The sequence below is a fragment of the Agelaius tricolor genome, unplaced genomic scaffold (assembly GCF_023055355.1).
Source record: "Agelaius tricolor isolate 1412-34295 unplaced genomic scaffold, bAgeTri1.0.p SCAF_24, whole genome shotgun sequence".
NCBI lineage: Eukaryota > Metazoa > Chordata > Aves > Passeriformes > Icteridae > Agelaius > Agelaius tricolor.
The window spans coordinates 13014256-13158434 of record NW_027269284.1 but is presented as its reverse complement, the minus strand read 5'-3'; the positions used below and the strand labels follow the sequence as shown (position 1 = coordinate 13158434).

Here is a 144179-nt window from a genome sequence, read left to right as displayed (position 1 = left end):
AATTAACAGGTAGTTAGTGAATTTTACAGTCAGTATATGATAAATCACAATACCAGACATATGGAGAATATTATTGCAGCACCACAAACTACAAAGTGCCTGTAATTTCCCCCAGGTTGTAATCACACCTCCCACCCAAGGTAATGCATGGTGTAAGCACACCCTCTTTTGCTTCTTTTATATTTCTGCTTGAGCTGATTCCTTCTTTGCTTTAAAACTCTGTAAACTTCTGGCTACTGTGAAAGTCTTCATCTTCAATGTGATGAATATTGAGAAGGCATTGCCTCAGACAGTTTTGGGTGAATTCTTCATGCAGAGTGTCAATACTTGCATTCTGCTCTTAACAGCTGTTACCTGAGTTGTTTTGCTAAGAATGTATATACAGCCTCTTCCTGCCCTGAAAAATGCAGAGCATTCTACCATGCAAGGTTACTTCTCCCTTCTCTGGTCCCTAAGACTTTGGCTGAAATTTGAATTTACCATTTGTGAACATGTGCTTGTATCATAGTAAGTGTCTCTAGCTTTTCATCTGTTTGTCTAGATGAGTGATTTTCATCTTCTGGGTATTGTGTGAACATTGAGAGTTTCTGGTTTTAAATGCCAATAACCGGAGATGTTGAACTTCATTGCAGTGTTCTGTCACTTCTGAAGTGTTACAAGGAGGTGATAATGTCAGACCTTGTCTGTGAGTGTTGAAACTTAAGTTCAACCTTCTTGTGCTGACAGCCTGAATTTCATAATTATAATTTCATATGTTATAAATTTTGTAAGACTCTTCTGTGCAAAGTCTTTTTTAGAAGCCATATGAGCTGCTTAAACACAGGCCAGTCAGCCTTCAGGTTATTTACCTACAGCCATTAAAGCAGAGGAGATCTGTACGTGCTTGATGGCTTTTTGGTTGTGAAAGACCTGATCCCAAAGGTTCAGTGTGTTTGTACTGTTTGTGCACTGAATTGCTTGGGATCACACGTCTGTCATGTTTTGCTGTTGTGGAAAGTTATTCTTTAAAATAAAGAACAAGTTGCTAATGTTGCTGAGTGAGAAAATAGCTTTTAAGAAGTCAAAAATAGAGTTTAGTAAATTTAGGAGGTCTGATAATACATTAAGGATTAGATTCACTCAGCATGTTGCATTTTGTGTAGCTGCTTTGAGTAATGTTTTGTAGAAGTGGGTGTCTGATTGCCTGGGAAAAGTAGCTTGTTTGTTGGGAGGCAGCAGGGAAATGAATTGGAGAGCATTGGACTTGCATCTCCTGAAACTCCTTCCATGCAAAGTTATTTAACCATCAGCAAAACCTTCTGGGTCAGACTATGCAAATGAAACATGTAGCAAGTAAAAAGTAACAAAAGTTAGCAGCTTCTCACCCTCTGGAGGTCATGCCTGAAGTGACTTCTGCCTATGTGTGTTTCTGAATAGATCTTTCCTTGCTGAGGTTCATCAGTGCTGAGCTAACAAGAGGTTATTTCCTTGAGCACAATGAAGCAAAATACACAGAGCGGCGAGAGAGAGTGTACACGTGCATGCGGATACCAAAAGAACTGGAAAAGGTGAAGTATGCTTTAACTTCTGAATCAATTTAGAGAGGAAATCTGTTGAATTAAATTATTTAAAGAACTATTTAAAACACTTTTGCTACAAGAACAAAATGTAAACCTCTATAATGATTATTTTTCAATGTAACTAACTTAAACATTTTTGTTTCAGGTTTTTTTGCCTGTTTGCTTGTTGCTGCTGGCAACTCATGTTATTAGTAGAGACAAACAAGTGCAGATGATGACAAATTATTTCAAATATAAAGATGTCATTGATTCTTAAAGGAATAATCAAGTAAAAGAAAACTTTTTACAGCAAGATGTAATTTTACATTAAAAACATTTTTTTCAAATATTTTTTCCTGTATAAAGTTCTCTGAGAATGGGAAGGTTTCAGTCTTATAAAAATATGGTGACAGATGAGTTTTTCTAAGGTTTTTAACTTAATTTTTATAGTCTTTTATTTTGCTTCTTGCCACTGTTTGCCTCATCTCTCCTCTCTGTCCCAGTGTTATAGCCCTTCCTGAGGGATTCTTGCCACCTCCTTTATGTCAGCTTAGATATTATTCTGGCCCTGCAGTGAGCCAAGGTTTTGTTCTGGCTTAACCATGTTGATTTGGGAGCAGCAGCAGCAGCAGTGTGCTCAGGATTGATGAGTAAGGCACCAATGGTAATAAGGTTTGGCTAGGCTGCAGTGTAATGATAACATTAAAATTAATACTGCTAAAATTCCCAAAATCTCTAGGGATGAAGTTACATAGGGCTAAATCATTTTAATTTAAACTGAAGGAAGAAGCTTGTTTTGCTCTTCTCCTACTTCAGTCTCCTGCTTTATGCATACTGCCTGTTTTGCATGAGCTGTGGCTCTTGTTGGACCATTCCAGGAGTTAAATCCGCTCATAGCTTGGCAGTGAATGTTATACTTTCCTTGCTCTGTTTGCTCTGTGCTAGAATAGTGAGCTGATTTGCTCAGCCAATAATCTTGAGAATCCAGAGTCTACACAAGGATAGAAGGGGGAGCTTTATAACTAAAGATGAAAGAGTAGTGGAGGAGGGAGGAAGGTGGGCAGGATTCCTTTGGTCAGTAGTGTGCTCATGTTCCCCCTTCAGTATCATTAAATTCATCCTCAGCCGTGATGAGGCCTGGCTTTAGCAAATTAAATTCCCAGTCAGTTACTGCAGAAGATCACGGAATAAATGAGATTGGGATGGACCCATGGAGTAGTCCATGCCCTTGCCTAAAGCTGTGTAACCTACTACAGGTTGTTCAGGATTGAAGGCTTTGAACATCTCCAGGGATGGTGTCTTCACATCCTCCATATTTACACATTCCAGTTTATGATAGAATATTCATACTTCATATACTTATGGTAGAGACTCAGTTCAATGACACAGCATTTCTACATCATCTCCATTTTTAATTATGTAGATTATTACATGCTGTCTCCAAGGCACAGAAATTATTCTGAAGGATTGTAACCATAGATTTTCAATAAAATTTTTGGTGTGTAAGAACACGTAATATCCAGCAGTCTTTTTATAAATAAGATTAATGCTGTAAGTGGTGCAACTGATGGGTTTTGCATGGTAAATCAAACTTCAGTCTGTCCTTTGAATATGAAATATTATGAAACTGAATAATAAAGAGATTTTGAAAATGATTATCTTTTTACACTGAGATTATGAAATATTTTTTTAGTTCTTTTCCTTGGCTTAGTCCATGTTAGTGTACATACTAACTTTATCAAATTGAGCACCTAGAAATCAACTAAATAGTGTACAGATCATCAGTTGCAGAAACTGCTTGCCAATGTGATACAAAAATCCACTTGCTTGAAATAAAGCATGTCAGACACTAGTAAAGGAAGAGAAGAATTTTCTCCATGGTTTGTTTTGTTTGCTACCTTATAATTACAGAATAAGAATGAAAACTATAATCAGGAGGAGTGAGAATAAATTGGAGTAAATTTATCAAAGCCTAATCTCAGGAGATAGTACTTAATAGGCACTTATCTAACATCCATAGTTTTAGACAGGAGTTTAATGTTCAAAAGGTAGTATTTTTGTTGTTGCTCTGAGTACCTTTCTTTGTTTAGAGAAGCTAGATAATTCACCATGTAAGTGATACTTCCCCTCAGGCATTTTGTGTCTTAATAGTGGGAGCTTTTCATTTAGTAGGTTACTTATACTAAATAAGGTGGTCTGGTAGTCTCCATTCCTGCCATCTTAAGGGAACAGTTTTCAGTTGATCTCAAACTTTGTGCTCCTGTGTTAAATTATAGTTATGATGATGGAAAAGCTCTGTAGGCTTTTCTGTTAGTTCCTTAATGGAGCAGCAAAAATAATGTTTACAGAAAGGAGTAGAAGGTTTAGCACTGATTTTATTTCATTGGGTGCATGTAGTAAAAATATTGGGAAAATGAGGACATTCAGCAATAATTGCAAATCTTAATGCAAGTTTATAGAATGTGAAAAACTGCCATTGCACTTGGGGAGAAGAAATCTGTCTAGATCTAAAAGAAAAAGTAGCATTGTTTTTGAGATTATAAGGATGTCCTCAAAGAACACAAGCAAAATGACAGGCTATCTTTCTGTTTTGTTGGGGTTAAGGAGTTTAAAAATACTAAGTATTCAGTTCTGGTCATCTTCATTGCTTTAATATTCAATACCTAGTTTAAAAGTTATTTTAAAATACATAGATAGCTTAATGACATATTAAGGCAGTGCATAAATTTATCTACAGTTCATGTAACCACTGCTCCTGATAACTTTGAATAATAACTAAAAATGATGACATTTTAGAAAATAGTATATAGTACTTTAGATAATAGTACTTGAGATGAATGAATAAATATCAGGAAAGAGACCTTTACATCATGATGGTATTGAAGTATTCTACCAGTGTAGAATTGGTTGAAATAATATTATAAAGGAAAATAAAAATTCAGGAATGATGGCAGTACAGTTGTGCCTAAGTCAGTTGTTTTATGTGGCTTGTAGATAGTTGTTCTGGGGTGCAGTCTGTGGGATTGCTTTTGGAGTTACAATGTATGAGGTGTAAGAGGGCTCCCTGGACATGGGAGTGGCCATTTCACAAGCTAACAAAGAAGGTACTTTGAAAGGCAGAGGGACTGAGAGCTAAAAGTAATTTGCTTGTACTTTGGTTTACACCCTCACCCCACTATCTTCCTTTCCCATCAGCAGTACATACAACTTCCACATGTAAATACATATCTGACATGGATATGTGGGTCTGCTTAGATGTTGCTAGTCTTTATTGTGCAGCCAGTTAAACTGGCTTGTATAGGATTATCCTTGCAGGAAAAATTACTAGCTCATGGTCTGACAGAAGCATAAAACCATATTTCTAGACTTCATTTAGATAGAACACAGAATCATTTAAAGAGCAGATAAAGAAGGAATGTCATATGGGGAGAGTCTGGTATATGGGAGTTGGAATTGTGGAGTTTATGTCTAGTTTAATTATCATAGAGTTGCTTGGCTTGTAGCCACAATGAATGGCTTTAATGTTTGTGTAAATTAAGGATAAGACATTTAAACTTTGTATGTTATATTCTTTGTATGAAGAAGAAAAAGAATTTCTGGATTCCTTGAAGGAGATCTACCAGAGCTGTAATTAGCTGTAATTAATTTAATGTTTGTGTAAATTAAGGATAAGACATTTAAACTTCATATGTTATATTCTTTGTATGAAGAAGAAAAAGAATTTCTGGATTCCTTGAAGGAGATCTACCACAGCTGTCATTAGCTGTGCAATAGAAAATTTACAAGGTAATAGAAACTTTTTGGGGTGAGGAAATAATGTTGAAAAAGGAGATAAGAAGAAAAGGGCTGTGCACATTTATGCACAACTCTGTTGGTTTTCCCCCTAAGGTTAAAACATGAACTTTGTTAACCTTACAGGAAAGTTACCATTGGAAAGTGAGTGGCAGCTATATTCAACTGCTGTTTATATATTAAATAAATACTAAGTGCAGTGAGCTGTGAAATTCTACAAAAGCCTTCATTACTTGGACCTTGTGGTGCAGAATTGCTGAATAGTCTTCAAATGCACAGCATGTTAATTTTTTTTATGGTTCAGCTGATTGAACAAGTGAGAATATTGTGCTTATTTGGTTAATTAGTCTTATGTAAATGTATATTTCATAGCATAATTCTTTATAAACTTTCTGTGAATTTTATAAACTACTAACATACTTCTGTTTATTTTTGTAATTTAGTTGATGTTTTTTGGAATCTTTTTGTGCCTGGATGCTTTTCTGTATGTGTTCACCCTGCTTCCTTTGAGAGTTTTTCTGGCAATGTTCCGGTTCATCACTTTGCCTTGCTATGGCTTACGGTAAGTTGATTCAAGAGAAAGGTGTTGATACCCTTCAATGATATTTCACCATTTATGTGTATGCTTCATTTTATGGCCTTTCAGTACTGTTTGAACTACTAATCACTTCTTCCACTGAAGAATAGAAGTCTCAGTCTAAGCTAGCCAAAGTAAAGGTGTGTGTGTGTGACCTTTAAGCTTTACCAGCAGTCACTAACTGTCACCATTGCTTCCTTCAGACACAGCAGTTTGATAACAGCACCACTTAGGCATATTCAGGTTAGTAAAGGAGAGAGATGTAACCTTACCTTATAGTTTTGTTCTTTTACCTAACATCTATGTGAACATTTTTTTAAAATTTCTTAGACTTGGTTCATGTATTTTGATAGGCTCTTCGATATCAAAACAGAAGTTGTTTATTTTTTAACAGTTAAGGCTTTCTTTATTTTCATGGAAAACGTTGCTGAAAAGATCCCTGAATAAAAAGTGTTCTTTTCTTTCCTCTGAAGAATCCTAGGGAGTGAAGCATGGAGAGGAAAACCAAGCAGAATATTAAGAAATATTGGATCTTAATGCCTTGATTTTCTGTTCATATCAATACTAAGAAGTTGCTAATACATAAAGTTTTTAGCTTTTCTGGTATAGGCATCAAAAATTGGATAGAATTAATCTCCTTCATAAAACCTGCTACTTCATGGTAAAGTTGGCTGTGTAAACCTTAAGTGTAGTCTAAAATAAAAGGAGCATTTGTATTGATGTAATTTTTTTTCTTGATAAATAAAGACTTCAGGATCTTTATTCTAAATTTTCCAAAACATGAAGTTGATTTATGGTTACTGATTTTTTTTTTAAATTATGTTGTATTTGCATTATCAATATTATCTTTTATATGTGAAGATCTTTTAGATGCATAGTTTAGAAATGTATGTTCTGATTACAAGCAAATGCTAGTTAGTTGCAAAAAAATAATATTGTGAAATATAGTCCAAAGCTGAGATGTTTGTATTTGGTGATGCTAAGCATAGGCACTAGATGGCAGTCTCTAATGTTTTATTGTGCTGTTAATTTTGCACTGAACCTCAGACTTAGTAGGTCAAGAGAGTTTTCTTAGCTGTGTAGAAATGACAGTTGTTTGGTTTTAGCCTGATGACAAGGCAAATTCTGTGCCTATTTGTAGATATCTGTATAGATGTTATTACTAAATTCAGGTAAATGTAATGAAGTTCGGTGTATCATTTGAATCTTACTTTTTTCTGTTTTAAAAATGTTCTTCCTCGTTTATAAACTCAGCTTTGCTTTCGGCAAAGAAATTTTCTGCTCTTCTGAAATTACAATTAAAGATTTCAAAGATCAATTACTGTTTTAGGTTGTTGCTCAATATGCTGACAAAACTGACATTTGAAGCACCATATGCACTCGTGTGTGATATGTGTATATATGCATACATGCACCTGCAATGCTAATATTTAGTCTGCTTGCTTGACAGTATTTTGTGTGTCAGGGACAATAAAAAGTGGTTTAATCTGTTGAACTTGCCTGTGTTAAAGTGTTATCAAGTAAGACGCTGTGAAACTGCGATTATCTTGAGTGAAGAAGTCTTTGTTTTTGTAACAACTCCAGAAGCAATTCCTTCACAATTTCTTCCAATGTGTTGGAATTTAGTTCACTAGAATCTGCAGTTGTTCAGTAGAGGGTTTGTTGAATTCATTCATGTTCTAAAGTTTGTGGCTTTTTACTGAAAGTTTTAGGACTCATAGTATGTAATGGAACTTCTTCAGATGTAATAATTCTTATTTCCAAGTATTCAGAGCCTGCACTTTGAATTTTTGGGGTTTTTTTTGGTTTTTGTAGTTATGCTGATTTAATTTGTTATGGCAAAAAGTATTTGTGATTTTCTTCCAGCTCAGGAAATACATTTTTATGTATTTGTAACAAAATAGAGTTGAGTAAGTAAAGCACATTTGTAATTATAAAAGGTACTTACAAAGCAGGTGGCTGTTTATCTTCTGGCTTGTTCTTCCTTGCAAATATCAAATAAATGTTGACTAGTTGTTACTTGAACCTGCCACATCATATTCCATTCTGTGTAGTAAATAAAAGTGCTCCTCCCTTCATCCTGACTTTTCTTTCAACATCTCAGTGGAGTAATTGAGCAGTGAGTGTTCTGTTTCCCTTCCAGTTTTCTCTTCAGTTTATTTATTTCCTCATAATTCTATCTTCTCTTTTCAGTGTAGAGAAAGATTATATTACCCTTTTTTTAAACAATAAAACCACATTCTATATAAATGAGCTAATTCCTGTCTAGGGTATATTATGCAAAGTGCTTAAATGTAGGGGAAGTGGTTTATAGCCTCTTTCACATGTTGGAATATTTCATTTTACGGAGTTCTGAAAGGAAAGAAAGAGTAATGTATCTTAAAGAAAATAGTTTATTTTTTCTGCCTAGACAGTGTAAGCACTTCAGTTTGACTTCTATCATCCTTCCTCATCACTTGATCTTTCCTTTTGAGCAAATTTAGTTCTGTGTTTTTGTCAGAACTATATTGGTGCTGACAAAGCAATCTTTTAAAAAACTTCAAGAACTTTAGTCAGAAGAATCCAAGACTATCATTGAGTGAACTAAATGCTTTGTTTAATTACTGAGATCAAACTGGCAAGGGCTGAATCATCACATGGTTTTGGTAGTTTTGGCAGGTGCAACTTCATTAGTCTGTGCTCTATAAGTAGCAGGGTGCTTTTAAAAAAAATTAACAAGCACTTCACAAAATTAGATTACATCTTCTGAAATAAAAAAAAAATCAGCTCTACTGTATTTTCTTTTGAGACAATAAAAAGAACTTTCCCAAATTATTCTCTTTGAATCTTATAGACTATTCTCACTTTATTAAAACATTCTTTGACAGCATCAAAGATTCATCGTTCCAGTGAAGTATGTGCCAAGGTAGACAGAGCAGTGGACCTGGTGGAGTTCTGTTTGAATTAGAGTCCTTGGTGACAGGTTCCTAAAACTGACTCTGCCCAAGGTTGAAAGTTTCATTTACAATTTAGACATTCATTTACAATTCAGACAATTTTTTGATCAATACCTCAGGCCCAGAGATTCTGGGTAGATTAATATCGCTGCCTGTTTTGAAGCTCTTTCATAGAGCTAACTTATTATTTTTCTTGAAAATATGTTGCATGCCAATAAAGGGCAATGTGGGATTGTGGAAAAGCTCTTCTGTATTATTTGTAAAGCGCCATGATATGAAAGCTAAAATTGTGTGTTAGTGAAACTCTGATAAGACTCCCAATTTAATTATGTTTGAAGGCATTTTCCATCATCTCCACAAAACAAGAAAAGATTTGGGAGGGAAAGTGAGGGGTTTTTCTCCAAATTGTAGTTTTCTCAAAAAAATACAGTAGAAGATTATGTATTTTCTTACATGTAAAGATAGATTGACAAAACCTTTACAAGATACCTCCCACACACACCTCATCTTCAGGGGTTCCCCAGTTCCCACTGCCAGGAGTGGGTCCAGGGATGAGGGCAGCACCTTGATAGTGGAAGCCCAACAAGATCCTGCTTTTGTGAGCAGCACCCACCCACCCCTCACATGCCCCAGCACCTCCAGTGCCTCACACCAGAGCTGAATCCCACCAGGAACTGGAGCATGGTGCTAATGACACCACAGTTGTGAGTTCAATCACTGTGCAGGCCATTTATTTAAGAGTTGGACTTAATGATCCTTGTGGGTTCCCTTCCAACTCAGAATATTCTGTGAATTCTTCCATGTGGAAGTAGATATAGATAGATTGTAAATACCTGTTCTGTATTTTTCTTTTACTCTGCTCTCTGAAATAAGTGAATTTAGGTCCTGTCAGCAATAACATGAATAACTTCAGCTATACTGTATGTACATCTTAAAATTCTAATTGGCCTCCTGTGAGTTTACAGATTCCTGTTTTTTTGGTAGGAAATAAATAGAACAACATTATTCCAAGAAAGAAACTGTAGAAACAAAGCAGATCTGGAACAATAAAACAAACAAATACAGTGGCATTCTTCTTATGGACATTATTTATTTGTTCATGTTATCAGGCTATTAAAAAAATTTGAACCTCTGTTGTACACTTACTCCCAAGCCTTTTTTTTTCTTTGAGGAATTTAGCTATGAAATCCATAAACTTCCTTATCACCTGAAGTTCATTTAGGATGTTGTGCATCTGCCCACCAAAATGTGTAGCTTTCTACCAACCAAAAAAGGAAGATGCATTCATTTTTTTCCTGTAGTATACTCTCAGATCAAGTACTCCTTGCTCCTTTCCATAACAGTGCATAGTGTAGCAACATTACAACCTTCTCTTTCTTTCTTTCTTGTAAATCAGACCGAAGGGAAGAGCACTTTCACTTCCTTTATAGGATGGAATGTGGTGTCACAGGGATTCCTCCTTGGTGAGTAAATCCTGATTTTCTTTTTCCTTCTGTGCTGTCAGCCAAATTCACACATCTACAGGTAATCAGCAAAAAGGCTGGTTACAAATGGGTAGTATAGCTAAATTAACCAACATACCTCAAAGGAGAAACCAAAACTTAGTTTTAATAACAAACACATGAAATTGATTCAGTGCAATTTGTGGTAGGTGTATTTTCTTGTGTAACTTTACATCATTGTGGAAATGAGTTATCTTAGATTTAAAGCATTTTTCACATAGAGTGCCTATGGACCAATTTGGTCCAGTTTAAAAAAGAATATCTTGGAAAAACTATAGCCCCTGCTGTACTTCAGCTTATAATGCCTTAGCCTTTTTGAGGTTTCTTCTAAGTACTGCTTCAGTCAGGTGCATAGCTATATTTTTGTTTGTACTTAAAGCAGGTATTTTCTGTAATGCTTAACCTCAGTCGTAGGGAATTCATTGCCAGGTGTCTTAGTATTAGACTCATAGATAATTCTATGTATAATAAAATACAGCACTTCAGCATATGTTTGTTAACTATCTTCAGTTATATTTGATTCTGTTATTTAAAAAATAAAAGCCTAATGAAAGCTTATTCTAGTTGTCACTCTTTTGAAACCTCGTTTTGTTTTTTTTTTTTATTTTTTTGAGACAGCTCTCATCGGGGCCTAACAGCAAGGTTGGTTTTGTTTCATTCTTAGCATGGTCTCGTGCTGTATTGTGTGCATGTAGAGGCTTTTTGTTGTTTGAGAAATGCAATGCCACCTAATTTTGGCAAGCTCGGCTCTCAGTTTCTTAGAAGTCCACATTTGGGACATATTTTTCTTATCAGTCTGTAGAATCACAACTGTACATCAGTGAAGTCCTGTATAGTGTATGGTGTATCACTTGTTAAAATCTCAAGCTGGAAATTAGATTTGCTCAAAGTAGTTTCTTTTCCTGAAGCCAAACTTGAGCATAATTGTAGGAAAATATTTCAATAGATCACATAGTCCATTAAAAAAAATTTTAGTGTGTACTTATGTGGGCAAGTATACTCTTCAGACAACCTTGCTTGGATTTTATTTTCCCTTACATCTTTAATTATGCTAACAGGAAAATATACCTTTATGTGTTAATGTAATAATTTTTGTTAGTGCTTCATGTAAAATTAGAAATTCATGACACCACAGTTCTTTTATGAAGGATAGAGAGTTTGGTAAAAACTACACACAAAACAAAACCATCCAAGTATCTTCAATGTAAAATGGAGAAAGAAAAGATACCTGAGCAAAACTTTAACTAGACCACAATATCAATAACTGAAATATATTATTACACTCCTCAGTGGTTGCCTGTTTGAAAATGTTAGCATTGAATAAATAATACAGGTAGAAGAGGTTTGCTGTAAAATACATGCTTAAATTTGTAAAATGATAAAAGATGTCTTCAGTGCGTTATTAGCAGAACAATAAACCCAAATAAAAAGGGCATTATAAGTGTCAACATTTATAAAATTACTATTTTTATAAAAGCTTTAAAATATATATATGTGTATGTTATTAAGATGAAAATATCCATCTAAAACATTTTTGCAGTGACAGTGTATTCATATCTTTAAATTACTGTATATATGACATCAGTATTGGAAATTTTGTGTGTTGACTTCATAGAAGTAATTGTTTAGAGTAATGAATTATTATGAGTGAGAATTATTCATGTCATTTATTTGGATGAGACTAAATAGTCTAAACTAAAGGAACCCATTAAAATACAGTGAATTGTATCAATAAACAAGAAAATACTTGAATGCCTGTGGATTTACAAAAACCAAAACAATCAAAACCCAAATGACTCTAAAAGATGATTAGAAAACCATATGTAATCAGACTAGTGAAGAATTGAGGAGCACCAGGAGGCCTGTAAGATAAAAATAAAGGTATCATATGACATCATGTGACAGTCTGTGTAGTTAAGTTTAAAATAATATATTCAGAGTGCATATGGGTTTGATGCCAAAGTAACTAAATTCACAGACAAGTGTACTTGTCTGCAGATTACACAATGTAGTGAAAGCATTGTTCATTTTGTAGTTTCAGTTGCTGAAAAGCATACCAGAAGCAACTGTAGTGAGACTTCTTTTAAGCTTTTTTATACAGCAAGAACAAATTTATTTTTGTCCAGGTTGCATTTCGTGTTCCAAATGGTTTAACTACTTTAAATTCAATAAGCAAATCTTATTAAAATGCCCGACACACAATCTTGGTTTTCTTGGAGATCACTTGCTTAAGCAATCTTGTTCATTAGCTACTTGTGATTTTGAACATATTAAAGGCAAATATTAGTAAACTGTGATTTATTTTTAATAACACTCTGCTTGATGCTGAGTAAATTCAGTTGTACAGCTTTTGGAACAAAAACAAGTTTGGAGGGGTAGATACCAATGCTTTGAAAACCATGAGCTGCTTTGCTCCTTTAATTTATTAAAGAGAAATTACTGTGAAATCCATCATGCTGTTCAGTAGCAAACATTAAGGATCAGTAGCATGACAATCTGTGTAGTCACAGCCCCTATGGATGATGGAACCTAAAGCTTTTCAGCCAGTAGATGGAGACAGAAGTCTTAATGCTGTATAAAATGTGGATCATGGCATTTTGAGTATGATGTTAAATAGAAATACCTTGAAAATTACAGACAGATAACTAGTTCAACTAGTTCCTTAAACTTTGAATTGGGTTTGCTTATGATGAGCACTGGTTTTCACACTAGAATTTTCTTCATTGGGTAGGTGTTTTATGTAGATTGTGATATAAGTTTGACTTGATTTTGTAACAGAGGGGATTTTTTACAAGTGTCACAAGTCATCTTGGAAAAAAAAAATTGTTGTTTTTCCTAAAACTTATCTAAGTTTGTGGGCAGCCAGTATATTTGGTAACATTCTAATTTGATACTATTTTAATTTAATTTTATAGAATATACTAGTATTCTAGAAGTAATTAGTTTGCATATTTGTGAGGCAGTTTGCTTGCTTTTAGCCTTCTGAAGGGAGGGGATATACACAGATCCAATGGTTTTCTAAACAGAGGAAAGACTTGGATTTACACTTCCTAAATTTGTCTCATGGTTCACAAACCATAAATTGGAAAGTTTGAAGCATGAGTATTAACCCTTGATTTTTGTAAAAAGTAGGTTTTTTCTGTAACACTGATTTGCTCAGTTCCTGGTTGATGTCAATCAGTGCATTGTGGAAATTTTGCCATAGTTTCACTTTGAACTGCTGTAAATACTGTAGGGTAAGCATTGAGTGTGGCATGGTTCTGCTTTTCTAACAACTGACTGGGCTGAAACAGAAGCATGCTGAGGTGGAATAGAGAGGTATAGTAGTGTGGCTTGCATAGTATCACTATGTTAAATGTTAAATTAATAATAAGTTTGTATATCACCTAAAGTATGGATTTCTTTGTTTATGTTGTTCTGAGAAGTGAGGCTTTGTTTCAGTGGAGATTTTCTGTCAATTAGTAGATGTAAAGATAAATATACCCAAAGGCTGAGGAGTTTGAACATCTTGTTAAGTACATGCTGTAGAATGGGGAAGTCTCTGTGTGATTTTTTTCTGTATTGTCATAATTTACTGGTTAAATTACAGTGCCAAGAGAGTTTATCTGTAAAGGAATGCTTGGATTTTCACTGAATTCATGCAGGTTGAAGGATCATCTCATGTTTAAACATTTTGGTGTAGTCAGTGATAGTAATAGTAAAGCAATATAAGATTTAACATAGTGGATAATAGAATGGATAAGTCTTACTCTTTAGTATTAAGATACTTGGCTGTTTGAAGAAGTTTTAAAATTTGATTCCTTGATACTCTATGCTATACAGCTAATGTGGGAACTTAAGACTTAGCATAATGAAACCACTTGTAAAATTCTGTAAAGAGCATCTTAGAGTGCATGACTCAAAGCAAAAAATATTTGAAGTTGTAATGGAATAATCATAGAATCATTGAATGGTTTGGGTTGGAAGGGACCATAAAGATCACCAGTTCCAGCCCCCCTGCCATGGGCAGGGGCACCTTCCACTAAACCAGGTTGCTCAAATAATCCAGAAAATAATTATATGAAAAGATATAAATCATGTATTGTAACAAGGTGTATATCAAGGACAGTCCAGATGCTCTGGATCCTTCTATTTACTGGTTTGAGGTGTGAAAATTGTGAGGTAAATTATATCCAGCTAAATTTTGAAACCATGTAACATTATTTCTGGAATCTGGTAGGACATTAGAGGAACTACATCTTGGACACAGGCTCTCATGATACCATCTTTCAAGAGCAGAGTTCACTAAAGCCAGGCAAGTGTTAATATTTAACTCACTTGTGCAGCATCACTGTATGCCTGGGATAGCTTTGAAGGAAAAGACTAACTGCTTTCTACAGAAAAATTCTTCTGCCCACTGCTTTGTTACCTTGCTGCCAGAGTGATTGGAGTTGTATCATTGTAGTGCACTTTAATTATTGTTCTCATTTTGTCACTTATGAGAAATAAGACCCACATGTAATTTTCGTATTGGTATTCTGTCATACTTCATGCACAGCTGTAAAAATGTGCAGTGTTTGGAAGTGAGCTAAGCTGTTTCAGCTTCTCATATCTCCATTTAATGGTTTCTAAAGTTGTACAATATCACACTCTGAGTTTTCACATCAGCTCAGTAATGTCTAATTCTTAAAAACTTGGGTCCCTACTTTAAAGTGAGGTATTGAAATTACCAGCACTATGTTGTGTTCTTCTTGTTTGTTTTTTGGCTTTTTTGTAGTTGTCGTAGCTTGGCCAATGTGAGCTTTTAATTTTGTTTCTTTGAGATTCCGTGGTACTCATGATGTGCATGACTACAGCAGTATGAGTTGGTGTGTGATACTAATCAGGTCTGATTAATTAGTGCTTAAGATGTCCTGAAAGTACTTTTCAATATTGGCAGTGAGTAGTTACTGGAGACAATAAGTAAAAACACATATTGAGAAAAATGAATGCAGAATGCTGGGATGCTATGACAGGCATGAAATCGCATCAACCTGTGTGTGTTTCTGTGTATTAAACAGCTTAATGCAGAGGATAGGAATGATTTATGACAAATACAGATTGAACTGTGTGCCTGATTGTGCACTAAAACTGCAGTGGTCAGCTCTCACTGAACACTGACTGCATCATTGCATTGCTGCAGGCTTTGCAATCAGTTCTGTGTATCCACCAAAAGGTGAAAAATCATGAGACTTAATCCATTTACTTGGTTTCCTTGTCTTTGTAGGAAATAATTTTCTCTTTTCTATATTGTATGCAGAACCACACCTCAAAATCCTTTTTTAAATGTTATTAACCAAAGTGGAAGATGATTCTGCTACAATAAAAATGCTTCTATGGATTTATGGAGGAGACATGTTAATCTCTCTCAATTGGAAACATGTTAGCGGTACACTGTAGATTACTTGTTTAGTCAATATGAAAGGGTCTTTTCTAGTGTACAGTGAAAGAGCACTGGTATATATTTTAAATGCCAGGATCTTCTTACTCTTCTTACTTTCTAGAAAGCAGTTTTCTGTAGTTAATCTTTGCAGTAATCCCTTGTACGTAGTAGAGGGTTTAGATGATGACAGCTCTTCTGTCATCAAACTGAGGAAATTGAAACTGTGAGGATATTTTTGTGACTAAGATGTTGTGGTTTAGTCCCAGCTGGCAACTAAGTACCATGCAGCCACTCACTCACTCCTTCCTTCTTCTACCCATGGGGAAGGGAATTGGAAAGTTTTGGTAAAGCTCATGGGTTGAGATAAAAACAATTTATTAATTGAAACAAAATCTGCTAATAATAATACTAAATATGACAATAATAATAGTAATGAAAAGGAGAAGGAGAGAATCTAACAGAACTCTAAGAGAAACAAGTGACAGAGTTGTCCACCAGCCACTGCCTGGTACCCAGCCAGTCCCTGAACAGTGATAGACCCCATTCTGGGTAACACTCCCAGTTTATATACTGGGTGTGATGCTCTGTGGTGTGGAATATCCCTTTGGCTAGTTTGGGACATCCTGTCCTGGCAATATTCTATGCCAGCCTTCTGTGCAGCTCCTCACTAGTAGAGCAAATGACACTGAAAAATCCTTGACTCAGGGTAAGCACTTCTTAGTACCAACCAAAACATTCAGTGTGTTATCATCATTCTTACACTAAATCAAAAAAAACCAGCTACTAAAAATAAAAGGTGCTGTGTCCCAGCCCAAACCAGGACACTTGTTCTGAAATTGTCACAGCATTACTGTTGGTTCTGCTTCCCGTGTGAATGAGAAGCACAAGAAGTTATTTAGAACTTTGGATAGAATATTGATAGATTGTATTTTTAATGAAGATGTCAAAAAAAAATATTGTTTATTGCAGTTTTTTTTCCTAGTCATACAGACAGACTAGTGAGAAACTAAATCCAAGTTAAGACAGGAGGACAAGAGGACTTCAAGTTATGCCAAGGGAGGCTTGGATCAGATAGTAGGAAAAATTTCTTCACCAAAATTATTGTAAAGCAATGGAACAGGTTGCTGCTCAGGGGAGTGGTGGAATCACCATCCCTGGAGGTACTTAAAAGATGGATAGACTGTGGTTTAATGATGGACTTGGCAATGATAAGTTAACAGGTGGATTCGATTATCTGAAAGGTCTTTTCCAACCTAAATGATTCTGAAATTCTCTAAAAATATTATTTGAATGGGATCTGTTCTACAAAAGTTTAATTCCTGTAAAGCACAGCAATCAAGAATTGTTGATCTGACTTTTTAGGGCAGTTTTTGAATTAAATTTCAGTGATAATCAAGTTTGTTCTGTATATAGCACATTCTCAAAATCTTTTCTAGGATGCTGTGTGCAAGTTTGTATGTGACTTCATACAGAATTAGTCTCCTGTGACAGTTTTCAGAGTTGAGACCACCTTTAGAAGAGCAGTTGTGCTCCTGGTTTTATGTAGTCTCTTCTCAGAATTTGTAGTGCCTTGTCATGGTTGCTGTGTGCATTTACATTGGCTTCTCCTGAGTTGGTTTTACTTGAGTGTAGTCAGATGAGCATCAACACACGGAGAAGAGTGCTAGAGTTACCAGTACAGAACATCTGCAGTTTGTGACTGATGGTTGACCATCCTTGATGTTACTTGTAAGCAAGAAAACCTTTGACATGATATTCACAGTCTGTATTGACTTGTGGTCATCAAGGCATTTTCCTTTGAAAATCTTTCTGGACTCCTTCAGAAGCTTCATAAACAGATTCTACTCACTACTGCATTTCAGTGAGACCATCCTATTGTTAAAACTGGTACCTTAACAAAATTTTAAAAGACCCTGAATGAGATTTTCAGGTGGGTGTCTCTTTTGTTCATCAGGTTTTCCCTACCAGGTACTCACTACTTCTCTAATGATAAGGTAGTTGTTGGCTGGAAGAATGAAGATGCTGATATTCTGAGTAAAAAAATTCTCATTCTCTTTTTCATGTGCTAAGGCCTGGCATTACTGTTATGGCATAATAGTACCTTTATGACTGTATCCCAATCTGTATTTCAGGGTTTGAGTGTTGGCTGGGCAACTTGTACAGAAATGACTGAATACACTTCCAAAATGGAAGTAGATTCGAGGAAAAGGAATATGCTGTTACTCAGCCTATGAACAGTAATCCTAATCATGACCTTGTTTAAGTCTTGTAAATATTTCATATATACTATTATATTTTAATAACTATAATCATTTAACTCAGATGTAATAAAATAAGGCATTAAATTTTCAAAGTGTGATTTTGCAGGTTGGGGAGGGTGCATTTTTTTTTTTGTGTCATGCAAAGACAATCATAGCCTTTTTAAGCAGTGGGCAAAAGGTACACATCCAGTTTTCTTTATTTTTTTCAATTGGTGTTTGCAGTTAAAACTCAGTTTGGGGACTGAAGAAAGGAAGAAAATTCACTGAGGCATTTTGTCAAGGACTTGGGCTGAACTAAGATATGGCATGAACATTGTTTGTTACTGGAGCACTTCTGAAAGCAAGAAAATGTCTCTTAGGGAGAGAAAGCCTATGTAAGCAGTTCTGGTATGCTGGACTAGGTTGAATTCTTTTATTTAGAATGTAATTGTTTTTAATACAGTTTATGCAGTAAAAACTATATAATAAAAGGAGCAGTTGCTCTCTGTTCAAAGTGTTATACTGTAAAATATGAGAGTTCTGGGAACTTTGTTGCTCATACTCCCAGCAAGAGCATGACCTATTTGCCCAATGTGGAATGTCATTGTGTGGTTCCAGGAGTGATGGCATGTATGAATGTTGTTTTCAGGGCGATTTCTTTTGCATGGAAAACAGCAGAGAAACCCAAATTATAACACTCCAGGTGTGATTAAAATAGAATGACTGAGGTGGCAGACCCTTCTCTGCAGGGTCTGTGGAACTACTCCAGAGGTCATAAGTAGCTGTTTGGATGTTTTTTACAAATAGCATACATTTTTACAAGATAACTCTTAATTTTTTTTCTAAATGTGTTATCAGTTCATGGGAACATTGTCTAATGTCTGGATGACCTACTGATTTAAGAATACAGAAACTGAAAATTCATTACTTGAATTTTACTAATTGCTTGCAACTTCTTTGAAACATTAGCTTCTATAGAAGCATTTCAGTGTATTTAAAAAAATATATATATTTAATATAAATTATTTCCTCCTTTTTTATATTTAATTCTCAACCTTTTGATATAATTCAAAGGCTTTTTAACTGCTTTGCATCCTATTAATACTAAACTAAGTTAATAGACACGTGAATATGGCCTTGCTATTTCACTATGCTTATGTATACTGTCGTGGCAATTGAGATAAAGCTATTTTCTTCCTGTAGTTTTACTAGGAAGAAATTGTGTAATCATTCCTTTAGTCTGCTGGGTTACTCATGGAAAACTTCTGCATTTGGTTCACAATCCACCTCCAGCTCTGATGTCAAATTGTTTGCATTTACTGCTGCAGAGCTTAGAGCTAAATGAAGATACAGAATTTACAACCTCTTCCTCAGCATCTGGTTCATTATACTGAAATTGAAGATGACTGCTTCATATCTTTTTGATCATAGTGAATACAATTTCTGTACCTGAGGAAGTCAAAATCATAGAATTGTGTGGAAGTGGGAAGGTAAATTAGAAACCTAGGGCATGCATACAGAAGGTTATTGAAAAGTGGAAGCTCTCAACAAATATAATGTTTTAATTACAGGGATGTGGCTAGTAAGAGACTGTGATCCTGTGATTGTGAGTGTCATCTATAAATGTGGGTCATAGTCGTTGTGGTGGAGCGAGGGGCAGGGGAGGAGGCATAATAAACTACATTAAAATATATCCATGATGAACAGCTTTGTACATTCATAATGACTTAGTAACATCTGTATTTGGTGGGTATATGACATTTAGTGGAACTTTCTGCCCTTTCTATTTCAGTGATAGACGTTTGCTGCAACCTGCTCAGGTATGTGACATGCTCAAAGGAGTTATATTGGTCATCTGCTACTTCATGATGCACTATGTTGACTACTCTATGATGTATCATCTGATAAGGGGACAGTCTGTCATAAAGCTCTACATCATCTATAACATGCTTGAGGTAAGGATTTTGACATCAGAATATGAAGCATGCTTTTGTCAGACAGTCTAAAATATTTTGTGTTCCAGTATTGACTTAGAATGTGGCACATCTGGTATTCTCACAAATCTGCACATAGCTAAGATAATAAGCTCAGATGCAGTGAAACAGGTTTGTGAACAATAAGGGTTTAGATACTGTTTCATAATGCCTAATTTATGGAGCTTATTAATCAATTTCATAGCAAGAAACTCGAGAAATGGAAATGAAAGAAGTGTCTTATAAAGTGCCAGGTAATGAATGAGATTTTGAACTCACCAAGAAAAGTAGAAGCTGTTGATATGAAATAATTATAAGATCCTAAGAGAAAGAAGAGAAGGAGGATAATAGAAAACATGGAATTGGCGTTTTAATTCATCATTATGGAAATACAGCTTTCATTGTATGCAAGGACACACATTACAGCTTTACCTCAGTCCTGGCTAGCAGACACAAGCCTTTAAGGTGAATGAATGAATGTAGAAAAGGAAATTCTGTTTTGAGAGGTAAGATAAATTGTGTCAAGAAAAACAGTTTCTGTTTTTCCATTAATATAAAGCATAAGATTTTTAATTGTGCGTCTATGATCAATGGTTCACAAAGTAAATAATGTTTTCATGGGCACAATCTTATCTCCATCCTGCAAATATAGGACATAGTAGGAATACAACCTCTTAAACGGACTCAATCAGAGCTTTGTACACAAAAGTTATTCTGCTAGGTATCTGGGATTCCTGAATGAAATATTAATCTTTATTTGAACATCTGTTGTACCCTTGTTTGAAGACTGCTGAAACAGGGTGACATTCTGCAAAATCTGAATATTTTGTCTGAAGGCATTTGTTCTTTCCCAATAAAATACGAAAATATTGCATAATGAACACACTTTGTTATAGTAAGTGAAATAAATATCATACAAGCCAGTCCAGTTGTTTATTCATAGGGTTTTTGTTGCTTTTGATTTTACATTTGCTGGAAAATACATACAAATATTGAATTGGCACTGAGTTACTATCTAGATTTTAGTTGTGTGGGGAAATACTCATCCATATGTACTTCCATAATTGATGAGGGATTATCACTTACTAAATAAATCCATGTACTTAAAATAGTATTTCTCTTTATTTCAAGACTACAAATCACTTAGTGCTGTACTTTATGTGTACTTTATGTACTCAGCTTTATGTGCTTACCACATTATTTGAAGCAATACTGCAGTATTTGCTGTGAATTAGAAGCCATGTGGCATTCTGTTTGGAATGAGGAATTGAATTACTTTGCTATGTTTGGCAGAACTAAAATTGTGTGTTTTAACTAAGAAAAGTGCTGCATTGTTTCTTTTAGGAAAGGGAGAAGTTTGTTACTACTCATGGTTATTAGAAAAATTACGTTAGACTTTGAATTTGGGAACAGTATTTAATTTCTATGGTGTCTCATGAAACCCAGCAGAGTGTGTGTTTTTAAGGGGCTTTTTTACCATGACAGGCTGCGGCAGTATTGGCAGAAAATGTTCATGGTATCCCACTGAAAGACTTGGATAGTCAGCTTTCAACAGTTTGAATATTGGCTTGCTTAGACTACTTTGGTGATTTTTATTAAAAGTCTTTGCTACTGATGCAAGCAATTCTTTTTAAGGAATTCTTAATACGCTCTTTTTTAAGCAATATGCTTTACATATTTTACCAAGTTTTCAAAATAAGGAAGATCTTTTCAGTCTAGTAAATCACCGAGCAGCAGAGATGTTTACAATGTCCTAATGTTTTCGGCTGTTGGCAAGTCCGGGGAGTATTGTCCTGGACAGATATGAGGAATGCAAAACCTTCAAATTATGTGCTGAATGCTCCCAGCTGACAGGCTAAGGGGAGCATTCAGCACATTTGGCTTAAATGACACTTTTCTTTTTTAGATTCAGACCCACCGGCTCCTGCTCCTTGTGAAGCCCCAGTGTGCGTTACGCTGGTGACAGCACTCACCATGGAATTCTGCTGGAGCCTGGAGCCGGCATGTAGGGTTTAGGTAAGTCACATTTGGAAAAGCAAGCAACAATATTGTGTGGTGGGTTTTAATATTTTCTATCCTTTCAGCAAAGAACCAAGGACTGCTTAAATAGAAAGGAAAGCAAAGCCACCATTTTATCTATTAAAACCCTCACAATATTGTGAACAAAAACTTACCAAACTCTTAAGTTTCTGTAGCTGGTGTTACTACACCAGGTGTAATTACTCAATGGGTCATCACAATGAGCAGGAACCAAATAATGCAGACAATCTCAATTTGCAAAATCTAAAAGCCGAAAACAATGCCACTGTAAATATCTCTCAAACTGATGGGGTTGGGAGCTTCAGATCTATGATAATTCATCTGCTCCTGGCTTTGTTCATTTTATTTCATAGGTGATTCTTAGAGCACAGCACATTGTACATCTGCTTGAGGCATCCTGTAAAATTTTGTTTTAATTCAATGTTCATATTTTAGCAAACTTCATTCAGTAATAGTGTCAGAAATAAGTATGACTTTACTCACTTTAATATCTTTACCTTGACAATTATTTAGTTTAAAAAGTCAGGAGATTATCTGAAGTCTAGGTTTGTGTTGTCCCAAGAACTTATTTTCTATCTAGTAGGATCAATACTTGCAGGGACATTGTGCACTTGGTTCTGTACTGCTACATGTTGATTTAACATGTCCAAAATTGTTGTTTTACAGAAAGACACTAAGAGAAAATATTCCTTGTGTTTCTTAAGTAGAGATAATCAGTTTGTCATCTTAACCTGTTTCCATTTGGTTGAATTAGTAAGCAATGAGAGAGAGCTCTTTTTTTAGCCAGACATGCCAAGTTTAATTTTTGAAGTTCTGGTTTTGTTCCCCTGAGTAGCTTGGTTTTATAATTATTGAGCTGCAGTGTATAGACAGAAAAAATGTTCTTCTGTGTAATGATTTTCAGTTTTATATGTTTGTTGCTGATGAAATGTTGGGAACTGGTGGAACTCCCTATGACCTTTCTTGCTGTGGTATTAAATTACAAGTTCAAAATGCTGTCCATATGTTTTTTGTCCTTAGAATTACTGCTAGAGGCTTTTTTTTCCTATTTGTGTGTATATTCTTTGGATTATACTCCAGGTGTTTGTTGTTTTTTCAACATATTTTTCCTTTTTGGCAGACTTTCAAGTCCCTTTTAATAGCTTGTTTTTGTGTTATAGTACTTTTAATTTTGAATTCTGCTTTATGTAGACATTTGCATTAAGTATATACTTCAATGTATAGAAAGCAGTAAAGCCAAGTCTAATTTCAGGCTTTTTGTACCTGTAAGCTAATGTTTTGTAGCTGTAAGCTAATGTTCCATCTGGAATTCACTTTTTTATTGTTGGGTTTTTTCTATTAAACCCAGAGGGATGGGGAAAAACATTTTAAATGGTTTGATACAACATGCATACTACTTTATAAAAGGCTGAGGTTTAAGTTGTACTTGAGTATCTTTCAAGAAAGCATCTAAGATAACAATATATTATTGTATATTCCAAATACTGTTGCAAAGGGGATAGTAAATTTGAAAGGGAAAGTAAACTGCTTAATACACAAAAGGAATGGTGTTGCTGTAAAATCCAGAGAGAAAATGGAATAAGAGAGATCAAAAGTGATTTATATGTGAAACCTTTTTTAGATTGAGCTGTACTTTTAGTTTGAAGTGTTCTTGACCTGGGCTTACTCAAGTGCTGGAGAGAAAAAGGCAGTAAAGTTGTTCTTGTTTAGGTGGCTGATCGTCTGATTTCTTCATTTGGACAAGATATTTTGGATGCTCTTTATTGGACAGCTACAGAACCTAAGGAAAGAAAAAGAGCTCACATAGGTGTGATTCCTCACTTCTTCATGGCAGTGTTCTATGTCTGTATCCTTTTTCTTTGATAAATTACAAAATTTTCTAAGTTAAATTACAGCATAATTGCTCTGAATTAGTTTAATACATTTGAAAAATTGATAGTATTCCTAAATCAGTCTTCCTTTACTTGAAAAGTAAGATTGCCAGTACCACCTGCTTTAAAAGAAATAATCCCTTCATGATGGTGTACCTGTAGTAAAATAAAAAGCCATAGTTGGATAGTTCATGGAAAATTTTATTTCTGATTTGGTTTTGAGTATTTTGGCTCACAAGGCCTTAAAGGTAGAAGAGTTTTGTTATTTAGTGGTATCTTAAATGCATCTAGCTTGAATATATTTTCTTGAAGTGAAAGGATAAACTCATGCATATTCAGGATGCAAATGTTCTTAGTGTGAAATTATCTTAAAATGAATTTTTGAATCTAAAGAGATACTGCAGCCCAGTAGTTTTGGTAATGAATTTAAAATTCTTACAATTTTTCCCTATTTTTTCTGAAATCTTAAGGCTAATTCTGAATCTTTACCTGAGATTTTTTCTTCAGATTTTATTGATGTTTCTCACAATTAATGTCATTGAGTTCTTTTAGAGCAAGAAAAATTAGCATCATTATTACATGCTACAAAGCACTGTGCATTTATTACATACATGTAAGTATTGTCTTGCTGTAAGTCTGGTTTACAGCAATGTGGAAACTTTCCTGTTAAACTTTGAAAGCAAAATAGGAGATCTGTGGTTCACTGCTCTTCAGTACTGTTGTGCAGAAAACCTATTTCAAATATTCTTCCTTAACCCTGCTATGCAGTCCTGCATGCTATTCTCATAATGGTTCAGGCAACAACCCTTAATGTGGCCTTCAACTCCCACAATAAATCACTGCTTACCATCATGATGTCCAATAATGTAAGTATATACCTTTATCATATAGCTACACTCATTTGTTTCAGAATCCTATATCTTTGTGTATCATATATCTTAAATATTAATATTTTAAAATGACATCTTTTTTTGATAATATTATTTGTTTAATGTCAGTTTTTTATGAGTAAAAACTAACTAACTGTTTCTAAAAATTGCAGTTCGTCGAAATAAAAGGAAGTGTTTTCAAGAAGTTTGAGAAGAACAATCTTTTTCAAATGTCAAATAGTGGTATGTATAGCAGTGCTGATCAGGAGAAAATGGGGAGGGAGACTGTTTATTTAATTAATTAATGTATTTAATATTATCAATGTATTTAATATTGTTCTTACTGTAAACATTTTACCTTGGTGAATTTGAGTGTTCTGACTTGCATTCCTCTTCACCCGTTTTACTGATTGGTTCAGTAGGATGAAACTGAGATCCACTTCAAGGAACACTTAGTCCTTTTATGGCAAGTTTTTTTTTTTGAGATGCTAAAACAGCCTACTGGCTTTGTGCTGAAATCCCTGTGCTTCCAAGGGATCAAACCTTCTGTTTTCAAAAAATTGACTTTATAGTGTTCTGTATTGACACAGTGATCTCAGAATGCATGTTATTGGTTCCCTGTGAAGGTGGATCTTGAAATACCTCCCCCCTAACCCTAAAACAAACAAACAAAAAAATCCCAAACAAACAAAAAAACAGTGCAACAAAGTAGCTGATATATGAGGGATATACCAGAGATTACTCTAATTTTTTTGCTCCCAGTAGATAGAAGGTACTTAGGAAACTTGCTTCTGGCACTTCTTAACTGTGTTGCTGCTTAGGATGAACTTTGGGCACTTGTACTCAGTGTGTCTCATGAGGAAAAGCTCTTCAGGTCTGTTCAAAGAATCTCCTTTGATGGAGATTCTTCCTAATACTGGTATCAGCCATTTGAAATATGTATTGAATTATTGATTTCAAAGCCAGTAGGAATGATTGCACTTTAAGGTTGTGCTAGAGCTTCTTTGCTTGTACTGGTTTTGTAGAATCTCAGAATGCCCTGGACTGGAAGGGACCTCAAAGATTCTCTCATTCCAACCCCCTGCCATGGGCAGGGTCACCTTCCACTAGACCAGGTTGCTCAGAGCCCCATCCACCTTGGTCCCCTCCTCCAGGGGACATCCACAGCTTCTTTGGGCAATCTGTGCCAGTGCCTCAGCACCCTCACAGTAAAGAATTCCTTCAGCATATCTGATTGGAATTTCCCCACTTTCATTTGTACAGATGAGCACAGAAAATAGAACATATTCTTTTAATTTCAGCCCAAAGTTTTTAAACCAGATAACTCAAATGTGCAATAGGTTAAAAAAAATAAAATAGCTACTTATTTAAAAACAGATTATTCATATTTTTGTATCATAAGTTAAATTTTCAATAGGCTTATATCAGGTTTTGAGTTCTGACTATTGATATGACCTCTGTCTAATTCATCTGCAAACTTCAGTATTACATGCAAATGTTCTGTAATTCTTTGGATGAAAGATGACTTACATAAAACCTTAAATATATCACAGAGAATTATATAACAGAAAATTAACACTAAATTTTAAGCTTAAACCTCCCCCAAAAGATCTTCCCAGATATGTTGATAATGTTTATTCTGTGATAATAGTATTATTTTCAGTTCCAAGATCTAGTTACTTATATTTTTAAAATCAGACATAATTAACTTTACAGTGAGAATGCTAAAAATGAAATTCACTTAACTATTGACAGAAAACCTAGATAAGGTTTATTATTAGTGCAGAAAATAGTTACAACTATGCATCTAGCTCTCCTGCCTAAAGGTGAGGCCTCTTTCATGTTGAAATAAGCAAGGGACTGATATTAGAAATTGCTAGCAATTTCCTCCATAAAAAGAAAAGGATATCAATATTTTATTTTATTGCTTCATTATTATTGAAGACCCATAATAGCAGAACCAGGTTGTCCTTTATCAGTTGGTGGAAGAAGTATTGCCATTCATTAGTGTGGGGATGGAAGCAGTGAGTATATATATAGAAGAGTGCACAAAACAAGCTAATTTATTCCTTTCAAACAGATCACTTTTCCTGGAACACCTTTCAGTATGGTTATAAATAGCAGTGTTTTTCTTCTCAGAGATAAATAACTGACAGATTTTTAGTAGAGCTTTTCACCTCTTTTGAACTTAACAGATTTACTGCATCACAGCCTCAGTAACAGTACTGATGGAACAGTATTGTTTCAATTCATGTATTCTGATCACTTTAGTATCCTTTAAATGTTTTATTTCATGCAGCTGAAATGATGGTGCATCTTTTGATAGTGTAGCTTTATGATGGTGGTGGCATGCCAGTGCTTCATCCTGCCCTGGAACTGAGGCTAGTCTGGTCCTGTCAGCTGAGCTTCCAGTTAGCCTTTGGGGTGTCTTGTGTGTCCTAGAACAAATTGTGCTCAAACTGCATGCCTGGGCTGAACTAAACTTCTGAAAGGAAACACTAAATCTAGGCACTCCCATATATTCCCCACCTTTCTCTGCTTCTTTCAGTAATTTTCTACTGATGTTTGCAGTCATCTGATGAAGCTTGGACACACTGAATGGATTCACCTTTTCTGGGCTCAGCTCAAAGTATTACTGTTATTAAACAGTATTTAAATAGTATTTAAGTGTTTTCAATTCAGTGTAAAGGTACTGATTAGTACAAAGTAGGTAAATAATTTGAGCGGAATAATAGGAGTCTCACAGGGGCATCTGAGGAATTTCTCACAAGTAGGTGAAACTCTCTTCTTATTTAGCATGTTAATCAAAAGAAAAATATGACATAGCAGAAAAGATGAGCAATGACCACAAGAGTAGATACCATGTTCAAGAGAAGTTTCTACAACTAAAATTCAAAAGCAAGTTTTCTTGTGAATAAAAGTGTGAAAACAGAAATGAACTGCACAAGCTGTACTTTCTAGGAAATGCCCTGTATCACACATTGAAATACCTTGCAGAGCCCTGCCTGGCTCAAGCTTCTACATAGTATGACATCAGGACAGGAAGTGCCACCAAGCCACTGGAAATTGTGAAATCATTTTCACTTGGCATTGTGCTCAGCACCAGTTGGTGGACAGCAAGCTAATGTGTGGCTGTATTATTTTTCCCAGTATTAACATTTCTGGACTTAGTGGAGTCAGTGATCCTTCTCACCTTTGTATGGCCATTTAAAATTCTACTGTAACTGCTAATCCACTAAAACTTCAGGATTAAAATAACTGTGAATCATCTACATAAAAATGAATTGAACAGGACATGAAATATACATGAGTTAATTGTTATCTAATAAAACTAAACCTGTTATCTTTTAGGGGCAGATCAACAAAGACCTTGGGGCTTCTATAGCTGCTTGACACTGCAGCTACAAAATCTGGGACTTCAACCATGCTATTCCCACAGCTTTGATTTGTCAGCTGCAGCAAAACTACTTTTGCATTGTTGCCCTGACTTTTACAAGGAAATTTATGTACACCCAGGCAATCTAAACACTGCAGCCATTGGAAAGCACTTCTATACAGAAAGCCTTTTATTTGTTGTATCAGAAAGAAATATTTCCCTAAATTTAAATAGTATATTCTCTTTTTGAAATAGTTATCCATAAACTAATTTTGTAGGGTCAGTATTAGAGAACAAGGAGACCAAATTATAAAGAGAAGTTCTTTCATTATTGTGGAAAGCCCAGTATGCTGCCTTCCTTTATGCTTTTAAATGTCCTATTTTAATTTCAAGCTGTGCTCTAAATTAAATTTTTTCACAAAAGTCAATTGTACCTCATACAAAGAAGTGCATTAGGTGTAGTGCATTAGGTTATTTCCTTCAGTTTGTTATTAGGCCTGACTCTTCCTTGTTTTTTAAATCTCTTGTCTCAAAAATTTAACATATTTATTCTAAAGTTTTAGGAACTTCAGTTTTCTTCTTTATAATTCTGTACTTTTTCTTCTCTGTTCTTCTTTGTTCCAAATTTATAAGTCTCTGACTTTGATCACAATACTGAATAGCCTTTATTTTTGCCTTTGGTCTTTGAAATTTGAACTGCTTTCTTGTGTGGCTTTAGGTTTTTTTAATTCCATTATTCTAATCGAGTTGTTTATTTTAAGGATGAGGGATTTGGGGGCAGGACTGTGTTTGAGATTGGTGTGTCCTTGATGGTTCCTTGTTCAGTGTTTGATCCTTTCTTGTGCTCTGGTCACTTGTTAAGAGGTAGTTGGCACTACAGCTATTTAGGAGTCGCTGAGATGTAAACCAAAAGATCTTCTTTCACTTCTTACATGCTACAATTTATAACTAGCTTTTGATCTAAACATATAAACAGCAGGATTAACATGATAATTTTTTTATCTTTCCGGTTTGGGAATCCTGCATAATGTGTCAGGGAATCTGGAAGGAAATAGCTGTGTGTTCTAAAGACTATTTACCCCACTTCAGGATCTCTGTTCCTGGGCTCTCACTGTGATGCAGCCCAGGACACATTTGGCTCTCTGGGCTATAAGCACACGTTGCCAGCTCATGCCCAGCCTCTCATCCACCAGAACCCCCAAGTCCTTCTCAACAGGGCTGGTTTGATCTGTTCATCCCCAGCCTGTGTTGGTACCTGGGGTTGCCCCAGCCCAGATGCAGCACCTTGCACTTGGTCTTATTACACCTTTTGAGACTCCCATGGGTCCAATTCTTGAGTTTGTCCAGGTCCTTCTGGATGACATCCTACCCTTCTGGTGTGGCGACCTCATCACTCAGTCATCTGCAGTTTTGCTGAGGGTGCACTCGATTCCTTCATCTGTGCTGTTAGTGAAGATACTAAATAACACTGGTCCCAGTATGGACCCCTGAGGAGCAGCACCTGTCACTGATATCCATCCAGATTTCTGCACAATATGTCATCAGCACTGTATGTGCTGACAAGAGATTGGTCAAGGGGATAAATATATCTGAATTAGTGCTACATGTCAGGTTTTTAACACTTAGGGTCATAAACACTGAGGAAGTAAGCTTCTTAATCATGTCCTTGTGGAGGTAGCTGAGGACCATTTAAAATGTCATTGGCCTGACATTTTGGCTCTCGTTTAACCCTGTCTTATAATGGCAAGGGTTATTGAAGCTATACTGTATCCTAACAGAAAAACAGTTATGTGCTGTGCTTATCATATATACTTAGTGGAATACATGCAAAACTGTGTTGAAATGGTTTATATCACTGTTACTAAGCATTGTCACAATGGAGAATGAAGAGATCACTTTTCTTTCCACTTTACTCTTTGTTATGCTGAAGCAGAATAGAATGATTGCCTCCTGCTAGTACCTGTGCTGTCTGGAACTAATCACTAACACTGGTGGTTTGTCACCATTTTGCCAAATTCACAATTACATTGATACACTTTGCCTTTGTTGTTCTTAAGAGCATGAGCAAGTGTGGACCCAGGGATGTAGCTTCACTTGTTCTGTAGTTCACCACATCATCCAAGAAGTGGCAATACATGGTACAGGAAAATCCCCTCACCAATTTAAAAAAAACAAATGTACATATACAACATCAAATAAGTTCATAATAAATGATGAAACATTACTGTACATATTTTATATTCTGGAATTTTAATTAATATTTAGGACTGATTACCAGTGGTTGTTTTGGAAGCCTTTTTGGTCCTTGTCCATGAGGGTGAGAAATGAAATGAATTTTTGATTTGTTTGAGTTTGCTGTTGAAGCTGCTGTAAAGTGCCCTGTCTGCCTTGCTTGCAACTCTGACAGTTGATGAGAGGGATGAGGATGAAGAGCAGCAGCCACAGTTATTTGTCTCCCTCCTAACAGCCTTGAACAGCTGTGGCAGAGGAGATAACAGATTAGAAGGGAGGCCACTGAGAACAGGGGAAATAAGCAGAGGGGGAAAGTAGGTATCAGCCTGTCACCCAGTCTCAGAAATTAGTGGAAGAAAAATTGGTATTATTACAGCATTATAAGAAGAAATTTAAAGTCCAAAATGTCCCCTCTCAATTTAATCCTGTTGACTGGTGAGCTAACATATACCAAGCAGGTAATAAATGTCTGGAGGATTAGCTTGAGACATGCTTTAATGTTAGGCCTGAATTAATGTCCTTGCTTCCCACTTGAGAATATCTCTCTGTACAGGCCTCCATGGGACCTGAAAAACTAAAGATGAGATCTGTGTTTGTTATACATTGCTGATCAATGATGTGTCATGGCAATGTGGGAAATAGAAGATAAAACTATTTTGAAATTCAGTGTAAAAGTCTGAAAACTCAGTGATTATTTCCAAGTCATTAATGGGCATGATAAATCATGTAGATCAGTGAGTGCTTGACTGCATTTTCATCCATTTGTGACAGTGTCAAGTGGTGCATTGTCACTAGGTTTTTCAGACAATACTGTGTTCTGGTCATTTGGGCAATATTTTGTGAGTTCACAAGCATAGAAGAATGTACTTGTTGGAGTGTTATTGGCAGGAAATGAAGAAATTAGGGTTAGGTTTTACTTAAGTCCTTTTTTCTTCTTTAAATTTATTGTACCAGAATGTTTCCTTTTTCTCCCCCCCTCCCCATATATATGCCATTCATTCTATTTTGAAGGCTTGTACTTCCTCTGTCCCTTCCCCAGCCCATACTGACAAATGAATTTATGATATTATGCATGAAATCTCATTCGTCTTGAATTCTGTGTGCTTTTTCTTTCCTTCTCCTGGAGGATTTGTTCTTTTATCTTTTCAGAGCTGCCAGTATTTCCAAACTTCTGTTCTAAAATGAGGGATATTATTATACTGTAGTAACTGCAGCCACAAGTGTTGCTGTTGACCTGTAGTCAGTCAGAGATGATGGAAACTGTTGACACAAAGTCAATTTTTTTTTGGTCCAGATTAATCCTTGTGTGTTCTTCTGAACATTTCTATTTCTTGTTTCCCAAAATCAGTAGGTAGAACCCCACACAATATTGGAGGTGCTTAAGAAAATGAACCCTTTGGATGTTCTTAAGAAAATTAACCTTTGGCCCACAAAGAAATTATTTTTGTGGTTACTGACAGGTGTAACAAGAAATAAGAGTGTCTTCACAGATTTTCTTAGTAGCTCTATCTTCTAAAAAGACTTCTTTGAACTTCCTAAATAGTGATGACATTATGTTTTAGGTTTTACCCTGCTTTGCAGCAATACATTTTCAGGAAGGTATTTTTTAATACGCTAAAAAATGTGATGCTTCTTGAAGCAAGTTCTGTGTGTGTCATCTCTGGAAACAGAATACCAAAGTAGAAAACAATACTGCCTTGTCTGGGAGGCAAGGCATAGGACTTTGTCCTGAATTAGATTGCTCTTGTGCTACAGTGCTTATGTGATACATCCTGCTGTTCCCTTTAAGAGGGCGGTGTGAAAGACTGGTAGGAGCCTTCTAGCTAAGGTGTAACAGTCTTCAAACATTTTTTTCTTCCTTTTACTGAATCCAGTATGCAACAATTTGAATATCTATGATCTGTAGAAAATGAAATGTACCTTGCTAATAGCTTGAAAGGACAGATAGATACATTCTCTTTATTTTAGTAACAGGAAGTGCAGATTCTTTTTGAATCACAGAAGGAATAGATGGACTTTATCAAGAAGAATGATTATTTTGTTAATGTATTAGAAGAGGTGATAGTAAGTTTCTGCTGCTGGGTACCCTGAGGTGAGACAGCATTGGACAGACCAGTTCACAACCTTCTGTGGAAATCCTGTCCATGGTGTGGTTCCCAGCGTTTCCCCCACCCTTTAAATCCAGTTAAACAATTAGTGGAAAATGTTAATCCAAAAATTAATAAATGATAGAACCTCAGAATGAGTAGATACCTTTATATGCAAATAAATGTTTCTTTGGAGTTGACAGATTTTGTTTTTTTTTTTTTTTTTTAATCCAGATATAAAGGAGAGGTTCACTAATTACGTGCTGCTACTAATTGTATGTCTAAGAAATATGGAACAGTTCTCATGGAATCCAGGTGAGTAAACTACAAGAAAAAATTCTGTGCTATCAGGAGCTGTATCTCTTGCTTCTTCCCTCAGTCTGAAAGATAAGGGTAATCAACACATTGAATTAACAAATCATAATTTTGTCAAATACCTTAGATTCTCAGTTTTCTATTTCTGGTGTTCTTCTAAGAATGACTGTGTTCTTTCTGCTAGAAATATCTATTGTTATGCTATAAACATGTGTAGTTATCTTTCAAGCAGTGTCTGGAACAATTTCTTCCCAGCCCTTTCCTTTCCTTTGAGTACACTGTGAATGAAGAATCCCCTAGAAAGTAGCTAGTGAGATTGAAATGTGATAAAGATTTTGTTAAAAATACAATTCTTAATCTAAAATTGATTATACTTAAGATTTTAATGACATATTTAATAAATATTGTATAAAACAGTGATTTTATTAAAACATTGTTTTAATAATTTTGACCCCTGATCTGTGTGGTATATTTTGCCTGAATCTTACCAGTTTACCTAAATTTTACCTTAAGTATCTAAAAGAGCAGATGCTTTGTCTATGTCTTATATATACTGAACACGTTGTATCTAGTACTTACAAAGGTTGTCTTCCTACTAGAGGTAGAGGTTTACAAAGTGAAGAGTTTAGAGCCTGATCCTAACTGTGGTGTGATAGTACAGCACCGATAAGTTTTTAGGACAGCAATGGAGTAAGCAAGAATTTGCACACTGCATGCTCAGTGATATGTCAACTTACATATTCTTCAGACTCACGAGGATTTTTCATTGTTGAATAGAACAGTTATAATTCTTTTTGTATGCTGACATTAAATTAAATGGCCTAACTTGTTTCTTCACAACCTTCAGATCACTTTTGGGTGTTATTCCCGGATGTTTGCATGGTGGTTGCTTCAGAAATTGCAGTGGATATTGTGAAACATGCCTTTATAACAAAATTCAATGACATCACGGCAGATGTAGGTATCCTGTTTGGAATGCTGGGTGCTATTTTAAATGGAATTTAATTTTGCTAATATTTTTTTAAATATTAAAATTTTTTCCAGTGCAGAAAACATAAAAATTGTTCTTTTCATATGCTTGATATCGCTTGGGAAAGCTTGCTAATTTCCTGATACAATATATATTTTTGAGGATCTTTTTAATGTGTAACTAACACCTCTGCTTCTAAATTAGTAGTTCCAGATCCATAAATTATTGCAAGTTTTGTATAAAAGCTCACATAATAGCTACAATTCACATTACTGGCAGATCATTTTGTGAAGTGATTTAAACTGAAAGAAGATTACTTGTTCTGCAGTCTAGACAGAGCTTGTAGCCTTCCCTAACAAAATGGACTGTAGGTTAAAATTCAGGCTTTTGGAAAAGCATATTTTGTTAGGCTGCTTTAACTCTATTATTGCATGTGTGTTAAAAGTGGAATCTGAAATCAGAGATCTTTTTTTCCCCACTGTCCCTGGAGCACTAATAGGAAGTAGGTTATGTTAGTTTCCCACTCCTGAAATTTCTTAGCCCGCATATATTATCCAGTCCTTCTTTTAAAGCAGTAGATGAGGTTGCTTCTTGTGTGTTGCAGCATTACACATGGGCCATTTGTGTTCCACACTGTGAATTCAAACGTGCTCAATACATTTGTGAAGATATGAGCTAGTGTCTTTTCACTATTAAAACCACTTCTCAGAAAATGAGATCAGAACTTGTGAGGTGCTTTCTTTTTCAGCATCTCCAAAGTAACTACATTGTGAGGTGTAGAAACAAGTGTAATAGATGCACTTAATAAGCTCCCTTATGCCAGAGGCATTTATGCATGCCCTACTTTTGTATAGAGAGTGTGGAAAAGAGCAGTAATGAAGCCATGGTAGCCAAAAATGTAGCATGCTTCAGAGTGCTGAAACAGCTGGAGGATGGGGGTAGTCACTGGCAAGTTTACAAGGTTTTTTTAATAAACTTTGTGGGGTTTGTGTATGAAGTTCTAAAGATTTATGGTTGCTACATGAGACTTTTTCTAGAATTATTAACACCTGCAGTGCAAGTTGTTCTGCCACTTACCTTTACGATAGATGCTTTTCTTTCCTAATATGCTGAACTGCTTTAAAGAGAAGAAAAAAATTAGACGCAGTTTGATTTTTTCATAGGATTATTTGCTTAGCGTATAAGAAAGCTCTCTCATTTGTTTAATTTGATCCCAGGGCTAGCCTTCTTGTAGCTTAAAAGCAGTTATGAACTGTGGGGGGGGGAAAAACTAAGTGTGATTTCTTTTATTTCATGTTCCTCATGATCCTGAAATTCAGTAACTTTATGAAGTCCTGTTCAATTCCTAAAGCATAGCATAGGGTTGTTTGTTTGTTGTGTATGCAAATTACTTTATTGCAGAAATAGAGGCTCATCTCTTCAAGAGTGTCATTAGATCTCAGAAAAACTGGCTTTGACTCTTTCAGCAAATGCATAAGTTCATAATACTTTATGGAAGTACTTTATTGATATCTGTGTTGCTTTTATAATGTGTGATAACAAATTAATCACACATCTGATGTGCGGGATTTTTTCCAGGTCTACAGTGAATACAGAGCCAGTCTTGCATTTGACCTTGTTAGCAGTCGACAGAAAAATGTAAGCCTGAAAATAAAATGCTCTTTCCTGTATTAACTAAGACAATTGTTACAAGGGGAATATTGGAACCAACACTTAAAGAAATACATACAGTACTGTTACACTCCTGCAGCGCTGAAACTCTGCTCTGCTTTCTTTAATAAGAGATAACAGGAATGTTTCTTTATGATTTATATTATATCCAGTTGTTCAGGTCAGTTTGATCTTCATTTAATATACTACTGAGTGGTCTCTTCCAAATACACTTACAGTAAGGGGACAGTTGTGACAACTTCACATTTTTGACATACGTGGGAAGTAAGTAAACTTAACAGGGTAATTTCATATTACCCTGTTCTTTTCATGGTATTTTAACTGTTGGATTAAAGCACAATATTCATTAGGAATTTGTTTCTTTACAGAGTGCACTGATGTTTAGAGATGTTTGTACTATGCATGTTACTGTCATGGCATGGGTATTTGTAGAACACACTGACCACCTAATTTTAGGTAGTACCATTTTTTGGAGAGCTGTTTACTGCACACCTTTCATGGATGAGGACTCCTTAGGTTTCACTTGTTAGCATTCCACTCATCAGTGCTTTAGAAGTCTGCTGTAACTATAAATGAACTTCATTACTATGATTTCTGTAGTTTTCTTGGGCTTGTTTCTTGGGCTGTTGTGAGGAATGCAGTACGTAAACCTCATAAAGAAGCTTGACAATATCAGCTACAAATAATAATAATAAAAACACCAGTTCATTAGTTTTGAAAACTCCATTACTTTTCCTAAGGATCCTCTGTGGGAAATAAAATAGCATCATTTAGGCACTGACTTTGGTGTGATGTTCAATGCTGCAGCCAAGCTGTCATGTGAAGTACTTGTGTTTTGAGTACAAATGTAAAAACATTTTCAAAATAATTTTAACACAGTTATCTTAAGGCTAATTATAGATGTTTGTAGAATGATTTAAAATTGCTAGTGCAGTGGATAATTGTTCTTTTATCCCTGTAACAGTTTTTTCTGTAGAGAATTTGAGGATGAGTCAAATTAATACAAAAAGGTCTCTAAGCCGGTAATAATGTACAGATGAAATATCATAGTGGCTTTGGATTCAGTGTCCTAGTTGCTCTTGGTTTAGACATTTGTATTATACTCCAGTTGCTCTTGATTTAGGGCATTGAAACTAATCTTACTGGTCATGGTAGTATTACATTTTTGTCTGAGAGTGCAGCTATCTCCATTTGAATTCCAAAATGTGAATAGGTATACTTTATACCAGTATCATGTTTGTTAACAGAGCTTTATTCTTATCTGGAGGGTGTGCCAAGCTAAAATAAGCTCATTCCTTTGCATAAATAGTTCATTATTCTTCCTCTTTTTTTCCTAGGCATATACAGATTATAGTGATTCTGTTTCCAGAAGAATGGGTTTCATTCCTCTTCCACTGGCTGTTCTAGTAAGTATTATCATTCCTATCCGTTTTCTGTCAATAAGATCTCACTTTGAGCATGTGTCCCTCTGAGATAGCTGGCTGGATGTTTTGAGGATGAAATAATCATCTGAGGTAACTGAAATTATGCTGAAAGGTTGAGTTAACACTCAGTATAACCTGTATCTCATACTACTCGTGGCTTCACAAATGCTTTATTGTTTTCTCAGCCTTTCATAGAAAATCGAATCTATATTAATTTTGTGGAATTTGTAAGAACTTGAATTGTACCAGTGGAATTTAACTACATCTGTATTTACTAAACATGTATTCCTTTTGGCAGTTATCCTATTCATTCATTTGGAATAGTCAAAGCAGCTGGTTGCCAGAAGGTTAGCAGTAGTGCAGCAGTTTATTGAGGGTTTTCATAGGAGTCCTTGTGGCTGTCCCTGTAATGATGCTTAATGACTCTATATTCTTTTATATGAGGCACTGAGCTCCTGAGCTGTTGTTGAGTACATCACTCTGAAATAGTTGACTTTGTTACAGATACATATTGCTATAAAATGAATGACTTAATTAATGAAACTGTCCACATGCTGTCCTGAATTAACTATTGCAGAATGTTTTCTCTAAATAGCTGTCCTGACTTTCCCCATACGCACATAAGATACACACATACAGACAAGCAGTAATTATAATGCTGGGGATCTGTACATGCTTTGTCAGCAAATATGCTTTTTTCCACTTCTTATTTTACTTGAAAGTCAGCGTTAAGGAAACATTGTCAAACTCTGGTTTTGGCAAAGTTGCAACTAAGTGCTGGTATAATACTCATACAAATCAAGATCTGGAGTAGTTAGTACTGCCAAGGGGAGCATTAGACTAAATTTCTGTTAATGTAAATGTTTCTACTTTTTCTTGAATTTACCAATTAAGAAATGTCTGTTACAACATTCTGTTAATAACTGTGTGCTAAATTTTAACTTTTATCTTTAAAACAGCTCATCAGAGTCGTAACAAGCTCAATAAAAGTACAAGGAGTCTTAGCTTATGTTTGTGTTGTGCTGTTCTACTGTGGGTAAGTAAATCCACACAATTGAAAAGTATTCACCATTATTTGATTACATATGTGCAAGAAGTTTCTGTTGATATGTCTGGATGTAAGGATAAACAGAATTTATATTCAGTAGAACATAAATGTAAAACCCTTATGCTCATAATCTGAAATTGACAGTGCAGATTTGTCCCTGGGTGCTGTGACTACATTGGGAGATTATGGCCCTCAATAAGTAACTTCAGTAATGGAAATAACTCATTGCAAAAAGACTGAGGCAATCTGAGAAACAAGCACCGTACTTCTGTGTAAAAAGGGAAATTGAATTCCAAGGAATGAAGTTTTCTGTAAAAAGACCAAAAGATTCAATAAGCAAACAAAAATAAGCAGTTCAAGTGCTCTGAGCAGATAATGAAATTTTCTCTCAGGTAGATAAATGCAAGGTTTACTTTGGCTTAGGAAACTACCATTAAAAAATAAAAATAAATGCAAGGCTCACATTTCCTGGGAATGGTAGGTCATTAAGTAATCTTAGTTAAGAAATACAATGTTCAATGGCAGTTCATTTTCCATACCAAAGATGTGTAATTATCCCTTCAGCATCCCTTCACTGCCAAGTCAGTTTATACTTACCTTACCTTTAACTTCTCACCAGTTGATAGGTATTTCTAGACTGCATAAGTGTACTTTACATCCAGTTTAGTTTGCCTGTCTTGAGACACTTGCTGTGTACTATCTGTGTACTGTCTGCGCTGTCATTGTTTGTTGTCTCTCAAAATTGATCATAAGCAATGAAGTGTTTCAAGCTGTTGATGGAAGAAGGACCTGCCTGCAGTATTGTGGGAGTGCTTCTTCCAGTGTCCTATCAAGTTGTGTTTTAAGTGAAGGCAGCAAGGCTTGAGAATCATAAGACTTCTAAGGCTGAGGCAGTGGTTCAGCAGGAAGAGAGGAGACCATGCTGGAAGGGAGGAGACTACTGTTCTACAATAGCTTGTGAAAAGAACAGGATTACTACAGGTTCTTTATTAATAAGTAGACTCTTATCTCTAATCTGACACTAATCTGCAAAAAATAGAGCTTGATCACATGTGTTTTGTCTACATCAGTGTAGGGACACATCTGTTTAGTGTCAGTTAATTAGGACTTTGAGATACTGCATATAGGCCAAATGGTAAAATTTTAGCCACATTCCTCTGTGCCATAGTTTGACTTTTTCCCCAGCATCCTACATGCTGTGCCCATGTTCTCCCTAAAGCTAGCTTTGTATAGTTCAAAGCACTATGCCCTGATCATCACATTCAAGCTGTGGTACACCAAGGTCAGCACTTTCATCCTGCTCCGTGGTTTTTCCTTTTTCCCAATATGTGTAATATTTTCCTGCCTCTACCATTCCACTGCTGCAACCTAGGATTTTTCACTCTCTGTGGCTTGGGGAATGGAGGGCAGAAAGAAGTAATGTGATTAATATTAAGTGTTAAATGCTGCTATTTAAAGACATAGGTCACAAAACTAAATACAGTTTGGTCTATTTTGTCCTTATGGAAAAGTGAGAACAAATTTTTACTCTTGCTGTGATCTCAGACTTGGAGCTAGCTTACCTCCCGCATCTTTCAAGTAATTTTTGTTCTGAACATAAATTTCAGCTTTTCATCAGATGTTAGAATATATATAGAATACAAACATAATAGCATAGATATGTGAGAAATGGCATGATAAAATCTGAAGCAGTTAGCTCGGCAAAGAATTGAGCCTATACTATGGATGGATTAATTTTGTATTGTTTATTAACAACTCTAGTTAATCTTTAATTGTAGTTAAAGAGTCTTGCCAAAAAACCCATGAGTTTTCTTTTTCTAGAATTTTGAACAACTGCTAACTTACATTGTTAGAAATTTGAGCCTGAGATAGGCTGGCAGAAAAGAATAAAGGAGAATTGCTAGAAATGCTTGCACAGTTTTCAATGAGAAGCTGGAACTGATACAGGGAAGTGGTGATTTATGGCCTTTTCAACTTCTGATCTCATTAAATCAGAGTCAAACTATGCTGTAGAAACCTATTCTCTCAGAACAAAAAACATGTTACATAAGAAGCATAAGAAAAACACCTCTAAAACATTAAAAATGAAGGAAAACTTCTCAACTGTCTGAAATAAAATCTGTCCCAATAATATAATAAAATTGAAGAGAAGCACAGCTTTCAACTGATATAAAATGATACCTTCTTTGTGGTTGCTTGGATACTAAAATGTCACTTTCTTCTGAGTACTGAAAGTGGTGTGCTCTGCTCATTCTTCCATTTCTCTATTGAAATAGTATAAACTTACTTTTTCTCTTAAAAGTGTAGAGTAGTTTGTTTTTTCGTTTGACAAGTTCTGATTACATTTACACAGAGAGATAGGGGAGCTGCTGCTGGAGTGTGCTTGGGTCACTTCATGATGAAGCAATTAGACCTGCTCCATGGGTCTGTGAAATGTTCATTTCAAGTTGTCTTTTTAGTCTTTTAATGATGTACATGATAAACAGACTTCAGAGAGTGGAGAATGAATTTAGAGTCTGTATTTGGTTCACTGTTGTTACATAGCTTGATTTGCATAGAGAATATTTCATTCATCTTGCAGAGAACAGATCACTCTCCTTGTTGTTCTGCAATCTTCACTCCCTGGAGTGGACATTGTTCTATGAGTCGTGTGTTCCTACTAATGAAAAATTAGATTTTGCAAAACTTAGTTGAATGGTAAAAAAGCACTTGATATTAGATGGGGCCTCCTTTTCTTCAAACAAGGAGACAGGTGGGAAAGGTATTCAGTGATGTTTTTGCTGCATTTTAATCATAGTAGAAAAAGAATCTGCCATCATCTGGACTGTGCTATGATGGTAATGCAGTGCTGCCTCTTTGGATTTGTTGAATTTTATGCTCTGTCTCCTGTGATGTGAAAAAGGACTTAGTATGATTAGCCTGTAGTTTGTAAAAGCTAGATATAGGACTTGGCAGTGCAGGATTAATGGCTGGACTCAATGATCTTGGAAATCTTTTCCAACCTTAATGATTCCATGATTCTGTATTTGCTGTGCTGTGGTTCCAAGTCTACTAAAGATCCTTGGCTGGGCACACTTAATTTGGGTGCATTTATTTTGGACTTGCAGTGTTGAGGGCACTTTTAAATTCTGTGTTTAAATATTTAATGTCTTAAATGGCTGCTTAATTGTCCTTGTAGTCCTTTAGTGGTGGTTTTTTCTAGATGCTTTCTGGAAGAAAATTAAGCTTTGAATCTGAAACAAATTGTTAAGAAAAATGTTACCTTTTGATCTTGATATTGAAAGGATTTAATTTTGTTAGCTAATCCTTCTAAGACAGCACTTACCATACTGCAATTATTTTCAGATGAATAATTGCAGTATGAATAATATGCAATTATTTTAATGTGCTAATGCAAATATGTAAACAATTTTTTTTCCAGGTTAATATCTCTCAAAGTCCTTAACAGCATTGTACTGCTGGGGAAATCATGTCAATATGTAAAGGAAGCAAAAATGGAGGAGAAATTATTTAATCCTATCCTGACTGCCACCCCAGGGAAGCCAGCTGGCAAACAGCAAGGCACATTTAAATCTACCCAAGGTAAGGCCAGCTGCCTTGATTTGTTTTTTAGTGAAAATCTTTCAGACTAAATTTGATATTAAACCAGATGCATGGCAATGTTTGCTGCACAAACCCTGTTGCTGGACCTTAATTGTGCCATAGCACAGCTGTGAATACAAGTCTGTAAATATAGTAGAATTTATTGGTTTTAGCTCATGCACCTTCTTTAGGTAATCAATTCTCCTATCACTGTGATATGTGGAGGTGATAGAAACAATGGAATTGAAGCATGCTTTTGTTTTAAAATCACAGTCATAGAACAGTTTGGTTTGGGTTGGAAGGAACCTTTAAAGACCATCTAGTCCAACCCCCTTTGCTATGTCACTGTGCAAATAAGGGAATATTTACACATCATCTGTGACAGTGCTTAAGTTTAGTAGGGAAGCAATCTGTATTTCTCATGGAAATCAAAGTAAAACATGGTAGGTTTATGCATAGGTACAGTTAATTGTAGTTGTCATGAACACATAATGGAAAGCTTTATGAAATCCAGATAGGAATTTCAGTGGGTCTCTACCCCATTTCCAGTCTGTGCAGCACAACTTCCACTTACGGGTCCTCAGCATCAGCAGTTAATTTATAATGGGAATATGGCAGTATTGTGTTTGTGTGACACATTATAGGAGGAAACAGAAACCTTCATTGTTCCTGTCAACTCAATTGGATTGCATCTTCCTGTGGGAAAAGCTCAATGAGAGCCTTAGAGAACTTAACAGTGGGGCTTTTATTGTGTTCACTCAATGGCTTGCCAACAACTTGAACAGCTTGAAATGCAAGGTGCTCGTTAGTCGTCAGAGTGTCTGGCCAGCAAGGGGAGAGTTAAGAATCTGTCAGTGTTTGGCTTAAACCTCTGTATCTCATATGTGTCAAATCACATCAGGCAGAAACTTGGTGCAAATGTTTACTTTCAAGTTCATATAACTGCTTTACTTTCATGATGAAAGAATGTGATATGAATTGTTCATATTTGCATTCAGTTCTGCATTTCATTAGGGTACTATAATGATGATAATGTTTTAATTGAACATTCTATTAGTACATTTGTAAGTTGTATTTACTTATATTGAGCCTTCAACTTACAGTATGAAGGCTCAGTATAATGTAAATCCTGAAGACTCTTTTAAGCTGAAGTGGCAGGGATGCTTATTTTCTCCAACAGGAAGATTTTGAGCAAAAAGTAGCAACCAAAAAGCTTTTGTGGATTTTATTGAGAGTATTCCTGGCTTCCACTGGTGATGAGAAGAACTCAAATTTTACAGTTTTTTGGGGATTTTATATTTTTTTAACACCTCTTTATTTACTAGAAATCTTGATTATGTGAAAGAATTATTTTACCTTCCCCAGCTTTTGCATTATTACTGCTGGATGGACTCTGCAGTATTAGTTAGTCTCTGTGTCCCACTTACCAGGTTTTTACAATACAGTTTCTCAACCCATCTCTTCTTAGGATGAGGGTAAGGGAATAAATTTGTCTGGTCTCCTTTCTGCCAGCTTATAGTTTAAGTCAGCTAATTTCCTAAAGAGTTTCCACCTTGTCCACAAAAACAGTTGAAATTTTGAAGAATAAAATTCTAAACTTGCTCTTGAAGGATGGAATTACTGGTAATCATTTATAGGCTGACCAGCTACATCTGGAAGCTGCTGAGTTAGAAAATATTTACGTTTGTAACCAAGTTCTAGAATTAAAATTACTTGTCTCCTTTTTCAATGCAAGTTTAGTACCTTTAATTTCTGTAAGATTGTAGAGGGTAACTCGTGTACCTCCAAGTAGTAGATGGCATACTGTGGACAGATGCTCTGCAGAAATAAGTTTTGTAGTAATTTGGATAGTGCTGCCATTCTGACAGGGAACATTTCCTTGGGCTGGTCTGCAGTACTCTCCACATCAGTCAGATTTTTTCAGATTCCTTTAGAAGCAATAGCTCAGTCTTTACTGAGGAGGAGATAATTTTTTTTCTTTTTTCTTCTCTCCTTGTGATTTGCTTGTGCATTTTAATTCTTTAAGCATTTTAACAAAATATGGAAAAAATACATGGATATAACTTACCAATATCCTAGGTTAATGAAGCCAGTGTTCAGTTCCACTGAAGTAAGAGACAGGAATAAAAATAGACATCTTTAATAGCACTGCTTTAGAAGCCAGTGCATAGCAGTGCATGAGTCATTTATTAGCTATCCCTGGAGAAGGCAGGTTTATTGTACTTATCAAGAGGATTAGGCACATCTAGTTCCTGCTACAGAGATTCCTTTTGTTCATTTCAGTAGCAAACATTTGTGTGATTCACACAAGGACTGTCAAAAATCTTTTTGCTCAAGCCAACAAAAATAAGCATGTATGTCCTAACTTCTGCAGCTTATGTTCTTGCTGATTATTTAAACTTCTGTAGAATTTGTTTTTTCTGTCTATTTATTTTCTATATGTTTTCTAAATTAGAAAAGGAAATCTCTTACCGTAAAGCTAAGAAGAGGTAGTGGCTTCCAGAAAGCATTTTTCTGCTGTTCTGCTGACTTGCTGCAGCACACTTTTTCAGGATAGCTTTGGACAAATCTGGAAATTGCACATTGTATCAATATGCCTGTGTTAAATTCATTATTATCTTTGTAATTGTCTTCTGTTCCAACAGGAATTCCCACAGATGAAAACGGTTCTACATCAGTTACCAATCAACCAGTGCATCAGAAGGAGAATATGCCATCTTTACTTGTAACAAGCAATTCTGATCAATTTCTGACAACTCCTGATGGAGAAGAAAAAGATATAAGCCAAGACAGCTCAGAATTAAAACACAGGTCTGCAAAGAAAGACTTGTTGGAGATAGACAGGTTTACTATTTGTGGAAACAGAATTGACTAAGAATTTATTTTTTTTAAATCTATGTGCTAAGGATACTGAGCTGTTGGGACAGCAGATGCTACCAGAATGGACAGTTGCCAAAAGGCAAATAAATATTTATTTAAAAACTTAAATTATTAATGGCAAAAAATTATTAATTTCTTTCTACAAGTAACTTGGCTTGGTATCTGGTCAGGTCAAGTAAGTGATCTTTATCTTGCCTCTTGGGAAATGTGGTGGATCGTGAGTCTCTAGCCTGGTGGCAGAGCTGCAGTATCACTTTTCTGGAACACAGACTGGAAAAAAGCATAACCCTGTTCTGCATTATGGAACCATGCTTCCAGAACACTATTTGTCATGAAGGTTCCTCCAGTGTAAGGATATTCCTGGAAATGTTTGGTGACTTGACCGGAAGCTTGCCTATCCAGTTACCGTGTTTTATTAAACATCTGCAAGCAGAATTCAAAACTTGTGCTTATATCAACAAACACATAAAGCATTGGTACATAAAACAGTAAGTCAAGATAGTTATTCTTGTCAACAAAAATATTTTCAAGATGTATCTTGAAAATCTTGTAATCAGAATAAAAATTTGCCTTTAAGTGAAAGACTTACTGCTTAGTATTTTATCTGAATACTAAACACCAAGGAAAGATCACAGTAATGAAGGTTCTGCTTAACTGGGCAAATATGAAGCATATTCATTTCATGTGTTGTGTGTCCTGCAAGGCAAATTATTTAGAAATTTTTTTTAAAAGCTGAGGATTTTTTGTTGCTGTAGGAAAAAAATATTAAAGGGGCACTTCTAATGTTAAGGAATGGGAGTGTTAATTGCAGCAAGCAAGTGTTGTGTTGGAACTGTACGTGTGGCATTAACACAGCAGTAAAGAACATTGCACTGCATTTTGCATATAACTCTTAGAGGAATGACATCTGTGTATTAACTTGCCTGAGAACATGCCTATAAAAAGCTCACACTGACAATCAAACCATAATTATCCATTCAATGTAATTGATTGGTTGTAGTCAAACTTAAGTAGTTGGACTAGATCTATAAAGAGCATTTAAGCATTACAATGCATCTTAATTTCTGGTGTGAGATGCAGAGTTGGGAGGGTTGACAAAAGAAGTTTTGGAATCCTCAGACCAAGAGTGGATTAAATTTGAGCTCAAAACATAGGCTGGAGAGTTTTATCAGAAGAGACCCCTTAGCTAATTATTAATTCTTCATATGTTGTTAAAACACAGCATTAGCTTCCAAAATGCCTTTCAGACATTCAAGTAAGCACCAATTTTACTTTCCAAGGGAAGGTATCATGAAAGTACTTCAGTACTGAACAAATGAAGACAATTTGCTCTTTCTAATTTCATAATTTGTCAGAATGGGAAAGCCACAGTTTCTTTGCTGTATGAACATGTGAAAGTTTAATATATCTGCTAATCCCTGAGACTTGCAGGACTAAAGTAATATAGCAGATGGAAGCAGTTGGACACAGTTGTGTGTCTGAGCAGACTTGATAATGAAAGAACTCTGCTGTACAGTTTGGGGTTGTCTGCTCTGGTGGGAACTCCCTGCTGCAGTCTTTCAGCCTCTCCTGTCCCATAAGAGTGGTGGGAGTCATGGCCAAAATCTGTGGTTATGTTTAGGGATGAAAGTAAAAAGAAGAGGACTTGTGCTGTGGAAAAATTTGAAAATCTTTAATTTTTGATGTATTTTATACTAATTGGAGATGTTCACACATTGAAATTAAGATTATCTGTCAATTTGGTGTATCTTATTTTATAATTATTTAGCAGTTGCTAAAGAAAGCTTGAAATTGCTTTAATTTTTTTTCTGTTGAATGACATTCTGTATCAATTTTATAAGTGCATCTTGTGTGAAACTCAATAAAATTCAATTTTGTAATATTTGTTTAAAAAAGGAAAAAGTACAGCGTCAACATTTCTTTTTTAATATTCAGAGTTGGTGATCTTGCAAAGTATTTAATGTATTAATTTCCAATTTCCATAAAGTAGGATTCTTGCAAATGTGGGACTTGAATGAGTCTAAGAACTGGGTTATCAATGGCTTCAGATCTATTCCTGTAGCAGTTGGTTGTTACCACTTGTAGAAAGAAGATATTGATGCCAACCTATTATTAATTTGGTTTTTAAAGGCACACACCATGTGAAGGAAAAAATCCCATGTCTCAGGGGAGTTGTACTTTCTGTAGTCAGTTACCACAGTTGGATTCACACCTCCCCAGCAAAGCCAAGTGTGAAGGCAGGAGCAGCACAGGCAAAGCCCTTGCTGAGCCCTGGGGCACGAGTCCTGGCCTGAATCCTCCTGTTGGTCTGACACTTGAATTGTGGTGCCTGCTCTAAAGCAGCCCAGCTGGGCTTTGGGTATGGCTGGTACAGCCCTGCCTGCTGTGCAGGTGAGGCTTCATTCATCACCATAACAGCAAGGTGGACTCGAGGCACTGTGCAGAGGGCATGGCAAACACAGCACTTCCCTGAGCTCCCCAGGTCTGGAAGGGCCCAGCTGGGCATTCCTTCCTTTTGCTGCAAGCTCGCTGATAGTTCTCATCTTTGTGTTCATGATTTATAGGGATTCCTTGGATCTCTAGCAGAGTATCTTTGATGAAAAATCACAGCTGCTTTCTGACCCTGGGTGGTGCTCTCAGAACTGTAGAGGTGGCTGAGGGGGAACAAACCACCAAGCAAGAAAAAGCAGCAACACCAAATTTCTCATCTATAGAAATTATTTAGGTTTTCTTGAAAAGCTCCTGTCTTAACAGTGATACAGATAAGAGCATCACAAGTTAAGTAGTGAATAAATTAAGTTCTTCAATTGATAAATCCTTTCAAAAATAAAATCTAGGAAACATTTCAGCTAAAGTCACAGTTGCCAAATTAATTCCAAAAGCACACATTGAGTACAGTGTATATTCATAATTAGTATTATTCATTATGGGAGCATTAAGAAACAACTGGTTTTGACAGGATTATTTAATTAATCTTTTCAAGCCTTTCAGATGTTCATCAGCCAAGCAGAATTTCCCCTCAAGCATAGTAGTTTTACAATCATAACCATGCTGTTAATTTACTCTCCTCTTAATTTAAAGTGAGTTTGTGAAAACTTTTCAACTTTGTCTTAATTTTTTGTGGTGCAAAATTTTGTGTAGTCCACTAATTTGTTCCAGAGTCTGTTTCTGTGACTCGGCATAATCGATGAGGTCGCTGTTGTTAAAGCCAGTGCTTGCCCAGCTGTGGCTGCTGTGCCAGCTCAGCTGTTGGGCTGGAGATGTGAACCTTCTTGGTGGTGGTGGTGAGCAAGGATGGATGCAACTTAATTACAGCACAAATGTAATCAGACTCTGTGAAGCTCCTGAAACATTTTGTCTTATAAACTAGGCTCTTTCATTGTGAGTAAACTAGGTGTTGTTCAACTCAGTCTTGGGGAGTCATAGCTTCAGAATGCTCTTCACAAATGCTAAACAAAATTTGCTTTTAAAACTTCTTCAGAATAAGTGCTCTTTCTTAGAAATTTGGACTGGCTTAGTTTTGCTGAGTGCAGGGAAACAAATAACTTTGTGTAAATACTGAGCAGCTGTCAGGGCAAGCTGCAGTTGGGACCACCTTTATCTCAAAGAAATTTTTCTGTATCTAATTATATAAATATTTAGACTGTGAAGGCTGTTAGAAAACAATGTATAATTTCTGTAAGCCTTTTTCATAGTAACTTTCAGCAACCATGCCTACCAAGCCTGAGTCTAGTTAGGCTTTTTTTAGGACTTCAGTATACCCTGATTTAGTAAAACACTGCCAGCAGAGTTGTAAAAGATCATAAATATATAACACTAAAGAACATTTATTAATAAGCTCACAGTTGTAATAACAAAAAAATCCAAAATTGCAATAAGTTTTAAGAAATTTCTCAATTTTGACCAAAACACTTATCATATTTGTGATGAAATAAACTCAGCTTTTAAAATGTGCCCGTGTTGTAACTGTGCTGCCCACCTGTTCCTCACAGCTGCAGCTTTAGGCTGTGTAGGCTGTCATTGCTTCCATTCATCACCACTGCCTGGGAGAGTGATGCTATCAAGCAGAGCTGAGGTTCATTCCCAGCTGGAGGCAGTTCTGTCTGGCAGATGAACTGCTAGGAAATATTGAGCATTGTGGGGAGAGGGAGAGAGAGGAGTCAATTTTTGTGGATAGGAAGATTTGGGTTCAGCAGCACTGCCTTGGGTTTTTTGATCAGCAAAAAACTAGAACCCAAGGCAGTGCTGCTGAGCAGTTCTATGACAAGCTTTGCTCGATAAATCCTGTGTTCTATAGGCAAACACGTTGCATGCATTATATGTTGTGTTTGCTGCTTCCACATTTTTATATCAGAAATTACTACTCTTGGAGTGGTGGTATGAGAGCTGTGCTACAAGGCAGTATATTTTTAATAGAGCAATTTTTGGTGTTCAAGAAGTCTCAGGTTTTTTGTTGTTCTTCTTCCCATCCGTGCTCAGTTTGTTGGACAAGAGCAATAATAAGTTTATTGACAGTTTTCAGTATGTTCCTGTGATGCCCAGTCCTGACAGGTGCTTAGATCACAGAGTCACTGAATGGTTTGGGTTGGAAGGGACCTTAAATATCATCTAATTCCAACCCCACTGCCATGGGCAGGGACACCTTTCTTTAGACCAGGTTGCTCTGAGCCCCATCCAGCCTGGCCTTGAACATTTCTGGGGATGGGGCAGCCACAGCTTCTCTGGGCAGCCTGTGCCAGTGTCCCACCAGTCTCACAGTAAAGAATTTCTTCCTAATCTAAACCTACTCCTAGTTTGAAGCCATTCCCCCTTGTCCTGTCGCTACATGCCCTTGTAAAAGTTTCTCCATCTTGTAGGCTCCCTGTCTGCTGTCCCAGAAAATACATTATCAAGGTAGCTCAGGAATCACTTGTTTGATACTGGCAGTTTAAAATAAGTGGAATTGCCGATTCTTAGGAAGTGATGCATTTGATATACTGAGAAGTGTGAAAGGAAACTTAAAATCCAGCACTGGACAGCATATTCTCAGGATTGATACACTAAATCAACACAGGAAGGTGTGTGAGTTGATGCTACCAACTACAATCCTGGTACAGCTCTGAATGTCAGACCAAAACTTTCCTGCAGCTTGGATTTGAGCTTGGCACTCCTGTTAAAGGCAGCAATACAGCCACCAGCCACCTTTCTGTAGCCAAGGCAGCAGGAGCTGAGGTAGGTGAGTTTCTTCTGGGAACAATTCCTGAAGTACCATGTGTATCTAACCTGGAAGCTGTGGGACATTGTTTTCAGGCTGATGCTTTCTGCCCTTTGGAGTCTCTTGAGGTGTAACTGCAATGAAAATGAACCTTGTGTTGAAGCTCAGCACTAACCACTGATGGGAGACAATGTCCCTAATGCAATAGCAGAGGATACACCTGTTGGGCTGATCAATAAATCTGAGTGTCTTTAGTCACTATAAATTACTTTAACACTGGAGTAAAGTGAATTCTGCTGTGTCTGAAGTGATGCTTTGTGGTGCCTATTCAGCCATTCACTGACTGACCACGAGCTATTTTGCTTCCATGTGGGAACAAATAAATTCTCCAGCCAGTTTTTGTGCTAGACCCTCATTTCTCAAAAGCAAGGACCAAAGCCCCAGTAGTGATTCTTTGCATGGATGCTCTGCTAATCAGAGAAATTTTGTGGAATTTATTTACCTGCCTTGTTGAAGGCAAAGGAGGCATTGGAGTCATCCAACATCAGCTCCAGCTCTTCCACTACTGGCTTTTCAAAGCCTGGGCCAGTCACAGCTTATAAAGAATCAGGGAAGAGAGTCCAGTGCACTAGGCCAGAGCAGCTGGAGTGCTCTAGAAAGCCAATGTCAAAATTTTGGTTTTTCTGGTTCTATTTTGCTGCTGTTCCCCCCTTGTTGCTGTGTGTTGGCCACATGGTCCAGCCATGCAGCTTGGTGCCAGAGCTGAGGTTTGTCCCCTGCCCTGTTCAGCTGTGTCTGCTTGCTTTGTTCCAGGGCTCACTGCTCACTCACTTGTTTTACCTATTTTTTTTTTAATCTTGTTAATCAAGCCTGTTTCACAGTATGAGAAGCTGGATAGAGCTACTGATTCTAGCTCAGTCCTGTCCAATGCAGTGTCCAATCCTGATATTAACATCTTTCTCTATCTCAAATGACAATCTTCTTGAACAGTAAATATGTACACTGTATTGCTGTTATTACCTTCCCACTATCTGCTTTAAGACTTCCTTACTGAAATTTAACCCTCCCTATTTTTTGTCCATCTGTGGCATGGAGAATAGATTTTGCCTCTCCCTCTCTTTTCTTCTTACATCCTTGGCAGCTGAGACTGCTTTGTGTTTCCCTTCAGGCTCCTGCTGAACCCCCACAATGAGTTCAGCTTCTGTTTGTGTGGAGAGTGTGTCCCATGCTCACTCTGAGCACAGAACTCCAGCTGATACCTTCCATCCCAGCTGAGCTGAACCTGAGGATTACATCAGCCAGCTTTTAGCTGCCATATCCTGGTATGGAAATTCCCTCTTAAAAACAGGATGCCACTTCTGACCCAGGAGAGTTTGAATGTGCTGCAGGAACTAGATGCTTCCAATGGAACTGCTTGATTATTCCCAAGCCTGCACTCATGCTGTATATACTGCTGCCAAAATGTAAAATCCTGTATTAGAGCTGCTTCAGTTCAATTTCTTTACCATCTGTTTCTGTGGTTAGTCAAGTTTGTTTTGAACTTCTGTCAGGTAGAGTATCCACAGCCTCCACTTCACCTTTCTCTGGCACCTGCCCAATATTGCTGATTAAAAACACTGAGTGGCAATGGAGCATGAAGAGACCCCTGCAAAACCCTACTGCTGTGTGAGGATGAAATGGTGATGAATAGTCCCCAAGCAGGATTTCCCAAGAAGCTTTATCAGCTGCTCCAAGCAATTTTAATCTCTACTATGTTTCCTTAGTTTGGAAAGATCACATGAAAGAGTATCAAAAGCCTCATAAAAGTCAACATATGTGATTATCTGCTGCTTCTCACCTTATGGTGTGCTGTGTTGTTGAAGGGAAATGCACTGGTTTGAAATGATCTGACAAATTTATGCTGGCTTTCATTCATCATCACATTACTCTTCAAATGCTGAAAAGAACAAAACCCAAATCTGATTATGTGCCCAGAAAAACTGTGGAAGACTGCAGTTGGTTTGATCTATCATTTCCTTTTTCCCTTTTCCAAAGACTGCTCTTTTAAATCACAAGAAATCTGCTACCAAATTTGTTAGCCACTTTTCAGAGTTTTCTGTTTTGGTGCCAAGGATAAGCTGAGTGAAAAATCTCACATCCCTCCATACTGATGTGTCAAGATCCCCATAAGTTCCCATGAGATTGCTGGTGGTATATTTGGTAGGGAGAATGGTGGGTTTGTACTGCTGTGTTCTGTCTTAGTGTGGTGTTTCTACAAAGAAGGGTGATATGAATAAAGTAAGAAGCTCTCATGGTGTGCAAAGCCCTACTAACTAATGTGCCTTTGATTACCTCTAGGGGTAAAAGGAGAAAAGTGCTAAGCTGTCACCAGAGCTGATGTTTTCCAAAGGCCCTTCAGCAGGAGTAGAGGAGGTATGAGATAAATCTCCGAAGCATTTTGTGATGTCCTAAGTGCCCAGTGATGAGAAACAAGAAAGCCAAGTCAAAGTCAGCTACCATGACCCTCAAACACAGGGTGAGAGCTGTGGCTCTCCCTCTGTCCTGGTGCTTTGCTGTCTCAGGGAGATGGAATGGTGTGCAGCTCTGGCAGTATCCACAAGCATCTGAAATGTTCAATGGAGGCACATTCCTACCTGTCCCTGCCTTGGATTTACAGTAACTACCTGATTTTTTCTGGTCCTGAGGCTTTAGCTGGGATTGAACAGTTACTGCTTACCAATGGGCTCCTGTTATTCTTTTCCTCCCAAATCTGACTGAAAGCCTCCCCATCCTGGAAAGCCAACAGACAAAGCTTCCCTTGTCAAGAGGGTTCTCATCTTCCTCAACAGCTCATGCAATGCCATCCCTTGGCTGAGGGTGACAAAGCCACCTTGGAAACATCACCTGTGTGCTTCCCTCCAGGAAGCTTTTGGCTTCACCTGACCCTAGAGCAGAAGGCTCAGGATTCCCAAGTGGAGGGCAGCATCCCTACTGTTTTCTCCCCTGCTCTCTCTGGGTACCTTAGTTGATTGGCCAGGGTCCCTTCCTGTGTCACTTGGCTGTCTTGGTGCAGAGAACACATCTCCTGGGCAGGAGCCCTTCCATCACACCCATCTGAACCTTTCACAGCCCCTGCTGCTTTTTCATTGCAGTGATGACTGTAATTTCTTTTTTTGGCAAGACATTTGTTCTTTTCTACAACAAAGAATGAATTCTTACTTGCTGGCAGGATACTGGAGCAGCATAACAAACCATCTTTATTGTGGTGCTACCTGCTAGGAGCGGAAGCAGAGGAAGCCTGTGATACATTAATTTCCTTTCTCCTTACCCTAGCAGGCAGAGTGAGAACAAATCACTTTCTTCCAAATTACATTTTGAGTGGAGAACTGTTATAATAACTCTTCTTGATCACCTCTTTTCCTAGATGAAATAGTTTAAAGTTCTTTCCTCTAGACTCTCCCTGCTTGGTCTGCACTGGTCCCAAGACTGGAGGCCATCCTCCTGCCAAGGCTTCACAAAAACCTTCTGTTGAACAAAACCAACAGTGTGATTCTTCCTTTCCATGTTATGCTCCTACTGAAGTACCTTATAGTTGATAAAGCAAATCTATCATCAAGTTGTCTCTGTCAGCATAAAGTTTGGATGTTTCTCATGTAGCAGCATGGCCAAATTGCACCAAGTCTGGGCTGGACTTGAAAAAGATTTAGATGGTAATTAATTTTATTTAAACACCTGAATAGTTTCATGAAACTGATCTCCTGTATATTCTGTTGAGATTGGCACTTCTTATTATGAAGGTGTAATAGCTATAAATATGGATTAATGGTTTGGCTTTGGGACCCTGACACCTTGATTACAGATAATCAAACATCACTTTATTCCAAGACCTGAAGCAGGCAGCTGAAACACAATATCAGCTCCACTTACAATGCCACTGTCTTGACATGAAATCCTTGATGTAGTGCTGTGAAGGGGAGAGGAAAGCTGCAAGCTTTGCCCAGTTTCCTTTGCACTTCAACAATCTTTACATTTACACTTCCAGCAAGGTGTCAAAGATCTGGATGCTATATTTTTGGATGAGAATTGAAATAAAATACTTCAGGCATGAAGTTAAGTCCTTGAGCCTGAATTCTCAGTGAAATACCAGCAGATCACAAAGAATCAGAGACATACTTCACCCTGACAGGTTTTCTGTGCATTTAATGTTTTTTTATACAGTGCTAATTTAGTGTAAAGACCCCAATCTTGTGAATAAAATAAAATGGAAAAAAGAAAATAAAAAAATAAAACCTAATGAAAAAACCTAAAGGCAAATACTTGTTAAAGAAAAAACAAAACAAACAGGAAAAAATTCCACAAAAACAAACAAAAAAGAAAACTATAACAAAAAAAAAGCAAACAAAAACCCACAAACAGCAAAAGCCAGAACAAACACAAAACTCCACAAAACCCATCCCACACTATTGCTATCAGGCAAATGGTAGCAATTTCTAGGGCATTGCAATTTACAAAAATCTTCCCCCAAATTATGTGGGACAGCTCCTCAATTGTAGCTGACTTTTCCTAATTAAAACAAATTCAATCAGTAATTTCTAGGTTGCAAGTTGAAAGCACCATTATAGCTTTCCCTTCAGTGCAGTAACATTTAAATATCCCTTTAATCTGAAGTAATTATTTAGGAAATACACTACAGATCATCCTGGGACACTCCTCTAGCAAACAACTGTCACTGCTTAAAACTTTGTGTCTGCTTGAAAGTGATACACTTATTTTCATAAGTGTACCTGCACCTGAAATTCTACAATAGCTTTCACCTAAGCCACAGTCCTTTCTGCTTTCTGAAGTGTGCAATAAATCCCTGTGCAAATGTAATATCAGCTTTCACATTTCAGTCAATAATCTCAAACCCAACAAATCTCAATTGAGCCTCACAGCAGCACGTTCTCCCACAGTGGGACATGGGAGACTATTTCTGCTTAAGAAATCCATGAAATGCTAACTGGCAATCTAGCTCACTGACCCAAAATCTGACTCAGAGTAAAGAACAAGGCCAGAAGGACTTATAGTGCTGGTCCATCCTAAAGAACAGCACTTGCCTGAGGCAAAGAAACTCATTGATTTACTTTAGATTTACTCACTGTGTTAGGCTTCCCCAAGGGAATGTGCAGGGCAATTTCAGACCAGGTTTCAGGGTTACCCAATCTCTGGGGATAAACTTCAGGGCAGGTTCACCCCTGTCTGAAGCACCATGATTGATGCACACTGTGAGATTTGAAAAACAAAAAGCTTTGAATGCCACTTTCTTTTCTGGGACCTCCAGGACATCTTTTTTATTAGTGGTAATTACTTGGAGGCTTTTGTCTGTAATCCTAAGCTGAGATTTTTTCTCTAAAATAAATACATAAATTGCAGATTGCTGTATACTCAGATGACCCCAGGAGTTCCAGCCTTAGGAAATACAGCAAGCACAAGTGTTGAGAGACTGCAGTGCAAAAACAACCCTTGCCACCTTAACTAAACATTTTCTCCCAGGGTGAAATGCTCCTTTAGTGCAGAGAACCCACAGAAGAAATTTTGCATCATATTATCATATAATTATATGGGCTTATTAAGAGCAATCATGGTAAGAACTGAATACCTCCTAATTCCCAAGTCTGTAATGAGCAGGTTACAGAGTTGCCTGGGCTGTGCACAGCTTTCTTTCAAGGCAGCAATTAGAGCAGACCCGACTGGGAGCAGGGTTAGCTGACGTGTGGCTTGCAGAACAATTTACTTTGACCGAACTGTTGTCACAAGTCGTTGAGTTTACAGTCACATGCAATTCTCTAGAGCTAATAATAATCTGATAACACAGAGAACATTTTTTCTCTTTCCTTCCTTAATGCATATCTGAGGATTCAGAAATCTAAGTTTAAAGAATAATCTTCCTCTGTCCTGACCTTATGGTTTCTCTGTGGCTTTGAATGGTACAATTAGCAGTGAGAAGGCAGCTCTGCTCCAGGTCTGATGTACAATTAGACCAAATTTAGTATAGCAATATTAAAATGATTGTGCCACTTTGGTGAGGTAAAGGACACATTATTCATACCTACCAGTTGAGTTCTGACTGGCAGCTGTGCTCTCCTGCAGCTCCTCTGTTCATCTGGCAGGTGTCATTGGCTGTGGGAGAAAGCAAACAGTAACACTCAGGTCGGGTAACTACTGAAAGAGCATCTTCTCCTCTATTTTCATTTCATTTGAACAACATTCTCCAAAACACATCAATGTGTATGTCTCTGCCATCCTAGAAATGGTTCTTTAGCATTAATGAAATTCAGCTCTGGTCACATGCTTGGGGATGAGCACTGAAGGCATTTCCCTCTCTAGCAGGGGCATTTCTTATCTGGTGACTACAACTGTGCTGAGTAGAGGCCAACACTGTGCTACAGTTTCAGGGAACACTTAAGGACAGTAACTGATGATCTGAAAACTTGGCTTGAGTGAGCATCATTTGCTTCTAGCAATATTCACCTGCAGAAGTTGAATGAGAGCATGAAAAAATAACAGCACAGCAATTCTCTTGCGCTAAAGAAGGCAGTTTTTGGCTGTCCAGGTGTTTTAATAGACCAACTTTCTTCCATAAACTCTAAGTTGTAGTTCAAATTTATTTGTTTTCAAGAAAAACACAAGCAAATCAAATACTTCTGTCTCAAAATCCAAACGTAATACATCTCTAGCTTATAGAACTGATCAAAGATGTACTAACACTGTATGAAAAAAATGCTGTTTTGCACATATTCCTCAGTGCAAACACTAAACATTCCCCTAATTTCAGAGAGCTTTATTAGGAGGCTTTCTTACAAGAGTCAGAAAGAAATATAACGCTCATCTTTGTTTTCATGTTCATGGTAACACACAGACAAGCCCTAAAGCCATGCGGATTGTTGTGCAGATTTAATTTGTAACTCAGGGAATTTCTTAACATCTTCATAGGTTTCACTCTGGATTGCTGCACTACTGAACCAAGACAGTGGAAGCTCAGGAAGGTGTCTCAGGCTGTTTGAACTGCAGGAGGGAACCAAACATCTTTAACGGGATGCTGGCACAGACTGGCATTGCTCAGCAGAGCCTGAAAAGGACCAAACAGGATGGTGTCCTTCCTAACATCCCATCAGCCTGACAGCCAGTACCTGAGTCCTGTCTTTAAAGACTCTCTTCCAGGGTCCTGCTGTGTGTGCTTTTGCAGCTGTACCCACGGCAGTCCCCACTGGCCCTCTCCACTCTCCTTTTTTCTCCTGTGCTCATACCTGCACCTACTTAAGCAATACCCAAGCGAGCTTTGTGGCTAAGCCTTGTCGTTAATAAGATTCAAAGCTTTCCTCCTGCAGTCGGTGCCACTGCTGCAAACACGGTGCCGTGGGTTGGGAGCCTCAGCGTCCCTGGGTTTGTGACCTCGCTGGGACTCCTCTGGGTCTCCAGGGCAGATGGTGTCCCCCTTCCTCCCCATCTGGTGGGAGACTCAAGGCAGAGATTACAGGGCGAGATAAGAACAAGTTACTGCAAAGGACAATGAGATAAGAAAACGAAAGTAACAGCAACCATATTAATAATAAAAGGTATAAGACAAAGAGACTATTTACACAGAAAAAACCACGACAAAGTATCAGCCAGCTCTTCCTACCACACCATTTTTCCCTCCCCTGAAAGAGTGAGGCATCCCTTACTCCTGTACCTTTCAGTGATGTGAGATGGTACCGAATCGGCCGCCGTAAAAAATTAACCCTGCCGTGGCCGAAATCCACTTTACCACAGCCACTTTACTACAGCAGTCCTCTTCCCTTGCTGGGCAAGGTTTCAATGCTGGCAGCTGATGGAAACAAGGGAGTTTGGGTTGGACTGCCAATGCTTGCTGTGGGGCTTCACTCACATTCTCCTCCCTAGTCTGTGATCCTCTTTTTAACATCCAGCCCCTCCTCTCAGTTTGTTTATTTCCTCCTACAAGACCCTTCTAACACCTGAATAATCTCATTTAACCTAACGGGGTCCTGTTTAACCTGTGGGTTAACAGAAGGACCCACACGGAAGAGCGAGGCCATCAGAGACAAGGACAGAGCCCTGGCACACCAAGGAGCAGCTGCTTTTCCAAAGAACTGGCACCAGTGAAGAGATGGAGATAAAGGCAGCTGTGAATTAGTGTACAGATGGGGCTGTCAACAATTTCTCATTTCCAGTCAGGGCCACTTTTTCCAGAACATCTGGTATTGATACTAATCAGTTTTCCATCTTTGATTTTCCAATATATTTTACTGTTTTACTACTATCTCTTGCACAATTAATGCAAGTTGTTTGTCCCCTTTTATGGCCACCATATGTTGGAAATCAGAGCTCTGAAGGCAGACTCAGTGCAGCACAAGCTGTTGCAGTGTTTGAGTGGAGCTGCTGGAGCTCTGCCAGGGGAGGTTCCTCTGGACCCATCCTGCTGCACTTGCTGCTGCCTGCTTCCCAGATTCAGTGATATTCCTGATAGCTCCAGTGATCAGGGAAAACACTTGCACAAACACAAGCAGGAGCAGTTCCTATAATCCCCTTGGATTGTCAACAATTGAGAGACTGAGCTGGAATTTGATATCTGTAAAAGACTCCAGTGAGAAATTTTCCAGGTTTATGTGCTGCTCTGTCCAGCAGTTTTTTGATGTCCAACTCAGAAATAAAAAACACCATTGTCACTAGAAATTCTTTTGATGAATATCTGAAAAATACTTCTAGCAGGATCACTATTTCCTCTGATGTCTCTATTAAAAAAAAATCATTAAGGAAAGTTACTCAGAAAACAAATTAAACTTCTTGTATATTATTTTGACAAGAAGCCCAGTCAACTCCCAATGTTTATATAAGTGTTCTGTTCTGAAAAAAATATTCTTTGCATCTGGGATATATAATTTCCTGGCAGGTAACTGGTCTGTTTTCAAGCTACAGTACAGGAGATTTCCTGTACAGGTGATTTCAGTGTAACTGCACAGCCACAAGTGCCTGAATTAGAGTCTTGGATTCCTTCTGTAACAGGAACTGCAGTCCTGCACAAGTGAAGGCAGCACCAGCTCTGCCTGTCTTAGATGCTTGACAGAGGCACAGGTGGATTATTTGGCGTGCAATTTTTGGATATCAGACATCCTTTCTTCCTGTGGATCTTCTTTATGATGCCATAAAGGTGGCAAATAAAGGGCAGCACCTGCTTCCTTCTTTTTTAGAGGTGTCCATGCTTTTGCTTTGGCTATTGGCATCAGAGGCTTGGAGTTCTTGTTCCACTGTATGAAAAAATACCATTATGGTCCCATTGTCTGAAAAAATACCACTATGTAGAACATAATTGTGTAAATAGAAATGGTTGGTTTGATTCTGAGAGCGTGGAGGAGATATCCCTGATCAAGGAATGCCCCAAGGGAGGCAATATTCACCCAGCAGGGGGAATAGAGGGATGCTGAGTGATGAAGGCACAGTGTGATATGGACTATAACATTGAGTAGAAATATCACATGAGTGCAAATAAAACTCAAATTTCTCCAGTCAGCCAAACTGAGGTAGTAAGAAAGTAGTGGCAGGAGATGAAACACCAAATAACTAAATTTTGGTGGTTTTTTGTTGGGTTTTTTGTGGGTTTTTTTGGGGTTTTTTTGTGGTTTTGTTTTGGTTTAGGTTTTTTTGGGTTTTTTTGGGTTTTTTGTCATGGCATAAATATAACTGTATGCACCCAGAAAATACTGGGAAAAGGCTGCAGGCTGAACAAAAATATCTCTGTTTCTTTTCAACTGGAAATTGAAATATCTGTTTTGTGGGGTTTTTTGGTTTTTTTTTTTTTTTTTTTTTTTTTTAATATGACTTCAGTGCTCCTGTTACTCCAAAACAGAGGAGGGGGGGGTGTCATCTGCCTTTAAGCTGGCTGCCCTGATGGTGAGCACAATGAACACTGAAAAACAACACTATGGCAGTATGAAGCAGGTGTCAGCTTGAGGATGGACTTTTCCTTTTTTAAATCTTTCTCCAAACAGGTAATGGGAGAGGCTTCAGCATTGTCATTTTCTTGGGGAAGAAGTAGTTCTTCCTGCTCAGGAAGAAATCCTGAGGAATTGCATGAGTGACACTTATTCTTTTATTTTTTTCTTTTCTCTCTTTTAAGCATTGTTATTTCTGTGTCTTTAAGCAGCTTTGCACTGTGGATCACATCTATTTTGAAACCTAGAGACTAAGTTTTGTCTGAATATCAGTTAGAGAACCTGAGTCCTTATCAGCAAGACTCAAATCCCATTAGTATTACATTTTGCATAAAATATTCAGAATGAATTACTTATATTTGTAGGGCAAAGGAGCTGTAAATTAGTAAATAGGAAAAAAATGATGTGAGAAAGCATGGCCTGAAGTGTGTATGTGAGATTTGGGAAGTTATGCATGATGAATAGGTAAGTGTGCTGCTGAATTTGGATAGTTTCTGTAGGTGGATGATGGAAATTGCACAGCACTGATGTGTAAATAATGCACAATCCCTTAGTAACTCTGACCTGTTACTGATGGAACAGAGGAGAATGTGCCAGGAAGAGCCCGACAATAATGCTCAAAATAAGTCTCTGCAGGAACATGCACAGCTCCCAGCAGCCATTACAAAGGCAGAATGACAATTTGGGAATGGTGTTTTGATGATTCCTTCACCTCTCCTGCCCTCACTCATCACAAGGGGTATCTTGCAATTCCAGGGATGAGGGCTTCCTTTGCAGGATGTTCCAATACTGAACTTTTCAGTTCCTGGAGGGAAAATTCACCTAAAATGTGTGTCCTCTCTACATGCAACTGAAAACAAGTACATGCACAGTCTAATTTATTTATAAAATTTCAGAAATGGGCATGTGCTACTGTAGATGAATCTAAAAGAACAGCTGGCTCAAGCTAGATGCTGTGGATTGAAATACTAATTAATGTTTTTCTAAAGGCTGTATCTCATACTGCAATTCACCCCAGGACTAGGGAAAAAGATATTCACAGCAAGAGGCTGAGCAGTGCCAGTGTTTATAAGCTATTGAAACTTCACTCAAAAGCAGCACAAATTTACCCTGAGCTCTTTCTCTGCTTCCACATCCCTAAGTGGCTCTTTGCAATAGACCACAGTGTTTGTATTTGCAGCAAAACAATTGTAAATACAGAAGCCAGTAAGAAACTAGTGTTTTCTCTATCCTGTCATTTTATCTACTGCCTCTCTGCTCTGGCAATTGCCTTGGTGTTGGCAGTGCAGGCACCCCCAGGTAACTCTGCCCAGCAGAAACATGAAAAATTGTATTGTCTCCAAGAGGGGCCACATGCTGGGGAGTCCTTCAGACCTCTTGCTTTGGTAAGTAAAAGTAACCAGATCTTTTAAAATCTGGAGGAAATAAATCCTCTAAATATTTTTCCAATTACAGAGGACAAGAAAACCCCTTTACCTTCTCTTTGGTTTCCACAAATTAACTGGAAAGGACCAAGTTGAAGGCCTGGGTGTTTCTCCAGTTGGCAGCAGTGTTTTGGTCTTTCTTTCAGCCCCTGGCCTCTGAGGCACCAGGACTCCTGTTGTCCTGGCAAGTCACTCCAAAACAAAATAATGCTGTGGCTTTGGTAGCTTCCCATTGGGCTTTTGATTGCCCCACTGTGAAGTGTCCTTCCCTTGCTTGGGGAGCCCCAACAGCCTCTCTTACTGCTTGTTAATGAGACCAAAGGAAGGTCTTTCCACAGTACAGAACCCAGAGCTTTGCCCCTGTCTGACATGCTGTCTTAAAAAATCGATAAAGGAATTAAATCTTTCAGGAAACATCTTAAATATTTGTGATTTTTGTGCTTGAAGGTGATGTATGTTTGTCTCTGAATATGGAAAACTAACTCCTGTCCAGTGCATTCAGAATGGATAAACAAGTTGTCATGCATAATTTTAATGGTGGAAATAACTTTCCATGGGTGACAGAATGAGGATAAATGTATTTAATATGAAATCCTTGTTTATATATGGACATATAGGCTATATTTCTTATACATGGTGATGTATTTTCTAAAGTGTTTTTAAGGATTTTATAACTCCAGTTTTGCTCAAAAGAGAACTCACCAGACCATATGGAAACCCTCCCCTTCCTTTAAGAAGTTTAATACATGGGCAAAAGAAGCAGCTGCTGAAGGCAGAAGCCTGACAGGGTCAGCAAAAGCCCCACATGAGGCAGCCCCTGCCTGCTTTGCCTACAAGAAGAGGAATTGCTGCTGGTGGTGAGGGGCTTGGTGGGCTTGGCTGCGTGGGCAGGGCTGCTCTGGTGGGGGCAGAGGCAGCTCTACCCCATTCTTCAGAGGGGCTGCATCAGGGGGTGTTCACTGTGAGCACACAGAAGTTCAGCTCTTTCTGCTCTCTCAGGAAAACTTGCTCCAGTCCTGTCCTGTCCTGACCCATGTAACACTGAACCTCTGTGGAGGATGAGTCTGTGCTCTAACACAACACTCTGATCTCAGCTGAGCTTCTCTGCTGTGGGGGTGAAGCAAATAAAAGCAAATAAATGGAAAAGGGGCCAAAATATATTTGGAATTCTCTTCCCTGATGTCAGTGGCCAGGATAGCTGCACAGGTGCCATGCTGAAGGCAGCCTTTTCCTCAATCAAAACACAACAAAAGGGAACAATTCTCAATGTTGGTTTTGTAATTTCATTTCTAATGGCTTTCCTACTATTTGAAGTGAAAGCCCAACACTGCCAGAGGGCTCTTGAATGGTTTTGACTAATATAAACAAGTATTCAGATGTGATTCTTCCTTTGCAAGCTGATCCCACCTAAGCCATTCTCTTCTGGGGGTAGCTTGATGACACATTTCCAGCATAAGAATCACTAAACTAGATTTAGTCATGCATACTTGAGTCACAGTCTTGTGTTACTTAATTTAGTACAGGCCATTAAATATTTTTACCTCTGTATTAGGGTCAGGATAGGAGAACTAATCAAGAGAGATTCACAGAGGCTTTAAGTGTCATACAAAGTACTCAAGCTAATCTTCCACACTCAAACTTACTCCTCACCACACGTGACTGAGAGAAAAACCCACAGAGGTCACACATTTCATGTATATACACATGTATTTACATGTGAGCTTGCTGAGACAAGTGTGCATGTGTGCAAGGGAAATATTAAACATTAAAACCATCTTCATTTCAAAGCAAAGCATTTCAAGGTGAGAATAAAGATGTTCAAGGTCAGCCAGAGGCACAGAATCCCCAGCCTGGTCTGACCTGAAGATGTTTTGTTGATACACCATGGAAGTATTGCAGTGGCACAAAATACTGCTTAGTTCAGCATTGCTACCTTGGAGCAGGATATGCTCGTTGGGGTTTCAAAGCCCATGGTTTATTAATATATTAAGAGATAGTTACACTGGTGCAAACATCCTTGGTACACAGAGGCCCAAAGTAAAAAAACACATTTGGCATAATCATTTTGGAAATCTTAATCTATTTATCCTCTTTAGTATTCATCTTGTTAAACATGTACAGCACTAGATAAATTGGTGCTGCTTAAATATTTATCAAATGTCTCCCTGCATGTTTAAAGAGCAAGCAGGCAGCCAGTCATAAACATCAACATTTTTTTTATCATTCCTCCAGGATCATCTACATTTCTTCTTTGCCCCTCAAAGGCTCAGCATCAGCCAGTGCCACAGAGCAGGGAGAAGGCGGGCAGGGTCTGACAGGCTGTGCCAGAGGGGTGGGAGCAGAGCCTGCAAACCCCTCGGGGCTGAGCCCTGGGTCCCTGGCAAGCAGCGCAGTGCCTGCCTGGGGCTGCGGGGCTGGGGCTGTGCTCAGCCCCTTGCTCAATTCCTGCTGCTCTGTGGGGCTGCAGGGCTGGGGCTGTGCTCAGCCCCTGCACAGTTCCTGCTGCTCTGTGGGGCTGTGCTCAGCCCCTGCACGGTTCCTGCTGCTCTGTGGGGCTGTGCTCAGCCCCTGCACAGCTCCTGCTGCTCTGTGGGGCTGTGCTCAGCCCCTTGCTCAATTCCTGCTGCTCTGTGGGGCTGTGCTCAGCCCCTGCACAGCTCCTGCTGCTCTGTGGGGCTGCGGGGCTGGGGCTGTGCTCAGCCCCTTGCTCATTTCCTGCTGCTCTGTGGGGCTGCTCTGTGGGGCTGTGCTCAGCCCCTGCACAGTTCCTGCTGCTCTGTGGGGCTGTGCTCAGCCCCTGCACGGTTCCTGCTGCTCTGTGGGGCTGTGCTCAGCCCCTTGCTCAATTCCTGCTGCTCTGTGGAGCTGTGCTCAGCCCCTGCACAGTTCCCCACTGCTCTGTGGGGCTGTGCTCAGCCCCTGCACAGTTCCCCACTGCTCTGTGGGGCTGTGCTCAGTCCCTTGCACAGTTCCTGCTGCTCTGTGGAGCTGTGCTCAGCCCCTTGCACAGTTCCCCACTGCTCTGTGGGGCTGCAGGGCTGGGGCTGTGCTCAGCCCCTGCACAGTTCCCACTGCTCTGTGGAGCTGTGCTCAGTCCCTTGCTCAGTTCCTGCTGCTCTGTGGGGCACCAAGGAAGCATTTCAGCACATTTTCATTCGGAACAAGTTTTGTTTACCCCCATGATCCCAAATCTCACTCTGGCTTCAAGCTGTTGTATAATCACAACCTTTTTCTGCAAATAAGCATTAAAAACCTGGTTTGCATCACTATCAGGAAGCTTAAAAGCAGAAGGGAAAGAAGAGAACTATTTTAATGTGAATTACAAAATCATAGCAACAACCGTGAGACAATCTGATCCCACCCCCTATTTCACTGGTGACTGGTACATTTCAGCAGTGCTGATGTTTGTGCCAGGTGCATGCAAGGAATTGCAATTAGAATTTGCTTCCAGCCACGTTTCCAGCCACACAGCACCAGTGCCAGCCCAGCACAAACATGCATTCCACTGCTGGGTGCTGGAAGGAGAAATGGAAGCAAAGGGTCCTGGGTAGACCAGGGCATGGTACAGGCCTGGGTTCTGACACCAGCACTGGATGTCCTACAAGTTCCTTGGGCTCAGCATGGTTTTTTTCAGCTGCCTGAGTGATGGCAGGGCCAGAGCACAGCCAGGACATCCTGCACTGCAATAGCATCTCCCTCTGAGGAGCCATGCACTTCACAAAGCATCTTTGCTTCCCTTTTACAGACAAGGAAATCAGTGAAAAAGAGGTTACAATAACCTTCTGCCATATGTATTAACAGCTGGGGAACCAACAAAATCAAACCTCTCTGACTCCTAGTTTTGTGCTATTCCCACAAAATCACATTTAACCCTGCTCCATGTGCAGCCAAGAACACTGATGGTGCATTATTCTTTTCATTGTACACAATAGGACATTTAGTATCAATGGTTCAGTGACAATATTTGAAGTTGTTTCAAGTAGAGTTTTTGGGGGCCCAATTCTGTACCTTCCAAAACTTTCCTTAATGATACAGATAAAGGAGTGGAGGATGTCCTTATAAAATATGCAACTGATGCCAATTTGAGAGACAACAGCAAGCATTTTGGAGACAGAACTATTCAAATTAGTCCTTAGAAACTGGGGAAGTTCTAAATCAAATATATAAAATCAAATAATGCAAAGTGAAAAAGGAGAAAAAAATCAAACACACAGCCAAAAAACCCCCAGCCCTGAAAATACATGCATTACCAGCAGTATTTCATAAGAGATTCTGGATATTGCAGGAACACACACACTGAGTATGTGCCTACCAAGAAGGCAGATTCATCAGTGCATGAAGAAAAGGCTCTTCATGATGTGGGATGTTAGGTTGCTCTCCTCAGGAAAGGAGCTCTCAGCTGGAGTAGCATGTTTACACAGGGGAACTATATGTTTTAAAGGACACATGCAAATTGGAAAGACAGAAGACAGCAATGACAACATGACTCTTAGGATAGCTTTGAAGAACTGGGCTTTGATCCAGAAACCAGAAGACCAGAGAAAGGACATGCCAAAGGACATGCATGTTCCACTGCATGTTTCAGTATTCCAAACACTGTTAGGAAAAGGCCAATCAATTATTCCCCATGTCCACTGAGGGAAGGATGAGCAAAATTAACCTAATTTTCAGCAAAGAATATTTAGGTTAAATATTAGGAAAATTTTCTTATTATGAGCATAATTAAGTGTTGGACCAGACTGCCTGAGGGACATGGTGTGAGGCACTGCCTTCAATGGAGTGCAAGTTGGACAATGCCTCAGGATGTTCTGGGAAGAGTTTGCAGCTGGGAGGGGGAACTGGGGACCCTTCCCACTCTCTTTCTCTACACATGTGGTATTTCTCCTGTTGTGAGATCCACTGACCCAATGAAATGTAATATTCTTGCCACCACTATCTGTCCCAATAGCCATCTGGTCTTCATAGCAGCTTCTGGAGCAAAAGAGAGAGGCTACAAGTTTGCTCCAACTGATTAAACAACGCAGTTAATAAGGCTGAATAAAAGTGTTCCAGATAAATTATTTTGGTCACAAATAAGTTCAAAATGACTTCATACTATGATCAAAGCACTGCTAAATCTGTGCTAAACCTCCTCCTGCCCACCAAAAAGAACTGACATTTTGCAGATTTGAAATACAGCAACTGAGGCAGCCTGGATACAAAGGTTAACCTGGACAGATTAATATGAGCTTGTATAAAGCTCTTAATGCTATTCCAAATGCTAATAGTGACTGACATTATAGGGTTTCCTGGAACTGATTTAGAAAGACAAGAATTGTTTGCAATAAAGTCTGTTTATCTTACAAGAAGAGCAAGAATTCCTTAACTACCCTGCAATTTAACCAATTATGATCTCATTTAACAGAAAATTCATTTCTAAACATGGCATTTATCTGTCTGATTTCCCAAGACACTGTACTGAACCATACCCTGCTCTTCAAACAGGGCTCCAGAAGCACTGCTGAAATATGTGTTGGCAAAAAGCTGTGGAAAAAGCAAATTTTATTTTAACCATTTTGCCTGTCAGTAAAGTGAATTGTTTCCTCAAGGTGAGAATGAGTGGGACAGACATTCCTAGCGAGGGGCTTCAGATTCTCAATGTCCATCCCCATGCCTGTTGCACACCCTGGGGTGGACAGCTCCTGGTTAAGCAGTAAATGATCCTCAGTGCTCTTCAGCACACAGGTGCTCTATGGAGTTGCTTTTGAAGCTTTTCAGCCATGCACATTTCTCCTTTTTATTTCAGCCAAACACATAATTTTCTCTTCTGTCTTTTTTTTTCTTTTTAGTGAAATAACAAATGTGAAACTATTGTGAATCTGGCAAAGGCATAAGAGGAATTTTGAGAACCTCAGGGAGCTGAGCCATTTCACTGAGAATAATCTTAGCTCACAAATAGAACAGCAGTCCCTGGAAGTATTGCAAATCCTGCTTCAGCAGCAAAAAATATCTTAGATTTTTTTCCCCCTCTTAAAGAAAGAGAGGAAATAATATACTTTAAATCTTTAAGTGTCTCTGCCAAGAACTTTAGACCAGATGATCCTTGAGGTTCCTTCCAATCTGGTATTCTAGGATTCTGTGATTTAGGCTTCCAGTTATGAAATACCATCTCCCCTCCTTCATCACAGAAGAACCTCAGTGTTAAAAAAGAAATTGAACTTCTCAGAAAAAATCAAAATACAAGCTACTTACAGAAAATAAATATCAAAATGGCTATAATATAAACTAACTTAGGCTGGAAATTCAACTGGAAGAATTTTTTAAGTGTATGTGGTATTCTGTGTCATTAACTATTAACATTAACATTAACTGTGTCACAAACTAATAACATTTGATGTATACCAGAATTCAAACTTGGCCAACAGCTGAACACACATTTATCTCTTCTTGTTGAGTTCAGTGTAAAGTGTATTCATTCCCATCCAAGGGAATGGTTCCTAGTATTTCCTGGAATTTTCATAAATTCACATAGGCAGGAAATATTTTTGATGTGATCTCTCTGCTCTTTCTTTGGCAACTCTTGGGCAGAATTACTATGCACACTTTGTTATAACATTTTGCTGGGTTTTGCTCTGTGTATTGAGATATTCTGCAAACTACTTAAATCCAATTACAAAACCACTGCACTGTGCATGTTTCATAATATGAAACAGCTGCTAAGGAAAGCTCAAAATACATCTCATGTGCACTTTTTAATTACATGCCTTTACTGTACCAACTCTCAGCTCATACAGAATATATAAACTAATACATTTTACTGCAGTGAATTGTGGATTACTTTTTATAGGATGATTGCTTCTACAACTACAGCACAAATTGGGAATTTATTTATTTCCATACTACAAATAGCAGAGGGTAACAGCTACAAATCTGAAAAAGCAAACATTCAAGCCTGTACAGAGGCAAATGCTAGGATCAGCAAGGTGCAACAGAAACAGAGAAAGCTTAACCAAAATATGGTGAAAATTACTACTATTTGGACTATGCCTCTAATTCTCTTGTAAGGCTGTTCTGTGGTTGCCTCATCAAATGGGCAGAATGAAATGCAGAGGAATTTAATGGGGTGTCCATGTAGAGAGAGAAATGGGAACAGGAGTGTGCAATCTAAGCTCTAAGCTATTAGACCCAAGTATCTGTAATTCAGTGTACAGGGAATTAAAGAGCAGAAAGACTGCCCCAATATCAGTAAGGCCCAGATTTATAGATAAAGCATTAGAATAATAAATAATGGCTTCCAGGTTTGTAAAAAGGCCTTTTCTACCTTAGCAGCTGTGGAGGATTTGCAGGCTTCATATGTTGAAGGGAATACTGTTGCTTTCTAGTTGGAATTGGCACCAAAATCCTAATATTTTATCTGTCATGTCCACTTTGGACCACTGACTGTTCCAAAAACAGACCCTCTTTTTAAAAACTTGTTTCATTATTTAACATGTTTTTTCCCAATACATTATTAAGAAAAACAAGAGAAAAACATAGAAATTCTACCTGGCAAGATTCAAGAATGGTGCTACACTATCATAATATCTTCAGTTTGTCAAATGACAAGACTAAAATAACCTCATAAAGGTCAAATGGCACCAAACAGTGTTGGGCCAAGATGTAGAGGTCAGACTTGAAGACTTACAATCACCACTGAGTGGTACCACACCTAATTCTTTGGTATTGCTTGGTATTGTGGACCCTCTACACTGGTCATCACTATTGTGAGGCTGTTCAAAAGAGTGAAAAAGAAACTGGAAAATTAAACTAGACTAGTGAGGTGAAAGCTAAAATTTTAGTCTTTAATGATGAGAGAAGATGTCTGTTCAGACATTTCACAGTACACCAAAGTCTACTCTCATGTGACACCCAGGTACCTCTTCCCAGGAGTCTGCCACACCTGCTAGCTTAGTATTGAAACTAGTATAAATCTTCATGGATTTGTGTATGTTGTACATATGAATCACACGCAAGGTAATCAGAACAGTTCTCTCTGGCTTAAAGGAAAAAAAAATATAAATCAAGGAGCTTAGGAAACAGCACCTGACCATTCCTTTCTTCACAAGATGCAGTACAGACCAAAGAGTGCCAGACTTACTGCAGTTCCTTTTATGAAAGCAGGTGATGAGCAAACTTGATGAAAGTCAGTCTCTGTTTTGCTCAGGTTATGGATTATGTGTGCAATGTCTGTTTTCTGTGGATGTGGGGGCCTCTATTCCCAGGCCAAAGGGTGCAGACTGCAGGGCGTGCTCAGGTGAACATCCTGCACCCCCAGACTTCACTATTCCTTGAACTGTACCAGTCTGGAGACTCATGTGGACTTATGGAGCCAGAGAGCAGACACTTGAGCACAGATCAAACAAGGCAACAGCGTGGATCATCCCTGCTGCACCCATCAGCCCCACTGGGAGCTCAGGCAGGGAGGGAAGCTGCAGCCTGCAGCAGGGCACAACCAAGGCAGAACTCTGTGCCTCTGGGAGCATGAGGCTGATTCTTGCTCTGCTGCCTGCACAAATACAGCTGTATGCTACCTCAACTCAGGCCACATTTTAAGATTACAGATTAACTTTAAAGCAAAAAACCTCAGGTGTCCTCCAACATACATGTTCTCTGTTCTCAAAGGTTTAATGTTGCCATGAAATACTTACAAAATGAAAATCATTTGATGTCCTGACATGCAAAAAGACAAAGAAACAGGGATAAAGGGCAACTTTTCTCTTTCATATCTTACATGCTTCAACATTAGAAATACTTGACAATTTCTTGGTCTATAGCTTATTTCTTGGCTTATTTCTTGACAATTTCTTGGTCTATAGCTTAGCAGCAGGAAGGTAAAATACAGGAAATAAATTAATGCGAACATTAGGGAAAGAAAGAGTCAATCTTCACAAAATTCTGAAAATACCTTCCTAGGGAAAAAAATTCATTAATTTATAGGAAAAAATGTCATTTTGCTTGGGTCTTGTTATCATCAGGGCAGCAGTATTTTTCTCAGCCATAATGAATGGTTTTGTATCGAACTTGAGACGACCAAGGAAGGAAATGGAGCTGTGAGGTGGCAGAGGGGAGAGGTTGCACTCCTGTTTTGTGTGATTACAGCTTGTGGGTAGTAGGCTGCTATCCCAGAGGTTCAGTGGGAACTGGGAGCTTGGGATGGGGACAAAAATGTTGGGGGAATTTTTAAGTGTGGAGCTGAACACGAGGAGAGGGATGGAAAAGTTCATCACCTAGATCATAAAACCTGGACAATGATAAAAATTGCTCTCTACTCACGCTGGAAGAACCTTAGGGATCAGGTGTTCATCACAACTCTGTGAAGGGCTTTCAAAAGCCTTTACTTTCTTTACTATCCTGGTAATAATTTACAGCTGAGGTATAGTCTATATTGGATAAATCGTTACACCTCATATAGTTCATTTGAGGAGACTTGCAGTAGGTGTAAAGTTAATAATAGAAACTGGAGCGAAGGGGCCCTGTCAGGTTAATCCTATGAAGTGTGTTGTTTATGAGCTCCCTACAACATGTTGTAGGTGGTGGTGTCATTCTCCCTGAAAATAATAAATGGATGCCTTCCTTTCTTGTGTTTTGTTGTGCTACAGATTATTTAATACTGATATTAAAAATAACCTTCTTCCAATCTTCTTTACTCACGTCAGACAGCATTTACTACAGAGCAAGCAGACAAAAGAAGGTCACTGCAGCAGCTAAGCTCCTGAGGTAGGATTACATTTTGTGGAAAGCATGGGATAGTCACCCTGTGCTGAGGGGGCTTCTGCTTGTCAGAGAGTCACAAATGGAGAAGAAAACCAATCTTCTTTTTCCTGAAAAGTGACTATCCAGATCAATGACTTTGCTTCTGTGATAGCATTCACATATGTACTTGGTTTAGCTGATTAAATATTTTTGTACTGTTCTGTTCTTAGTGATACACAGATACTTTTATTGGATTCATAGTTTGTGTAAACAGCCTTTCTGGCTTTTGCCCAAGCAGTCCATCTCAGATCCTGGCTTTCAGAAGAAATTTATATATGCATTCATTAAAAAAATCCCAAAATATGTAAGCCATAAGAGAGAAGAAGAATCTATCACTTCTAATCTCCAGGTGTCCATGACAGTAGCCTGAGGTGAGGCCACTGTCTAGGCTCATGCTGTCCCACATACAGCTCTAGCCACTTGCATCATCTGCACAGATGGATTTGTTAGCCAGGACTGAGCTTTGTGACTGTGCCTGTGGGACCCAGCCCTGCTGAAGCCTGTATATCCCACAAAAGATTTTAGTGTATCACAAGAAAGAGCTGTACTGGTAGCAATGCTTAACAAGCAAGGAAATACCAGCATTGAGAACAGTCCTATGTCCCATGGCAGTACCCTGACTTCTGAAGGGGAAGGCACCAAACTTGTGTGTTCAAATTTGGTAAACAGGAGCATCCTCATTTAAAATCTCTTTCTCTATAAGGTGAAATTACACACGTGCAGGAGGTTTTAAGGACTTCATCTGAAAGCATTCATCCAAAGCCATAAGTTGCTTTCTAATAAACAGAAATGCCCTTGCTGATATGGCCATGTTGTCCTCTATCAGACAACTCATTACATCCAGCTCCCACAGCAAGAACCTTGGAGATGCTGACCAGGACCTTTTTGTCACCTGAGAAGTGTAAGGTGCTGGAGCTGGAACCAAAACCTGGAGTGGTAGTTGGCCATTTCACCCCAATCTGTTTACCAAACAGCATCAGAACCAAGTCAGGATCTTGAAAAGAATGTGAAAATGAAGAGGAGAAGAGCGTGGAATGAAGCTGCAGAAAATCTTCACTTGCTGGAGCCAAAGACATTTGATTTTTCTTTTGGGTTACTAATTTTGTTCTAGTGTCAAAAAGACATGTGCCTTTCCCATTTTTGTTTCAAGCATTCCTGACTTTGTAGTTTATCAGGATGCCAAGAGGCAAAGCTTGCAAGCAGAAATAAAACATAGCAATGATGGAAAAACAGAATGAGTCTGTATAGGGGGGTGGGGGAGCTCATAAAAGAAGATACAAGCTTCAAGTACATGCATCATGTAATCCCTGTCATTTTGTATCTTTGTTTAGCTGTGAAATCTGTTATAGCAACTACTACTGGTTTGTTTCCTCAGATGAAAAACAACAAATATAATTTTTAAGTTCCCTGACGAGTTGACATGCAGATTTATCACAGTCACAAGAAAGGGGCACAACAGAGAGTAATGGCAGGACGTGTAGCTGACAAAACATCAACTCTCTGAAGGCATCCTAAAGTGATATAAATCTTCCATTCAAATGAAGGCAATTCTTACTGAAATCATACCCTAAACTGGCATGAATCAAAGGTCTACAATGAAACATCACACTGTTTTCTAAGCTTGAGAATTAATGTGAGTAACATTGTCCTTTTCATTTTTTTTTTATTTTTCCTTGGGAGTAAGAAATTAAGCAAATACATGGCAGAGTATAGCACACAGCAATTGTAGTGTTTCCCACCATTTTTATGGATTCCAATAATTCTTTCAAATTTTGCATGCTTTGTGTCTAATACAGCAAGATGTTCCTCCTGCTTGCTCTAACTCCATTTCTCTTCTCTCACAGAGCCTGCAGAGCCTGGTTGAGGCTGGCTCCAGCCTTGAAGAGCTCACAGCTTGGAGTTCGGGTTGTGAACTCATCCAGCCTGTAATCCTTTAAGCCTTGCATCCCACAGAAGAATTAAGGATGAGGAAGGCTGCAGCTGTGGATGTCAGAGAGGGGAGAAAGGGTGAGTGTGGGGAGCTGAGCAGAAGGAGGCCATGGCCATGCAGGTAGCTGGTGAGTGCTGCTGGGCAGCATTTGCTAATTGGGAGGGCTGGCAGAATCCAAAGTGTGGTATTGAGTGGCAAGAGGAAGGGCAGAGCTAGGCAGAGTGCACAGAGGACAGGGAAGGACTCAGGGGTTGTAACCCACAGAAAGCAGAGCAAAGTGGGCAGGCATTGGGCTAAAGGGCAGAGCTGGTTCAATTTTGGGATGCTGGCAGAATGCTGGATGCTGTCACTCTGACAAGTTCTTGGCAAAGGGTGTATGTAAATCACTTTTCTCCTCAGCCCTGGTGCAGAGAAGGCATGCTGCTCCTCTCCCACACTTCCATGCACCCTTCTCTCCCTAAACAAACATCCAGATGAAGACTAAACACAATATAAGAGGTCCTTATTCCTTGTACTTTGTCCTTTTACTTTTTTGGGAGGTGGAAAGTTTGGAGTTATGATTTAAGTCTCTTCAGGGAATACTATACCTAGCTGGACTCCAACTAATGAAAAAGGCTATTTATCTAATAGACCTTTAATCACAAGCTCTACTTAAAAATCAATTACATGATACAACCATTATAGTTAAGCTCTAAATCTCATGTATCTTCCTGTTATCTGAGGATTTTCCTCTGAGATAACAGAGATGATTGATACGCAGCCAGATTTTCAAATGCTCACCACAGCGTATAGGTCAGGTTTTTTTCTTCCAGCTGTTACTGTTTTGGAAGCTTATACAGCAGGTTTCCAGAGGCCTTATCACCTACTGTGCTGTGATTTGATAGACTGCTTCCTATTTATGTGAGCAATAAGGGTTCAGCTGCCTCGGGAACCTGACCATAGCTCTGAGTGCTGACATAATTTAAAAGTTTTGGCCACAAAGAACAGAGCTGGAAGGCATCCTGATTAAATTTAGCCCAATCACCCTAAAAAGGCACAAAGGACCACAGATAGAAGATGATGCATTCCCTCAAGGACAAGTTTTCTTGATGTCTCTGAGCTTGCTAAGACTCCATCCTGTTTTCACCCACTCCTGAATGTGACTGTGTTCCACATGCAGGCAGCACACAGACCAGCACATCCCTCACTGTGCCCACAGGAGCGTGGGCTAAGCCAGCCCAGGCACAGCTGGCATTTGGATGGCAGGGACTCAAGAGGGAAAGGGCTGCAGTCTGATGCAATATTTCCCTCTTTACAGCTGTCTGCCTCTACCTGATGTGCAGATAGCAGAGAAGAAACATCAAGGAAAGGTCACCAGCTGCTCAGAGCAGTTTCAGGTCAGACAAATGCTTGGGGTTGCCAGCAATGTAACAGGAGGCAGCTGAAGAGGTCATGCTTCCATTTACCATCTCACAGTGACAAGCTCTGACATCTTAACTGGGTGCTACTCAGACAACACATTTGCAGTGTCCAGTACAACATAAATTACCTTAACTCAATCACTTCCAGGCACCTTAGGCAAGTCCTTTATTTCAGGCTAGATCCCAATAGTACAGAGAAACTCAGAAATTACTGGAAAGCTTTCTTATATTGATAGCAACATCCATGAAAATAAACAGATATGTCATACATTGATAATACTAATCATAAAATAGGTGTTGGCTTAGTCTGCTGAAGCAATGCCCCCAATAGTAGCGTTTGTCTTGATTCAGGTTCAATTTTTGTCTGAAAGCCAGTATCTTTATCCTGTTACTCTAGTTTCATGTTCTTGTTTATGCACACTACAGACATTTCTCATCCAGAAGTACTGTGGTAGCCTACCATAAATGGTAGAAATCACTTTTATCACTTGTATCACATCACTTGTATAAATTAGTAATCCAAGAGAAAATCTAAATATCTTTGGCTCCAGCAAGCCAAGATTTTTTGCAGCTTCATTCCACACTCTTCTCCTCTGCATTCCCACATTCTCTTTGAGCTCCTACAGACTATTCCATCCTTGCAGATATCTATCACTATAGCCATATGCCTTCACTCTGCATTTTAAAATCAAGCAGTGAGTCACTGAGGTCAGGAGGACTTGGCCTTTCTGGTTTAACTCTGAATGGAAGCAAGGGAACCAAACTCACCATATTGTCTCATTAACAGTGTTGGGCACTCACAGCCTCTTATCTGGAGGGAATGCTTTCTTCTATTTAGAGCAAGGTTCATGCAAAGCTTAAGACAGGCACTGTAATTCTCTTTGTCAGACTCACTAATTTAACACATTTGTCCATTGGCTAAGGTGTTCTGTTTTCCCCAAGACTCTTGTTGTTCCTCTTTGACACCTGGCTTAGGGTGCCTATGACAACTACAACAAGAACTTGGAAAAGAGCCTTTCTCTGAGCTCTGTACCACTCCATTTTGGGTTGTGCCTTTACATATCCTCCTGCTGAACAAGCTAAGGTTAGCTCTGTTTGGGATAACTGTTCTGTGTGCAGCCAGTGTAGCAACTTGTTCTTTGATGTGCGTTGCTGGCAAATGCCCTGAGCTGAAATACAGGTAGATTTCAGCAACACCGAATACTGCCTGTGGGAAAACTGTTCGATGTTTGGCCAGGCTTCAATTAGCAATGCAGAGTGGTGCCACAGCTATAGCCTTGATTTGTTTCTGCCTGCAAAAAGGAGACTAACTGCCTTCTCCATCAGTTTTTTTTTACTGATTTCCAAGGAACCAGCATAACCTTGGATGTCCAGCAAAAATTCTTGCTTTGTCTTACAATGCATTTGTGATGCTGAATAACAGAGGGTGTAGTAACAGAGGAAAGAATCATGTTCATATTTTACTGTTGCAATAGAGAAACCACATTAATACACCAAAGTTGCAAATACAAATCAAAAACACAAACAAATCTGCACAAGGCAGAAGGAAAGCACAACGGCCTTTGAAAGTGTACGTTACTGTATTGCAACCTGTAAGAAAAACACTTCTCATTTTACCAGTAAATCACTGGCCTTCGGGAACAGAGAACACTTAGGAACATAGATAACAGTCCTAAAGGAAATGCTAAACCCATCAGGAAATAAGAACACCTCTCGAGAGGAGTAAAACAAGATTTATTTTTTTTTCAAAAGCTAACGGAGTAAGTCATCTTGATGCGAAGATCTCGAACCACCCCCAGAGGCACTGGCCAAGGGGAGACGGCACGGCCATGCCCCTGTGGGGCGGTGAGGCGGGATGTGCCTCGGCGGAGCCGGCCGGGGGTCCGGGCGTGCCGGAGCACCTCGGGGGCCGGGAACAGGGCGGGAGCCTGCCCGGGATGCAACAGGTCCGCGACGGCAGGCTGCGGGCTCAGCCCGACCCGCTCGGCTCCGCTGCAGCGGCACGCAGCCTATCCCGACTCCAGTGCCGCTCGCCCAGCACATCCCGCCGGGGTTAAACCCCTCACGCTCCTCCTCTTCCTCCCCCCACCATCCATCCCGGCCTGTCGGGGTGGTCCTGCAGCCCCGGCCCGGGGCAGAGCCCGCCCTCCGTAATCCATGCGCGGGCGGCACCGCCGCCACGGCTGCCGCGGCGCTCTGAGGCGGAGCGGGCTGCGCTGTGCTGTGCTGGCCGTGCCCCGCCGTCTCCGGCTCGCTGTCCCCTTTCGACCGGTGAGAGCTGGGGGCGGGGGCGTACGTGAGGAGGGGTCCCGGGCAGCTCCGGCGGGGCCATGGGGGGCAGCAGGCGGGGATGAGGCTCCTCCGCCTTCTCTCGCTGCGGGCAGGAGGTCGTGGCCGGGAGAGCGCGGCTCCTTCCCTCGCGGGAGAGCAGCGGCGGGCGGGGGAGCTCCGTGAAGCCGAGTGAGGGGGGGCCGGGTGGCCGTCGAGGGAGGCGGGTGCCCGAGGGAATGGGGTTGGTGGTGGGAAGGGATCCCAGGGGGCTCAGCAGAGGCTGGGAGAGCGACCTGTGCGAGCGGCGGGATGGAGGCGCCCTGAGAGCGCGGGGTGAGGCGGGGACAGAGGGACGGCCGGCGGGCAGGTCAGTGCTGCAGGGGGCTGGGGAGCGGATGGCGGGAGAGACGGGTTTGGCCGCGAGGAGGGGGCTGCGGCACGGCGGGGGGACGCGGCCGGTCCGCGGGGAGCCAGGGCGGGTCCGCTCGCCGAGCAGAGCGGGGCGGCGGGCACGGGGTGCACATTCGCTCCCGGGGGTCGTGTGTGGCGGCGGCTGGGGAGAGGTCAGCTGTGAGCCACCGGCAGATGAACAGGGAAGAGTGGTGGGAGCTGGGCGCGGAGAGCCCCGGAGGTCTCCGGGGACAGGGGAAGCCGCTCCGCGGGAAGGAGGAGGGGGAAAAGGGCGGCCGCTGAGGGCACCTGCCCGGGGCGAGGCGGGCGGTGGGGGTTGTCCGAGCCGCCTCGGGGAGGCGGACGGGGCTGTGCTGTCCTCGAAATTGGCTCGTCAGGGGCGGGGGGCTGGGGGAGCAGGGAGGTGACCCCCAGCCTGGGCTCTGCGGTGGATGCGAGCGGGGAGAGGGCCCGTGAGCTCCTGCGGGCTCCGCGCTCGGCACGGCAGCGCTGCGGCGGTGCCGCCCGCCTCGGAGGAGTTCCCTGAGGCGGTGCTGCCGCTGCTGCCCGCTGTGCACCTGGGCAGATCGCGCCTGCCCGCCCCGGCTGGCCAAGCGTCTCCTCGGCTGAGGTGAGCTCTGCAGTGAGCCGGGGACCTGATCCGAGAGCTGGGGAGAAGGGGCAGTGTGGTAGTAAACATGGGCTGTGTCTTCTGCACACAGATGCAGAGGAGCCAGCCGGTAAAGAAACTACCACATCGGTCGGTATTCCAGCAGAGGCAGAGCTGCGGTACCCGCGCTCCTCTGCAGTTTGCAGATAAGGACGAGGCAGCCTGTTAGAGGAAGAGGTCTCTGCTGTGTAAGTAATTGGAAAGAACGTGAAGGAAAGGTTTGGTTTCAGCTGCTAGTGAGAAACGTGCGTCGTGTTGCCGTACCTTGGTGTTGGGACACGTACACAGCCCTTATCAGTTCACACTTCCCAAAAACTGCCTGTTTATGGGCTGGACTTACTGTGTTTTACAGTTTTCTATGTGATGCTGGAAAGTAATTTAACAAAGAATGGTCTATGAATACTGGGGTAAATGCACCACTTTATCCACAAGTTAAATAAATTATTTGGTTAGTGAAAATGTACTTTAAATATTTAGACAGTCAGCTGAAAATCAGACGTGCTTATACTTGGGAGAAGGTATCTCACCTGGAATTTTTACAGGTGTGCTTCTGCTTGCAGATGGTTGTGACTTGTAAAACAGAAGAATTTTTTGATGTTGCTTTTTTAGTTTATTGATTTTGAAATTAGTAAGAAGCTGTTTAAAGCAAACTGGATTCTGAATATTCAATTTTTCCTGACCCAATCCAATATTTCGCTTACTTGATTTGAACATATAGCAGGCAAGTCAGATGGGTACCAAGGCTGCCTTGTGTGGAAGATGCTATTTGTTTAGTTTTTCTTTGTGCTGCCAAGCTCTATTCTGCAGTCCCTGGTGTTTATTGTTTATCTGCTTCTCAGTCGTCCTATGGCAACAGGTTGTAATTGTTGGTAGGCCTAGGCAGATTTTGTAACAGAAAACTATATCTTTTTATCCTGCCAGTATCTTAACTTGGCTTGCTTGTGGTCTCTTGAATGGGAAGGTGGTGGTGTGAGTTTGGTTGTTTTTTGGGGTTTTTCTTTCATACTTAGGAGTTTCAGTCTGCCTGTAACTGTTTTGTGGCTGTTTTAATTTCACTTCTGGTGGTTGCTGGTATGGTGGACAGGGATTATGAACTTGGATTTTCAAATGTGTGATTGAAAAAAAAATGTAACAAATGTACTCAGAACCCTTGTGTGGGCTTCCTATGGACAACTGCACCTACCACCATCGCAGCCCAGGCTGGTTCACTGCCAGCAGGCATCCCCATTGAGCTTTAGCAGTGCAGCCCCTGGCTGATTGAATTTCAGTTCACGGGGTTAATCATGGTTGCATGGCTGCACTGCAGTGCTGTGTTTGCCTGGATTGTGGTGTTAAACAGAAGGAGGCCAGTGCCATTGGAACAAAGAGCTGCACATCATGCTGCCTCTGAGCTCTGTTACTCACACTTGGTGTATCATGGAAGTTGCTGAACTAAACTCTATCTCCTCTTCCCTTGTTAAACTTAAAGCAGAGGTTGGTTTTGGAAAATACTTTTAGTAACAGGATAGGACATATCTGAGATGATAGTGCTGCTGCATATTTGAGTGATGGTGTTCTCCACAGGTAGTGTTTAAAAGCCCAGGAGTTATTCTTAGTGACTTGTACATATAGAATATTAGTGTCAGCCATAGAATAAAATGCAAAAGCTTGAGTCTGTTCCAAATGGACATTTGCAAACCACACATGATAATGAAAATCTTTAATTTATTTTAACTTGTTAAGTACTTCACAGGGTGTGCAGTAATGAAATTGGTAGCTTATTTGATAATTACTGTAGCATTTCCGAATTTCACACAGCTTCTCTTCATTCACTGTTTACTTGAACTTGGGGAGAGTTGTACTGGCAGTTCCTGTAACTCATTGGCTGCAGTGATGCCACACTGTGTCTGAGGAAATGAGATGCCCACATGCTGCAATGAAGATTAGCATAAACTGCTATTCAGTTCTCTTTATTTGTGTCACTCCCGTGTATGTAATTTCTGAAGTTCTCAGAATTACAGATTTCAGGGACAGATTTTTCCTCTTTAATGCTGTTTGTCTAGCATATTTACTAATAAGCTCCCAGCTAAGTTTCTTTTAGATATCAAGAAAAGGAGAACTGCTGGGAGCTTTTTACAATCTGAGTTATATTTAGGTAGGTTGAATACTTATTAGATGCTCAGAGGCATCTTAAGTTACAGGTTTTATAGTGTTTCTGCAGGTTCCTTATTATTACTATTATTAATGTAACCTTGAAAATGTGAGTGTTTTATGTAGCATAGAGAAGAACTGGTGTCAGTCTGAAGGAATTGCCCAGTATAGATTGTCTATACCATGTTTACTGTGATATATTTGCCAGCAAAGGGAGAGGGAGAGGAAGAGAATATGGTTATAAGTCTGCAGATTTGTTGATTTGCAGGAAATTTACTTGAATTTTATAAAAGCTTGACTGAAGACTGTGTAGAATTGGAAACTTAGGTTTTTCCACTAAACATTGTTAGTTTTCGCAGTACAGGGAGTGTCTTTGTCTTAAAAATGCCCACTTGGTTAATACATGACTACTTACTTCTAGAAGGTGTAGTCATTGTTTTCCTGTATTGGAAGAACATTTTAACTGTTTTATTGCCTGTTTGTATAATTAGATAGACTTTAAATTGTCTTTAATCTAAAATCTTACCAAAAAAAAAAAGAAAAAAGCTGTGTGTGTACTTTATCTTCTTCTGCCCTCTCTCTAATATAACAGGGCACTACAGAGAGCTTTGCCTTAAGGTACCAGTTAGAGAAGACATCATCTTATCACTTTCATCTTTCTCAACCACACCTAACATTTCACTGAAAGGGATGCTTTTGCATCTGTTTCCTAAACTTTTGGAATCAAGGCTCAGTTACCATGTGTGAGCTTTTTCTCTTGACTCACTGAAATGCTGCAACTTCAGTACTTCAGAAATCTCCAGAAAACTCAACCTGACTTAGAAAAATTGTTGAAATCTCTTTTTAAGGGAAAAAAAAGAACTGTTGCCTTTGAGTCCCTAAAATCAAGAGCCAAACAAGGTTAAGGTGATAAAAAGTGGTTACCATGTAATGAAGGCCTCTCCAGGTGCACAACACACTGACATGCAAATGACATTGAAAATGTACATGTGATATAGGGCTTTTATGAGCTATAGGGCTTTTAAACTTCTATAGGTTTAGCAAATTAGCATAATTGACAAGAATCCCCAAACAGAAGTACAGTTAATGAAGTAATTCCCCTCTTGGTTTGACCCCTTCTGAAGCCCCCCCCTCCTTGCTACTAGCTGTACCTTGTTTATGTCTAACACATGAGAAATGGTCTTGAGAGGGTGGCTTGGCCCTTGATTCCCAGAAGAAGCAAAATCAGACCAGGCCTTCAGGAATTTGTGTAATAGGACAAGTACTAGAGTTAGCTAGGAAACTATATAACTATACAATAATAGTCCAGAACTATGAATGTATATGAGGAATATATGTAAAAACAAAGGTAATTTTGGCATCAGAACAGTAGTGTATCAAACTTGCACAGTTTTCAAAACTTGCACAATTTTCTGCCACAAAGGCAAAATGATTTTTTTGTCTAGTTGTGGTCTTGTGATATTTTGTACTGTAGGTTTCCTGAGATTTGATAGTAAACTGCAGCCTAAGCAGTTTTCACTTTTTGACCAATTCCGTGTTCGGCCTTAGAGCAAGATGTGCATATGATAAAACTTCACTAAAAAGTATCTTCTAGGCTGAAGAAAACTAGTCTCAGTAAAAAATTAAAGGAGGAAAATGAATATTTTGGATTTGAACTTTTTTTCTTTTGTTAATCTTTAACAGAACATTCTTTTCCATGGTATTATGTGTTCTAAATTACGGTGTGCTTGTGTTGAGCATATTTCAGAGGGGTTGTTAACATCACGTTTCTGAATCAGGGTTGGATAATTGTGCTAATCATAGCATTGTTACTGTTCATTCTTCTTGGTTTTCATAAGCCATGAGGAAGAAAGATAGGTTTGAGTGTTCCCTCTTAACTCATTTGAGCAGTGTAGAAACAAAACAGTCTCTAGGTCTTTGGTCTGATCTTGTATTTCTTTGTTCCATGTTTTTCTTGACCTATCCTTTGAGCTCAGGCAGCACTGACTACTGAACAAGCTTGCAATGTGGTTTTCAGCTCTTGCAAAGTACTGGTTTTCAGAAAGGTAGCTGGTGTTTAACCAGAGACTGTAAAGCATGGAGAGATTTAAGTCTCACCTTACTACAGGTTTGAAGTCTCTGTCTTTAGCATCTCTTTGACCTGGAAGTACCTTGGAAGTGAAGATGTTGGCATAGCATTGGGCTGACTGAAGCCGTGAGGTGTTTGTGTTATTTTGCTGTCATTCTTGCTGGTGAATGGTCTGAATACCAAGGTGGAGATGGAAAGCTTTTCTCTTGGGCAGTGCTGCTGAAAGGGGCAGCAGAGGCCCAGCTGTGCTTGGGGAAGGCAGCTGGTGCTCTCTGGGTGGAAGTGATGTCCTGTCATGAGCAGTGTGCTCCCACATGGCCCTGCCACGGCACTCTGGCAATCAACAAAGGCATCCCAAAGAGAAGCTGGGCTGATGGGTGGGAAGGTCAGTGCTGTGCTCACTGGCACACACATCAGGTATATGCAGCCTCCAGAACCAGAGAATGGCAGCAGCTCCTCTGTTGCCTTTTATTTGGTCAGTTTTGGTCTGTTTCCTCAGAGGCTGCTGTTGCACACCGAAGTGAAGGAGTCTTACCTGGCTTCTTGTAGATCAAGACATGGTCACTTAATTTGTTGGAAAGCCAGGAGTGTTTCTGTTTACATTACTTAAGTAGTAGTAGTAAGCTGATGTGATTTTGTAGATTCAGAATATTCTTAAACATTTTTAACCATCCAAAGTCATCTTAATGACACTCAGCTTTAGCAAGCTGTAAATAAAAATTGTTGACTTCTCCAGTTCCTAAGGAGAGCTTTGGGATAGCTTGAATTAATAGAAAGTAATTGCTGATGCCCATTGTCATCTGTCAAGAGGGTGATGTCTCATTGGCTTTGGATTTTATTTTTGTTTCGGTAACTTTTCAGTGATGTATAATTTTTTTCTTCAATCTTGGAAAACAGTTAAGAGTATCTAGGATTGAAGGTTTTGCTAAAAAGTGTAAATTAAAGAAGTACAGGGTATGACTTGTAATAAGTGTCATCAACTACAGAACCATCAGGTGGTAATTAAATGCATTGTGTAATTGTTGTGACATGACATATTGCACTTAGTCAGAAGCACAATTCATGCAATGCTCCTTTAGTTTTGTTTCCCTTGGAGCTGTATCAACGTTCTCTTTGTTTTTGAAAACTCACTGACCTGGAACTGTGCATAATTCTTTTTCCACCTCTTTCAAGTACAATGTATGTAGTATAAGATATTATTCACAAGCCTCAAAATGTTTTTCTTCCCTATCCTGTCAGGCTCACTTTTGCAGCTGTTGATACGTTCAATTTCCACAGAAGATTGCAGGTTGTCTTGCACTTTGCTATTTGCTTGCACACGTGCTAATGAGCTGTTTCTTCTTTTTGCCAGAGATGGTGCGCTGAGTCATTTTCACAAGAGGCTGCTGTTCCACTCTGAAGTAAAAATACATTGAAGAATTGAAGGTGTGAGAGTGCACCAGCATTGTCCTGGCTAGAAAGCTGCTACTCAAGTGAATGTATTGAAGATTTCTAGACTTGGTTGGACAAATACCTCTACCTCCAGTTTTATGAGTACTGCTCGCTATGGCTGTGGAACTCTGTTTGCTGCTGCTGCTGTTTTGTGGAAGTACAATTTCAGAGGTACAGCCTATATACAAACCACCTCCTGGAACTTTGGATTTTGGATTTGTACCAGCCAAGACCTATGATACAGGTGCATACCATGAACCTGGGGCAATAGGAATTTTGTTTAAAATAGTACATGCATTCCTGTACTTAGTGCAGCCAAATACTTTTCCTCAAGGTAAGCGGATAAACCATTTCTGTTTAAAATACAGATTTGTTATTGATGTTGTTATATTGATTTGTTATATTGAAACACCCTATTGTTGATACCAAGGCCATAATCAGGAGGTAAAATATATGAAGGGCTTTGTAAGTAGCATATGCTATGGCTTGGAAATCTGTACAGTTGTGTATAAGAGAATATTTTTCTGCTAAGCATAATGGGGAGGAGGTTGTTAATGAAAATGAAATGTTGGTGACGTTTCACAGAAGTTTGCTTACAAATCTCAGAGCTGTCACTGATGGATTTGAGGCTTGTTTTCTTAACTGAAGCAGCATGAGATAGAACTAGAGGATAAGCTGCTTTGTATTTACCATTAAATCCATAAGAGACAGCTGAATTTTTCACACTGTGATAAACAGTCAGATGGTTATAATATTATAAGATTTAGCCCAGGAAATTTGAAATAAATTTCATATGTTTCCATATATGGACATCCATGGTCAAGTTTTATGTAAGAGCAGGTCCATTACATAGCCATGTGTAGTTTCTTGTTCCTTTGAAAGCTGTCAGGTTAAAACTTGAAACTGCACTTGTTTTAATGAGACTTTTTTTTCCCCTTTGTTTCTTACTAATCTGTCCCTTCTAAAGGAAAACTTAAGATGTTGGAGAAGTGTGTGCAACCTTATTGAGGTTGCATTGATCAAAAGTTGCTTTTGGAAACTGTGGATTTGGTAGTTTTATCAACTTAACTTTCAACATGCTTTTTGTTTCACTTAGCTCTTAAAAGTGCTAATGCTTCTGTATAATACTGGCATTTAAAATTGTATCAAGGTGAACCTTTAATTAAATAGAAGAATGGCTTTAGTTTGAAACTGATTCCTTTTGGTGGTTTAGCTGCAACTGTGTATAAAAGGTGTTTATATTATTTTGTAATACAGTTTTCAATTTATACATTTAAACTTTTAATAATATAAAGCCTTAAATTCATTAGTGTAATGGGTCACATATCTATATAATATCTGTGAACTGCTGTTTGCTTAGATTTTTGACTTTTCTTCCTGCATCCTCTGACGTAACTATAGAAGATTGAGCTCAGCTGAACTTGAATGAATAAATTCTATTTAGGCAAGCGCTCAGAATCCCAGGGGTTAACCAACAGAATAATTATTCTGCAATGGGCCAGAAAAAATAGCCTTTCTGAAAACAGGCCAGAAAAATGGCCTGTTTTCCTGCAGGATGTGTGTTTTGAGCAGATCTTGCACAAGGTGTAATGAGGGCAGTTGCATGAAGGTGACAGTAATCTCACTTTTAGGAGGCACTGTTTCCAGATACCTCTGCTTCTTTTGCCTCTTTCCTTCTGTTAAATGATCAGGTGAGCTATTTGTGTCTCTGTGAGACCTGATGGTGAGGATTGCCATCTGCATTCAGCTCCTGGAAGCAGGCCTCCACCCTGCCTGAAGCTCTGCTTGAATATTTTGTTCTCTTACGCTTGTGGAAACTTGATTTCACTGAGACATTTACTGTCTTTTCATATTACCAAGAATTTGGTCTGTAGTCTTGTATGTCAATATTAATATCTTATGTCCTAAGCATGTGAATAATTAGTGAGTATAGACTTTATGGTCAAGGTTGTTTTCCAGTGGGACTGCTCGTAATAAGTTTTACATCAAGTTGGTATGGTGAACTCCAGCATTAAAGAAGTAAAGAATTTGTTCTTAGCTTGTAAGCTTTGAACATCTCATACTTCTCCCTACTTCATTGAAGATACTTTTTGCCAAATCAGGTGTTTTCAGAACTTTGCCTTTGCTGTTTGCATTAAGTGAAGTCATGTTCCCATGGCCCCACATACTGCACTGCAAAGCACAGATTTGGCAGATCATGTTGGTTTGAGTCATACCATTTAATTGGCTAATCCCCATAATCTCTTTTGCCATATGCTGTTCTATTTTCACTGTATTAATGGTGCAGTTACATATTTAAAATGGGTGTTTTGTTTTGGTTTTTTAAAATTGAAATAGAGTTAATTCTGATTCAGAGATGAAAATAAACATGATGACAAATGGGCACAGAAATCAAGCGTTTTGATGTTTCTATTTCAGACTTCATGGTTCTGATGGGGCTGGTGCTTCAGAACAGTTAGCTCCAGGTTGATGCCCCAATCTATTGCATATAACCACAACATAGAGAAGTATCATGTGTATGTAAGCCTTGGCAGCAATCACTTAGACCTTTGATCTTGGTAGGCTTATATTTTTTCCTAATATTTGGGAGTACTCAATGTTCAATTTTCCAATGTATTAGTACTCTTACCTGGGAGGAGAAGTCATAGGATTGTCTAATTGCATGTAGATACTCCTGCCTTTGTAAGTCATCTCCTGATAGTGCTCTGATGGATAACATTCATAGTCCTTCAGTCCAAAGTATGCCTTTATACTTCATACTTTTCTGCTTTATATTGTATAAATATATACTATATATTTATACATATACTATACACCTTTATGCTATATTATTATGCTATGATAAAAAAAGATATTAAGTAGCTGAGAGTCTTTGGGAAGTGTTATTCTTAATTGCATGCTCCTAAGACTCAACAGTTGAAAGGAATCACTTAAAGGAAAAAATCAGTCAAGAAATATTTTTTGAGATGGTTTTTTTCTGGTTACATATAAGAGTAATTATTTATTACATCTAAGTAATTATTTATTCTCTTCTAAATTTGTTCATGCCGTCAAGTTTGTGGAAATATAACTTTAATCTAAGTTTAGATTTAATAAGTAAGTTATTAATCAGATTAAATATAGTTCTCATGTAAAATACAGTAACAGAACCAGGGCAAGGAACTGTAACGCCTTTAAGATTTTTTAAATTGCTGAATCTTTAAGACCAGCACTGTGCTCTTTGGATATGGCAAGAAACTAGCTCAGAAGAGGTGAATTAGGATATCTGATTGCAGTGCTTCAGTGGGTCTAAATAGATTCTGCTTTCAATTCCACCAGTCAAATATTTTTGTACTCATTACCAGATGATGTAGTGCTGTAAATGGGAGTGAGTTAGCTCTTACTCAGGGAAGCAGCCTCCACTTTGAGTTAATGATACACAAGAGTGGAAAAGACTGGTCACTGGTTTGCTACCTGAGGCTCAGTAGGTGACTTTAATCCCAGTGTGCCTTTGTTCCTCCATGGTAATGACTGTGCTGCTACTCCTTTTGTTGAGGACTGTTTAGGATAGAGGCATCATTTTCCTTCTTGTTAATAACACCACTTAAAGAGATGATAATAGGAAAATTACAAGTTCCTTCTATCACTTAGCTAAGAAGGAGGACATCTAACAAAACAAATAATCAGTTTTTCTTATATAAAAATTCTTATAAACTGTAGCATTGATTTATTGATAAAGTTGTCACTTCATGGTTGTGGGATGTCATCTGTTGTGCTGGAAGCCATCAGATATGAACTTGGTGTGGACAGGGCATGGTCAGTATGATGCTGTGGCTGCTGTGAATTACCATAGTTTTGTCTTTGTTCCCATGGAAATAGTTGTTAGTTGCAATAAGAGAATGTTAATCTGAGTTTCCAGTTGCCAGCAGGCTGTGCCCAACAAATCTTTGGCTTCACAACTTGTGTCTTGTAATAAAAATATGAAGCCTTCACAAAGGAAAGAAGCAGGGAATAAAGCTCCTGCTCCTATTTTTAGGAGAAATATGACAAAAACTTATGAGCCTGTTTACCTTACCCTACTGTAGCAGAACATACTGCAGAACAATTTTACCAGTTAAGTTACAACTGCTTTTCTCCAGCTTCTGACTTTTGCTCTAGATAAGCATTTCTGCTGAAGCAGGAGTTCAACTTAAATGTAAAAGTCAACTGTTGAATGCAGGTACATTCTGGGCAAAAGATAGTGTGCAGAGTTAAATGCACTGTTTGCTATGGGGAACAAAAACAAGATGATTTTTAGACCTGGACTAAACCTCTCAGTTCTTTCTGACTGCAGAATCTTGCTTGCTGAACAGTTTTATCAGACTGAGGATCAGAACTTGAATATTTTAATGTCAAGTCTTGTGTTTGACCCCTTTTGGTCTTTTTCTCCTCATCTATTCAGCCTTTAAAGCAGCTGCAGATTGTGAAGTTCAGCAGGTTAGTCTTGTGTTATCTCAGTAATAAATCATATGAGTGTATTCAGTAATTAAATTATTTCCAGATATTTTAAAGAAGAAACCTGTAACTTGATGTGAAAATAAACTGTATTTGTAGCTAGTATAGCTGTAATAGAAAATGGATATGCAAAACCCTTTTGTTTTGGGTAGGCTTGATGAGAACCTAGGATACTGACTTTGTGAATCTACTGGCTGTATTGAGGCTCTAAAGCAAGTAATCAAAACACTTTATCACCCCCTCACTTAAACTTAGTAAGGCAGAATTACTTCATGTGTGCCTGTGTCAAACTCGCTTCTCTGCCCTCTGTAATTGTTCAGTGCTCATTTTTACTTCAAGTTTGCTTCCTGTTAATAATAAGTCTTCCACAGCTCCCCTACAAGAACAAATGTGTATGTCTGGATGTTGGAGCTAAGCCCAGTTATTTGTAGTTGGTAGTGCCCTTTTAAACTTAATATTTTTTCCCAGGAATGTTGAGCATGTCTGCACAAGGTGAGAGGAATTTGAGAGGATTGTGTGAGAGGATTGTGCTCTGGCTCTGACTCTGCAGGTGCTACAGTCCAGCACCACAAAATTTTGCACAGGTACCTACAGCCATTATAATGTTTCATAAAAATAGGATATAGACATAATTTAGGGTATCCTTTTTTCCAGTGGTGTGAAGTTTCAGTTTTAGTTAGGATGTGGTATACTACTTTTTTTGAGCTAGTGTTTGATAGCAACCCCCTTGTGCAGGTGGGTTAGTTTTCTCAAAGCTTACATCCTGGAGCTGGGTTGGGAGCACAGGTGGAACTGGTGCAGGAACAGAGAAGAGGGGCAGAGCAATCTGCCCATTAGTAACTTAGCTGTTGGATTGGCTCAGTTCTGTTGTCAAGTGACAGTCAGTGCCTTCCCTCCATCCCTCTGGTGTTTTTCCACAGCTGTGAGTAGAGCTGTGGTGTGAATTTAGAATAATGGCTTAAATGTGAATATCAAAAATGCAGGTGTGACAGGTGCACTGCAAAATGCAGTGACAGGTGTTATATACAGTGGTGGTGGGGATTTGGGATAACAGTGGATTTATTTGGAAATACAGGTATACATTGAAAGGAATTTCTTGTATGCAGTGTTGGAAATACTGGGGAAGATGGAGCAGCAGGAAGATAGGAGATAATTTAGCCTCTTCTTTTCTCTGCCCACTCATATACATTTCAGGAAATAGTGTTAAAAAAAAATCACTGCTCATTTTGTGTTGGGAAGTTAAGAGCTGCTCTGCTTGGTGACGTGCCCATGTAAGTGAGGAGCAGTCTGAGAACATTTCTGAAGCAGATTTAAGGCTGGCTTTTTAATTTTCTTAGCATCAGAAGAGTCATTCTTTTTCCCCTGATTTATTCAGAATGGCAGAGTAACAGATTGCTTGTCAAAAGGACTTTCTGTGGGCAGGGAGGAGACAGGGGTTTTAGGGAGGGGAGGTTTATATAGATGATCTGCTGGAGGTTACCACAGAAAACTGCAGTTGCAAAGGTTAAGGCTTCTCTGATGCCTTCCTGCTGACTTCTTTAGGATTATGTAAACAAAGAACCTCTTTTGAAGAAGGGCATTTTAGGGAAAATATGGAAGTAATTTTTTAATCAGTATAGCGTAGTTGATAATGTGAAATTCTTGCTCTTTATGCCCAGCTGGAATTCTTTCTTTACAGTATCCTCAGTGCTTGCCCTGATCTGGTGTAATTCTGCCTGCCAGCTCTGCCTAGGAGAAAAAACATGCTTTGACATCAATTGGAAAACATCAGTTCAACTTTACAATTTTAACACTTAGGACAGAAGGGAGAAACTAGAAAAAACAAACCTCAGGTAGAGCTTGAGGGCACTGGGTTACTTTCCATGGGAAGGGTACTTGAAAGTGGCATTAGCACAGATGGCTGTGGTAATTCCTGCAGGGTACCTCAAACAGCCATGCCTCTTGGAGTTTAATAAAAATCAAAATTAAAGAGGCTTATTGTGTGCTACTCAGCTCCTATTTCCCCAATCTAAACTGCCTTCTCCCCATTCCAGATGAGGCAGCTACATGCTTTCTGTCTGTGGGAACATCTGTGGCTTGGACACGTTCTGTGTGGAGTACTGAGGAACTCAGGAAACCTGCTGATAGTTACAGCATGGCCAATCCTTAAAACTGTCCTGACCCTGGTCTGTTTGTCTGTGGATGTTAGTGGGAGACACAAGGTGTAGCCAGAGGGCTGATCAGCAGCATTCCCTGCTTCAGTATACAGGGGATAAGTTCTGGATGCAACTAAATCCAGGGGTGCTGACTACAAGGAAGGGAAGGGTGTGAGTACAGAATGGTATTGTGAATGGACATGGCCTTCTTTGTCATACTAAATAGAGTCTTCATTGGTGGGGTTTGCGTTTTTTTTTTTTTTTTTAACTGAAGTACTATGTTCTGGAAATGCATTTATTTAGATAATTAGCTCCATTGTACTTTTAGTACCACTAAAAGCATGATAGCTTGTGTGAGACTTGCAGAGCATACCTGCAGCACCTCCTATAGTGTGAAGTGGGACATAACAGGTTTTGAATCAGCCACAGTGTCTGGCACCATGGAGGAACCTCTTGGAAAATTACCAGCAGCTGCAGACATCTTTTGGGTTTTCAGGCAGCTCTACTGAGGCACCATGGTTTTTCTCAGCTTAGCAGTGGCTACTACTGTGCTGTTTGTCCTGCCCCTTCATTGAATTTTTACAGGCTTAGCTATCCACATGGTGCTGAACCTCATTCTCATTTCTAAATTACAGCTCTGGAACCAATGGGGATGGGGGGGAATATCACTGAATTTATTGGAATTATGTTTGCACAAGCTTCCAAGGGACTTCTCAGTTCTTTTTTATCATTTTGGCTGCTATGAAGCATTTTGAGTTAATCATATGAAATACTGTACAGAGACTGCCTGTTATTGGAAAGACAGTCATTTGAGCTCTCTTTTCTTTGTTACAGACCATCATAATAAGATAGCACAGCCTAGCACTGTTATATTTCTCTGGTGATTTGCTTAGGTGGTTGTTCACAGAAAAATAAACCCCTAAGTCTTGTTCAATGATGGCTTTTTCTTGAATGATGACAGCTGAAGTAAGGACACCTTGATGGATCTTTGCAAGAAATCTTTCCACAGTCCTGCTAGTCAATTTTCTTTACATTGAAAATGACAATCAGTATTTTTTTCCTCTCCCTTTTTCTCACTATTGTTTTTGCTTCTCAAGATGGTCTGTGTAACTTTGAGATTGTAACCAAAGTGGTGCCCTTTCCAAGTGAATATGCAACATTCAAAAGTTGCTGGAGCAAAACAAATGTGTAAATGTTAATTATACTTTTAACAGTATTGAAATTTTCCATATATGTATTAGAGCTTTTGAGTATACTTCTTCCTTTTTCCAAAAGTGAGTTATCTTCATGTTAGAAGAGAAACCAGGTGCCACAAATGTCAGTCAGTGTAGTTTAAGCTGACTAATCTATCAGTAAATACATTTTAGTGTAAGCCTGCAAGGCATAAAAAAGCCTCACAAACCTACTTTGATACCTTTTTCAATAAGCACATAAATTTCTTAGCTAGAAACAATTGTGTGATTAAATTATGACTTGTATTGCATCATAACATAGTCAGATTCTTTCTTTTAACAGAAAATGTACAAAATTATTTTATTTTGGTGAACTTCAAAATGTGATTAGAGCTGTGAATGTGAATATTGCTACTGCTATCAAGTATTGCTTTGGCAGTTTAACTCAGCTGGAAGGTGCCTGCACCTGTACCAAATAAATCCAAGCATCAGGCCTAATGAGCTCTCTTCAGAGTAGCAATCTTTACTCTTGCTTTGAGTGAAGTAGTGGTCTCTGTAATGCTTTGAAGCAATATGTATGCCCCAGTTATCAAACATATGTGGAAAGTTGTGGCTCCTGCAAAAATGGGGAAGTGGAGAAAGGGAATTCTGCGGAGTCTCAGGGAAGCTGCCAGGATGCCAGTCACTGAGGTAATCTGGTCAGCAGGTCTCCAGCATGTCATTCTCAATTAATTATCTGTGTTCATATTTCCAATAATCCAAGTTATGCAAGAGAGGATTTTCTGTGCTTTCCTCAGTTTACAGCAACTCCTGAGGAGATAAAGGAAGAGAAAAAATGTTGTTCATACAGTCCAAATATTTACTACTTTGATCAACAAGTCCATTATGCCCACACAACCCAACCAGTGAAGAAGTTGCTGAGCCTGTGCAGTGTGCTAAACCAGACAGACATACAGTGCACCAAGTAAATCTCTGCCTGTAATCTGCTGTAAATCCTTACCAGATGGCAGCCTAGGGAGAACTTGAGGTAGCTACTGCAAGCAAAGCAAGTGGCAAAAAATAGCTGTCATGGCACAAACAGCGTGCTACTGAAGTTTTGTTGCCTTCAGAAAAAGAGAGAATGTACTTTCTGTGTGGAATACTTCTTCAAAGCTTTCAACTTCATTTTGTGTCTGCGTGATGCATGCAAATTCATTGCAGCCTCCTAAGGAAGGATTTTTCTAAAGGCTTCTATTTCTTTTTTCTTCTTCCAAAACTTCCGCAAGAACAGAACTTCCTTTGTAGCAAGGAACAACTAGAAAGCCCCTGCAAAGGTTGTTTTCAAAGGAGAAATCTTTCATTCCATGCATCCTGTAACGGTTGATATTGTGGCTATTTCTTTTTTCTTCAAACCTTTTCCTTGGCCAGGCTCTTTAACGTTGTCTGTGCGTGTCAGTGGAAAGCAGAATGTGCCTAAGGAGAAAATGTGACTGTGCTGAAGAGTAACCTCAAGTTAATAGCCTCAAGTTTGGGGCAGCTGTGTGGTGTGAGGATTTCCTGTGGAGGTCTTGAAGTACCAGTTTGGTCCTCCTAACTACTAACTTCCATTTTTGGGAAATGGGGAGTGTTTTTTGTGTGCGTGAACTAGGTTCATTGGCTGTTACTTTTATCTGATCCACTGCTGTATAATTTATTTCTTCAGTAGACCAATGTTGTTTTCTGTTAGGAAGGGTGTAAAGGGAGTCTCCTTAATTTCACATTCCAGTTACTTTGGAAGCTGTTGCTGCCATGCAGTCCTTGTTTTCAGCAGTTCTACCATGCTTAGTCCTACCTGTGCTCTGGCTAAAGCTCTCCCTGTTAGGCCATTTCTAAGGTTTCAACCCTGCTCATAGCTTTTCATCTCCTCATTACCTACTTAATATTGCATCTCTGCTCCCTTGCTGTCTCTCATACCCTTGCACTGCATGCAGTATAATCTAAGGTGCCCTTCTACCATCTGGTAGCTTGTCTTTGCAGTTATGACTAAAGCAGCATATGCTTTACAAATCTGCTGAGACCTTAAAGATGTATTTATTGTGTTTTTGCTTGTGTCATACTGTGTGTTGTTGAATTTTGTGACAGCCAGAGTGCTGTAGGATAACAATATGTAATTAAAGAATGCAGAGTAAGAGAATGGGAATGGACAGTGATCATGTTGATGAGAGGAAACTGCATGCTGAAGGCATGAAGAAGGTGACAAGGCAGATTGCCATAGCAGATGAGAGGTTAAAATACTTCAACAATTTAGTATGTACTTGTTGGATTTTGACCTCCATTCAAACAAGTTTTTCTGGGCATGGTGTAATAACAGGTTCTAGGGCTTTATTTTGCACGTTAGTGATGAAGTACAGCAGTGAAGTTCCTTTCTTAATTGTGTTTTTCTCTTGTCCAAAAGGCATGGTGATTTTTTTGCTCATTATTTCTTTAGTGCACGTGAATGGGTGGTTGAACAGAGAATTTCCTTTCACCACCTCTGTAATGGAAATGGGTGATGTTGTGTGTGGGCTACTGAAGCAAGGGAAGATGTGTGTGTTGTTCAGGAGTTGTGCTCATAGAGAAGAGGGTCAGAATTGCCTCTTGAAAGGATCAAGAGGGTGGAAGCTGAATCAACCTGATGTTCCCAGTAACTCAATGGAAAGAAAAAAGTGAATTGTATATAGAGAGACTTTGCCTAAAAAGATGGGGGAGAAATTGTCTAAGGAGGTGGAGGTTTTTTTCTTAGTTCTCTTCTAAGGACAGGGGCTATGTCCCAGGTCTGTCTAGGAAAATACTGTGAAGAGGGGAGTGAAGCTTTTCAATCTGAAGTTGGAAAGGAATAGTCTGGACTATATGAGTGAATGCCTGGATTAGATTCCTTATCTGTGCACCACAGTGATCTCTGCTGTGTGGGAATTGGGAAGATCTCCTTGTCTGTGAGACTTCCCACTTGTCCTACACAGTGAGTTTTCTTCCTGCTGTGCACAGAGAGGACAGAGCACGTGGGGTGAGCAGAGTGAGTGTGTCAGCACCTCCCTCTGTGCAGTCAACAGCCATGCATGATGGATTCTGCACAGCCATCAGCAGGGCTGAGCTCTCACCTTGCTCTGCAGTGGAACCTGAGGGAAGCGATGCTGTGGGATTAGGGCCAGCAGGAGTGAGCAGAGCCCTCATGGAGGCAGGGACAGTAAAGGGGACCAAAGGTAACCTTGGGTTACCCTAAAAAGAATATCTCTTCAGTGGGAGCCAAATCTGACCATGGTAGAGTCAAAGCAAGTATTTTAAAATGTCAGTAAACTGAACTTGCTGTAAAACTTGCTTTAAGATACCTAGAAGGTTTTTGTCTCTGATAAGTCTGAAAGGCTTTCCTGGTTTTATTGGCTTTGCAGGAGATACTCATTAGTGTGACTCATAATTAGGAAAAAAAACCCAAGTTTGAAGTCATTTTAATTCATTAATGTCAGGCTAATTGACCTATATTCAGAGAGGTTCTGAACTGTTCAATGTATATGGAGTCCATTGACTCTATCTATAGATAGACAGGAATGGACTGAAATATTGTTTTATGAAAGAGAATGAGATATGAATAAAGTAGTTACTAATTGATCATTTGTATTATCTACGTAATTCTCCCCTGTTGTTTGGAAAAAATCTTATTTTAGTACAATATGAATGCTGCAGTCATGGTTCTTATTGGCTTGTTTGAGGACCTTTCAGAATAGAAACCTAATATATTATATTATGTATAATTCCTAATATGTTATATTTATGCATAAAAAGACATTGATTTCTGGCATAATTTGATTAATGTTGGAGTTGCACTACAGCTGAACTGGCTCAGTGGAATTTTTTGAGTGAAGTGAAAGCATAGCATTCCCAAAGGTTTTACCCCAGCTATTTTCCTGTCACCTAGATATGAAAAGCTTCCTTGGCAGAAGAATTTGTAATTAACTTCTGTTGGTACTTAATTGCCAGACAGATTATTTTTAAATCTCTATTATTTTTGCTATCCCTTTCTGTAGAGCAGTTCTCAGAAGCACACTTAGTGATAACCTCATTTTCCTGTGAGAGTAATGAGATACTTGGTCTATAGACACAGTACTCCTGCAATGCAGGAGTTAGTGATTATGTTTTCTTAACTGGAGATCCTCAGAGGTACTTAATATTTCTTCACAAATTGCATTGGTAAATTAAGAGTTCATCTGGCTAGTTAGATTTACTGGGGCAGATGGCATTTTGCATGTGTGATGAGAGCAGGAAGGATTCAGCAAAGCAATAATGTAATTAGCTGTGTAAATGAGCCTCACAAGGTAAATCTCTTTAACCCCAATGATAAAATGTGTTTTGTGCTAGAGCTGTGGATTACTGGTCCTGTGAAACAATGTGGACAGCTAGTCAAGCCAAGATTTCAGGAGTAATCCAGTTAATTTGGAAATACAGGACACCACTTGTTATCACACCTTCCTAACACTTTTCTGTTTGAAACAGAAATAGGCCTCAGGATGGTACTCTGCCATAACACAAGAGAGAGTTGTGTGGAGTTACCTGAATTCAGTTGTAAATAAAAGCTTATTTGAATGCTAGAGATGAGATGTTCCAGCTAGGGAGGAAAGATGCTTCATAAAAGCAGACCAAAATCCCAGGCTGAATAAAATGAGAGTTGAGCTGTCTTTTCACTGTGCTGCATTGAGCAGTGTAGCCATATGTAGCTCCTGTTTACACAGTACCTGGCACAGGATGTTCCCCCAGTTTACCCTTGAGCTCTGCAGTAGTAACTGTGATTATCATCAATGTGCAGTAAAACCTGCAGAATCACAATGGTTTGGGTTGTAGGGGACCTTTAAAATCATCTGAGCAGGGAGGATTTTGGTGCTGTGAATTCACCAAGGCCTGTTTGTGCCTACAGCTATGTGAGTAGCTGCAGGTAATCTCACATTCAGTTCTAGCCAAAAATATTTTTATGGGAATATAACTTCCACTTTTCATTTGAAATTAATCAAATGGGAATATGTCTAACCATGTTGATATTGAAAGCTATTGACATAATAAATTCATGGTAAAGACTGGTCGATCACTGTGTGCTGCCTGGTTAGAAAAACACCCTGGAGCATCATGTTACTTCTGAAAAATCATTGCAAAGTAATCAAAGTAATGAATCTTTATTCAGCAGAGCAGTCTCACATTCTGTAAAATTAAGGGGAAAAATAGTCTATGTAGCAGCCCTTGAGTTGTGCATGAAACCTGTACTGTTCTTACTATTAAATTTATTCAAACCATATGGGAACCTTTTGTACCAATTTTCAGGCTTTCTTGTTTATTAACCTAAAGATGTTTTACTTTCTGATGAATAAGCTTTAGAATCTCTAAATTTCAAAAAAAGGTATGAAGTGCTATTTTCTGCATGAGTTTGTTATAGTGTATTCAGGTTGACTTCTGTCATTTTTTTTTGCTCACAGGCTATAAAATACAGAAACAGTATAAATAAAACCGTGAATCAGGAACACTCTGAGCAATTTAAGCATATCACAAGAAATGAGCGCAAGTTTTGGGTTGTTTTGGTTGGAGTTTTTTAAGTATTTTCTCTTCTATGTGGAGATACTGCAAACCTGACTGGACATGGCCCTGGGTAACCTGTGGGGGGTCACTCTGGCCTGAGCTGGGAGGCTGGACTGGATGATCTTGAGGGGTCCCTTCTGTTCTCAGCTATTCTGTTTCTCTTGAGTAGTTACTTCCATGTGCATAATGTGTGCCAGCAAAGGTCCATAAATCTGTGTGAGTGTGGCTCTGTGTTTATACAAGTATGTAAAACTTCATGTAACATGTTTGAGGGTTTGGGTTTTTTTAATGTTTAACTTACTATGGGGACAGACATTCAACTAGGAGAATGGGTAAATGCCTTCAATTTTTATTTAACAGGAAAAGCTAGTATTTTTAAGATTTTCTTGTACCAATTCTCAATAGTAGGAAATGTATTGAAGGACATTTTTGTCAATAATAAAATCTTGCTTTCTTTCATGCTTCCTGGCAGTATTTTCACTACTGCACTAAATAATTTATAATGGAAAGTCATTATGATTGCAGGATAACTTTGGAATATTTCACACTGGAGGGGACCTTCAGACATAATCAAGTTCAACTGTTTTACAAACCAAGATGAATCTCAAAGTTAGGGGTAGCCTGGAAATGAGAGCAGGTTGCTGGGGAGTCTTCAGGTTGCCTTCAGAGTAGCCTAAAGGAGAGTGATGCCACAGAATCTTGGGCACTTGGCTCCTGCATCTGATCACCACACAGTCTGTGCTGCTTCATGCACAGAGGATCACAAAACCTTTTCCTTTTTTATTCCTTCCTATCACATTCTAATTTAAGCCGGTCAGTTTCTCATTAGTGGTTTTCTACAATGCTAAATAGTTGAATCAATATGTTAAAAAGAGAGTTGTTTTACCCCTTTTCCTGTTTGCTGAAAGCCATCTAGCTGCAAAAAAAAATTTATTGCATTTATTATTTCATGCAGCCATATTTCTTAAATTTATTTATGTGGCATAGAAATCAGCAGGAAGAAAGAAACGTTACCTCTGCTGAAGAAGAAAAAATTGTCTAACAACCAGTGTGAATTACATCTTTGGGGTTTGTGAAGTTTTGCCTCACTTAGATTTGTATCTCCTGTTACTGAAACTTTCAGAGAAGCACAGATGCTGCCTGGGATGGTCTCCATGCAGGGAGGACTCTGCTGGTCCCAGTGGGAGAGATGTTTCAGAGTTGCAGCAGTGATCAGTTGTGTGTGTGCCTTTTCTTTCAGCAGTCTCATGACTCCCAAGATGCATTGTGAAAGGAATTGCAGGGGTCATAAGTCTTTTGTGCTTCCCAGGTGCTTATTCCATGTATGTTTGATTTCCATTTCTCTTACTGTGGGATTCAGCCTTATCTTGTACTTTATCTGTGGTCTTTCCAAACTGAGGTTGCCTCAGAATAGAGTCCTTGCCACCAGCACTCTCTGAGTGTTTTGGAATCTACTCCCTGTGCAAGGGGTGATTTGTGGCTTGGTACTTCACTGATGCATTAACAGATTGTTCATTTTTAGTTGGCAGTGGGGCTGGGACTACCTGCCTTAAAGCAGGAGTTGGTGCTTTGCTGTTGTGTGTTCTCTTTCCTTGGACAGTTTTCTGTGAGGAAGTCTTCAGGATCTCTTCCCTCAGTTGAGTCCATGTTCCCACTGTGGGGTGTTGAGGAGGGAGAGCTATGGACACTGCTTGCTTAGGGATTTGTTTTCCTGAGCCATGGGTGGGGTGAGAGAGGAGTGAGATCACAGCCCCTTTGAGTTCCCTGAACATACTTTGAGTGCTACAGTAAAGTCTGAGAGGCCTTGTATTTTTGGGAGGTGAACAGTCAGTTTTACACCTTCAGGTCCTTTATGGATCCCCAGGTTAGGTAACTTTCTGGAGGTTTTTATCCTCCAACTGGAGGTTGTTTATTAAGTATAAATAATGGGGACACTAAAAACAAGGGAACAGTAGGATGAAGTCCAGCTCTGTATGAGCATAGGGTGTAGAGTTCTTCCTTGAGCTGTTTGAGGTGTAGTGTTTGCCTTCCTGACGTGCTTCCTCCTCATCAGAGACCAGAAGTTTGGTCAGTTTATTTCTCCTGAGCATGCAAACACTATTGCTTTTACACTGCGTAGCATGGAGCACGCCCAGGGCCACTGGTGCTTCTGTGAGGCACAGGGTCTGCAGAGCTGGTGCTGCCCCTCTCCTTCGAGTGCAGGGGGTCACAGAAGTGGCTGGGAGCCACAGTTCCCAACTTACTTTCCATAGGGTTGTCAAAACCTTGATAACAGTAGGCTGGTGATGTCCCAAAAAGGGGATCTGTTTGTTGCAGCTGCCAGGGTTTACTGAAGGTGGCACTAGTTGTGTTAAATTCCTGCCTTTTCTGTGATTGCTGTAATTTTGTATATTGTGAGTAAGTTAGAGTGAGTGTTGGATCGATGCACAGCAAATAGTCACATGTTAGGCTTTCTCATTTGTTTTGGTGGTGTTACATACCAGAGATCCAGAGATCAAAGAAGAAAATACAGAAATGAAAAGTGGAAAAAGGATTGGGCTAACATTGGCAAGACAATGATCTTCTTTGTACCCTTCAGTCAAGAAGTCATCATTAGCATGCTTGTTTTGCACATTATGTATCCAATGCTGTGTATATCATATGTGTATGTATATTTATGCATGTATGTACTTGGCATAAACATGAAGCAAAACTGATGCCCAAAACATTGTCCCGGTAATTGCTACATATGTGATAAACTTTTAATGATTTTATGGTATAGAGAAAGACCTCAGACAAACCTTCACTGTATTTTAGTAGCAACTGATTAATAGATAGAGAACCTGGCTATATTCCTGTGAGCTCATAAAACACTCAGTTGATTAGAAATGTTGTTACTATACAGATTTATGAGAATACTTACATGCTTGCCTATGCTGTTGATTGCTGTTCCTAATTTCATCTTGCCAACCTAACAGTAGAATTCATATTATTCTCTTTCCTCCGCTTTTATAAAATGTTGTTTAAAACTGTGGAATATTCTTGCTTATTTTCAGATCTCATCAGAAAACTAGCACAGCAGCAGTTTGGAAATACACAGGGCGATTATCAAAAGGTAAATTGTCTGTGTGTATCTGCATAAAATAATAAAAATTATGACTTTGAAATTCAGGTTTTTTTTCTAAACCAGGAGTTAGTATTTTAAAAGTATATTAACAGAATACAAATATGGATGTTTTGTAATAATAAGTATGATGTTTTCCTGAAAAATGTGAGACCAGTCATAAAGAAAATTCCACAAGCCACTGTAAAGAGACTACTCGTAGTTAAAGATGGCTTAAAAATTCCAGCTGTAATGGGATTGTTGCACAAAGATTGATGGCTCTTTGTATTGAAAAATCAGGTTTTATTTCAAAAACCCTAGGGAAAACCATTACTGCTTAGCTCTCATGTAAGCTTCACCTATTGTTTTCAAAAAGCTGAATTTGTATTATAAATATACTATTTATATATTAGCGAGAAGATGGAATGGAATGTGCATCTAAGTTTTGGGCTGTTCTGGAGCAGTGTTCCACTTCTGAATCAGGAGTTGAGTTTCTGCAGTAGAAATTGAACTGTGCCCAGGCAATGGCCAAGTTACTTCATATACGTGACTTGCTGCAGGTGTGCCTGTCAGGAGGGTGGGTGTGGTGTTTGCACACAGACACTGAGCTGTTGCTGTGACCAGGATGGCCTTACTGGTGCTTCTGTGTCTTCCCAGCAGCAAGCCTGTTTCTCGAGTAGCTTGAAAAGCTCTGCATGACATCCTGGTGTGTGGGTTTTGTTGTTGTGCTGCATCAAGTGACTCTTTCTGATCCCACCTGCTTGCTTGGTGGGACTCTAGAGACTGGTGCAGCACAGATTGTCCCTGCATCCCCAAGGAAAGGCTTGGAGGGGAGAGTCTCAGGACAAGACCTTTAGACTGTAGGTGGTATCCCTGACCACAAGCAGAGTATTTAGTAGCCAGTACGTAAGTCATGAGAAACCTGAGACTAGTCCTGTGTAGGTGATGTGATTAAAGTGTGGCAGTTAAAATACAGGAGTGCTTAAGAAGCAGAACAGATACAGGACATTCATCTGTACAAATTCTGATCTGAATACAGTGCAAAACCTTGAAACAGATTTGGAAAATGAAAATATATCAGAACAAGTAAGAGTGTGCTTCAAAAGACAGAAGCATCAGTGCGAATCAGCTGTGAAGCAGCCAGCATGGCTGTAGATATGCCCCTGGAAGAATTTCCAATGGAGACAGGGAAGTGTGAATGTTGCTGAAGAATGTGAATAAGTAGTTAGAACTGTTTGCCTGTGGTTCTGATCACTCAAATTCAGGAAGAATGGATTCAGACTAGGATGAGTTCAGGAAGTGTCCGTTAGGGTGATCTGGGAAACTTGTGGACCTTCAAGTGAAACTGGAAGAATTTGCTTAGCTTAGGAAAAGAGTTGATAAGGGATGTGTTTACTCTGTTGAAATATATATGGAGAGGAAGCACGAGGAAGAAGGTTCTGCTTCTTGGGCAAAATATAGGGCTAGCACTGAGGCATGAAGCCTGAAGTGGATGTGTGAGAAGACTTGCTCACCAAGAACTGAGAGCAGCCCTTCAGTAGCAGGAACAGGAAATCTGCTTCCCCTGTTTATCCTGTTAAATTTCTGCTGTTGTTCCTTTGTATCATTATTTTAACCTATTTATAGAATGTGTTAGTGACCCAGGAGACCCTTCCCTCTTCTGTGCTGTGTGTCCTAGTGTTCCCAGTTGGACTCCAACCATGAGCACTCCCCATGCCCTGCCAGGGGCAGCAGTCTGCCAGGTCAGCCCAGCAGCTGAGCCGTGCCTGCTCAGGGGAGCCAGCTCACTGCTGCTGCCACTGCTTTGCTTCTGCTGGGAGCTGCATGCTTGAGATGTTCAAAATCATACTTGGTACCAGATTGATAAGGGGGGGGAAGCACTAGTCATCCTCCCATTGATACAGGAGAAAATACGGTAATATGTTCAAAATATGATTTTGAACATTTTAAGTAGTACTGTACAGTAGAGGTTTCAAAAGGATGTGTGTGATGCTGATTAAAAAATTGCTAAAACTTGAACATTTCTGATTCTCACACATCAGACTTTGGGCTGAGGGGTCTTGCCATCTCTAGCTTGTCTGCTTTTCTTCCAGTTAAGAGAAAGGGGAAAGCACTGTCAGCTGTGAATTTGGCAGGCAGAGATAAAGGGGAAAATAAAATCTAAATTATATTTTATTATATTTATAATATAATGAAGGGGGAAATAAAATATAAATTATGTTTTATTATTATATTATAATTATGGAGACAAGGGAAATTCAGTTTTTCTGAAATTCTGTCATTGAATATTTAGTTTTCAGTGTTTTTCTGGTTCTACAGATTAGAAAATAGGTAAGCACTGTTAAATAGTTCAGTCATTCTTGAATGCCTTTTCTTTTATTCTTTTGAATAATTTAAATTGAACCTCTACATGGTTAATTGAAAGTGAGAATGAATTTTGTGTGTAATGTGTTAAGATCCCAAACTGCTACTGGAGCTACTAAAATAAAATAAGCACTGAGAAGAAAAAGTTAGTCAAGAATATCATATCAGTTATGACAGGTGGAATTCATGAAGAAATCACCAAACCACAAAATAATGCCATCTCTGGCCATCTGTGAGGTATATTGGGAATTATATGAAATAGATGCTCAGTGTGGAAGTAACTGCTCTGTCATTGTTTTAAGATGAAAGTATTTGTTGGACAAATCCTAGATTCCTTTCATTCACCAAGGAAACCAGAAAAGAGCTACTATGTATTTTATTGTAAATATTTTTCCATAATTATTTAATGGTGCTTCTGTGAATTATTTTACTTTAGTGGCTTGTTTGTTATTGTTTCTGTGTTGTTAACTGTTATGATCTAGTCATGGTTATTTATTCATTATTCATGGGATTTGTTTTTTGCGCATGCTGCCTGTGTGTTATACACATTCTCCATTTGTTTTGACTTCCACAGCCAGAAAATGTTGTCCTGACTCTTCAGGTAATGTCTTATGGTAGATGTACAGTTGTGAAAAGAAACTAACCTTGTCTGCACTGCTGTTAAAACATCCACAGTCATTTTTAATGTTACTTTAAATACTGTTTTTCCATCTAACCTATCTTAAAATAACATGCTGTCATTTAATTTTTGAAGCATTCAGCTACATAGAAAACAGTGATTCTTTAGCAAAATCCAGCCAAATTCTTCTTTCAAACATGCAGTTCATAGTCTTCAGAAGGAAGCACAAGTTTTAACAAGCAGTTAATAATAATAATTAAAAGAGTAGTTTTCATCTTAGAATTGTTAATTAGGGCAGAAATTTGCAACTCTGCTTATGGTGGTAATTGCTGTATTTGGCTCAGTTGGTAATTAGGGATTGTGAGGAAGGGCATCAGCAAAGCTGGAACTAGAGCATGATTGATATCTTGTGAGAAAATGTAACTTATTTTACAGGACAGTTATGTAGCCTCAGTTTCATCCTTTTGCTGCCAAGTTGCCCTTGTGCTGGTGGATCTGTAAAACAGCAAAGGACTCAAAGTACTAGTGTGAGAATTAGTTCTCCTTAGACTGGGAAAGGAAAGGAGAAGACGCATTTCCCAGGGGAGAAGGACTCCTGAGGCATGCCCACACTGTGCTATCTCTGTGCACATTCACCTCCCTGGCCTGGTTTCAGCTGGGTTGTGTTTTGAGCAGAGGGAAGCAGCATGGCCAGCTCACAGTGTGTCCCCTGGGAGCCACATTGCCTCGTGCAGGGCCCTGCCAGGGCTGCCTGGCCCAGCTTCTTGGTCCTGGGGCTCTTGCAGTGTGAAAGCAAGTCAGGGTATTGCATTGCATCGTTCCCTTTCGCTCCTGGCAGCTTTGGAAAGCATCCTTTTAGCTGCTGCTGCCTTGCTGTTTGGCAGCAGAATAAATGTCTTTACCTGAGAGATCTTAAAATCTGTCTGCTTCTTCATGTTTTCCAGTCCCTAAGCAGGACTAAATTCAGCCCTTTGGAGTAACCCCTGCCATTGTAATCAATCATCCAATGAAATACTTCCCTCTGGGGTTTAGATGAATTTTTCTACTCTAATTGAATGAAATGGAGAAAAAGCGAAGCCTCCTTTTCCCCTGATGAGGTGTTGCTCTAGTTAGCCTTGCTGACATTTGTGGAGCTTTTTTGGAAACAGATGTGATAAACAGTACATTCGTGGTCTGGGAATTCAGATGTGTTCATTTTTAACCATTGCACTGATTGACATTTATTTTTTGTGAGCCTACTTCTCTCTTAGCACTCACTCTTGTAGTTTGCCTAGCTAATACTCTAAGAAAATAATTATTAGCTATCAGTATCTACAACATTATGTATCTTTTTGTTAGAAAAGTTGTCAATAATTGACAAAATACACCAATTCCATAACCTCAGTAACTCAGTAGATGGTTTAGTCTGTAGTTTGATTTTGAATTCTTTGCTCTATGTTGATTGCAGTTACTGTGTGATACCTACCTGCTGTTACCACTATTTTTGTCTGAATTACAGGCCATCTACTATGAAATCGGTTTTATAGTCTCCGCAGCCTTGGGATTGCTATTTATTTTGTTACTGCCTCTTGTGGGACTTTGCTTCTGTATGTGTCGTTGCTGTGACAACTGTGGTGGGGAAATGCATCAAAGACAGAAGAAAAATGCTGACTGTCAGAGGAGCTGTTTTGCAACATTTCTTTTTGTTGCTTCTTTAATAATAAGGCAAGTGTGATAAAGAGAACAATATGAACCTTGGTATAGCACTTATTTTGCAGTGTCATATGACAAATCATATTACTGTGTTAGCCTACAGGTGCAGAAATTATTGCTTATTAAAGAAAATGTAACTGCATTATGAAAAATGCTGCCACTGTTGCTATTGTTGGTACTTAATTGAGCAGAATATAGGTGTGAAACAAACAAAAAATGATGTATGTATTGGACAAATGACACTTTTGCCAGTCTCAAAACAGTAGTTGCAGAATGTTGCATTACACTTTTGAGCACAGGAGACTGTACCCTGTGTTCAGCCCCCATCCCATAGAGAACCTCAGATACCACATACTGCTTTGTTCTTGGGAGTGCTGGGGTGGTGAAAAAAGCAAGTAAGTGATTTCCTCCAGTAGTTGCTGTACTCCAGATATTTATACTAGTTCAAAACAATGGGTTTTCTTCTGGGTCCTGTGTTGTTTAAACCATGCATGCACTCCTTGTAAATCCTGGAGTTTGGAGACATTTTTGCACTGTTGGTGTTAGGACTGTACTCCTGTGCTGGGTATGTAATGGGTGATGAGGAACTACAATCAAGATTTCTTCCAACTTTCAAAATACATTGTTTGTCTTCAGGCTTTCTGTTTTCCTTTAACTTCTTCATGTTTTCACCTGCCTACTATCCTTATTTTGTGATTATATTAAAGAAGAAAAAAAGTGTTTTGATCTATACAGTGTGACTGTTCAGTCATATGGGATGTACTTTGTCACTTTGCTGTAATCTAAATTGTTTTTTTTTTCTATTACTGTGTGTCATGACAAATGGTGACCTTGCTTACACTCAAACAGGGGACAGGCTGATATCAGATATGGGAACATGCTCTTTTCTCCCAAACATCCCTAACAAATGTGACCCTCAGGAATTTGAAAACTCCTAAACTGAATGGTGTAGGGTGATACGTGCATCCCTGCCATGATGACAGGACAAAAGTCCTTTATGGTTCAAGTGTGCCTTGAAGACAGTAAGTTATTAAATTACCATTCAACATGTTGAAACTGGAGGTAGGTCACAGAGCTTGCCAGCTGTCTTTCCACCACGTTGCAGAATGCTGTGTTGCAGCATGCTGCTTTCTGGCTGTAATGACTGGGGAATGTTGCCTGTTAGTAGAAAACTTAAGATTGTCCCCCTTGTTGGTCTGTTTAACCTGTGCCTTTGCTGCCAGCTATCCTTGTGGGATTAAGCACAGCCAGCAAGGGCAAGTGATTCTTCCCAGGTCTTGACTGGCAGATCAGTGATCCCTAGTAATATGCTTTCCAGAACTAAGGAAATTGCCTCTTTAGTGTCTCCTTTCCCTCCCTTTTTTTTATGAGACATCATGATGTATCAGATGCTTACCCTAAGTGGGGGGTCTTGCCTGAAATCACTCTGAAGGTTGAGTAGAGATGATCCCATATGAGGACTCCCTGCTTAAGTCTCTAATGCTGTGAGTGATGTGCAAGGCAAGATAGAACTTTATAAGGCTAATATTACTGATCCCAGACTGACTGAGGGCTCACGTCTCCAGTGTGCTCTGTACAAAGAGAGGTTCTCCTGCCCTTCCTGGATCTTCTTCAACCAGTGACAAGGAGATGCTGTGCCTGTATCCCTTTAAGCCCATGTCAGGTTGCTTACTGCTGTGCTGTAGCACAAAAGGACACTCATACTGGTAGCCATGGCCCCAACAAAAAATACTGGAGGAATTCACTTAAAACTGAGGTTTACTTAAAACTGTTTCTAGGTGTCTTGTACTGTACTCAGAAAGTATCCTTGTGGTGATTTTTTTGTGGAAACGTTATTACCTGCTTTTCCCCAAAGTTTCTATGCAGTTTCAGCCTAGGTGGAAGGTTTACCTGTAATTCTTCCCAAAATCATGCTTCTCAAGGACTGTGCCAGAGCTGAATATGTAATAATAATAATAATAACCAGATAATAATGTAATAATAACAACAACCAGAAGAATTTAGTCCTGTGTGAGTAAAATGCTTATGGATACTTGCAGACAGAGGCAAAGGAATGAAAACTTGAATGATCTCTATCAATACAGGGTTACATTGAGATGTGCAATGAAATTACTAAGGCAAGCCCTGTCATTGTTTTGGTATAATTTAAGTTCATGAAGCACGAGAGGCCTTCTCTGGGAGTAGAGCTCCCAAACCCCTGCCAGGAGACTGGAATGCTACAGACTCCTTTACCCTGAGCTGTGCTGCTTCAGAAGATGCAAGGCAAGCCAAGATTGGCATCCCACAGAGTACCCTGAACCCACACCTCTGCCAGTGGAGCTTTGCTTTAAAGGCACTCCTGTGGAACCTGCACATAGACAGCTGCTAGAAGGCCTGGGAAGGTTTCTAGCGGGTGGATTTCTTCAGGATTACCATCTAAGTGTGTGTTCTCTATCTTCTCCCTCTCTCTTACAGTGCCAGATATTCTGGGATTCTCTCATTGAGCCATTTTTTCCCTTTTTTTTTTTTTTTTTTCCCTATCCTAGATATGGAAAAATGGTTTCAAATTGGTTTCTTTCATTGGCTGGGAAAGACAGGTTAAATGCACAGTGAAGAGTATTGGTAGGGGAAAGACTCTGATAGTGGAGCTTGCAATGAACTGTGTATCTAGGCAACAGCTCTAGAAAACTCTAGTAATGTGGGGATGGGTTTTATGTGTGTCAGGATGCAAGTTCACACTGACATACATGTGCTGTTAATGCAGGATTTTAGAATGTCTCAGCCAGTAGATTTTACTAATGAGGAACATTTCTTCTCACTTTTCCACTGATGTAGTGCTCTGTAATTGGAATGAGATTTTAGACTCCGCTTATTGGGGTGGTGTGTACAGGAAGTGTAAGTTTGGGGGTTTTTCTTTCAGTTTAAAAAAAGGATTCAACTAGATCTGCTTTCTGCAGGTGGTGCTTAAGTGAGAAGTATGCTTTCCTCAAGGAGGGGTATAAGAAAGAAGTTGGAAAATCTGTGATTATATATGCAGTTGTTTATCTTAATAGGCCTTTAGGGTGTCATTTTCAGTACATACACTTTCTGTTTGAAATATTTCTTTATAGATTGAGTCAAAAATACATGCAGTGTTTTGGTAGTTCACTGCCTTTATACATGAGAGTATCCCTACAAAGTAGGATTCTATTGCTAAAGAGCAGAGGATGTAGGAATAATCTGTCAAATACATAGCTAAGTAGATTTGATATTCCAGACTTAAGTAAACAATTATATTATTTTCTTCAAATGTTAACTGAAAGTTTAGGGACAGAGACCTGCTATTATATCTTACTCACTAGTCATCTGCAAGCTTAGGCAAGCATGTTTTCTCTGGGAAAGAAATAGAATTTCATTAATTCTTGCACATTATAAAGGCAAGGGAAGAACATTTGATTTTTAAGAAAGCATATATTGCAATACCAAATTTGCTGGTGATAGAAAATGTTTTGGTTATTGCATAGGAAAACACATAGTCAGTTTTCTGTGCCTCCAAGAGAGGCAACAAGAGAGCTTGTGTTATAACCTCTTTTTTTTTGAAGTAATGGATGTTCAGGAAAGTCAAGTCTGGAGGAAGGAAATGGTATTTGGCATCTTGGCAAGTACCTCATCAGGCTTCACATTTGTCCTCTTGGCTTTGTAGGATAGGTAATACACATTGTTCAGAACCCGGAAATCAATAGTATGTGAAAGAATTGGTGGAAAAGTTGAGACAGAAATCTCTATTCCATAATTTTTAAAAATTATTTATCTGGTAGCGAGGAAGGGGCTATTCTTCTAGTATGTAAATGAGCTCAAGGTTTCTATTTTGTGCTTGGGTTCCCCCCTGCAACTGGTTTAGTAACATTTATATGCATCTGTGAAACCTGGCAAGAAACTTGAGTGTGGAATATTGGACTCCTGAAGAATTGTTAAAAGAATTTTCTTAACCTGTCACAGAAGTGGCATGTCCTTTTTATTCCTGCTTTATGACTTTCTCCTCATAGCTGCTTATTGAATGTTGACTGAAGGCTCAGTTACATAATAAATAGATTTTTCCTCTCATGTTGTGTGTTTGTTTAGTTACAGTCAGAGTATAGTCAGAGTACCTTGGCTGCTTGAAGTATCTCCATTATCTTGTTTCTTCCCACTCTTTCTATTTAGGAAGCTGAAGAGAAAGATGTTGTGCTGAGATCTTACAAAGTACTGTTTTGTTAGCTCCAATTGACCTTTCTGATCTCTGAGCATAGAATCCAAAGGATAAAAATGCTGTCTGTCTAAAGAATGAGGATGTGGTCATAAACTCTGAGCCTCAGAGCAATATACATGTTTGCTTTTCCTGATAGCTTGAGATTGTTTGTCTTCTCATTGACAAAGAAAAGCGAAAAACATTTTGATAGCAATTGCCATCACAGTAGAGTGAAAAGAAATAATATATTGCCTGTATTCAAAATTAAACAGTTTACTATGCTTGTCATAGAATTATAGAATGGTTTCAATTGAAAGTTACTCAGTTCTTTGGTATTTAGGCATCCTGAGTTCTCAGTCCTTGTGAATGACGATAATAGTGTCTGCTTGAGTGTTGATCATAGTGGCAATGAAACGATGCCATTTGCTGTAGGTTAAGGAGGAGGATAAATGTGTGTGTCCCTTTGTTCCTTAGTGACTTCTGGAAGGTTAATTAACAGCCAGGTTTGAAGACATAACTGTGAAATTTTGAGTAGAGAAGCAACCACTTTGTCAGTCTCTGTCATCCTGTAATGAATATTTTTGGATATTGAAAGAAATGTAAACATAGGAATCCTAATAGATCTGACCTGTAGCATATAGTCCTTCCCTTTCTCCCTGTGAGCTGCTTTGAAATTGAAATTAGAATTTTCCTTCAGAAAGTATTTTTCAGAGCAAGAGCAACAGAGTTGAAGACATGGAAAACCTTATTGGCCTGACTGACTTGAAGCCTCCCTAAGGCTTCAAGTGGCACTCCACAGTGCCTTCTAGTTAATATTTTTGAGCTGAATCATTGACCACAGAGCTGTTCCAATTAAGTAGATATCCCAATCAAACACTGTCTTTATGTGCAGTTCTGTTAAGCAAATAAAATACTTGGTTAGTTGAAAACAGTAGAAGTTCTTGCACATATGACCAGTTTTATGAGGAGAACAAACCTTAACATTGTTTGGAAAAGCTAAAGTAGGAAAAGCAAAATAAAGATGAAGGTTTGGTATTGATTCACTGAAGAAGGAGATGAGCATCATAAATCAGGGTGTTTACTCCTGTCTTGCCAGGATACACAGGTCATGTTATTTTAGGTACCTGTTAGCTCTCCATCATTTCATTTATGTGGCTGTATTATGGCTGCCTTTGAATGCATATTCTTTGGAGCAAGAGTTAGACTTAGCATGTATCTTTTTCCCTGTAGAGAGCCTGGATTAGTTTCTGTAAGTCTGATTTAAAAATACTAGTGTCTAAGTCTTCTGGACACCCCAGCTTAGGATGTTTGACAGTTGAGCAGGAGTACAGTACCATTTGTGTTAGGAATTCCCCTCCCATGTGTTGGGGTGTCCATAATGGCCTTTCGGGGTACTGCCTCTCTGTTGAATTGCAATATAAAGCAAGAGACTTATCGCATGTGCCAACCAGGAATTGCCTGTAGCACACCTGACTGCAGCCTCAAGGCAGTATTGATATATTCCTCTTTGGGGATATATCCTGCCTGTGGTGAGTGCATCTCAGCCTTCTGCTGGTTCAATCTCAGAGTTAGTGCTTAGCCCATCAGATGAGTTTGTAGGCAGCCTGGTTTTGGAGCTATTACCACTCTGGTGGTTACTCTTGACTTTTCTGGTACTTGTCTGCAAGGCTAGCTGTGAATATGAGATGTCTAAAAGTCATCCTTCTCTTTAAGTCTGTTTTACACCTAAGCTAAACAAAAAACTAAGGTTCATGTATGATAAGAGATCCTTAAAGTCTCTCATGGAACCTTTAATTGCCTTTTAACTTACTGTTTGTGCAGATGTGCCATGCCATAATGAGAACTTTACAATGAAGAGTGATCAAATAGAAAATAGTCATCAGCAGTGCTGACAAGAAGTCTAACTCACTTTCCACCTTTTGTTTTAGTATCAGGAAATGCATATTATTTTAGCATTAATATGGACTATTTGTGTGCTTTTGAATGATCCATGCAATTATGTAAATACATTGTGTTATTATGAATAAACCTTGCTGAAGTTATCAAATGAAAAATACTGCTTTTCACAGTTAACTGGCAAACATTTGTTTATAGCTGTGTCAAGGTTCATGCTACTTGTAAAAGACCCTAATGTTTCTAAGCCTCATACAACTTACTTAGGCTATATACACATTTTCTGACAGTACCCATGCAAATGCAGTAGTAGTTGTACATTAATAACTTCAGAAGAGTTTGGGGTAACATTGCTTTTCCTTTCTTTTTTTTGAATTAGTACTATAATATTGGCCCTTTTGGCTCAGTCTTACAGTCTGCTTCCTGGTGTATGTGAGAACCTGTAGTAATTTATGGAGACCTTTCTTTTGATAATACTGACTTTTTTTGGCTATAATTTTTTGATTCTGTCTTATGTTAGAATATGCACTTACACTAACAAATATCTGTTATCTATATTTTTTGTAGTGTTGGAGTGCTCTGTGCATATGCTGCCAACCAGCATTTAACTAACCAAGTCCGAGGAGCAAAGAAACTGGTTAACAGTAATTTTAAAGATCTGAAAATTTTCCTTAACGACACTCCAGCGGTAAAGAACTTTTTCTTTATGGGGAATGATGGTGGGAGGGAAGAGGTGTAAATAAGAAATACTGCAGAAAATCATTCATTCTTTCTTTCTGTATATCTGCAGTATTTTCTATTTTTTTTTGTATATCCACTCACTAAGTAGAATAAATGGTGCAAGGTAAGATGTTTTCACATAGCAGTAAGGGCTTAGGAGTTACCCTGATGGATCAGCATTGCTTGAACAACTTCTGAGCTGCACTTTGGGAGTTAGCTGCTGTGATGCTTGTAGGCCCTTTTCCTCCTACTGAACTCGTGTAGATCACATGCAGAAGATAAATAATTTGGAAAAAAAGATTTTAAAAGGAAAGCATTAAAAAAAAAAAAAGTATGACATGAAACTTGGATTCCTTGTTGCTCTTTCTTGTTTCCTTGTATTTTGGGCATAGTTCTATGGGCTTTGGGACAGAGCCACAATAGCTTCTTTTCCAGGAATATTTTGTTTTTCTGTAAACTAAAGTCACACTGTACCATACTTAAGAGGAAAGATTATTTTCTTTCAAATTTTCCTTAGAGTTCCATAAGCAGTCCTCTGCATATCTTGTTTTGTGTTGGAAAAAAAAGAAAAAGCTAGTTAGGAAGACTTGTAGACAATGTGCAATTTCAGTTCTTAGTGAATTTATAGGGGGCAAAAAAGTCTGACATTTATATTACCTTGGCTTTCATTAATTTTAATTATTTGAATTCAATTTTATTAATCTGTTTTACTTCCATGTGACTGATAAATTAGAAATAGGTGGAATTCATGCAGTTATGTGGAATCCACAAGTGTGGTAGCATCCCAGTCACAGTAATTCTGGAGTGCTTTTCTGCTCACCAGGGCTGTGTGAGAACAGGAGAGGCCTTGGGAGGGGCCTCAAATGTTTTCCTATCTGGAGTTGTTCCCCAGACTTTTCTGTGTGTGGTGTTGTGACAGATGGGTGCAGAGGTATATGGGAAGAAGTGGAGGTCATGCCAATAATCCCTCTTGAAACAGAGTGCTTTTGGTCAGTCTGGAGCTGATGCTGGGCACAGAAGGATCAATACAGTCACATCAGAAACCACCAGAGTCCCCTTGACAGTGTTCTGGCAATCAGGAACTTCAGAGGAGAAAATCTGTTAGGTAGAAGTAACTACTTGAATAGAGGGAAAAATACGCACTAGCTAAAATGTTAATAAAAACACTTTATAATTAAATTTAAAAGTGTCAGGACTTGAACACTTCTGCCAGAGGTTAGGCAAAATCTCGGTAGTTTTTTAGTTTCAGTGTGGTATTATTACCTTTCCTTTTTTAGACTTGGTATTAATGCAGTCGTCAGCTGTATCTCATGAGTCATTTTGGCAGATGAGGTGCATGAGTATCATGTATACACACACATTTGTAAGAACTTCTTGAGGAAAGGAGAAGAGCTACAGTTTGTTGAAAAAAGTTCTAGTATCCAACTAATTGTCTGTAAAGCTCAGAAATTTGAACTGATGTCCTTGACTCATCAGTATGAGGTGTGTACAGGATATAAGAGGATTTGTAAAAGAAGTCCTGTGTTAAGAGTTCATGTCACAGGAGATTTGCAGACTATGAGTATTGAGCAATAACACTATTAGTCATACAGAATCACCTTTTGTCTGGGACATTGCTGGAGACAATGCAAAACCTTTGAAACCTGTATCCCTGCTAAATTTTAGTCCTTTGGTTAACCTAGGTAGACCAAAATAATAAATAAGCAAAAATATGCCTACAGGCCTTCTCAGTAAGAAACTCAATTTTTTTTTTCTCCTGTGTTAGAAGAGGGAGATCCACTCCATACTTTGTCATTTAATTAGACTCACTAATCAATAGGTTGTTTCAAGGGTGGATTTTTTCCTTTTTTCATTTCACAGAAAGTTTGAGACTGCAAGCCAGATATACTTTTGTACACATTTGAATCATGCTTAAAATTGGAAATCCATTTCTCAAGTGTTTTAACCATTACACCATTTTAGCTTGATTGGGGTAGAATTCATTATTTTAGGCATGCAGATATCAATAATTTCTTTTCAAAGTTAGTGTAATTTTTCCACTTGGGATGGTTCTTTATTAGCCTTTTCTCCAAACCCAGGATTTGGTGGTAACTGAGTTGCTGGTCTACATTGTTATGGTGTTTTGGTAGAGCTCAAGTTGAGACTGGGCCAAATCCACCTGGGGGTAAGGAAAACTGCTTGTGTTAAGATAGAGCAGCTGACTCCTTTCCACAAGAGAAGCTCTGAGGGGCTGCCCAAATACAAATCTGTTGGCTTGGTGCATTGTTTCAAAATTGCCACCACATCAATGCCATGCCTTTCCATGAAGGAGGAACTCGTGCCAGAGAAAATCAAGTAACAGAGTTGAAGACATGGAAAACCTTATTGGCCTGACTGACTTGAAGCCTCCCTAAGGCCACAGTGCCTGCTAGTTAATATTTTTGAGCTGAATCATTGACCACAGGGCTGTTCCAATTAAGCAGATATCCCAATCAAACACTGTCTTTTTGTGCTGTTCTGTTAAGCAAATAAAATACTTGGTTAGTTGAAAACAGTAGAAGGCCAGTGATTTGCACACATATTTTGATTGTTTCAGAATGATTATTTGACACATTCAAAAGAGTTATTTTTTTCAGTTCTTTTAATAGTTTTTTAAATCGTTTTCTTCTCAGCAAATTGACTACTTGGTGAACCAGTACAACACAACTAAGGATAAAGCATTGTCTGACCTAAATAGTAAGTAATTTTATTTAAAGGGGATTAGCAATATATATTTAAAAGCTTCAATAAGATAATGTAATTAGCTCATAGTGCAAAGTGAAATTTCATTTATCAGAATATGGTTTTCAAATAGAAGTTCTGTTCTCAGTGGTAAATGAGACTAAAATCCTTTTTACAGGATGTTTCACAAAATGTTTCAGAGCTGTATAATGCATAGTATTTCCCAAAATAAAAGTACTTTATTAAATTATTATCCAGTAAGTCAGGCTAATATTTTATTTTCCTTTTCAGTTTGTAATATTTTGGAATGTTTGTCCTCACGTCTTAAAATTTGAGCCAAATATCAAGGAACAGAGCGACTAGCAGTTGTGATACTTCCAGGGAGACAGATCTCTGTTTAGTTTTCTTGTTCTACCTTTGTCCTCTCTTCAGCTAGGAGTTGAGTTATAAGCTTATCTTCTTTCTAAAGCTGCTTAATGTATTTGCCATTTCAGAACAAGCAGTTGAAGAGCAGGAGATAAAATTTGAATTAGAACTGCTGCACTTTCCCCTTCAGCACAGTTACAATATGAGGCATCATATTTCAAGCTCTCAGTAAACAAAAACAACCAGAAAACTGACTGGGTTTTTTTTTGTAATTTAAGATTCACTGTCCAAAATTCCTAATAGAAAGAGCTGACCATAATCAGTACACACAATGATTCAAGGTGCATTGTGTGCCAGGTGTTTATAAATGCATACAGGTTTCATTTTTGGATCAAGGGATTATTGCTGGGAGCAAACTGTGCAGCTGTGGCATTGTGCCACTTATAATAAATTGATTCTCATGTCCAGAATCTCTGCTTTTGTGTAGGTTTAAAATGTATATTAAAAGTAGTTTTCAATTCAGCCAACTTGGCATACCCTGAGGTTAATGTGTCTTGTCTATGTGAGGCTTTATTGCACATGGAATATGCCTGTGAAAGTAGTAGTAGCAGTAGGTAAGTAGTCTTCCTACTTAATTCTCAGCAGGAGCACTCTGGTCTAAAAAATAGATGTAATCTTTAAGTCTATGATAATAATAACAACAGTTATAATAAAAAATTGATGTTTGTATTTCAAGTATTAGCTTGAGGCTTCCCAGCCACTCCAAACTGAAATTTCAAATTAAATGTTTATTTGTTCTCAAGGCAAATTTATAATGTTAGTTAACAGATCCTAATGGGTCTGTGATGAGAGAATCATAAAATAAAGATAGCTTTTATTTTCTTGAAATATCAGAATTAAGTGTGTGACACCTGGGTACAGAAGGGTTTTTTCCTAAGGGAATCAACAGTATTAGGAATCTCTAGAGAACTGTAGCTGAGTTCAGTTTGCCTACCTTAAGGAAATGTGGAAAAGTGTTTAATACTTGGTAGAAGTTCTCAACTCAAGCCAAACATGATGGTGCTGACAGTAAGGGATGCTTCTGTAGCAGGCAGTATTCCCAACTCATCAAAAGGAAAACAACTGAAAAATCACTTTACTGTGATCTGATAATGGAGAGGACCTAGTGATTACCTAAAGGATGTGTCACATCAGAATGTTTCAGCCAGCTCTGCTCAGTGTTCCTCTGCTGCTTTGCTGAACCAAGGTTCATTTGTTTGTGGGCAGGGAGACTGGAGGGTTTGGAGGTGGGGGGAGCTGGGGCTGTGGTGTCTGTGCTGGATGTTCTGCATGAGGGTACAGGGGCTTAATGAGCTTAAGGGATTTCAGCAGGGCTGGCTTGGGGGTGACCTTGGTGTTGCTGGACACGTGAGGAACAGGAGAAAGGAAAAGAATCCACTTCTTAGTTTCTCTTGCAATATGAAAACTTAGTGTGCAGTGAAAGACTATGCCACAAAATTGCTGTTCAGATGCTGGACCACTTGAAGATAAATTGTGGAAAAAATCCTGTTCCCAAAAAAGTAGTAAATGCAATGAAATACATATTGTGGAGTTTGTTGAAACTCTTGTTTGTTTTTACCTATGTGGTCAAGTGTTAATGAATATTTTTCACCATATTTTGATTTACTTCTTTCATTTATAAACCTATAGCTAGCTAAAGCAGAACTGTGTCTCTGCATTACCTTCTGTCACTTAAGTTCTGACTGTCAGGCCTTAAAAAGAATTCAATAATTTATGTATATTCATATGTATATGTATGTATGAATGAAATTGTACACACACACATATATATATGTAAGCATACATATATGTATATACATAATACATGTGTTTGTTAAGTAAAGAGTCTGATAGCAGCTAGTTTAAGAGACAGTTTAAATTGAGCTAGTGTATCATGTGTTGGTTATTTTTATCTCTCCATACTACAGATGTTGGACCTGTGCTTGGAATCAGAGTTCAAGAACAGCTGGGAAAAGAAGTGCGTCCTGCACTTGATGCAGCTCTGACAATGGCAGGAGGTAAAGATGTACATGTTGTTGTATAATATTCTGTTGCCATGGTAAAACAGGCACAGCATGGGATAGCTTTGTGCAATACCATGACTCAACTTACCATTTTTCTACATGCCTGGATATTTATTTTAAACAGAGGATTTCACACATCTTAAGATGGATAAATATATTTAAAACCTAAATCAAAATGTATGTGCTATTGTTGACTTAGTTTTGGGAGTCAATGAATAGGGGTGAAATCTGAATTTCCTGCTGCAAGTTGCTGTCTCTTTCTGTTGAATATCAGGGAAACTAGGAAAACTGTCCTTTCAGAGTTGCATAATTATTATAGCCGTAAGTATTTGCAGATTAGGGATTTTTAGCCTGTACACTGCCAAGATTATTATGAGAGTGTTAGCCAACATTTCTTCATTATATCTTTGAGTTTGGTGTTGCTCATTCTTAGTTCTCTCCCTTTTTAGAGAAAATATTCCTTTATTATTTTTCCATTTAAGGCTTCTTTTTTCATGAATCAGATGCAGCTTACAGAGCAAAGGGCAGGCATCCATGAGCTTGAGTCACTTTGGTTTTGGTTTTTTTTAACCCATGAATTCTTTCTCATTCACTTGTCATCATTCTCCTTTTTTTGCTTTATTTCTCTTATTTTTCTTGAAGTCAAAGTGGAAAGGGCTATCAAAGGTAAAAACCACAATAAAACCTTGCGTGGTGTGAAGTGCACTTTGTTTTTGTAACTTTGTGTATTCTTAGTTGTGTCTGTGTGGTTCTTTGTTTACTGAACACCTGCTCAGTGTTTGGGGTTCTTTTCATTTTCTTTTGTTTGGTGTGATTGGGATGGAATCTAAAGCCAGGCAGTGTGGAACACTCACCAGTGCTTGGCTGATGGAACATGATCTCCTTACCTTTCATCTTGCAGCCATATGATTTGTGAGTTGGATTAGAAGGAAAATACTGAGAATACAATTTGATTGATATGGGCTTTTAGTTTCTAATGACCAAGTGTTAAAGTTCTTTACTGATACCACTGAGGAAGGAGAGGTAGGGAAACAGTAGGAAAGTGGGAAGTGGATGAAATACCAATAAAAGTAACCTGAGCACATTACTTTCTCTGTAGACAAGCATAAGTGGTTTATTTTTATATGCAATAAGTACATATTCTGTGCTAGAATTTTCTGTGCTAGGATTTTTCTGGGAAGGAGGCAGTAATTTAATCAGTATTTTTAAGATGATGATATCATTTATGCATGTACACTTTCTCTTCATGTCTGTACCTATAGGCTGCTTACTAACAAGTTTTTGTTTTTTTTTTTTTTAAATTCACATCTTTGCAGCCATCAGAGAAACAAAGGAAGCACTAGAAAATGTGAGTGTGTCTGTAGAGGTTTTGCAGGAGGGAACAGAGAGACTTCATGCAAACCTGACAGATGTTAAAATGCACCTGAGCAACACCCTCAATGACTCTGCGTGCAACGCAGCTCAGGCTGCCTCAACTTGCAACATCATCAGGAATTCATTAGCTCAGCTGAACATCAATGCCAATTTTAGTGGGGTAAGATCTTTTAATAATATTTTTCAGACTCTCAAAGTGAGAATAAGCCCAGTAGTACGTCTGACATTGAATAAGCCCAGTAGTATGTCTGCCATTCAGTCGCTTGGTGTGTGCTGTCACTTGTGATAAGTGACCTTCCCTTTTTCTGTGTTTCTAGGTAATTCCAGTCACTCTTTTCATCTTCTGTGTAGAAAAGGATAAAATGTGTGTCAAGCAGCTATGTTAAAGTGTGCTCTGGGCAGTGAAATAATCTGCCCTCCCAAAAATGCTTTGCTACAGCAGAAGTTTCACAAGTGTTTAGGAAGATTCTCCTGAAGATCACTTTAGTTTCTTTACCCTCTCTCCTAACTTTGAAGTATTTACTGAATTAGCAAAACTGCTACTTCAATATGACTCAGACATGTCTTTCCTTCCCAGTTGCCAGGTGTGAGCTTGCAACTTGCAAAGATCAATGATGTCCTTAAAATAGACCTTTCTAGTCTGGTTCAAAAGGTATGTTTCTTGACAGATTTTTAAACTCTTAATGAATAAACTGGGATATGTGTATCACTTGACTCCCCTTGGTGTCTCAAGCAGAATTCTTTTGTTGCCACCTCAACCTGCTTCATGGCTGAATATCTCTCATTGTTTGGCCAGGATTTAATGCTTGAAAGTTTGAATGCAGTCCTTTTTATCTCCAGGATAACACAAATCTAAAATGTTACTCAAGTTGTCTGCTTGAAAGAACAGTCCTTAAAAAATGAAAAGACAGAAACATGGATCCTGTAGAATGCTCTCTACTTTTTGGTTCCAACTAAAGAAATAAAAAAATCCATTGTTTTATTGTATTCCAGCTATCTTGAAATATTTATTTCAAATTCTTATGTGCATATTTAACATCTGGTGCAATGGACCAAGTATAATGGCTATTAGTAATTTTGCAAGACTTTACACAAAAAACCTATGCTTTTCACCTAGGGAAAGAATGGCTTAGTTTGAGAGGTTTAAAAATCTAGGAATCTGGAAACATGTGCTAGGACTAGAAGGCACTTTGTGAAACCAAAGGCTGTGTGTAGGGGTTGAGACCCCTTCCTGCTTCTGCATGGTCAGGCTTACCAGGGAGTAAGGCTTCAAGTATCCACTGCAGTGGTTTCTCCTTTCTGCCCAATTGAGCTGCTGAGCTTGGTCCCCAAAGTGTGGACCCTTCTCTCCCCTTCTCACTCAAGAAGGCATTGCCATATCTTTAGAGGCAATTGGATTTCATTGCTTGCAATATGGATTTCGTGTTTGGAAGGCACAGATTGGAAACAGGAGGTGTCAAGCTGGTACAGACTAACTCCTTTCACTTTGTGAATCTTCATATGTTTGTGTTTGTGGCTTTTAGATGAGCTATAAGATCTGACAGGCAGAAAAGTTTGAGATCTGTGACTGATTCATGTGTATTTAAATACAGATTTTTTTTCCCTCTAAGGAATATTCTGGAGACCACACTATATCTGAAATATATTTAGAGTTTTGCTTTTACCTTTTCAAATATGCAGTGATAAACCGTATTTTTCCTAGTATTACCATATACATTTTAGTATGTGTATACTTTTGATCCTTAAATAAAAGGAAAATAACCTGCAAAAAATTAGACAAGGAGAAACATGGCATAATTTTTTCACCTGTTTTTCTTAGGGTTATGCAGCATTTAATGATACTCCAGACTTGGTAGTGAATCAAACCAGGAACATTTTATCAGGTGAGGCCAAACTATCTTTTCACTTTGTTTAATGTTTTTGTTTTCTTTTATTGGTAATAGATTTTTTTGCTAAATATCATTAAAAATGAAAATGTGAAATTTAACAATTTTTTAAAATTTGGTGCCAGAGGAAAAAAACATAGAAAGCAACTGTGTTATGATGAGGAGTCTAAATTAAATCTAAAAGTAGATTTTAGTGGTATTTTATTGAGGAGTTTTATCTGTTAGGCTTTTTACTGATCAAGTAATGAGAAATCTTGTGATCCTCACTTCACAGTGATGCTTTATTTGGTTGAAAAACGAATTTTCCTTGACCAATGTGTTGCTGACATATTTAGGAGTGTAATGTTAGGAAAGCTGACCCCCTCCTGCTGCTGAATTAAAATGTGGTAGATGGTGAAGTGAAAGTCAAATACGCCTTTAGGATAGCTGAAATAGTGTCTCAGTTGTTTTGTTACTTAGGCTTTACACTTTTGCTCTTTTCCTGTACCTGTATGGCAGTATAGCAAATGTATACTAATCTGTTCTAATTTTTATTCTTGCATTGTGGACCTGTTCTGCATTATATATAAACAGCTGTTCCTTGTAAGTTTTTCTGGTTTGTTTTGTTTTCTTCCCCTCCAGGGCAAAATGTAGCACAGTATACATTTTAGCATAGTGTACTGTGTGAACTTGCCTGTAATGAGCCAGTTTTCTAAAACTGATATTATATTTTTCGTTAGGAAATCTAGGGCAGACTTACTCATTTTCCATATCTGGGATGTGTAAACACAGACAAAACATCATAATTTATCTATTTATAAATTGTTGGGGCTTTGTTTGTATAAAAACTGAATTTGAGTTACAAAAGCAAATAAATAGGTTTACTAGGAAAAAATTGAATTTATCTGTAAACTTCTAAAAGAACTGTGATTTATTACATGATTGAATTTGAGGAGTAATCATCAAAACAGACAGAGGCTTGTCTAGTTGTGTTTTCAGAAAGAAGAAGTATTGCCTACCACAAAATTACAACCTGTAGTTACACATCCTGCTTTTTCAAGTATATTTCCAGTTGAAGGAAGGGAAGAGCATAGAGAAACTGCATTTTACACAGAGACAATATATATAATAAGTGAATTAATCATGTCTTTGTATATCTAAATAGTGTCTATCTAAACTGTAAGTAGAGGGTAGCATCTTAGGTCATAATCTGAGGGGAAAATGGCTTAATGGATTGTTACCTCAGGAGTGTTGCTAACTAATTGGAATGAGTTCATTTGAGTAATCTCTTTTAATAAGATTGAAAATTACTAGTATAGATTCTCAATATAGGCAGTCCAATTTCTGTCACAGTGTTGTATTCCCAAGACATGGAGTTTAAATAGATTCTGTTCTTCTCCTTTGTAAACTTGGTGGCTAATTGTCTTGCTCAGTGTTGACATTTGCAATATTGCATGAAAAGCAAGATTTAGGTTGGCTAGATAAAAAGTGACACATTCATTATAATGAGAGGAAGGAGGAAGATCTCTGGCTCAATGTCTGCATCTTGAACCATTAAACTGAATGCTAAAGCAAAGTGTGCATTTTGAAATGCCATTGTGCTATTTCAAAGCTTGATGCTTCTGTTGCCTGCTTGTGTTTTCCTCACACTTGTCTTCATGGCTTGCTTGTTTCATGTGGCAAATGGCTTAATAACATTTTATAATGCATAAATGGAATGTGAATTTCCTCTAAGGATCTGTAACAGTGAAATATGTTTGTTCTTTTAGACATCAAAAGTGTGCTGGAATCCATTGGTTCAAATATTACTACCTTCACAAGAGCGCTCCCTGTTCAGAAGATTTTGGCAGATTTGATGGTGCATCTTACACAGAGTGAGGCATATGTTCAAGATTATTTTCCACTAGTGGAGCAGTATGATTTTTACAGGTATGTACAAGAAGTAAGGCAGGAATGAAGTGCTAGCTGTTGTTAATACTTTGTATTATTTTAATGTTCTGTAAAGGAAAGTAAATGGGTAATGATGCACACAGTGAAAGAAAGATGTATAAATCAGTTGTTTGGTACTGGCATTTTGATAAAAGCAAAAAGCACAGCTAATCAACAACTGGATTGTATAATCAATAACTGGATCAATAACCAGCTCTTGTTTCACCACAGAGCAAGAGGTGGTTTCTGCTCTGTAGACCTTCAGGTGTTTTTCAGGAAGGATAGATACAGGCAGATGTCAAAGACACAACTCCCAAAGGAACTGATTATTTCATAATGCCAGGGTGACCTTTTATCTGGGTCTTGTTTCCATTGAGTTGGGATGAATGAGTGAATTCTGAGGGCAGAGGAGCAGAGAGGCCTTGGAGCCAATCCATTGTTACTGCACCTTTTGTACTGCAGAGCAGGAGTAGGAGGGATTCTGCTTCACACCTTGTAAATCCTCATGCACCTGTGCTTGTCCTTAGTGGTCTTTGTGGTTGATTTTACCTTGAGAAAAACATACTTCTTGAGACTTTTGTTTCTTACAGTTGAGTAACCTCATATTTTGACTTGTAAAACTTTTCATTTTCATACTATCTGTCTTTGTCCAGATTTAGCCATTTCTGTCCATTTTAGCTCACTAAATTCTCCCTACATTTTGTTTGATACTTTGCTTGACTTCCTAATCAATATTTGTTTCTGTTTTTGTGCCATAATTGGTTTCAGTGCTACAGAATGTGTGTTGCTGGGTTTAATGCATTGATAAATAAAAGTGAACAGAAAACTGAACTTTTAGAACCTTGCTTAGAATCTTACCTTTAGCCCATTTCTTATCTGACAGCTTTTGTGGTGAGCCTTAATTTGACAAATTTATTGATAATTTCATTGAAGCTCATACTACATTTAATCAAATATATTGTTTTATTCTGCTACAGGAGAATAAATCTCATCTATATGGCACTTAAATACCTGGTTTGTCAAACCTAACCTAACAGTACTTCAATTACAAATGAAACCAATAAGCCTGTAGCTGCCCAAATTACTTTCTATCTATTCTTTTCTTAATTACAGGTGCATTATTTGTAGTTCTTAATAGGTATCCTTTTATAAATATGCCTGTCAGCATTCATAGTTTTCTTTTTATTGGCTGTGCATGTTCATTGCAATAATTCTTCTACAGATTTTTCTCTACAAAACTACAGGGAAGAGAAAAGGGAACTTAAAAAATAAAAGCTGAAGAAGTGACAACAGAAGGGAAAAAGAAGTGCAGAGGGCACTGGGAGAGTATGAAAGGGTAGATATGTAATGTGTGAATAAATGGATATGCTCCAAATACCTGGACACATAGAATTGTTATGTGATGTAATTAATAAAAATGAAAGTTCATTTCTTATCCAGGATTTTTCTCCTGGTCAAGTTCCATTAGCTGTTCCATACATTGAAAGCAGTCCAGGACAGAAACATAAAGCCTAGGTTTTTACAGCCTTAAATATATTTATTTACAACTACAAGTCTAACACAGTGTGCAAAATTGTTAGTAAGCCTCACAGTAAGAGCAACTATGTACTTCATGACCAATGGCCAGTCCACATTCATAAATTTCTCCATTTATTCATTAATAAATTGCTGATGAACATCTGCTTTGAATACTTGCTTGCTCCACTTGGAGCACTTTGATGCTTCAGTCCAGTTCACCTGCATTACCTGGGGAACACCTTGTTCCTGTGCTGTGTTCCCCAGTCCTTCAGTAGCAGCTGACTGCAATCCAGTGCCTGTCAAAACAGGCTGGCCCCAAATACATGCTAGTGTAGCAAATCTGTGTGTCTTTGCTGACACTGGTTGCTCAAACAGAATCATGAGTGGGACATTTGCAAATATAGTATTGCATCACGTCTCCTGAAGGTCTCCAATGTGTTCTTCATGTGAAAATAACCAAAAACTTTGTAGGAGGATAGAATTTAAGAAAATAAAGATAGTGTAAAAAGTAATCTTACCTGTAAGGGGTTGCAGCTGTGCCAATTATCAAAGATAAGGAGCAGGCCTGACTTTAACAGGCCACAGCTGTAACCAGTGAGAAGAAGAGTGCTATAAAAGAGTGCTATAGAAGAGTGGGGTGGCTGGTTGAGAAGAGAGCTGGAGTCAGTTGGCTGCTTTGTGAAGAAGAGAGAGTCAGTGCTCTGAGGAGATGCCCATGAGAAACACCAACAAGGTCTGAAACTTTAGCGATAAGGAGACAACAGTATGGAACCCCTGCAATAAGATGACAATAGAACTTTATCTTTTATTCCTTAGGTGGCTGGGTTGTCTCATTCTGTGCTGCATGTTGGTCCTGATTCTGGTCTTTTACTACCTTGGATTGCTGTGTGGCACCTGTGGGTATGATAAACATGCTTCTCCAACAACCAGAGGCTGTATCTCCAACACTGGAGGAAACTTTCTTATGGCGTAAGTTTTATTCACCAGGGAAAAAGAAAGTAAGGGTAGAAAGTGTGTTTGGTTGAGTTTTTGAAAGATGTAGATATGAAAAAAATTTGGTTTGTTACTTAGGTGCATGTGCTGAGAATAGAAATAAGTATTGATCTCACACACTTAGATTGAGGGACTTGGGGATTTGGAGTTTTTCTTTCATTGAGGATCACAGCTGAAGAATAAAACCTCTGAATTTACCATTATAAGGCAAGTGCTGTGGCCAGTGAATTTCTGTGCAAGTCCCTTTGGAAAATGCAAAAACTGAGGGAATTAATAACTTTCTAGTAAACTTGGAACATTTGTTCAAAGTTTGGAAAAAAGCCATGCAAGGAGACAAGAAACACTTGACCTTCTGAGAGTGTTTCTGGAGGTTTTAGGTTGAAAAGTGCCTAGGAATGGTTTAATGTCATTTCTACTGGGTGCAGGAGAAGATTGCATCTGAAAGTCTAAAACCTTCTTGAGAGCACAAGAGAGTTGAATTTAAAAAGGAAAATTGTATGGTATTTTTTCCCTTAAATGTAATTTTTAAAACAGTTTGCATGCCCAATGCTAATGTTAGGTTTCAAATGCATTTTAGCTGAAGACTTTACAGGGCTGAAACATTTAAGATGTTTCAGAGGGCAAGAACATATTTGGAAAACAGAACTATTTCAACCATCAATCAGTTTTCATATTTCTGTTATAGGTGCTAAGTGTTAGCTTCACTGTTGCCCCAAGTACGTATATATATGTATACACAATGTATTCTTATAAAGCAAAAACTTCTTAACCTTCTTTTTCAGTGGTGTTGGATTCAGTTTTCTTTTCTCCTGGGTGCTGATGATTGTAGTGGTGCTCACTTTTGTCACGGGTGGAAATGTAGAAAAATTGGTCTGTGAGCCCTTTGAAGATAAAAATTTATTCAAGGTGAGGTTATTCATGTTATTAAACAATTAATCCCCATGACTCCCAGAGTTCTTGTCCTTGTTCTGTAGGGCATATAATTTTGATGGGACATTTCAAGTGAATTTGGATCTGGTTTTACTTCCTCCTTACAAACCAAATAGAGGCATTCATCCTTTCTTGGTTTAATTTGCTTTGCAGTGTTAATACTGCATGCTTGTCTTCCTTTGGAGACAGATTTTTCTGATTCAGTTGTTCCTTGGTAATGGGGAGCTTTAATATTCACTTTATGCTCCAAAGAGTTTGAATTCACTGGTTTTGCTTGCATTTTCCTTAGTGGGTGATAAGCTTAGATGTGGTTATGTGTTAAAAGACCACATATGAATAAATACATAAAGAAACTTGGAATTATAGTAACATTACTGAATTTTGCCTTCTAGGTTTTGGATACACCTTACTTACTGAATAAGCACTGGAAAAACTATCTTGCTGGCATCATCTTTAAAAATCCAAATGTTAACTTGACTTTTGAGAAAGTGTACAGGTATTAGAGTTATGATTAAGATTTAATTCAGTTCATATTTAATTTCTTTTTATTTAATTCAATTTATACATACTGGTTTTGTGGTATATTTTATGCTTTGTATTTCGGGCACATCAAAATATTGCACATGTTCCAGAAACATTCTAGTGATTCCAGAAACATTCTAGTGATTCCAGAAACATTCTAGTGATTCTCAAGCAAAACCCGTTTGTTCCTATGTATGAGTTACTAGAGATAGTGAGCATACTACTGTATGACAATATTAGTCAAGCTAATTGATAAAATACTTTGTATCTTTCAGAAATTGTTAATCACTTCTCCTACTGACTGAGCTTCAAAAAATATAATCAGTATTTTGTTTTCTAAAGGGCTGATTTTCTTAGAATAAGAAAACATTGTTAATAATTCTGTTAATACTTGGTCCTCAATGTGGTTTTTAGGCTGATCTGTGTATTTGTATTCTTTCAGTGATTGCAAGGAAAACAAAGGAATTTATACTTCCCTTCACCTAGAACATCTGTTTAATATCAATGAGCTTTTAAATATTAGTATGGTAAGTAAAGAAACTATGAATGAGTGCATGATTCTGAAGGATATTGACTCTTGAAACACCATATACCATGTCTGGGTTTTTCATGGGATTTTGGTTTTTACAAACAGAGCATCCTACAGGGAGGCAAGAGCTGCCCAAGCTAATCTGAAGGAAGGAAGTTGATTTACAAATAAGATACTTTTTACCAGTCTCAGTGGGCCAGGGAAGATTTTCTGATGTGCTTTTTTTTATGTGCTGATAATAATGTTTGGTTTAATTTTGAAATTTGTGTGGAAGGTTGAAGTCTATCTTCCAAAGACTGCTTATGGTGTTCAGTGACAGTTTTCTTTTTATATAAACACCTGTGTGGGTGTGTTAGTCTCTGATTCCAGTCAGGTTTATGTTGATCCAGGATATTATATATATCTTGGTTCTAAGAATTATTCTGGTTGGGTTGGAAGTAGTTGGGGTAAAATAGTATTTAGAGGAGTCTCATCCAGTCTTGTGGCAAAGTGTGTCTGTCCTGGCCACAACTGAGATACTGACTTCTCTAGGTTTCCTTACTGAGGGCCAGGGGTGTAACTTACCATTCTTAAAGGATAACATTTCCTGGAGGGATGTTGGTTAAAACAGAATGGAAGGCAAGTAATCTCTTGGTATGAAAGAGACAAAGGCAGGTTAGAATATGGCTTAGTAGATTCTGTTAAATTTCATTGAATTAAACTGATGTGAGCAAAAAATCTATGTGTGCTTCTTCATGAAAATGAGGAGTCAGCAAAAGCACAGGATGCTTTGGACGGGGGCTATAAAAATATGTTCTGGTTGCAAACTACTTTTGTACTTACTTTCGTTTCTCTTTCAGTATACAGAAGATGTAGCACTTAAAATTGAACACATTCAGATAAACCTCAGCAAAATCATTCTGCTGGATGAAATTGGGAAGGAGAATCTTCTGAATTTCAGCTCTTCAGGAATAGATGGGATAGACTTTTCAGCATATTTGACAGAGGTGAGACTGTATTCAACTACAGACATGACTGGGACAAAACATACAATAAAATGTTTGTTTACCAGTGGGCAAAACAGCAAAGTCTGCTTATGTGTGAAACACCATGTTTTGGGGGTTCATACAAGTTGAGGAAAAAAGCACTTAAGAAGTTAATAAAGTAAAAAATAGAGTAGACAGAATAGGTGATATAGTTAAATGCAAACTGTCTGTAAATAAAATAACACCATACTCCTTTTCTTACTGCTCACATCTTTTTTCAGATCAATAAAAGTGTTACCAAGGTTGATCTTCTGTCATTTGCTAATGATTTAGAAGCGAGAGCAGACCAGCTGGTAAGTCAAATTCAGCAATATAATAACACATAAAATATATAATTTATATACCAAGTAAATATAAATACATAGCAAGGTAGACTTTACATGGGAGAATTTTTGTACTTCAAACATTTACTCACGTGGTGCAATGTCATGTAAGGAAAAATATTGAAGATCAGTGTTGCCTATGAGCTGTATTTTACATGTCGCTAATTATTGATTTTTGTGTATTCTTTTATGCTTTGAAAATGTATTTTCTTAAATTCCACTCTTTGCTTGAGCAGTGAGGGGAATGCTTCATTTCAGTATTTCCTATTACATTTTAGATTCCCAGTTGGAGGAAAAATTGGTTAGATGCAAAATTAATACTGTGGCAGTTTGTAATGAGAACTGGAGCTCTATTGTGGAGGGAAAATGCACAAAAGAAACTGTCTTATCTGAAGGGCTTTTGAACTCAGGACAATGGTCAGAGGGTATTGCTACAACATTGCCCACAAATGAATCTGCAAGTGGCACAGATCCGTGTTGACAGTGACTGTTCAGTTGATCTGTTGGTTATGCATGTCCACATCAGGTCATACTCACTTTTCAGAATGAGGGTCATGGTTTGGATGAGCCGAGGACAGATTTCCTGCACTGCAGTGCAGGAGGAAGAGTTATGTTGCACATGTGCAATTGCTTGGATCACTGAGGGATGATCAGGGTGAGACCACCTTGTTTGGAATATGTCAGATATCCATCCCTCCTCAAGGAGCATGGCACTAGGGGAGGCTCTGGTGTGTTTGCTCTGTCTTGCATCATTCAGTCATACTTGTTGCTGGTTTTTTTTGTTGGGTGAAGGGTTTTCCTGCCACACGTGTACTCATGTCAAGGTTAGACAGCTCTGGGTTTAAGTGAGAGCTGAGGTTCTTCAAACATAGTTCCATAAAGGAAAGTGCATTGTGCTGGTAGGTTGCTTTCACTGTTTTTTGTAGAAGAGTCTTAAGGAAGCATCAGAATTAAGAATAGATCAGACAGAGTAATTTCTTCATATAAAAGAAAGAATTGTGTAAATAAGTAAATGTGTTCACTGTTACAGTGGATGTTTTTATTTCTTCCTTTAACTGCTATTTCATGTAATCTCTGAAATGTCTTTTAACAGGAGGCCAAAACTCCAGTAATACAATGTATTATAAAAGTTCGGTTATTTTAAAAAATGGTACTGGTTTCCAATATTTTATGATCTTAATTTGTTACTAGTGATAGCTCTTAAAACCAATCAAAAAACCCCTAAACACTTAAGGAATTAATTGACTTTGAGTGTCTAGTTTGCATCTTTTGGCACCTGACACAAAATTGAACGTAGCTTTTTAGACTGAAAGTAGCAAATGGAATAAAACCTGCATTAAGCCAAGGGGTCAGGGTATGGAGGAGGAAGCAATACAACCAACATATGGTGTTAGGTAAATTAATTCACTCAGTATAGGAGATGAAGCATCCTGAAACTGCTCAGTGACCCAGCTGAGTGCTCACATGAACACTTCACAGGAAGCAAACACATCTCTGAGGACTGAGGTCTGCCATTGTTACCCATCCAAAATGGAGTTAGCAGTGTGTATGCAGGGAACCAAATGGTTCTGCCACCAAAAGGAAATGGAAAATAAATTTTTATCTGAGGGTAAAACCAAATTTTACAGTATTTGGTAATGGGCATGAGCTCCAGACAAGCATTTGGACTTGAAAATCAGAGCAGAAACTCACATGTGGCTGAAAGGTAGGGGCCACAAAAATAGGAAATACCCTTCACAGGTGCCTTTCCAAGTGACTGGCTGAAAATACTTTAAATTCTGTGCCCCTGACAAAGCAGAGGGTGCCTCAGGGTGATGTCCACATTTCCAAACCAAAAGCAAGTACCCATGACTGGGAGATGCTTGTCCCAGCTGGAGTGCAGTGCTGCAGGGTTCTTGCAGTCAAGTCTGTGGTGAGTGCAAGGGAGATGTACTCACTCTTCTGTATTTAAAATGACTTAGTGCATCATGTGAAAATTCTCTTCAGTTAAATCTGTCTTGATAATGTTATAGCCAGATAAGCAAGGTAGTATATCTGGTTTGGTTGCTGAGGTTTGTTTTATTAATACAGTGATTTCCCCCCCCGCCTTTGTGTTGAGGAACTCAGTTTGTCATACCCCATTTTTAGCATGAGCTGTTCTGGAGTGGATGTGTAACTTTCATTGTTTTTTGCTTTGTTGGAAAGCTTTGAGATTATTGAACAATAGTGCATAATTGCATTTTTTGCAGCCAAAAGGAGCCCTGGAAAACGCCTTAAAAGGACATGCAAACAACATTCGAATGATTCATAACCAGCAAGTTGTTCCACTGGAGCAAGCTATGGTAAAACATTAAAGCAATACTGAAACATATTTGTAGAAAATGCAAATCTCTAAATATCTTCAAGAGGTTAGAAAGCTAGACTTCTGTAAGCACAGGTTGTGTCAATGAGGAGTAATCTGGCTAAAGTATGTGTTTAATAAGTTAGTAAGCTTTCTTAAAAGGCTGCTGTTTTATAATGCTGTCTAAAATAATGGCCTTTTCCCCACTTTTTTCTATAGCTATTTGTGATTATATATGAATAGAAGAAGAAGCAGGGGAGAACCTTACAAAACTCTTAACCCTAAAACCCCCATAATCACTCATTTTCTTTTTTTGCTTGTCAGTGGTCTTCAGTAATAAAAGCCATGATCATTTGACACTTTATTTCTTGGAGTTAGCAATCGCCTAACAGTATTGGAATTGGAAACTCCTGGGAGTAGTATGTAGAGCCAAAGTCTTTTTTATTGATGCTGTGAAAGATGCAAAAGAGCTGCTTCTGCCTGATTTTGACACAGTCTTGTGAAGTGTCAAGCTGGGACTCTCCTGCATGTTAGGTGTTGCTTTTTCCTCCACGTATCATGAAGACTTTTAGTTTATTGTAACATCTGATATTGTGTGTATCACTTACAGAAAAATACTAGGTCTTCTGGTCCACTCTGATTCTATGCTGTTCTTTCCTAATTAACTCCTAATTATTCTCATCTCTTTTTTCTTTTACAAAACTGACTGTCAAGAAATATGTTAAAGCTAGGGTAAGTGCTTTTTCCAGAAATTGCACAATATAGAATTCTCTGAACATTTGGGTCTGAGTTTAACTGTTCCATCTTCCCTCCAATCCTAATTCATTGCGTCTAACTTTAGTTAAATCAGTTGGTGAAGTTGGTGTTGGTGAAGTACTGATTCAATGATTAAACCCACAATGTATTCATTTTAATGCAGCTGTTGTTACTGTTGTATACAATGGGATATGTAATACTAATAACAAAATAATCTGTAGAAGGTCAAAGCATGAACATAGGGTTAAAACAGGTGGGCTCTTACCTGTAATAAGTACTTGAAGCTTTTTTCTTCCCTCCTTTCCAATAGAGCACTTTAAATCAGAGCATTAGGTTACTGAAGAGGACATCATCTGAACTTATGGTAAGCTTTTCTTCATGGCAACAGGAACATTTTTATGTTTTAAATCTTTCTGCTGCATGATAGATTTCTGAAAATGTATGCAGGGCATATATTTTCAGCACAGTTTTCTTCTATTTCTAGCTGTTCCAGTATTGCAAGAGATTTTAATGCCTTGAGGAAGTAATAAGGATTTGGATCTCTCTCCTGTGTAAAGGAAAAAAAAATTGGGATTGTTTTGGGAGTATGCATTGTAATCTGAACTGTCAGGTGATGAAATAGGCTTCAGTACCAGTCTGTATAGTGTGTTATTTGTTTTCCTCAGAATGTAGGGATTTCTTTTCTGGAATCCTTGAAAGAAAAACCTCAGGGGAACAACCACAAAACACAATGCAAAAGTACAACTGACATAAGAGAGCTATGTGATTCACATCCTTAACCAGCTTTTGTTCCATGCCCAGCTCCCACTGGGGCCTGTTTCTTTAGCTTTTACTCATTATGTTACTGCTTCTGCACCACCAGCCTTGCTCTGAGATCCTGGATCTGTAGAGAGGCTTTTCCAGGGCAGCTCACATTTCCCCTCTCAGTAGTGCCTGCACCACAGTGAGACCAGCTGGCTTCACTCTGCCAGAGTGAGCAGCAGGATGATTGCTCTCCTGGAAGGAAAGCTTTCAGCCACCAGCCTGCCTTGGCTCTGGTAGCAAGAATACAGCCATCCTAGTAGCACAGTCATAGCCTCAACAGCTTTATGGGCCATACCTGCTTTAGTGCTTCTCATTACAGTTCTCACCCATCCACAGCAGCAGAGCAGCTAGGTATCTGTTAGAATCTGTCGTTTGAAACTGGGTGAGGAGGGAAGAAGCCATGATGTACAGTGTTTATAACAAAGGGATGATGTTTATTTAAGTATAAGTATATTTAAGAAATATCTCTACATTTTCAGGCTCTGTAACACACACTGTCCTTTGTGTGTGTTCTGTGAGAGAATTTATGAGAGTGTGAAAAAATATCTCAGTCCTTCAGGTAGTTGATTAGAGGTATATTCTGGCTGTACAGAATCCTACTTCAGTCTTCAAGAGTTGTTGTGATGGTACATGGCCCACTGTTTTCTTCCTGTGCTCTTTGTGTGTCTGTACTGTATATACAGACATTGATTTAAGGAAGGAGAGTGGAAGATAAAACCTATCCTAGTATATAAATTAGTTACGTAGGTTCTAGGAAAAGATCATCATAACCACTGACTCATCCTTTTTCAGAATGAGGCAAATTGAGATGATCATGAATCCTTAGGCGGGCTCATGTTCTGTCTGTAATTGCATCTTTTTGTCAGGTTTTGACAAGACAGTGACACTGGTTTATCAAGAGAGTAGGTTCCTGGCAGTGGCCATAGAGCCATTGCAACAGCCTGAAGGGGATTTGTTTATATTAAACACCATCTCTTCCTGTGCAGGTTAAGGTGAAAAATGTCATTAGCGCTGTTAATGCTGCCCAGGATCTCATAAATAACAATGCTTCTCAAGTTATTGTCCAGGTAAGCTCTATTTGATGAAAGTATATTCATTTATGATGTCACAGAGATAGAGGTTAATTTGCTTTTGTTCTTTTTGATCTGGTCCTAGGAGACAAAAAAGTACATGGACACCATAATTGGCTACTTTGAGCAGTACACTGAGTGGGTCAAGGAGTCGGTAAGGAGCATTTACTTTATTGAGAGAAGCTGTGTTTAAAAATAAGAAAGCTAAACAGTATTAGTAATAAAATCAATAATAATGATGTTATTTTGATAGTGTGTTTTGTCATTTCGGGTTTTAATACATTTGTACTTACTGTGAATGGGAAAATCAGTTTCCTATAGTTTTGTTGCATTACAGAATGGAAATGATGAGTTGTGTTGGTTGGAATGAAGTGCAAATTTAACAGTATCATTTTCAGGGCTAGCCTGAAATCATCTACCATTTTTGCCAGTACTTTGCTCAACCTGACCCTGCATAGTTCAAATTGATGTCATTAGCATCTTGTTTTATTTTTCTCTCTTCAGCTGCAGCCCTTGAGAAAGTTAGCTGATGTTTAAAAGACTTTCAGTTGATAGCGTATCCTACTGTTATTTATTTTGAATTTCGATAGGGTAAAACATAACAATTTAGTACGCTATAACTTAAGAAACTTTAGAGATTATTTTATTCTGTTAGATATTTAAAACTGTAATTTAATTTTTTTTCAGATATCAATGGAAGTAGCAGCATGCAAGCCTATTGCCAATGTGATAGATACAGCAGTTGATATTTTTTTATGCAGCTATATAGCTGATTCTGTGGTAAGAAACATTTTTTACTTGGAATGGGGCATCAAGGGGGAAATTCTTTCAACATACATCTGTGTTTAATTATTCTGGCTCGACTATTCCAAAGTAAGATAATAAAGTATCACACAAAAAGTTATACAAGGAGAATGTTCTGATCTGGATCAAGTCCAAAGACAAACCAGTGCTGGACTTTCTGGATTTTCAGTAAACTTAAGCTTCTATTAGCAAGAATTCTGTAAAATTAATTGCTTCTGAAACACATTGAAATGGAAAATCATAAAGATATGACGCTTCATTTGGAACCCTCGCTAACTTACAAGGGTAAGGTGTGGGCAAGAAGTAAGTAGAAAATAGCAAGGGAAAACTTTTTCAGGTATCTTGCCTGAAATCTAGAAAACCTGAATTAGTTTTTATTACTAGATTTGTAGCAGACAGATCTTGATTAATTTCTGCATGTTGGAGACATTGAACATGACTTGTAGCAGGATAGAAGGGAAATCCTGGCTTTTTCATCTTGCCAGAAGGACTTGGAAAGAAGACACCTTGTGCCTGGAAGGTACCTAAAAGGCCTCCTAAACTACTTAGCTTTATGGCACTTTAATCAGATCCTAATCTGTATATCCTAATATTATATGTATATAATCTATATATCCTAAACATGTATTACTACCAGTAATACATGTAATCAGTCAAGCCAAAATGCTCTGGCCTTGATAATGCTCGACTGTGAAATGTTTAATTTTGGTAATGCTTAACCATGAAAACCTCCCAGTCTATGTTATACTCATTGATTAGCTCAGACGTTACAGAGCTTCTGTTCTCCTTTGTGGAGCCATTACCCCTCTGGAGAGAGATGGACCATGATTTCCCCGATGATAAAATTTAGCTGAGTCACTTGGAAGTCAAAATGCCTCCAGCCAATACAAATCAAATTTGAAAAATCATCATTTTAACACCAGGTGATAACTCAGTTCAACTGTATAATAATTTAATTAGTTACACAAACTGGGCTGCAGTTTGCAAGTTATAGAATGCCTTAAGAAAGTGCTGGAAACTCATATTTTGACAAAAACTGCAAGAACTAATTTCTACTGTGTTCTTTTGGTAACAATGGTTAGAATATCAAGCAGGGGTTCAGTACTTTACTGATTAGTTTTCTCCTTGACCTTTTTTCCTTGATTTTTCTATTGCTTTTATTTCAGAATACCTTCTGGTTTGGTTTGGGAGGCTCTTCAATGTTTCTAATTCCTGCCATAATTTTTGCTGTAAAACTCTCTAAATACTATCGTAGGATGGATACAGAGGATGTTTATGATGAGTAAGTATATATTCCAAAATAAACTAAATGGCAAATGGATTAAAATGCTTTTTCTAGTATTTCATGTTGAAGGCGGTGTAATTCTTGAACCTGTGCTGCCAGATTAGAACTGCATGTTCATGTGTGATGCTACAGGTTTGGGTCAGTGCCTGCAAAGTGCTTCCTGCAGGTGGCCTTTGGTAGCCTTGACTTGCCATGAATGCAGATAGTGCTGGCTCTGACTTTGAGAATCTTATGCCAGAATGGGGTCTTTAGAGCTTTCTGAGCAACATTTATATAAATAAGTTCCAAATGTGCAAGTTATTAGCTTTGCTAAGTAACCTGTTAAAGTGAATTGTGCCTGATTTGTAGTCTCCTTTAATTAATTATTTGCTTTCTTGCTGTCTTAGTTATTCCTAACCAGTCTTTCCTTTTTCAATTGCAGTTCCTCTGTCTCAGGGACTTGGCATTTTACTTTATGATAACTATTCTTACGTATTTTCCTGTCAGTTTTTTTACTGTTTTCTTTTCTACTCCTTGTTTTGCTCATTGTTCAGTTAGCCTGTGCACTGCATTTCTCCCATTTCACAGTGGTTGTTTTTCATTGCACATTCACAAGTCAGTAGAGCAGAAAACAGGCATGTACAGCTGAAATTACTCACTTATTAGAGTCTAGTTAATTACTCCTCCTTTTCTGTGTTTTTTAGTTTCAAAAATATACCCATGAAAATGTAAGACTTGCGGATATTTATTGAAATTATTTTATTAATATGGGAGGGTTTATATTTTTAATGTAACTTGTTACTTCAAAAGAGGTAACATGTTCTGTTTCTCCAGACTTGATAGATTATATTAGAGTCTCGCACTCAACAAGAATAGAAAAATTATTAATTGATTTTTGGAGAATATAAAAATACTATAAACTCTAAAGTTATAATTATATCACAACTATTGAATGTTACAAAGAAAAAGTTATATTCTATTGTACAGACACAGTTTATCTTTGCATATAATACCATCATCCATGTACATGTCTCAGAAGCCATATTGTACATAGTGCATCTTATAGTTAACATGGTCTTTCTTGGTGTATTTATTTTATTACAGTACGGAAAATGGTAAAAATGGTTATCATAAAGAGCATTTATATGGTATACACAATCCTGTTTTTACAAGGTAAACCAAGTCTGAAACTGCATGCCTTCGTGTGTCCTTACTTCAGTTTCTCTTTTAATCACATTTCCCATTTTCTCCATGCTTTAAAGTGAATCTCTTAATTCTCTGGGGTTTTTTTTTGCATGATTTTTCACTATAGCAAATGCTGTATAATGTATATTTCTCAAATATTCTTTACATAACACCAGGTATAGAAGTACTTTCCTGCAATTTAACAAAGTAATTGGTAAATTTGATCTTAAAATCCATGTAATCAGGTATTTAGTCAGCACAGTGGTTGGTCTTAAATTGACAAACCTATTAAAATACTTTGATAGCATATGAAAGTGATAGGATGGAAATGCATCCTGAGTAGTTTTATTTTTAAATGGTGAGATTTCCTGTGTAAAAGGCAAGTGTTCCAGGTATGCAGGAAGCATGAACATAGAAAATGGGTGTTTGTGCATGGATAGGACTAGAATGTAGAAGAAGCTCAGGTTATGTTCAAAAAAAGGAGGATGTTGGGGTTATCTTCTGCCTCTGCAGCTTCTGTGCTGTAAAACATGAGCTAGTTGTAAGACTCAGTTTCCAGGGGGTAATACTCTATATCCCACAACTTCCTTATTTGGTTTTGCAAAATTTGCAAGTTGCTTAAGAACAGTTTAAATTTATGATTGAAATCTGTAGCTCACTGTGCCTGCCTTTGCAACTTCATGACTGAATGTATAGGTTGAGTATTTATAGAGAAGATACCACTATGCTTTAAATAACAGGTGAATAGAGAGAGCTTGAAGTTTGGGTCTTGACAGAGTTCATGGTTACATCTGATGATGATAATGAGGATGGCTATTATAATTATTATTATTTAGGAGTGTATTTTACAATAATTACTTACTGACCAAATCTTCATTCATGTCTCCTTCTGAAAGAAGTCTCTCTATAATGATATTTTTATTGATATTTATGATCACAATTGTTGTGGTCTGTTCTGCAGCTTAAGGGTTCTTACTCCCCAGATTAACTGATGAGGAGTTTAAGTCCAAAAAACTCTCCACTGGCATATCTAAGGACTCTCAGTTTTAAGGACTTTGAGGATTTTACACAAGAGAAAATTAATAATTTCCCAGGCCTTAGAATTCCTTTTCTGATCTTTCAATCTTTAATATGACTTTTAATATTCTTGAGGTTCATAGCATGTTTTCTTTCAATATTTCAGTCCTTGATAAATAGTTTAATTCAGCATTGCTGAACAACCTAAAAATTACTAGCATAAAATAATCTTGTACACAAAGATCCACTAGTTCAGTCCTGACTTATTTTGATAAAATGCTAAAATTTAAAGATTCAGTTTGATGCAGTGCTGTCTTCTGATGTGCTAATTTGAGGTAATTTGAAAAACTCCTAATTATGGCATACATGCTTTGAATTTCTCAGCGTGGCATTCCCATATGAATAAAATCAAATTTGAGCGTACTCTTTGCTTTTATGCTATCCTTGATTTTTCTCATTTCCTACAAATTATTTTTGGATATAGTTTGAAAGACATTACTTTGATTAGATCTCTGTACACCACCTATACTTTTGCAGGTTTAAGGAATGCCATAGGGTTGGGCTTGGGCTTTTTGATCCTTCAAAATCAGCTGAAAAAGAGATGTAAAATTTTGCTGAAAAGAGATGCAAATATTTTTATAACAGTAAGATATCTAAGTACAAGTAAGAGCTACATGAGGTATATGTGTCTCACACAGGTATTTTTATACACATGTCAAAGACACAAATAACCTCAAATGCGGCCACCATTTTTGTGAGAGCAAAATGTGGGGCTGGATTAAATTCACAAAAGAGGGGTGTTGAATAGGCAATCCAAGTATTTATTTCTACAATGAAACAAAAATAACCTGGAAGGTTGGTGGAGAAAACCATGAATCTATTTCCTCTTGTTTGAAAAATACTTGATTAAGTGAGTAAAACATTGAGACTATCTTAGGCCAACTGAGCTGGTCTCACCTAAGTTAGACACAGTATTTCTGTTGCATTTGTGGACAAAACAAAATAATGGGTTTATTTTATGGTTTTTTTTCTTCTTTTTCTCATGTAGCTCTGTGGAACAGTGGTAACACATACTGGAAATGTTGAGGGGTAAGTAATAAACTTAAATCAATTCTAGACCTAGTACTACTTTACTATTTTAGGAAGGCTGCTCTGATTGCTGCAACAGGAGTATGCTGTGAGGTCTAAAACCAAGAAAAGTTATTCAGTCATATTGATGTTTGTATTAAAATCTATCTCTTCATTGTGTTTAAATTTGATAGAAATTCAGTCTTTATAAATTTTTTCCTGAATTGTTTTTTGTTATTATTTCCAGGCTATATAAATGAGGCTCAAGACTCTTCTATGGGAGTAGTACATCATTGTTCTTCCAAGGGTGTTGGTGTTTCCATTCATCTGACAGATCCTGAGCCACTTGTTTTATGTCAGCTGTACTGTAAATCCCAAATGTACTATTGAATGTTATGCCATAAACTACTGTACAGACTATTTTGTGATCAGGGCACTGCCTCTCAAATACCACTGTTCAAGGCTTGGATGAAAACATTTTTTTGGTTTTTTACTTTTTTACACTGGGCTTTCTACCTTACATCACAGTATATAAATTAATTAGATTAACAGCCTTTGCCTAGCAATTCTCTTAAAATTGTTCAAGTTCTTATCTTAAATTGTTGATTTGTGTTAAATACAGTACATACACGTTTACATAAAAATACATTTTGTATACCAGAGACTTTTGTATATACATTTTTCTTAAAACTTCTAAGTGTTTAGTTAAGATTTTAATATTGTATAATACTCTTCACAAATGAATTTACCAGCATGATCAGTGTTGCTATTTGGTGCTCTTGAATGACTACATTGGACTAAATTTGGATTGTAATGGGGTCCACAGTGTCTCTTTGTGTGTCTGAAAAGCTCAGTTGCAGTTTTGTCAGTTTTGTTTTCTCTCTCTTTTCTTTTTTTTTTTCTTTTCTTAATTATTTAATATTTAGTGGGTTTTGCTGTATAGACCTGAAAGGGACTTTTTGGAGAAGTTTGTTTTTAAACTTTGGGTGGGAGGGTTGGGGGTGTGTGGGATGCATAATATAGTGAAAAAGCTAAGCTTTCTAGAGTTCAGTAGTACTCAAAAAGAGCATGAGGGATGTCCTGTGTTGGCAATTTTTGGAATGCTTTACATTGTCTATCTTCCTTTTCTTCTTTCACACCCACTTCTGTAATGTCCTTAATAGTATCACTGTGGCTCTTTTGGAGGCAGTGGTAGTATTTTTGCTAAATAATACTATGCTGTGATTTACAACATTGAAATTCAAATCTGTTTAGCAATTGGAGTTAACATTTGTACTGTTAGAGTTATTTCACTGAATTTAGGCATATGGTTGAATTGCTGAATTAGTTAACAGTAGACTTTATCAACAAGGCCAAAACTGTTACCAGTGTAAAACCTTCTGGCAGGTGAAGTAGTCAATATTTCAATCTAAAATAGTATCTCTTCATCTATCAGTATTGTTAACTTAGTTTCAAACAGGGTTCATTGTCTTGAAGTAGTGATAATCCTGTACATCATTATTATAATTTTTAAGAAATGCTGAAAAATTATACCAGTCTCTAATCCGGAATAACCTTAAATTTTTCATTTTTATGTCATAAATGGAAACATTTCTAATTGACAGTATGTAGCATATGTGTATATGTAATGTTCAGAATTGCAGATTTTTAAAAGTTTCTATTTTTAATTTGAGAAAATATTCCCAGTTCATTTAAATAAAAAAGATCTTGCTTAACTACCTTATGTTTGGTTCTCCCTTGTTTTGTTGCAGAGACATCTCTCAGAAGAGCTGCACAGAGTGAATTTCTTTACCCTGATTAAAAATCTTTGCTACATCTGACTTTTACTTTTGCAGCAGGGAGGACTGAAAGGACTTTGACTCTGGGTGTGGGAGCTTCCAACTTCTACCAAGAATGTGAACTATGCAAAGATGGTAGGATTCAAGCTATGAGCTGTGCAGGGTACCTGTTTCTGTATGGCACTGGCAGCAGAATTAAATATTTGCTAGTTCTTCAGCTCCCACAGTTCACTGCTGGCATCCTAGCTTACCTTGTAAAAGGACAATTATTTTCTACTGATACAAGAGACCACAAACTGTTTAATCTGAAGCACAGGCAGACAGGAGTGAAATGTCAGATTAGAATGAGCCAAACACTTGGTGGGAACATAGCAGCTGAACACATAAATATATTTGAGTCCAAGCTTTGATATTTCTCCTTATCCTTGTGGTTTATTTGTTTTCATTATTACACTTGAAAAACTTTGAGAACAAGAGATCTGAAACTGGTATAAATTAATTTTTGAATTGCTTTGGACTCATCAGCAAATATAAAAATTCTCGGTGCTGTTGTGCATAACAAAGTGTGAACAATACATTTTTTTGTCAAATATTAGGAGGTATTCAAGTGCTTGCAGTAGGGATTTGAGGTGGGCAACAAGATTCTTCTGGCTGGCTGTAGGGTGAGAAGACTCCCCAGAGAACAATGGAAGAGTGAATGGTAAGTCTTAAGTAGGCTTATGCCATTATTGTCCTAAGACTTAGCTGGAGCCACACCACTGTGCCTAGAAAGAGAGAGGAGGAACTAATGGAAAGAAGCTAGAGGTGAGGTTTCTGCTAAAAATGTTATTAAAATATCCGTGGAGAGCAAATGAAAAGAGGACAAGGTTGTTCTCTCTGTCAAACGGTATTTAGTCATGGGAACCTGATGGCACACTGGAAGAACAAGGTTAGGATACCCAGAATGGCTGTTCAGGTGGCTGCTGCTTCAAGCAGGCAGCTTTCAGGTTATCTGGGCTGCCACAGCAGCAAGGGACTCTTGTCCCTCTTCTATTAATGAAGCTTATGTTGCTGTTGATGGTGTTCTGCTTTGCCATCTGTGTTAAAAGGATTGGGTTTGCCTTAGTATTTTGTTTAGCACTACCTAGTGAGTGACTAAATACACAAACTGCTGTTCTGTTCCATTATGTATGGCCAGTCTTAAACCCAGGGTTTCCATCACCCCACAGTTACTGCAGCATACCTAAACAATCCAATAGCCCTTTCCAGGAGCTGCTCAGGTCAGGCTGGCTGTAGCAGAGATGTCTTTGGAAGAAGTGCCTAGTGGGGGTCTCACTACCCAGAAAAGTGCTGTGGATTGCCACAGCAGGGGAGGGATTTATCCTCATGTCCTTCTGAATGCTAAGGAAGTTACGGTGTTTTTTCCTTAGCTCTGTTTTTAGTTAGTGTAGCAGAAACTGCTAGGACAGGATTCAGCACTACAATATTTCTGTTCTCCTGCCTTTGTTTTATGGCATTTTTACAGCTCACTTGATACAAACAGGAAAATATCTATTTAAAAAAGAAAGTGGTGAATTGCAAATACCTGTCTGACATGCTCTGTGGTCTGTTACCTGCTGCTGAGAATTGTGATAAGTTAGTTCTGCTGTCTTGCTCTGTTGGCTGAAAGTGACTGGTGATGTGAAAATGATGATAAAACTTCCAGATGTTTGGTATGTTTTTGGACCTGTAATACCTTATTTTGCTTAAGCTTTATTTCTTTTCTTGGGTACATACATGGCTCAAAGAATGTACAGTTGATCCTTCCATGCATCCCCAGTGCATGTCATGTGTGGAAAAAAGGAAGAGCTAAAGTTGCATCCTTACTGTGAAAATCCACAGAAAGCCCATTCCATAAATCAGCTTTTTATCAGGACACTTACACTACCAGGACATTTATAATCATCCAGATGCAGAGATTGCTTTGGTACTTCTATCTTTTTTTACTTAGATATCATCTTACAAGCTCTAGCATGAAGATAGAGCTATAAAGCAGCTGGAGAATGGAAAATATGTGTTAAAGATCAAATATGACATGTTCATCCTGGATAGGAATGTGCTTCTCCGTTATACAACTGTTGTTCTGTATTTTAACTGCATTTACAAGACTTGTCTTGTTATCTTCTTGGGACTTCACACTCCCAAGATAATTTGACACTCCCTCAGGCCATAAATTATGGGCATTTGCCTATTGAAGTGTGATTTATTATTTTCATAAAAATGCCCAACCCTTACATCCCGTGTTTAGCTGGATAGAAGCTTCTTTGTGCCCCAAGACTTTAAATTGTGAGCAGCCATTTACTCACTGCTTTTACTTCTTTGGATTGTGTTGTTCAAGGATCTCAGTTCACTCCTCTCATCATGAAGAGTTTTGCTCTCCTTTTATTAGTTGTCATCTGTGGCATGGGAGGACTGGCACAGAAGCTGAAGCCAAAGAAGAGAAGCAATGGTGAAGAAATCAAATTTCGAACTAAAACCAAAGATGTTTGCACAATAACCACAAGTGGCGGTGATGAGGATATGAAACTTAGAATTGAATGCAAAAGCCAAGGTTTGTCCTACTGGTGTGAATTCACTGGCAAGCCATCAGTCTGTCGTGCTTTCAGAAATAACCCAAAGATTTACTGGAATCAGATCGCTGCAGAGCTCAGAAAGGTCTCACACGCTTGCGAATCCATGGAAGTGTTGAAGACCACCATGTGCCAAAAGGCTCCCCCAGAGGCTCTCATGAGGCAAATAGCTGCTGGTATGGAGGCAGAAGATCTAGCAAACCAGGAAAAATCAGTCCAGAAAGCTGCCATTCCTCTGAGAGAAGAGGGGCAAAACTCTGACCCAACCCAACGTGGTCAAGGGTCTGAAAATGAAACGGAAGCAATGAAACTGGCACGGGAACACTGCTGGGAATCTCTGCATGGTGTCTGCTCCTACATCATTGGCATCCTTAGGGGTTAAGGATTTGCTTCAGGTAAAACTAATCTGGAAGCACAGCAGAATATACCTAAGAGTAATTCTGTTCTACAATTTTTTTTATTTTGGGGGTCTCCAGGATGTGGACAGGGAAGTGCTAAGTTTTCTTGCTAAAATCTAACATGACAAGGCTTTTGAGGGGCTGGGTAGCTTAAATTTCCAGTGATCCATATTAGTTCAGGACTCCTGTACAGCCTCCTGGGAGGTCTTCAGTACATACTGAGATGTTTGCCCTATCTGTTGTTAATCCTATGGTTCTTCAGTTCTAACTGAATTGGGCTAATTTTTGCCTTCTGTCACTCTTTTCCTCTTGTGCTGCCTTCTGGATTTACACCAGGAAAGTACAGTAAATAACAAATGCATCAGATCCAGCCAAATGCATCAGTTAGAACAAACTGCATTCAGAGACTGAGGGAATAAAGCTTATTCATCAAAACTGCTCATTAATAATGAAATATTTTAATCTAAAAAATTAGTTCATAAATCCCTTGCAGAAAACCCAAGTGGACTGTCTTGGTTTGTGAGTCTGTTACTGTAGAGCAATAGGGGATCACATGCAGGCTCTTGTTTGGTAAGTCTCAGGTTTTCAGCCAGCATTTAAAAAGGCAAAGCCCTTTATTGCAGAAGTGATTGGTTTTATATTCACTTCTGTTCCAGCTCAGAGAGAAAGCCAGGAGCTGATAAGTGGACTTGGCAAACTTGAAAGAAATGGGAATATATGCAGTGTGAGCTGGCAAGTGTTTAGGCTGCTAATGATAATTTATGCCTAATACAGCAAAGTGACTAATTTTCTTTTTTTTTTGTTTTGTTTTGCAGAGCAGTGGTATTACAGCTGAAGAAGGGTCCTCACTGCATTGTAATGATTTAGACATAAGAATTTTGGTTAAAAATCAGTAATTTCTATAAATCTTTTAGCTGTTTCCTTTTTAAAGAAAATATGAAACATTTTAACAGCTCTGAAAAATTCACAAAACTTGAGTGACTGTGCTTAAAGTGTTAGGGTGAACTAACTACCCTTAGGCTTGTTACACACCTAGATGTACTGCATTTCTGTAACTTGTTCTACAATTTAGGATCTGCTTGACCTTGCATAGATTTTTGTGTGTACTGACTTGCTTCAGTTTGTTAGAGATGAAAGCTGTTAATGATGATACAGTTACTGCAAAAAATAAAAATAAGATTTTTTTGAAAAGGTACTTGGTGTGCTTTCTTGAAATTTTAACTGGAGCTGTTTATATAAAGTCACAGTATTTGACACAATTTCTTAGGAGATTGTTGGTAGAACGTGTAAGAGAAATTAGGGGTCTGAGTCACTGCTTTCCCACTGTGAACAAGTTTGCATGAATATTAATACTTTCAATGTTATGAGGCTTATATTACAATAATGAGTTTCAGCCAGCAGGAAAAAAGACCTGTAGAAATACGAGAGTAATGTAAGAATATATTTTTGAACATAGCACGTGAAAAGTGTTCAGCAGTGATGCATCTGCAGGTTCAGTGTTACCAGGACCTGTTAGTGGTACTATTAATGTTTGGCTTCAGTAGATATTCTGAAAAGTAACTTACCTGGCAGCTTGGGCACTTGTCTAAATCTCCTCAAAAAACAAAACAAGATCTAATGGCCTGTTGTCATATTACAACACAGTCATGTTCAGATTATTATTTAACAATGATCCCTTTTGTTCCCAAGTGAGTTTCACAGCAGGGATGTAACTGGAAATTCTTCGTACTGTAGAATTTAATAGTGCTCTGTGTTTGCCTTGCAATGTTTCTGCAAGGTATTGTTGACTGAAGTACTTCTGCAGCTTTACTCACAGGTTTGTAATTTTCATTACATAATTCCAGATCATGATTGTCCAATCATTAAACTTTATGCCTTGTACCAAAAACTTGAAATAATTTTCTTTTGCCTAACCTCTTGCTATTCTTTTCCATATTTATCAAGTCATGAATACAGGATCAGAGCAGGAAGTTGTATTTACAAGGCAGAAATAGCATTTGAATGCAGATAAAATGTGCAAGCTGTATTTTTCTCTGCCATGAATGCAATGTGGTTCATTTTCTTTTGTGATCTCAATTACTATTGCCAGGCTGTTGTGCTGTGAGTAAAAAAATGTAGTAGTGCACCTACTCACCTAATTCTGTCACAGAAATT

The 144179-nt window shown here is 38.4% G+C and overlaps 3 protein-coding genes across 16 annotated transcripts in view; all 3 read left to right on the top strand.

Moving 5' to 3' along the window:
• TAPT1 (transmembrane anterior posterior transformation 1) overlaps positions 1-46204 on the top strand; it is a 49545-nt gene extending 3341 nt beyond the window's left edge. The window contains exons 2-15 of one of the 2 annotated variants that reach the window (XM_071447189.1): positions 1417-1547; positions 5774-5892; positions 10964-10987; positions 19779-19941; positions 23710-23845; positions 24639-24736; positions 24913-24982; positions 32669-32749; positions 33597-33706; positions 35298-35357; positions 36728-36796; positions 37774-37850; positions 41284-41444; positions 44090-46204. In XM_071447189.1, the coding sequence (XP_071303290.1) occupies positions 1417-1547; positions 5774-5892; positions 10964-10987; positions 19779-19941; positions 23710-23845; positions 24639-24736; positions 24913-24982; positions 32669-32749; positions 33597-33706; positions 35298-35357; positions 36728-36796; positions 37774-37850; positions 41284-41444; positions 44090-44319 (1529 nt within the window). In that variant the 3' untranslated portion in view covers positions 44320-46204. The remainder of the gene's footprint in view (positions 1-1416; positions 1548-5773; positions 5893-10963; positions 10988-19778; positions 19942-23709; positions 23846-24638; positions 24737-24912; positions 24983-32668; positions 32750-33596; positions 33707-35297; positions 35358-36727; positions 36797-37773; positions 37851-41283; positions 41445-44089) is intronic. The other variant, XM_071447190.1, reaches the window with a different exon arrangement.
• Positions 46205-76102: 29898 nt separating this feature from the next.
• Positions 76103-138984, top strand: PROM1 (prominin 1). Of its 13 annotated transcripts, none has more exons than XR_011682319.1 (29): positions 76103-76261; positions 82871-83284; positions 99316-99374; positions 102301-102327; positions 103844-104049; positions 110684-110804; positions 113488-113551; positions 115870-115959; positions 117282-117499; positions 117917-117991; positions 119159-119222; positions 120974-121133; positions 123468-123620; positions 124427-124550; positions 124967-125070; positions 125539-125623; positions 126465-126611; positions 126872-126943; positions 129202-129294; positions 130008-130025; positions 130360-130413; positions 131840-131920; positions 132009-132077; positions 132611-132703; positions 133894-134009; positions 134434-134493; positions 135096-135164; positions 137242-137282; positions 137509-138984. XR_011682319.1 is itself a non-coding variant. In XM_071447490.1 (27 exons), the coding sequence occupies exons 2-26, from the start codon at positions 83065-83067 to the stop codon at positions 137258-137260; spliced, it is 2550 nt and encodes an 849-aa protein (XP_071303591.1). In that variant the 5' UTR covers positions 76103-76261; positions 82871-83064; the 3' UTR covers positions 137261-137282; positions 137509-138984. The 13 variants fall into 13 exon arrangements, 3 of the variants coding, with proteins under 3 accessions (XP_071303591.1, XP_071303592.1, XP_071303593.1); XR_011682317.1 differs by having other exon boundaries at positions 129999-130025; XR_011682318.1 differs by having other exon boundaries at positions 119159-119233; positions 120976-121133.
• Positions 138985-141460: 2476 nt separating this feature from the next.
• FGFBP2 (fibroblast growth factor binding protein 2) lies at positions 141461-142009 on the top strand. Its single transcript, XM_071447271.1, has one exon. The coding sequence runs from the start codon at positions 141461-141463 to the stop codon at positions 142007-142009; it is 549 nt and encodes a 182-aa protein (XP_071303372.1).
• Positions 142010-144179: the final 2170 nt, after the last annotated feature.

Coding starts and splice junctions, on each gene's coding strand:
- PROM1 (XM_071447490.1), top strand. CDS start 83,065: ATGGCTGTGGAACTCTGTTTGCTGCTGCTGCTGTTTTGTGGAAGTACA. Junction 119,234..120,975: donor TTTTATCAGGTGAGGCCAAA/CTATCTTTTCAC, acceptor GTTCTTTTAGAC/ATCAAAAGTGTGCTGGAATC. Junction 132,704..133,893: donor GCTATATAGCTGATTCTGTG/GTAAGAAACATT, acceptor CTTTTATTTCAG/AATACCTTCTGGTTTGGTTT.
- FGFBP2 (XM_071447271.1), top strand. CDS start 141,461: ATGGGAGGACTGGCACAGAAGCTGAAGCCAAAGAAGAGAAGCAATGGT.